The sequence below is a fragment of the Parus major genome, chromosome 1A, assembly GCF_001522545.3.
Source record: "Parus major isolate Abel chromosome 1A, Parus_major1.1, whole genome shotgun sequence".
Classification (NCBI taxonomy): domain Eukaryota; kingdom Metazoa; phylum Chordata; class Aves; order Passeriformes; family Paridae; genus Parus; species Parus major.
Window position 1 is genome coordinate 20,570,665 of NC_031773.1, and position 121,079 is coordinate 20,691,743.

Genomic DNA, 121,079 nt, shown 5'->3' on the forward strand with positions numbered 1-121,079 from the left:
GCCCAATTAGGCATAGAGGTTTCTACTGAAAATTTGAATTTTGAAAATTAAATGTAAATAGATTGTACATGCACCAGAGCTACACTTTTATATAATTCTTATGACTACTGTCCACTTACTAATATATTTTTGTAGCTTTTCAAGAGAACCCCAGCTCCTTCAGCCATTCCTCATAAGACTTATATTCCAGCCCTTGGAAGCACTGGAAAAACAAAAGAGATACGACCTGTTCTACAGAGAGAAGTCATCACAAATTTATGCCTATGCAAGCCATAGATAAATCATGGATATTTTAGTAGGGTTTTTTTTCTGCCCCAAGTAAGGGTCACAAAAAATCCCTTTGCCTCACCCCAAGGTAGACACAAAAGAGCCTGTGACTTTGTGACTGTGTTTTTCCATGTGTGACTCCTGTACCAATGGCAATAGTCTGAGAAAGGGCAGCTCAGGCACTTTGAGCCCATGCCAGAACACAGACTGCTGCAGTAAAATTGCTGCTCACCTGCCACCTCAGCCTCACCCCCACCTTGATACCCACAACAAGCTCTGCCATGCCAGCTCCCAAAATTAGATGGTCGTCAGTGCATGGAGTTTTATAGATGACCCACACATAATGTTAGGGCTTCTACAGGGAATAGCTGATTCTATACAGGACTCATGGCTATGGTTTATTCCCCTTTGAGACTGAGCTCTGAAAACACAGCTACAAAGTCCATCCCAGGGGTGCTGAAAAGGCTAAAAGCTGATGTAACCACTGTTGAATGTCTGGCTCCTTGGAGAGCTAGCAGCTTGGTGCAGCTGCTTGTGTCAGATTTTATGAGAAATAGAAACCGAATTATAGCTCTGATTTCAAACATTGTCCCCAAATCAATAGGAGTCCCTATCCTACAGCATGATTGAGTCAGTGCCAGGGCATTTAATTACTTGTAGACAACATTGCCCGGGGGTGGGCATGCCATGGAATTGGGTTGCAGTGGAACAGCCTGTGAGACACACCCAAATAGTCGAGAAAATTAAATTCTGGTGTTACAAGGGTTCAATCACAGTCCAAGTAGGGAAAATAAAAAGTTTTTTTCCTACCAATTTATTTTTCCAGCTGGGGATGATGCCCTTGTCTTTTCACACAACCACCAGCTCTGGTCCAGTTAAATTTCCTGTTTCTACCTCCACATAGTAAAGTCCATAGAAGTAGCATCAAATGGTCTGGTTGAAAAATATGGGAGTTGAAAGAGTTGTGCCCATTTCCTAGCTGTGCCATAAACCTGACCTGGGGAAAACAGCTCCCTTTTCATGACTACCTCACCTCATATTTAAACTCATAACTTAAAATAAGGTTTTGCTTCTCGCTCCACTCAGTTCACAGATGCCTTGAAAATATGAAAGACACTTTCTCATAATGCTACACTTTAGTGTTGAGGGGGATGGGGGCTGGGAGAGGAGGGAAGCGGGTGGGCGGAAGTCTTCAATAAATAAGCAACTTCAATGGTGAAGGACATAAAAGCTTTCAACCAGTATCAGGACACCTCCTGTGACAGGCAAGCAAAGAAAAAAAAGGCCTGGCTGTATTGATTAAAAGATAAACACAACCAAATGTCTTTTTAGCTTACCTAATGATATTCAGAGGACTAGTTCATGGTATTTTAAACACTTGGGGCAATGCTCAGTGCTACATCTGAACGCTTTGATGCTGCAGGCAATGTAACTACTGCCTGATGCTTGTATGAAGTCCTAAATATAAACCTTTGCCCATGAACTAAAATTACTAATGGAATTTGGCTCTAGCCAGAGAAAGGGTTTAAAATCTCCTGTCCAAAGCCCTATTTGATCATGTTTCCTTTGCTGGTTGCAGTATACTTTATCAGATATGCTATTACCCAATTCTTGTGTTGTGGTCACTGTATTAATTACAATTACCAGAACTTAAGATTTATTATGCTTAAGCCCATATTTCTGATTAAGAATTCCCACAAAGAAATACCAATTTATAGGTTATGTATTTATCCTGTTATGTCCAGGAGGTGTCTATTGGCCAGTGACTTTCAGTCAGTCATATTGGATTCACTGGGCACTCTGTGCTCAGGCCATGCCTGCAGTCACCAATCACCTGGACCACCCTTCTGTCAGAGGCCTGGCCCACATACCAGATGCCTAGAAACTTTTCACAAGTAACTAAATTACTATTTTTCGTCCTGGTCCAAATTTCTGGCAAAAACCCCTGAAGTTATGTCTCAGAAAGCTTCATGAATAGTAGCCCTACTGAGAGCAGAAGTAGGAATTAAGCCCTCTGTTAAACCTTCTGCATGTCCCAGACTAGTAATTTTCACTTTTTCCATTTGCTCCAGTGAACTTGTCATGAAGAAGGACAGACACACAAAGGACTGATATAGCTGCCTTTGGAAGTAGAATTTACATCTCTGACTCAGAAGTCAGGGTTTATATCACAATGATATTCAGCAAATAATGAGAAATTCTGAAGAACATGGAAAGTCAGTTTAGGGGCAAGGCAGAAACATACTGGAGCTGAGCTTTGGTTTGTGTGAATATGTATGTGATAACCAGCATATCTCTCAAAAAACAGGATGCCCAGAGTTGTTGTAGCTGCCCCATCCCTGGAAGTGTCCAAGGCCAAGTTGGAGATGACTTTGAGAAATCTGTTCTAATGGAAAGTGTCCCCGCCCATGCTAGGGGGCTTGGAACTAAATGATCTTTAAGGTCCCTTCCAACACAAGCACTTGATAATTGTGGGTTCAACTAAATGGATTATGCCCTACATAATCCTGTCATCCACCAATTGAAGCATCTTCTTAGTTGGGAGGGTTTATATAGAAAAAGGCAGTAACTGCAATCAATTTTTAATTAAATATCTTCAAATCTATTTTGTCAGATTCTTTTTCTCTGCATGACAGCATGACTGAGGTTGAGTCTGCTCAAGAACTGATCTGCCAAAATTCTGAAGGAACCAAAATTAAAGTTACAATATTTCTTAAGCAAGGGTATATATATGCTGCTTGATTTCCTGTTTTTCTTTTCCCATCAAAATCTACTCCTTGTTTAAAAAAGCCTACCTAAAGTTCCTTAAATTTTGCTGAGCCTTGAAACATGCACACACAGAAGCTGCACCTGGGAACAAACACTGCAAAAAATAGCTAAAAATAATAATTTAGATGTTTGAATAATTTTATATAGGACCATGATCTTTAATGTACAAAGTATGCTACAACACTTTGGATGAATGTGACCTGACATAAGGAATTAAAATTTCCTATAATAAAAGCATAACATGATTAACTGGAAGTTAGATATTTACCCAGTCTGCCATATCTCTGATCATTCTTCTTGTATTTCTGTGAAAAACTGAATTCTTGTGCTTAGAGGAACATAATCCATGCAATCTATAAAAACAAAAGCCACTTTTCCAGCTAAATGTCTCAATCACAGAATAGCAATGAACTCACAGAACTGAAACAGAGAACATATCAAGTCATAATTTCAAAATCTGCACAGAGGAATGCCAAAGAATACATTTTAAAGCAAATACAGAAGATAATTTAAGCAAAGCCCTAGCAATGGCCTTCAACAGTCAAATTGATAACTAGTTAGGCTACTTTAAAAGACATTTTCTTCCATGTTTAACCTTTGTGAACCCTTAACTTATGCAAACAGGCCTGAAGGCAAAAAGAAAAAAGCTGTAATCTGTGGCACTGTTTTATTCAACAGATATATTTCTTTGAAAACACATCTACTCCACTGATCAGGAAAGGAACAGAAATTCCAGAATCCTGCCTCATGACTTCTTAAAATTTCTTTTCTAAATCTCTAATATATTAATGCAAATATAAAACAATACAATATATATAATTTTCTCTTTCTCAGAGTAGAAAATAAGAAATGGCTATTTTTGTTTTTAGAGTATATTTAAAGAAAGATTTTGCCAGTATGTCAATCTTAATTCAAAGCTATAATGTTTAAATATGGTTAATGAAAAGAGCAAAGTGAAGCAAGGAAGGTATGTTTACTTATGTTTTTGTGTTTAAATTTACTAGTTTATCCTTTATTGAAGAAGTAGTCCAACTGGGAATAGGCTCATGCTCTGAAGCTGGCCACACAAAAGAATTTCCAAAGACACCCTGACACAGAAAGTCCAAACACATCTCCTCATTATATCCATGATTGAACAACAGCCTCAGCATTATGTCACCATTCAAAGAATATGCACTGAGGAAATGCGTATCATTAAGCAACAAAATTATCAGTTAACATCTGCTTCACAAGATAGGAGTAGCTTTACAATTCCATGCTTGTCAGCTCTCACTGCCATGAGAACACAGTTAAAAGGATCCTTGCTTGGACTTGCTCCTGCTTTGAGCAATATTTTGGTGCAAAGAATCTCATAGTTAGAAACAGCACAATAAAATGCAGTTTTTCTTCTGCCATTATAAGTATTTGAAGTTACCTCTTCAGATGAGAGAGTGTTGACATCCAAACCATTTCCAATGACAAGCCCTAGACACTGGTTCTGGCCATCTACAGTGAAGTGAACAGTGCTTAACCCACTTTCCTGGATTAAAGTTTAGGATGTGGCTGCAACGAGATACTCCCTGCCCCTAAAAAACAGTGAACAAAACTAGACAGGTGTAATTTCTTTGCATGAAGAAATTAACCCTCATCCAGCTATATTCTGAATTACCAGCTAGACATTTCACAAAAGATCAAAACACAGAAACACCAGTTTTGAGCACTGTCAAATAAGCTGTTGTGTTTGTTTCAGTGGTTTTCACTTAATTCTAAGGAGCATGTTTTGCAGTTTGCTTTATGCTAAAAATAAAAGCTAATTAAATCTAATCTAACACAGCTACTTCAGAAATATAAACGTATATAAATGTTTGTAAGTTTACTACAGCCATCTTAGATGTGACCTTGTGTCACACTGTTTCTTAGAGAAAATGTAAAGTCCAAGCTCATACTCACAGCTAATACCCCTCACAAGCCACTTTGTGCATGGGAAGCCATCCTGCTTCACCAGGCACATTGCCACCTCCTCCATATTTCAAAAGCAGAGCCATGCAGTCTAGACTACATCCTCCAGCTGCTTGAAACAATACTGATGCATGATCATCTGCTAAGGCTTTGATATCTCCACTTCAAAGGAGGATACAGAACTTATATTTATATCCAAAGTGATTTATAGATCATCATAAAAACAAACCCAGAGTACTTTTCTCCTTATTTTCAGATATATTTAAGTTAAAATTTTACTAAAGCATGAAATATTTTTTGTGGCAAATATAAAACTCAAAAGCAAAGTAAGAGGTGTACATACACAAGTTCCAGTGCTCATCTGAGTCAGCACTGCTTTGACTGTAAGCATTACAACTGAGGACTTTCAAACGGGCATATTTCAAAAATATTTCATTAATTAATACCAATATAATTCCATACATAGAAGGAAAGATAGGAGGGAGGGAGGGATGGAGGGACTGAGTGGAGTAAAAAGAAACACAAAAGGGCAAGAAGGGCACATATAGCAATCTCTCCTTGACTGAAATGGATTGCTTTCAGCTCTGCCACTCCTCTCATAAGCATTATGGAAACATGTAAGCATCGCTCCAGTCTACCAGAAACACCTATGCTTCCTTTCCTTCTAGCTCATTTCCTCTTTCTTTCCTGAAAGGCCTCAGCAGTCAGGCAAGATGTATGCCAGTGCAGAGTTGTATTTCTCTTTTCCTGACTACACATCATTATGATTAAGATACTCCAGCACACCACAGTGTGAATGTGAATGCGTGAATGTGAATACCACATTCAGCTGTAACCCCTAATGGTGTTACTCAACATTTTTCCTTATTGTTCACATTTCCATCAACAGAACATCAACAATGTCTTTGCATGTTTGTTTTGTGGCTTCTTGAATTGCTGACCACTGTTTTATGTACATCTTAAAAGTTTTCTAAGCTTTAGAAAAGCTTTTCCTCACGGTTCTCTTTAAGGAAATTAAAAAGACTTCCAGTCCTTGAAATCTGAGAATCCAATATATGGCAAATAAACAGTAATGTCATCTTCTTGGGAAATCAAGGTTCTCAAATACAAGCTCAAAACTTTCTCAGTTTGAAGCATGGAATGCAAAAGCCACTTTGATTCTGGGAATCCATAAGCACATATATCAGAAGGAAAGCAACTGAAAGTAAGACATTTCTGAAAAACACCTTATAAATGCCTCAGGGCCATAAAATGATTTGCAGTATTTGCATCTAATGAAAGCTAATAAAAAGTCAGATAAATGAATATTTCAATACTCACAATTACATTATATATTTTATTTTCTCATATTAATTTCACAGATTTATTCTCTACAGAATCATGAAGTTATTTTGACATTTAACAGAAACTGAAAGTTAATATAACTAAATTACTCACGTAGAGTAAAACTCATTTAAGTCCACCAAAGGCATAAAACCTTCCTAAGGAATCATCTTTCTTAACAGCTGGGTACTTATGGTGTAGTTGAAACTTGTGTTCAGCACAAGAGGGGAGGGAAACGAGATGAGATGTTTTTCAAAATACCTGCCTACTCCTCAAGAAGCCAAGCCTCAAGAAGCCATCTGATAAAACCAAAAATCTCCACTAACCTCCAGATGTCCAGAAAAAGTATGTTCCAGTTAAAACAGTGGGCTGGTCTTGTATTGTACTTCTACCCTAAGATGGTCAAATAGGACCAGCTTGGTAAAGGTAGCACCTTTACCAAGAAGGTACCTTGAATAAAAAAATTGGTCCCCTTTTCTTGGAAGGAGCTCAGCATTCAACTAAAAGATAAGCAGCATCTTAAAGATCATCTCAGTGATCACCTGAAGCTGATGAGTGCTGAACAGACTGCTGGATATTCATCAGCATCTTGGGCATTTTGTTTCATCTAAAATAATGCAGCTAAACCACGCAAGACAACAGGAGTGCTGGGATGAGAACTGAGCAAAGAAGCATTACCAGTCATATTGCTTAAACCCAGAGAGAGAAGTTAGCAACAAGAAGTGGTGTTTCTCCTTGTAATTTATGGTATTGGGATAAACACCCTTTTCCAGGATTATCTGCACATTTTCCACAAAGCCAGTTTTTGCTGACAAAGGTAATGATGTTTGCCTTTGCATGTTTTGTATTCCCATGTTTATTCATAAGATGCTAAAGGTAAGAAAGTGAAAAAAGATAAAACAAAGCACATAGACAAAACAAAGGCTGTTAACACATACATATATATCAAAAATCCTTAAATGCTAAGTTCTTATGAAAAGTGTTTATAATTATGTTAATCTGACCAGTACTGCCAAACACACTGAATATAGAAATTTTTGCTTTGCATGTAAGCTTCTGAACAAAATGTTAAAAATGGTCCAACTTATTTGCTGGTGTAAATTGATGCAACTTTTCCAAAACCAGAAAATTTGCCTGAACATTTAAATGACATAAGCAGGATGCTCCATGGAGGACTTGGCGAAATGTCTTTTAGTTAACAGTTCTAGCCTGTTGGTGTCTTTGCTGCTCCCCTTATCTTATGGGGTATTTTAACCTTTCTTGTCACCTAAAGTGATTTCAAATACTTGTGGAATTGGCTGAGCTGCAACCTCGTGCAATAGAAACCACTCCCATTGATGAGTTTCCTTCAGAACATATGTCAAGCTCACAAGTTCTTGAAGCCCAGATACTTGACTTTAGAAATGTGAACAGATAAACACAATGCAGTTGAAAAAATAATATGCCAAAAGCTCAGATTTGCAAAGGGACTGCTTTATTTTATTTTAGGAGTGTTTTTGTTTTATTTCATTTTGTTTTGTCCCCAGGACACCTTTCTTCATGGATGCTTCAATTTTCTTATTGTTCTCACTAGATGATACAATAAAATGGTCTCATGTCATTAATTGTCTCTTTTAATGGTCCTTAATATGTTAAAACACCCCAAAACAAACCACAACACTCATAAATATTGTTTTATCTCCATACTGCCAAAGCACTGGCTATTAAGGAAGACAAAGGACTTTGGACTCTGCATTACTTCTGCAGAACCTGAACTACTAAACTTGAAGTATAATGGACATTCATATGAGTTCAGTACACAACACCAGGCCATGGTCAAGCCATGCCAGCTATTATTTTCAAGGTCTGAGAGTCATTGAAATGCTCAGTGGATTAGTAACAGAGTATGTAGAACCTTTTAACTATAGTCATCAACTTAAATTCAGTCTGCTCATATCACCAACTGCAACAGTGGCTTATGTTCACAGTGATTTTTCCTCATAATAGCACATCAACCAACCATCTTACTAGTAAATTCTCATTATAACTGGAAGGTCAGGAATGTTCCTCTTCACAGAGGACACACAACCTCTTCTAGGTTTTTGAACTGTAAAATGCAGTCTTTATAAGTTGTAAAACACACACACACACACAAAAAAGCTTTAATACATGCTGTACCTACCTCAGATTTTTCAAATGAGCTTTGGGATTTCTCTGTTTGATTCAATCTTAGAGGCTTAAACCCATTTGTCCTGATAAATTTATTTTTTTTTCCTTATTTTTAAACTACAACTCTCACAGTTTGTGCAGTCGTGTTCTTTCTACCACACTGAACTGGTTTAGGGCAAATTTGGGAGAGAACCTCCAAATGGGGTCTGAACACTTACTATCCTCAAAATGTTGCACAAACATTACATAATTATACTAAGTTCCTGTTCTATGTTTGTCACAGAAAGATCATGGTTCTAGTCATCCTGCATATAGACAAGGAATATTGGAAATACTATTTGGAAGAAGCCATTATTTTCAAGGGGAAATGTTAACTTCCTTTTCAGACTAGTTTCTGCATTGCTCTTGTAAGCAGTAGGTCACTCAAAGTACCATAGTCAATATTATAATCCCACTCACAAATACCTTACTATTTAGTATATTATGATAAAGCCTGCAAACCAAAATTTAATTAGTAAGGGCTTACATTCAGATTGACTCAGAAACTAAAGGTCTCTTGTACTCAGATTCCCACATGATACAGTTTCTTGACTCTTGACTGGAATCATGGCCTGGGTTTTAACTGCAAGGAAAGAAATCTGAAGGAAGATGTTAAAAATTTCTACTTCAATCCCATTTTCTCTGATGGAGAAAATATACAACTTAGGTCTCGAGTGCCATCTCTGAACCCAAAAAACAGGAGTCCAAGAATAATAAAAGAATATTCACAAACACATTTTTGTTTGGGGCTTAGAAAAACAGACCCTTATGCTGTTCATAAAGGATAAACTTTTCTGAAGGTTCTCTGTCCCTTCCTATTGTATCCAGTTAAGGTTTCAGCATAACAGGACAAAAAGAAGATTTAACATAGAAGTTTGACTGATGAACTGCTTGTCACAACGTGGACACATGTACCACTCTCCCTCATCTCTTGTGGGCAATGCACTCCATTGACAGGCAGGAGAATTCTGAGGCAAGGTTCTTTTATGCATTTTTCCTCTCATTTTCATTAACACTTCTGAAATTCTGATGGCACCTTAAAGCTTCCATCATTTAACCCACAAATACACTCTTGTTATGAACACTCACAAACCTTTTAGAGAGCAAATATAAAATCTCTCCTGGACTAGCACTTTCAGAAGTGTACATTAACAAATATAACTACAACCTCAGCCTGCCATCAGCTAAGAGGAAAGTACATTTAAGCATACATTAATATCTTATTGGCAGCTAAGAGGTGCTCCTAATGAAACTGAAACAGTTCATTTACACAAGATAATTTATTAAGGGAAAATATTTAAAATTCATTTCCTCATTTCCTCCATAACTGCTTTAAGACAGAAGTTACCTTCCCTTTTTCCACACCTTTCATTTTGAAAACTCTCCATTTGAAGACTTCATGCCATTGATAAAACATTTTTTTAAGAATCAAGATCACCCTTTTGGGTCCACATGGGTGGACCTTCATGCCCCACCAGCCTTACTGAAGTTGCTGTCCTCAGGAGAGTTGAGAATTATTATATTCCAGCCCATCCTATTATATTTACACCAGAGCCTGAAATGAAAAGGCTCCAGAAGATTTACATAGGCCGTAGTCCAGACCCTCATATTGCAAACCTTCTGAAAAAACAGTCAGGTTAGTGTATTACAAAACCTTTTAACCCATATTTACATATGTTCTGCTCCTGCCAGATGATCAATACGCTCCCAACATCAGTTTTTCTCAGGAAGAATTTAGAACACTAAGCAAGATAATATTTTCGTAATAAAATCCTTTTATTTTCATTAATATGTATCTCCTTTCTCTTTCTCTCCAAAAGATCACAGGAATTTAGCGGCCACCACAGAAAATTTTCTCTGGTTATGCACTTTCTATACCCAAAGGTTTCTCCTGCTTTGCTATACTCCCCTGAGTGATTTCACCACAGGCATCATAAAGCTCTTGAACATGAACTTAACCAGAAAGGTCTCAGAGCAGCAGTGTTTCAGAATTGCTGTGTGTACTATTTTCAAATGATCTTATCCCACAAAATAAATTGTAAAATGAGAAAGTTGGTAAGGCAACCAGTTACTGTTACAGGGTAGAGTAAGTATAAGGCAAAGAGCTCCCCACAGCACAAGCACTGGACACACTGCCAAGGGTCTACACGCGCTTCGAGAGCCTGATTTGCTATATCACTGCTGGTAATACTCTGTGCTGAGGTGACAAGGTCTGACCAAAGCATGGATGTTCCACATGGATCACAGGGGAACAAAACAGCAGGGCTGACACACTGAGCAGCAACAGAAACATCGCTCCTACATTACGTGATGTGGCAATGAAAAGGCTAAAAAGCTCAGCAGGAAAATCTTCTCCCATTCACCCTTGGCAGCTTCTCAATTTCCAGGCCCACACACTACATCACTGGAAACAATTGCAAACACTTACTCTAAAAGAGTTTTAGTTTTTTTGTATTACAAAGAATATTTTCCTTAAACAACAGTTTGAGTATCCTGATATTTTTCTGATTTTTTTACAGTCACACCTGAAAGACTACATATTACTTCTTGATGTTTTATTTAGAAAACTTTTATTTTCTCTCTAAATTACTGTTTTTTCATTAGAGAGAATATTAACTACTTGATAATCACAGAAGTGGGATCTCTCCTTGGAAAGAAGTGTATCAGGTATTTACTGTTTTTAAATACATAAAGTTATGTGAGAATTAATGTTATTCTCATTAAAATAAACTAGACAATTGTATCTTTACTCTAAAAATAGAAGGCCCTTAGGCATGCACAGAGGTTATTCATAGCAATGAAATAATTACTAGCAATCTAAATTTGGACTCAGTCTCTTAAGTATTACATTTTTAAACAATTTCTCTGTTAGTCTAATTGGCGAGCATACCACAGTCACACCATTTCAACCCATTATCTGGCCAGTGTTACTCTGGGGCCTGCACTTTGAACAGCCAGGAATGGTGCCCTGCAAGCTGAGGTGTCCTGTGATACTTCTAAAATTAAATACACAGTTGCTAGATAAATTAAGGTCTGACCTTGTACAACTGTAACATAAGCAGACTGGACCCTCAGGAAAGTATTACAGATGACTTCTCTAAAATCTCATCAAATGTAACACGAGGTCTGGGGATACAAGATTATCTGTGCCCCCATTGATTAAACAGCTCCCATTAAGAAAATTAATTATTTGCCAATAATTCTCAAGCCCAGTGTCAACAACATATGGAAGCATATTTACATAAATCACAACAAATTTGAGGTTTAGCCTTTAACTAGTTGCAGATCCCACCATATTACATCACTGAAGATTAATCTCTCTCTCTCTGAGGCTGACATGATGAAAAGCTTTATAGATTCAATGACAGACAATTACAACACTCATTTAACTAGTTTAATAACTTGAAATGGACAAAGAAGCAGGAGGCATGGCACACAGACAGCAGTGATGAAAATACAGAATAACTCCAGAGTAAGATCAAGAACAGCAGTATCCAGCAAGCTAAACCCAGGCATGGGATGAGGAAGAAGCTGGAAACATCGCAGATTCAAAACCTCTGTGTTGTTCTGGTTTCAACCAATTAGTTACCATTTTTACCATAATGAACAGACAATAAGGGTACACAACAAACTGAAAAAAAACCCTAAACTTGCAACTTGTCTTTAATTGTTCTAATGAAATTAAATTTACAGTGAACTCCTCCATGACTTTTAACTCACTTGCATTTTAAAACCATAAAAGTGTAAGCTTAACTAAGTCACTACATGCATCTCAGTCTTTGAACACGAGATCAACAAAAACATTTAATGATGATAAATAATACTCACTGCAACTTCTTTGGCCAGTGTGATGTAATTAAAGGTGGCATGCCCCTAAAAAACCCCAGTATAACAGAAGCAGACAGAAACAACTGGAGATCCTGCTCTACTGCTGGCTATGAGATGATATGAAGAGAGGTATATTCTTATCTAATTAAGAAAATGAAAAATATGTATTTATAATACATATAAAGAACACAAATGGAACAATTATTTATTTTTAGTTTGTTCATTTCCCTTACATAACCAGGACACCATCAGAATTAGAACATATCCATATTACAAACATGATATTGTTTTGATTTTCAATTATTTTTAATAACATTATGCATTGTGCATGAAGTGCCTGATTCCACTGTAACATAATTACTAGATATAAATAATGTTTCATGCAGGATAAAGAAGACCTTTGTCCAGATACTGCATCACATGGCAATTTGAGATGTAATATCATGTGATAAATTCATTGGTGGGACAAACATAGGACAAAGAACTATAGCAAGGCCTTCTTAGGTTACCTACGTACTGAATATTAACACACAGGATAATACTCCTAACAGAATCCCCAGTGTAAAACAGATAATAAATAAACAATAAAATGCTGTGTGGGCGGTTTGGGGCTTTTTTTTGTTTGTTTTCAAAGTCAGGGACTTGTTGACTGTACACTGATAATACTTTGTAGGTTACAGCTTTGTTATATTTTAAAATAAATAATGTATTGGAACAGGATTTGACCGGTTTGGAGAATGTCCCACCGTACCACTTGGAGATTGATTTCATGAACATTTTAATGAACAAGGCCTACTGTTTTTCACCCTTTGTTAGGATGTGGCAAGGACTCCTACGTGCTTAGGCTGTCTACACAGTCACTCAAAACCACTGTTTGAACGACACTGTGTTAAAAGATTGCCAGGTGCAGAACCATTGGTGCTGCAGTCTGTTAGTGTAATCAGGAGACAGATTGTCTCATTGGACTATTAGAGAGTAGGGTAAAATACTGGGTTACTCCAATAAAAAAAAGAAAAAAAAAAAAAAAAAAGGCAGGAACTCTTAAACACTGGTATTTTGGAAAGAATTTCAGTACCTTGGAAAGAAACTCCAGCTCTTTCCAATGTAATTGCATAGAACCCAGGTGTGGAGAAACGCAAGCCCTGAATACTGATATAAGCTGTATTAAGCATTTTGCATTAGTTGCAGATTGGTGAAAATGCATGTTTCACCAAAGGACTGGCCTCCAGAGAGAACTCAAAGATGTTCCAAAACTCAATTTGTGCAGATTGCTTACCAGTTACAGAAAAAAAGGAGCTCAAGAGCAGGGCACAGGAATTATGAAATAAAAAATGTCCAGAGTAAGACAGAAACTTTCAACATAATTACTATAAAGTACTACTACGCAAAACTCACCCCTGAAGTTAGCAACTAAGCACAAAACTTTAACTAGAGTGACAACTGGATCTTCAAATGCACATCAGGTTCACCTCTACCAATAATTTACCCTGTCTTTTCATTGCTCTTCTGTCCCACTCTCTCTCTCTCAAGGTCTTTAATTAAGTTCCCTATTTTCTATTTTCTATTTAGCTCTGTTTTAGGGCCTTTTTTGCCCCACTAAGAGCCGCCACTACAGCAGATCCGCCGCTCTGTGCCAGCCTCTCCCACAGCGCCCCCGGCGCACGCGCACTGCCGCCGCCCCGCCGGCCGGGGCCGCTGCGGCGCATGCGCAGCCCGGCGCCCTCCGCTGCGTCCTCTGAGGGCGCCGCGAGCGCGGCCATGGCGGGGGCGCTGAAGAAGGTGAGGCGCTGCCGCGGGCCCCGAGCGGCCTGCTCCTGCGCGGGGTCGTCCCTTCTGAGGGCAGGGCAGCGAGTGCCCGAGCCGCGGGGTGAGAGCGAGCGGGCACGCTGCGAGGGAAAGGCCGAGGGCAGCGCACCGCCCGGAGCATCTCCCCGGCAGCAGGGGGCGGCGGGCCCGCGGTGTGGGGCGGCTGGAGCCAGGGGCACCGGAGCTGCCCCAGCAGCTGCTTGATGCGCATCAGGCACTGCATCGCCAGCCGGTCGAAGGAGGGGATTGTCCCGCTGTGCTCTGCACTGAGGAGGCCTCATCTTGAGTCTCCTGTGCTGTTTTGGTCACCTTAGAAGGATACTAAGCTATTAGAGAGCACCCAAGGGAGGGCATCGGAGATAGTGAAGGGCCTGTAGGTGAAGCCCTGTGAAGAGTGGCTGAGGTCATTGATCTGTTCAGCCTGGAGAAGAAAGAGGAGGTTGAGGGGAAACCTCATTGCAATTACAGCTTTCTCATGAGGGGAAGAGGAAGGGCAGACACTGATCTTTTCTCTCTTGTGACCAGTGACAGAACCCAAGGGAGTGGCCTGAAGTTCTGACAGGGAGGTTTAGGTTGAATATTATGAAAAGGTTCTTCACCTAGAGGGTGTTTGGGCACTGGAACAGGCTCCCCAGGACAGTGGTCACAGCACCAACCTGACGGAGTTAAGAGGTGTTTGGACAATGCTCTTGGGCACATGGTGTGAATCCTGGGGATGGTGCTGTGCAGGGCAGGAGTTGGACTGGATGATCCTTGTGGGTCCCTTCCATTTCAGGATAGTCTATGATTTGGATTCTGGTGAGGTGAGCTGCTTCCTCTTAGAGCACTGGAACTCTTGGATAATGGGCATATGGCAGGAGGCAAGGCTGGCCACAGAATGGTCCCTGTAGGTGTATATTGAGTCAAAACAAAATAATTAGTGTGGAAATGGATGCTTAGCTGTGTTAAGTATGTTTATGCTCTCTCTGCAGACCACTGGGCTTGTAGGATTGGCTGTAGCTGAGAACCCTCATGAGGTATGTCACACATCTCATTCTGTAGTAATGGAACCTCTTAGTGAGATCTAAGGTTTTTGTGATGTGTTTGATTGTGTAGGTATGAAGTGTATTTTAATGTGGTGCCAGCTTAATGAAACAGTTAAAATTGTCCACAGTGATAAAGGTTTAATGCATGTCATTATAAGTTATTTTACAGATGTGCTTTTTGTGGCATGCGCTAATTTCAAAAACCGCTCTAGTGTAAGTATCTTTATGAGCCAATATTTGATTTCTTTCATCAGTAATGCCAAAACAAAGAACTCTTTAAATTCAGTTCTTCATAAATATAGTGACTGCTTCACAGGCAAAAAGAGTTTTGCAGCTTTGCTGTGTACCCAAGTATTGAAATAACTTATTCTAAAAGGATAACCTAGTTTTAGATGACAGAAACTAGCTATGTGGTGCAAAGCTATGCCATGGCCCTTAAGGGCAAGCAGTGCTGGGACTGGAATACTTGAGTGGTACTTGGAAACTGCATTAGGTGGTTCTCGTAGCAATGTTTGGCTTTCTTTTAACCTCCTCAAGCTCAGTAGTGAGCCTAAGTATGTTTGTCACATCATGCTTATTCAGGAGACATTAGCACTGAAAGAACTTCAGTATTTTTTTAAGTTCTCCACTTTGAAATTTCTTATTACACAACAATTCTATTTCAGAAATACTTTGACTCCAAAACTTAAGAATGCAGTCAAAAAGAACCCTTTAAAAAGTCACTACTGTTTGGTAGAAATTATTCTAGCTCAGTCTACAGCCTTGTCAGACACCTTCTGGGTTAACTTAGTATATTTTAGTTTTTTCAGCAACTTAAAGCTAGGAGTAAAGTACTGGGCAATTTTTTAGTTGAAGTTCAGATTCTATGCCAGTCTTTTTGTTTCCTGTTTTTTGTTCCTTGTATTTCTTTTAGTATTCAGCTTCTATTCCTTTTGGTTCCTATAGGATATCCCTTCCTTGTCAGGAAGATACAGTGACCCAGTACAAAAGTGTAAATTTATCCACCACTATGTGTTCTTTATCCCTGCATTTAAATCCAGCAAGAAAAAATTCAGATTTAATTTAAATATATTTGTTACTTGGAACTTTGCACCAGCATGAGGAAAAGTGACAAAAAAACCTGCATTAAAATCTCTTTGTATCTTCCTCATGTAAATTTTAGGTATTTGATGGGTTAGACATGAATTTGCCTCTTTTTTTAAAAATTTTTTTAAGAGCGTTTTATGGCCTGTACTTTTTTTTTTTTAAATTTTGCATCAGGTGTGTTCAGATTGCAACTGTCTTTGTTTTTTAGTTTTGGTTTTTTTTTTCTTTGAGGAATGTGACAGCTGTAATTTTTCAGTCCTGATAAATCCCTGCTTTATCCAAGATGGAGTTCAGTGGCTCAGACTTAATTATTAGTTAATCTTACACTTCTGCATTGAATACCATATTTTGTGTATAGATGGTAGCTTATAGGTTTAGTGGACAAGAAATAGGATAAGAAGTTAAATAATTGTAGTTGTGTATTTTAACCATTTCTTGTGATCACTTTAGCGCCTGCGAATACTGTACACAAAAATCCTTGGTGTCCTGCAAAGCATTCCCAAAGATGCAGCTTATAGGAAATACACTGAGCAGATTGTAAATGAGCGATTTGATTTGGTGAAAAAGGTGAGTACAGTGCTATTTCATTAATGCTGCACATAAAAAAATTTCATAGGATGAGAAAAGTGATTTTTGGAGTCCCTGGCTGCTTCTCAGATGCACATGTAACTTTCAGGTATCAATTCAGAAGCAATTGAAGTATTGAGGTTTATTTTTGTTATTGACTGGGATATTTTGATGGTATATGAAAATGAATTGGTAATTTCTGGCTGATGTTTTGTGAAAATTAGAAGCAAATAGATTTTTTTGAAAGATTCGTAGAAAAGAGGTAATTTTCACACACTTCCACAGAAAAATGTATATGCTCTTGCCAGCATAGTATCTTAGCACAATCCTTGGCCTTCAGTCCACTTTTAGTTACATTAAACTCTGCAATACAGGCATTGTGTATTTAAGGTGATAATTGAAAGCTTGCATATAATTCTATAAAAGTGTAAGAACAAGAATTTTTTCCAAGATAAAAACTAAAGTCCTTATCTGCTAATACTTCTCTGGATTCCTTAAATAGCATTCATTCTTTGTATTTATCATTGAGGGTTTGATGTTTGCTTTTCAGTAACAAATGAGTGGGAGATTTCTTTGATAATGTAAAATGTTATAAGCCAGCTAATTTGTTAGTAGTTCTGAGAAAGACTGGAGTGTGATCTGGTTAAATTACTGTTTTCATGCATTTTATGAGCTTTCTACTCTCACTAAAACATTGTATTATATGTATTTGAACACACAGGAGACTGATGTGAAAAAACTAGAGGACAAACTGAATAGTGGTCAGATAGAAGAAGTCATTGTACAGGTAAAGAGGGGAAATTTAACATGAGTACAAATGTAGCAGTGTTTTTTAGTGCTCCTTTGGCTGAGCTTTTGTTTAGAAAATTGGAAATTTTGTGTTTCTTCCTTGTCAAATGGAAAAAAATCCCCTGAAAACAAATGGTCATGTAGTGATTGGATGGCCTTGCTAAAACCTAACAAATTAACAACTGTGTCTTGCACTATGCTTACAGATATGCATGCATACCTATATTGCTTCTTTCGGAGTCTAAATCAGTGAAAAGGGCAGAAGAGGATTGAATAATATTGGGGGTAATCCAAACTGAGTGGAAAATATCATTAAGTTGTCATTGGGAATGTTTTGCTGAACAGAATGTCTGTTTGGGTATTTGGGGGTGATGCAATTTTTATTAAAAAACACCATCCCCCCAGAACATAGAGTTCTTTTGATATTGATAGGTGAAATTTGTGGTAGTCTGTGATCATGATAGATGGTGACATCACTGAGGTAATTAACTGAAATAGAGGTAATTTTTGCAATTTTATAGAATTTAAGACTTTGTGTTTGGTGTTTATTAACAGGCTGAAAATGAGCTGTCCCTGGCAAGAAAAATGATACAATGGAAACCATGGGAGCCTCTAGTTGAAGAACCTCCTTCTGATCAGTGGAGATGGCCAATATAATTTTCAAAATGGTGTAACCTCTTGAAAGTAAACAGAAAAAAATAATTATTAATCTATTGTTACTGACAATTGTCTTTAAATTAAAGATAATCACTTCATTAAAATACATTTTGTCCAGTTACATTTATCAATCTAAACCCTGCTGCCAATTTCTTGCAAAAATAGTCTTAAGAAAATTGTTTCTGGCATTCCTACAACTTTTTTGTTTATTTAATTCTTTTGTATTATATATTAACAGGGTATTTGTGCCTTATGCTGAGTTACTTTTATAATTTGTATGTTAAAAATACAGACATTACAGGCCACTTGAAATCAAAATCCAAGTTGTAGAAAAGTATGATTTTGTCCCACTTTTGGTTGTGCATTTTTGCTACCCCCTGACAGTCTTACTGGCCATGCAGATGCTCTGATGAAAGGCCTAATGCTTCTGAAAAAGAAACGCTTTTAGGTTTCAGCTGAATCCCTGTCCTGAACTGGCTGACCCTGCTGCCCACATAACTAAACACTGTTTCTGGCTTGTGGGAGTACTGGGAAGATTGGAGACATGAGGGGGAGTAAGAAGACTGCTACTCAAAGTGGTGGCAGCAACAGATTTCTTGTTAACAGGTAGGTTGGTGTACTTGGCAGTAACACCTGTGGCACAGACCTTAGTGTTGGGATCGTTCAGTCATCGTGTAGACTTGTATTGGTGTATTCCTGATTCTTAAGTGTTGCAATAAATGGGGTGACATCAGGCAGGCTACTGGTCACCAGTTGAGTCCCACCGGGCTCTGTCTTAGGCCCAGTGCTCTTCAGTATCTTCATTAAGGACTTAGATGCAGGACCGGAAGGGATAGTAAGTCAGTTTACTGATGACACTACTTCGGGAGGAGCTGCTGGCTCCCTTGAAGGCAGAGAGACCTCAATGATGACAGAGATGGGCAAGCACTGACCGTATGAAGTGGAAGAGAGACAAGTGCTGGATTCTGCACCTGGGATGGGGCAACCCTGGATGTATGGACAGACTGAGGAATGAAATATTGGAAAGCAGCGCTGCAGAAAGGGACCTGGGGGTCCTGCTCAATGTCAAGTTGAATCTGTCAGCAGTGCCCTGGCATCCAGGAGAGCCAGCCCTGTCCTCGGGGGCATCAGGCACAGCATCGGCAGCCAGGGAAAGGAGGGGATTGTCCTCTGCTCTGCACTGGGACAACCTCACCTCAAGTGCTGGGGGCGGTTTTGGGCACCACAAGAAAGATAAAGAGCTTTTAGAGAGTGTCCAAAGGAGGACAAGGAAGACAGTGAAGGGCCTTGAGTAGCAGCCTTATGAGGAGTGGCTGCCGGTTCAGTCTGGAGCAGAGGAGACTGAGGAGAGACCTTACCTCAACATTCTTCAACATTCTCACAAGGGGAAGAGCAGGGACTCATCTCTGGTGACCAGTGAGAGGACCCAAGGGAACAGCATGAAGCTGTACCACGAAGGGTCAAGGTTTGCTATTAGGAAATGTTTTTCAACCAGAGAGGGTGGTTGAGCACTGAGATTGGGCCTAATCACACCAAGGGTGTGGGTTCAGTCCCTGGATGGGCCAGTCATTTAAGAGTTGGACTTGATGGTCCCTTCCAAGTTCCTTCCAACTCAGAATATTCTGTGATCTGGGAACTCAAGGTATTCTATGATTGTTTTGAAAGCTTTTGTTTAGAGATTTCATATTATAAATCCCAATTAAAATATCCAGACTAGATCTGAGGGTACTGTGCAGGTTTGCATTTACTGATTTTTTTTCCAAGACCATTGGTAACATTCCTGCAAGTTTAAAGACAGGAATATATGTATATCACAAAAATCTGCAGTTTAATAAGTATTTATATATGCACTACTTAATTACACAACATACTTGGTCATAGCTTTTTTTTCATAGTTTTTAGACTTATAAATTTATTTATGACATCATTATTATAAATTATTAATTTCAATTTTATATTATATTTTATGCAATGGTATTGGGGGATAGGTCAATAGAAAACAGTATTCCCAAGGTACTCACTCCAGAAGCTATTTTCACTGCATTCTTTAGCATTGGATTTTTCCCCCCAACTATTATTACAATAATTACAGATTTTTATTTTTTTTTTTTTAATTTTGAAAATTAAAAAGGTGAAAAATACTTAGTTTCATTTTTTGGTTTTGAAGGATTTTTCAGTCTTGACCAAGGTAGAAGCTGGTCTTTTCCTAAGTAAAACCACTAGATGGCATTCTAGAAGAGGACTTTGCTAAAGTTAACAAACACAATTTTCAGATGAGAAATATTAAGGGATTACACTGGCCCTTGAATGAGGTCAATGCTGTCACACGAGTAATGAAAATTAATGGATTTTGTTAATAAGTATTGAGCTGACCTGAGAGGAATAAAAATAAAAAAATCCCCCAAAGCCTAATATAAATGATTATGGCATGAAATACTGGAGGTGGGGGGAAGGAAAGTTGCCAGAATATGATAGCAACTATTGGAATTCTTTCTGCTCTTCCATAACTGAGACATTTGCTGAGCTCTCTTCTTGTTCAGTTATTTTCTCTACTTCTAAAGATATATTTGTCATGTGATTGAAAACAGCTCTCCTATAAGCTCATTAATTATGCCCCAGGGGAGAGGAAGTTTTTACATGTCCCACTGCTGCTGAAATTTGATCTGTGGCCTTCTAAAACTGAGTTTCTCAGATAAAAGCATACTCTCATTTTCTCCCTTTCACAAACTCGTATCAATGTCCTCCATACAGGTCCTAATTTATTCCAAGAGGAATGAATATGCTAGCAAGTTATAATTTGAAGGCTAATGATTTTGCTTGATTTTTCTCTTCTAATTGTTAGAAATACGTAATGATGCAAAGTTATATACCTGATATATATATACCAGTGATATACCTTACCATATTTATAATCTGTTGTAATATGGTAAGGTATATCACTGAAATCTATTTAGAGTTAACAAACTTTAGATCTTTAATTTGAGATCATCTGAAGTCATGTGAATAAAAAAGTTTATCTGCAAGGATGGGACCTAGCAGAGACAGAACCTGTTACATCAGAAAAACAACTTTCCCATCATGAGAAGAGAGCAAGTACTGAGGTTTTTGTCATTCCTAACCTGCCATATGTGCTACTTAACCTGAGTGGCTGTGTTCTGAACCCAAAAACAAAAGCAATAGGAGAGGAGTGAAAGCTGCTTTTTATTAGTGTTATTTCAATATTCAAAGCTTATATGCTATTTCATTAGGAAAAAAAAAAATCATTGCAACTTGAAAATTAGTTTGAATATTTAATCGACTATATAACAATGACAAAGGAACACAAATGACAGTATCTTTCTATAGGATTAATGGCGATCCTATTCTGAGAGTTTAAACAAGGTTTTAGAAAAAACGGCATTAGCAGTGGTAATGGGAAATTCCTGTCCTTTATGGGAAGCAGGCCCACATTCAAGTGCTGAACAATGTCTGGGAGACATAGTAACAGTGATCATGGCATACAATTATTGGGTATGCATTTAAATTCAATGCCTGCTGAAATGCTTTTTTTCAGGATTCTCCTGGCATTGCAACATAGAACTGTATATTTCACATCTAAAAGTTGTGTGATGTAACTGTCCCCCCAGTTTTCTTCTAGCATGCTGAAAACACTTGCTGGAGTTGTGTGAAAAACGGCAGCTCAGACACAGCCAGGAAATTCAATTTCACACGGCTTTCGTTCTCATTGACATGTCTTTAATTTCCACTTAGCAGCCTCATTCCTGCCACCGGGGACCCTGCAGGGAGAAGAGCACTGTAAGGCACAGCCCGTGTCACGGCTAGGCAGTCCCACCCAGCTCGGAAGTGACGGTGTGTGGCACGAAGGCTGCCAACACTCACCCAACACCCTTTCTCCATATCCAGCAGTTCTGGGGGCTTAGTACAACTTCTGCTACTATCTACAGCATGTAGATGTATGGAAAAACGGTGTTTTCGTACATTAGTGCCGCTATCGGCTGGCAGGAGCTCATCATCGCCCCGCTCAGGGTCACAGCGTAGGCACGGCCGCTGCGGGTGTGCCAGCACTGGGGTGGCTCCAGGCCGCCAGCACGGGTTCGTGCAGGTGCTGTGGGCTGGAGGGAACCAGGGCAGCTGCTCGTCCTTCCGCATCGCTTCCCTTCCCCTGTCTTGCCGGCCCTGCCCGGCCCCGGTACGTTTTCAGCCGGCCCGGCCCGGCCCCGCTGCGCAGTGCGCACGCTCGCGCTCCCCGGGCCGGTTGCCGTGGCTACGGCGCCGCCGGCGGGGCGAGCAGCGCGCCCGGAGCGCGGCCGGGCCGGAGGTGCAGCGGGGCGGGGGCTGCGGCGTCCCGGCCGCTGCGCACCGTGCCCGGGGCAGCCCGCCCGCCACAGCGGTTTGGCGGCATCGGGCTCCCGCCGGGGGTGGTGCGCGTTTGGGTGCCGTTTTATCTTGAGGAATATGGGCTTAGGACTCTTGCAGCCCGTGTCATTTCGGTGGCAGCTCGGAAAACCGTAAAGGTGTGCTGTCTCTGGGTAATGACCCCTTGGACTGTCTCGTTCTATAGGCACAGAAGCAGAGGTAAAAAGAACTGTGCCGGCTACCTGCGTTGGAGTATTACGTTTGGTAAACACTAGCCAAAAGTGCTTTCTGTTTGGTGGAAGCAAAGCTGTTCTTAGTAGCCCTTTTGGCAATAGGTACAGGAAAAGCTTTTCAGGACAGCAAGTTACCTATAATTCTGGTAGTAGAAATGTGCAAGTATGCAATTTATAATAGATCCTGTGATTATTCTTGCAGAAAGGTTAAAGGCACGCAACTGATGCTTTAGGAAATGGCAGATGCATCAGATGGCTTTGAAGTTGTTACATCAGAAGGGTCAGGTGCAAAGCAATCACCTGCATCCTCACAAGGAAAAGCAGTCAGAGAGGCTGGGGACCCAGCCGAGAAACCTCTGCTTCCAGAACCTGCAGACTCTGCACGGTCAGAGGAGGGCTGGGACCAGCGGTCTCCTTCTCAAAATTCAGTACTGCGAGAGAATACAGCAAATGGGACAGAGACAGGTAAAGTTGTTAAAATGTTGGGCATTCATGGTTTAAAGAGATATTTTTTCTTCAATTTAGTTATAGCTTCTTGCACCCCCACACACCCTCATTCTGTGTAAACTTGCTGGGATTTGGTTCTGCAGTAACTTTTTAAATTCTCAAATGAAACATACTCCAAAAGTGAAAAAAAATATTTTTTATCTCAAACTTTAGTAATCATTTCTATATGGAATTTTATAGATTCATCCTTATTTCCAGAAATACATATGAGTAGGTATACATATTTTTTGTGTGCATTTAAATTAAGTTTAGCCAATATTATAGACATTACCTTACTATTTTACCTTTCTTAGATTCCCTTGTAACCTACCTGCCACCCTTCTTTATCCTTGTGTTTCTCCTGCAGTCTCCCAAATGCTCCATCATTTCCTACACCTGTTCTTCAGTGTTCTGGGTGTCTTTAGTCATTTCCTCTTCCCAATACAGGACCCCATTTTCTTCGTTCTTCAGAGCAGAAGGGAGCATATCCTGTTCAGCACCTGAGCACAGTGAATAACAATTCCTAGTATGGACTTGTTGACTATTTTCCTCTTGGCTGGGTTGCATTCATCCACTCTCATTCTGAGTAGCTGGCTAGGAATGTCTTTATGCAGAGACAGTTTTACATTAGATTTCGCCTTTAAAATTGCATGATAATACTAATTCAGATTTCAAATAGACTATCTTTCCAGCTGAAAAAACTATGATTATGCTGTGTTGCAGTGTTACAATAAAATCATCCTGGGGTAAATTTTTTTGTTTGTTTTGAGAAACTTCTCAGGAATGAACTTTGGTTTTATTTTTAGCAAGCATGACTGAGGATAATGAAACAGTTAGGAAGTCTGGGTCTAATTTTGATGGAACTGTCCAGCCTGAGAATCAGGGAGGTTTTCCTGAAAAAGTCATTCAACAGGATTACCGCATGCCTGATGTCGTAACTGTTAGAGTAGAAACAGGTAAGTGCTGGTTTTGCACATTTATTGATACATATAGAATCATGGTCTAATCTAGATGTGTTACTGAAAGAAACAATATTTATATTTTGGAACTTCCATTTTAACAGGTTCGGACTCATTTCAAGAAGTACTTGTAAAAATTGAAAGACCTACCTATAAAAAACCTTTTCTGGGTGGATTTAGGAACGTGTCAACAGGAGTAGAATTTCATAATGCAGGATCACAAACAATACCCAAAAAACGACCTGACAAAGGAATTCCGTTACTTTGTAAGGGAATACAGGTAAAGGCTTTTCAATGTCTTTTTAGAATGTTGTTTTTTGCCAAATGGAACGGAATGCTGACACTATTTCTGATAGGAAACAGGAAGTAATTCTGAGATGAATGTTCAAATTAAAGTATTCAGTGGATAAGTATCATTAGTCTTGTGATTTTTATTGCAAACAGCTAATTTTGCCACTTACTGTAATGAGAAAAAAAAAAATCTGTGTGTATTTTCTTTTCATCTGACATTCATTTTCTCCCCAGGCAGGTGTGGAAAAAAATAAGCAACAACAAACAAGAAATACAACATCAACACAGATGACTAAAATTGGCCTTTATATATCAAACATGACTGACAAACTAATTACTCCGGGAAAGTATTTTACAGCGGATGAATACCATAAACGTAGACTTGAAGCAGTAAGTCCTTATCTGTTTGAAACTATCTGTAAAATAACATATTATGAGTGCTATCTGAATATTTAATGAGTGTTCAGGGTGTTCAAAGACTAAATTTAAAAGAAACTGTAAAATGTCTTCTTATGCTCATCTTTTGTCATCTTTCAGATACAGGGGAAGCCTGTGTTTGCTCTGTGGTTTTAGTGACATTTGATACCTTGCAATCTCTTAAATATTAAGAATTCTGAAATTATTGTTTTCTGTCTCACAGTGACAGTTAAGTTTCCATATAGAGCACTAAGGATTAAAACAGGCTTGTTCCAACAATATTCTTGTGATCTCTTTGGAGGAATCTAAGCTATATGTTTAACGTATGGCCTGAAACAGACGGAGTATTGGGTTAGGATTTAGAAGATCTGCAGTCAGCTTCTGAGTTTTGTGTTGTCCATTTGGTTGGGTTTTTTATCAGACTTAGGAGGTTACCTTGGGCAAACATCCATTTTGGATTCTGGTCAAGCTCCCTGCTTTGACACTGAGATAGAAATGGGCTGTTCAAACACTGGCAGTGGGCCTGTGGGGTTTTCTGGTGCACTGAGTTGCCTCATGAAGGCAATTCAGATTACAGATTCTGCATATTCATTGTGCAGAGGATGCCATTTAGGCATTCCACACTGCTTTTGGGAAACCATTCTGTGACTGCATATATAACTCAAATATGCCCTAAATTGTGTTAGGTGAGGCACTGCTTTGTAAATACTCTAGTTATTAATTTGATTGCTGAAAATGGACAGTCTGAATCCAACTGAATGGAGAAAAAATTGATACCCCAAGTGTCTAAGTAGAATAATTGTATTGGTAATTGTATTGACATGCTTGGCAAGATCTTTGAAATTTTTTGGGTAGAAGTTTTCTTGTAAGAACTTAAACCAGTCAGCTGTAGGTGACAGCAGTGAGCCTCATGTAGAAGAGGAACCCAAGAAGGGAGTAATTTCCTCAGGACTACCAATAAGTTTTACTGTGACACTGAAATCTGCAGTGTATGTATAGGTAACTTGTAATGCACAGTAGAGGGATAGCTTGGTGTTGGTTCACAGTGATGGATTTGCACAGTGCAGTGTAGGTCCATATTGAAATACTGTTTGAGGATATATTCAAGAGAAGTTTTAGATTAAGATGTTACCAGAGACTGTGTATTAGTAGGATTTTGTGCTTGATAGCTATTGAAGCTGAACAATGCATAGTATCTCATGGTATTGATCTGACTAAACTGCTTGTAGTCCAAGTGCTAACTCAGCCAGCAGAAGGTGAGGCTTGTGCAGTATCCTCCCTTAACATATTGTAGACATTTCCCCAGTCCTCAATAACCACAGCTTGGGAAGGTCATTGATTTAATTTTCTTTTATCAGTTCTGTCACAACAGCATTAGTAATTTCACTTTCATTATTTGTTCATAAATAAAATGCCACTGATTTTGTGTCTATGTGTTGATTTTTGTAACAAGAAATTTTGCAAATGTGTCTACATTTCCACTCTGTAAATTGGTAGTAAGATAAGGTAAATAATAAAAACAGTACATGGCAAAAGACATTTTAAGGGGAGATTTGAAAAAAGAAAAACAGATATTTAAATGTAGTTTGTATTTTGATTTGAATATTTGAACAGATTTTATCCACTGTACTCACTGCTTTAATTCCTGCAGTTACCTGAGTAATCATACTAGTACTTAAATAAATAGTACATGACTGATTTTGTAACATTTGAATTAGTTTAAGTACAAGAAAAATCTTAGAAAATGTAATTAAGGAGCTGGAGAAAAGAACAGTTAAGAAAAAAAATACTGTGCTACAAAATACTATGTTGTTTTATTTTAAATTCACAATTATTTGGTATTGTATCACATGTAGGTAATAGTAATACAGAAATATTTCCGTCGTTGGTATGCTATAAATTTAGTACAAAATCTGAAGGAACAGAGGAGGGCAAGGCTTGCATGGGAGGCACAAGAAGATTTACAGAAAAAAAGGGAGAAAGAAGAAAAATTGAGAAGGGAGTATGAGAAAAAACTGAACCCTAAAACAAAAGAAGACTTTGAGCTACTGTACCACGACTTGGAATGTAAGTTTTCTTAAAGGGATATCCTTAAAGCAACAAAATGGTACCGTTTGTTTAAAATAAACTTAGTATTTTTATGTGTTTTTATAGATAATTCCATGATATTTTTTTCTGCTTTACAGTGGAATTTGTTTCATTTTAAAATAATTATTTTACTGCCATGTATTACTAGAAACAAAAAGAAGGCCTTGATGCTCTGTAAGCACTGTTCACCAATCACTAAACGTCCCTGTGTTATCAACATCCAGTGCCTTACAAGCCACTGTGACTAAAAATTAACTGTCTTGCAGCCAAAACCAGTACACCTTTTTGTTTGGGCAATAACTGGCTTGTAGAATAGTGCTATTTGGCAGTTTTATTAGCATTTTTTATTTATGTCTAAAGTTGGAAGAACAAAAAGTTTTGGTTTTTTTTTTAGATCAGAGTTGCTTTTATCTTTCACTCTGCATTTAGGATGCTGAAAACAATTCTGTGAAGAAATTAGTATTAAGATCCATAATTCATTATTTGCTATAGACTTTTCTTATAATGGTTTAAATTTGTGTACAGAGTTTTACAACATATGAGAGAAGTTATTCCTTTTGTCTTAGTTGTCCTCTACTGAAGCTTTTTCTCCTTTCTAGTTTGTTCCATGTGTTCACAAAACTGTGTTGTCAAAATTTTAAAAATCTCTTAGGAGTTCTGCAGGACATTCTGAAAGTCATACGTTTCCTGTTCTTGTAGCAGATGATATCTAATACAGGCAAGCATCTCTAAACTTTTCCAGAAAAGTAATGTGGATACTTTATAATAGACAATTACAGATAATTATATACAATATATATATATATATATATAATATATATATAATATACAATACAGATAATTGACATAAAACCTTACAAGAATGTAATGTGCAAATTGAACAAAAAACTTAGAATATGTCCTTTCTGAAAAATAAGAACAGTCAAAAGGTATGGACTTGTAGCAGCATATAATGAAACAGCAAGAAAAATTTTGGGTTTTTCTAATGTCTCTTTTAAAGGCAGAGGTTTGTACTGTGATTTGTAACAACTCTTATGTTATTTAGGCTACAGTGCTTTATGGGCTATCTCTTTGACTGTTTGGATATTATTGTCCCCATAGCAGAATTGACTTAATGGATACTTCATTGCAAATTCACCTGCCCTACCTTAAACCATCTCAGCTCTGTCTTCAGTGGTAAACTGGGCATAAATTTGGTGGCATGTGTTATTCATAGAGCTTAAGATCACGATTCAAGAATTCCCAAGTTATACACTGATCTTTTAATGCTGTCATACTTTGTGTGGCATTGAACAAATTGCTTTGTCTGAATTAATAAATGATTTATAAATATCACTGTTCGTGACAAATGTAAAAATTATTGCTTGTCTTGAACTTTGCAGTTGTTGGAATGGTATCCATGAGATTTGTGGTTTGTTTGGGGTTGTCTACCCCCTTCTTTTTCTTTGCAGATAGTTTGCTTTTCATTTCCCAAGAATCAAGCTCTTTTAAAGATGTATCTGACTAAATAATCAAAAGCCAAGGTACTCAAACAGTACTTTTTTTCTTGCCACTTATGAGACATCTCACTATTTCGCATCTGATTTTCTGCAATATTTCTTCAAGAACAGGCTTCCAGACTAGTGTGCTATCAGATGTATAATCCACACTGGTTTTTCTTTTTTTGTTTTTTAAGTGTGAAAAGTCTTATGTGCAGTAGAAACAACCAAGTTCAATTCAAGTTATGGAAGAGTGCTGATCTTCACTATAATTTTAAGCTTGAAACTTAAAGTTATGCAAGTGTCTCTTGCTTAATTTAATGACTTTGTATTCACAAGTAATAAAACGTTCAACCAAGCACGTTCAGGAATTTCATATCTAGGCAACCTGAAAAAAATATGTGCCTCTTCAAAACAGAACAGAACAAATTCAGTATTTGAAATGTTTGGTTTTTTTAATATTTTGTTAAAAATACTGGTCTGGTATCAATCTCACTGTTAGTTTTTGTCAACTGATGTTGACTAGTTGCTTTTCTACATGAATGCAATCACGATCTTCATTTTAATAGAGCTTAATGATTCTAGGAAGTTCGGGATTTTTTCCTACCTGCATCTGAAATAATTCTGCATTCTTACAGTGCCAACAGTTTACACAAGCTAAACCATTGTGACAGTAAAAGAATGAAACTATTGTCCTCCAGAGATCTGTGAAGGTTATTGCTGCAATCACAACAGGGTTTCTATTACAGGGTCAGCCAGTACAAGCAATTCCTGATGGTATAAAAACTTGCCTGTTGACTATATAGTGCAAATGACATCTGTCTATATATTCAGCATGTATGCATAGGCATTTATTATTTGCTTGAAAAGTATGAACTATTTTACTTTATAAACACTGGAGTAAAAATGGTAATGAGTAAAATCTCTGCCTATAGAACAGATAATCTAACAGGAGTATTTTAATTTGGTTGCATGTAAATGGGGAATCAAGAGGTGAGTATGCAGGTGCATGACAGCTTCTTCACTTCTGAAAGCATAAAATTGCTTGCTGTATTTATTATTTCCACATAAGAAGTGTCTGCTCCCTTCAAGCATAATAAAGCTTCATGTAAATTAATTCTATATAATGCTGTTGTTTGCTGAATTGGCTTCATATAAAATATATATCTTAGGGTTCTCAGAACTTGTCAGACAGCTGTCATATTACAGCTTGGATAGCCTTAAGGAAATTAATTGAAATATTTAAAAATGGAAAATATAAGGTATTTGTAGATGATAAGCCACAGGCAGAAAATAAGCCTTCCTCCTTTCCCTTCTCCTGCCTCTAATCTTACCTGAAGCAGGATGTTACAGGCTTTTTCAGTGCATCACATATTGGATGGTTTTCTTATATGCTGGGTTTTGCTTTTGCATAGTTGTTCTGGGATGATAACAACACTTTGAGGGTTCAAATTCAGCAACATTGAAGTTTTGGATCTTATAAAATTTCTTACAAAACTCCAGAGGCATTTGAACTCCATCAGAGTCTTCAGAGAAGCCAGGAATTCTTGCAGGATATGCAAAGGCAGTAAACACAGTTTGATTTTACAAGCAGATTTCTCTAAAGCCATGTTGTCTGTGTATCAGCTGCTTAAGTGTCAGGGGGTCAGATTCTTCTACAGCGTGTACTGATCCATGTGCTGCTCTCATGACCATTCTGTGGCTTCTTCTGTGGCCACTTTCACCCACTTGGAGGGTTATGTTGTAGAAGAGGAAAGGGAGACGAAAGCAATGACGGTGGAGTTATTAATGTATATCCATTTGCCTTGGATGGCAAAAGATGATACCACTGAAATATCCAGTGTAAGACCTGGAGTGCAAAATGTGACTGTCAGTCAAGTTTTATCTCAGTTTTGGAAGACTTCAAGTGTCTTTAGATTTTACTCATTTATGCAGGGAGAAGCAGTAATATTCTCAGCACTGAGTACTGGTGGTACCACAGTTAGACAGCCATTTCATCATACATTTCCACAGGAGCTAAATTCTTTTTCTCACATTGAGCTTTTTTTCTCCTACTCATCCTTGAGTTTGGAGTACAAATTGGCAGTCTGGAATTGATGTACACATACATATTCTCACAGAACATCTGTATAATTTACATTCATTTCTAGGCCATCTTGCATGTTTCGAAAATAGCCATAACCATCAATTCCCTAAAATGGAAACTGGGTTTTAGTGAATATTGAAAGAAAAGACTATTATGTTGTTTCTTAAATATGAAAGCAGAAGTTTTGCTGGAAAGCATCTTGTAGAAAATACCCTAAATATTTGTGTCTGCAGTATGGGTGCAGGAGGAGACTGGGCGAATTAACAGAACTCTTTCTGGAGCTGAAAGAAAGGCAGCGCTTTGTGCACTTCTGGAGGAAGAGACACAGCTGATTGCTTGCATTGGGATGCACAAACAAGATGCCAATGTGGAGAATCAACAAAAAGCAATAATGCAACTTCTGGTTAAGGTCAGTTATTAGGCTTAGCATAAAGAATACCAAAGTACAGGAACAGAAAATACAACTGCAAAGTACAAAAAGTAACTTCTGTAGTTTTTAACAGTTAATCATGTGAATGCTAATGTCATAAGGATCAAATTATGTGGTTGTTCACATCAGTACACTTCAGTAAATTTCTTTTTCCAAGCTGAGAACTTCATAGCTGTCAGACTGATTAAAGGTTGAACAGTGCATCATTAAGGCTGTTAACCATAAAAAATATAAACAATAAATCTAATAAATTAGAATTATTGGAATATGGTATCCTTCAGGAAGTAAATTTGCCATTAATTTCCCAAATGAGCATAGGCCTCTGGTCATCATATGTCTGTCTTTAAAGAAAGCATTTATTCTGTTTTCTTGTATAAAGAAGAGTTTGAATCTGATGTTGAACTCAGTTATTAAACCACTAACTTTAGTTCCATTTGAACTTTAACCTAAGATTTCATTCTTGTATAATCTTGGGGATGATATTTAAGGTAATTTAAGTGTTCTTCAGTCTCTATAAAAAAATATGAGAATTCCTTCATTCACAAAGATGATTTAAAATGGCATTAAATTCAATGGTATATAAATGTAAAATACAAAAAGCCTTGTCCTTTTAGGTAGATGTCCAGCCACTGGAAAAAGTAATAGTTTTTTTTTCAAAGTATCTGACATGATTATGAAAAGAAATACTGCAAGATAAATGGGTTTTAGCTATCTAATTTTTTTTATTATTATTATTATTTTAAAATTTTGACTATTTGGTGCTCAAAAGTAAAAATGGTGGCTTTGTCCAAAATAGACTTTTTTTCATTCCTTTTATTACTGATGCAGGGGAAATATACTCTAAATGTGATTTGATAAAATGTATTGCATTTCTCATTATGAACAAATTACTTAACTGAAACGTTGGTGGAACTGTTACCACATTTTTTGCTGTGGTATGACTGTTTTCTGTCTTACTGCTTTCAAGAATGAAAAACCAAGCCCAGAAAACCAAATAATTAGGAATATTTTCAAAGCCTTGAATCATTTCTATGTGTTATGTTTGCTTCTACTACTTACAATCTGTTCTGCTACCTTCTAAGAAAAAGAAGCCTGGAATAGTCAAAGCAAATATATTTCTCCCTTAACCAACTCTGTCCTTACTTTTCCCATAAGGACTGACTCCCACTGTCCTACCTGTACAGATTACTTCCAGCACATATTCTGACATGCTTTACAGTTTTCTTACATCTAGAATCAGAAGCAAAATGCTCTTCAGTACAAGAACTCTCAGCTGACATTTGGAGAATCAGGAGACATATCAGAGACAACAGATACTTTGTCTTTCTAAACAATGGACATTTTCTTGAAGCAGTTACTAATAATTTATTTATTCTTATATTAAATGTATAAATTATGTTTTTCATGAATGAGACTATAATCTTTTTAGTTTTAAATCTGTTGAGCTTCTGAATTAGTGCAACTTTTCATGTTTTTTTATCCTGTCAGCTGTAAGATTGTAAGTATTCTAAACTATTGACATAGGTCTAACTCAGAGGGAGAAAAAGGAACAATTTCTGCATTTTTTAAAAATATAAAATATAATTTTGTAAATCTCAGAATTGGATGGTTTGCTATGACTGTAACAGTGCAATTTAAGCACTTTAAATTACAGTATTATGTTTGTTGTTAAGTGCTTGATCAGGGATTATTTGGTTCTTCCTTGAACTTCGAGCTGGTAATGTTGATCTGGACACTTGCCAGTTAATGGAGTAACATCTTTCACATCTGAAGACTGCAAGCTGCAATATCCAGTGTGGTATGAAACTTGCTTCTCCATGGAAACCTTTGTTCCCTTCTTTGCTACTTTAAGCATGTACCTCCACAGGCATGTGTGCTCTTATGAAGGTTGATACTGGTTGTGTGTGTACTATGTGCTATGGGGTTCTTTTTTATGCTGAGCTCATTCTTCTTCAGCATTTGTACTTTGGAGAGGAAGTATTTGATTAAGCTTTTATATTATCGTGTTTACTTAAACGAATGTGTGTGATTATGAACTGTCAGTTCATACTTTTCATGCTTTTTACTGTTTCTGCACACATCCAGTGGGTTTCTTTTGTTAAATCTGCCTTTTTCTCTCTGTCTGTGGTGTTGTCTTTCTCACCTCAGGAGCTTCTTCTGCTTTCTTGCATTGGCAGCAGAGTGTAGTTGTAGTAGCCTTGCTTTCTGAAGTAATACAGATAACAGGATTATTGTAAATTCCATAGCACTGCCAGCAGACTGAAAGAGAAAAGAAAGCTGGAAGAAGATCTCAAAGTTTTACCTTTTCTGGTGTCATTCTGGAAAACAGAAAAATAGTTCTGAAATCAGAGAACTTGTGATTCTTTCTTTTTTCAGTAAAAAGCACATTTTTTTTTTACATTTTAAAATGTTTTTATGTAATACCCAGCTATGATAAGGTAGTAAGAAAAAATACAGAAGTTACAGATATATTTTCAAAGAATTAATTACAATAACACAATTGTTCTGTATTAAGAGTCATTTGCAGAACAGGATACCAAGACTGCTTGCACATACTGGGTTAGCAAGTTATCAGAAGAATCTAATTTTATTATTTCCTAGGCTGTACTCTGGCCACTGATTCTTTCTAGCATAAGCAAATGAACTTTCTCTGTTATTTTTAAGTGTTTTCCTTGAAGAGGATCAAATGTAGGTACGGAATTAACCACTATATGGAAAACAGTGGTTTGTCCCATATAACATACAAAGGATTGACAGTGTGACAGACCTACTAAGTCGGTCTGAATTTTATTGTTTGCAAAGCATGGTGTTCTTTTGTTTTGTTTTGTTTTGGGGTTTTTTTTAAGAATTTCTAGTATTGTACAAAATGAAGTGAAACAAAATGAAGATATAGTAGAATGCTCCCTATTTATGAGAAAAAATTGCCTTGCTCTAGTTTTGCAGAAATTCAAAGATTTCACCAACTAATTAAGAGTTGGTTGTTTTGGGGTTTTTTTAAGCTAGTATCTGGTTTTCCTTTTGCATTTCTTAGTTTTGGCTCTGAAATGTGACCTCTGGTTAACAGTATCTTCTTTAATTAGAGTTCTACCCCCACTGATAATGTAATTAAATGTCATCAATTTGATGTTAAATCCTTTTAAAAATTATTTTGTGTTTCTTTTCCTTACCTATTTAAAAGTGAGGAAAAGTCTATTTTTATTGTGGTGATAACTAATCATTTGTCTTCTAGCTATCTAATATTATTGGTATTTTTATTACTTTTCATCATATCAAGTCTATTCCATCAAAATAATGATTGTGTCAGTGCTGGGGTCATGTCCAGAAAACTGCTAGGCATGTGAATGCTACATGAAGTGTTGCTGCTGTTAGGTCACACTGAGACTGCAAGGTCAACTTTGTGAGTGTTAGTGAACACTTAAGTTCCAAATATAGCGAAAGAGAATTATTAAGACATAGAAAGATATTTCAAATAACTCTCCCCATTAAAAAAAGGAAGTGGAGTTAAGTAATGATGGGGAGAGGCATATGAAAACTTTTTCTGTTGGAACTGGATATCTCTCCTTATGTAACAGTGTGATTTGCAACCAAAACCAGTCTTCTGGAAAGAAGAAAATGGTTGTACTTTTCAGACCTCGTGAGGCAGGCGACATTGTGTAACTTCTTAATGTCCTTAAAGATGTGCAAAGAGATAATTGAAGCATAAGGCATATGGCCTGCGGTTAAGTCAGCAAACAAGAAGCTAGGTGAAGTATTTGATAAACTGTAACCACATACCTTGCCCTAGCTCAAACAATGTGTATTCCTTCTCTCCTTTTCTTCAACTAGTATAAATAGAACCCTTCCCTGGAGATATTTTTTACTACAGTAGACTTTAAGGTCTTAAATTTGCAATCTTTACACAGTCAACAGACCTATTGATTTTTACTGATAGTTTGAAGGGATTTATGACTGCAAAGTGAAATACAGAGCAAATGTATTCTAGCACTACTGTCAGTAAAATCACTTTAAAGAAGTAGAGCGTATCCCTGTAGGAGAATATTATTTGCTTTTAATATCCTGTAAGTTGAAATTGTCATGACCTGCAGCTTTAAATAAAGCGTGCAGTTGATTGTTTGCTTTGGTGGAAGAGGTGCTGTATCATTCTCGACAATAGAATTAGCATTTTGCATTAGTCAAGCATTAATGTTAGGTCCCTATTTCCTCTGATGAAACTTGATGTAAAATGCAATTGTTCAGCTGGTGGTCAGAGTTCTAAAAATTGTTTCTGAAGTGTGCACAACCTAGGAGGTGGAAAGCATTTGATGGAAAAATCACTGAAATGGATACACAGAGCACTCTCCGTGGAAAAGAACTGCTTGAAATCTACCGCAGCATTAACACAAAGGACATCCCAAAAGATGAGAGGATATCTGTGCTGTTAACACTCAAATGTACAGTGAAGGTAAGGTTTACTTTTCTATTTATGTTTAGCTTGAAGCTGTACTTTCCAAAGGTGCTGTCATTTAATTATGTTCACACATAAGCAATGCTGCTGCTGGTAGACAAATGCCATGATGGTGGGCTGGCAGCTATAGAACCTCATGTACTACCTGGTGTGTGAGTGTAATTTACATTCCAGATACACTCTAAATTCATATTTCACTTTATCATCTGCATATTTGTCTTCAGGTTGTGTTAGAATTTTAACCCCATGGTTTTAGACTTCTTTGTATGTTAATACATAATACAACTCTAGTACAAAGTTTAGTTTACTACTTAATATCAACCTTATGAGAAGCATGGCAGGAATGCATGTGGTGATTGCCATTTCTTCTTTCTCAGTTCTTTGAAATATGTTTAGAACCATATCTATTCTTAGTTTGGATTACCAGTGTTATGGGTAGAAAATACTGATTTTTTCCTTCTCTTTGCTCCTCACTTCTCACCCCCACTGTTGCTGCTAGTGTTCCAAATGAATTAGAAGCTGGTCTCATATTGGTTTTATTTATTTATTCATGTACAAAAAGAATGAGTTTCAAGGTCCTTTCAGGATGATACTGTTGACGTCAGCCTAGAATAAAATGCTGCTTCCTGGTCTTATTAAAACAAGAAAGCATCTTGCTGATTGATTTAGTAGTGCCAGTATTTGATTTAAAGTCACTCTGGCATTGAGAGCACTTCTGGTTTATGAGCTCTTGCCCATCTTAATACAAGTCAATTAGGCTGTAGTGAACAAGTGAATTTCTGTAAATTAGCACTCTCTTTTACCTGAGAAATCACTGAACTTGCTCACTTCTTATGTCTCTCTCTCTGGAGAATCTCCTGCCAAGCATTTGAAATACTGAAGTGACTAATTTCCAGGCATACTGTCAAAGTCCCCCATGCCTTTTGTATGGTGGATTTTTTTATTTTCTTGTGGCAGTTTTTTAAACCCATCCATATTACACCTCAGATTTCATAGTCAAAGGAAGCTTCTTAGGGAAATACTTCTTTGGGCTTTTCAAGACTTAAAATTTTGCACTTGTTGAGTACCTCTGCAAAGTATCTTTTAGTGCTTCCAGGCTTACAGTTACTCACAGCTTTGGTATACATGTATAGGCCCCTTAAAACAGATTCTGTAAGCATTCTCACTTTTGTAATTTTACAGTTGTTCCATTGGCAATTTTTTTCCCCTGAGATATTAACAAGAATGGGCATAGAACCCATAGTTTGCTTTCATGTCTCATTGAATGATTTTGTTTGCTTCTTTATTGTTGTGCAGTTTGTTTATTTTCCTTTCTCGCTCTCTCTTTTTTTTTTTTTTTTTTTTTTCTTTTCAGGAACATGAATGTAAATTAACACAGGAAATAGGGGCATTAATTGACAGGGAAATTGATCTTATGTCAAGGGAGGTGAAAGAATGCAACTTGGAAGGACTGAGGAAAAGAATTTGTACATTATTTCTTCAGTATACCAAAAGTCCAGAGTTTAACCCTGAAGTTGCTGGGTTAATTAAGGTATTATTCTTATTTTGCAGCCTGACATAGTGGCCATTGAGTTAAAGAGAAGGGAGATGGAAAACATTAAAAGCTTTTTTATTTTATTTTACATTTTGCTCTAGCATTGGTGGAGGTGGTTACTTACTTAGGAAGTAAATTGTAGCAAGTACATAGGCTTCACACAAATAAATTTATGTAGTCCTATTAGGAAGCATTAGGGCTTAGACAAGGTTATAAGCACCTGACAAGCAGCTGGCAGCACTGAGAGAGCCCTGGAACTCTTGTGTCTGAAATAAAAAATCTGAAAGTTTCAAGTGGTAGATCATATGAGATGGTATCAGTAGAATGTAAGAGCAAAGCAGTACCAATATACTAAGAGAGGAAGTCATGTTTTTTTCTGCTGGTCAAGAGGCAGCATGCCATGTATCCAGAAAGGAAGAACATTGCCCACGTCAATGTCTAGTGAGCTTGCACTTAAGCAAAAACTGTTCCAGCCCTCTCTTATAGAATCAGTTGCTACTGTGTGCAAAGAAGATGTAGTTAGTATTGTGTGAGTGTTTTTCTTTTCTGACTACAGATTACAAATAAAAATATTATTCAATATCATAGGTTGCCGCTCTAAGTAGCGATGTCTGTTTTGCATCTGTCAGAAGAGCATTGCTTGTACAGTGGTCAGTGTTATCTCAGGAGTATAGAATCTGTCAGATTTAGATGCAGATGTTAGATTTAGAACAAACTAACAGTTAATTTTACACTAGGTTATTAGCAGATGTACCATAGCAGAGACTGAAGTATCAAACTACTCAAACTATCCAGTTACAAACTTGGTCGCTCTGCATAGACTACATTACATTCTTCCCAGAACCCATGAAGGAATGTGGGGATGAGGGGGTCACTATCAAGTTTAGTCTATTTTCTTCCCCATGTATCTGGACATGGTGGCCCATGATTTTGTACTTGATAAGAATACATGATTTTGTATTCTTATGCCAAAATATTAATATGCCCATAATCTCAGGGTTTTATCTTTGCCATAAAAAGCAGATTCTACATGAAAAATCAAATGCAGAGAATTTAGTTTCTGTTTTCTCTGTGTTGTCATCTTTCCAGAATAACTGACAATCTGCATACATAAAAGCACCAGGAAGAGAACTAGAACATAATGTTTAGGACCTTCATATAGTTTAAAAATGGATTGACTGATTTATATAACTGATTTTAGCAAATGCAGCAAGAAAATACAGTGACTCTTGGTATCCTATCAAAGAAAAATCAAAACACTTTACTGGGTATTTTAAAATAAATACTTCTAGCTTTTACATATTAAAATACTTGCATGAAGATATGCAAGACGTATCCTGACAGTGTTAGAGTGACATACAAGTAATACAATCTGTATTAATACACCCTGTAGTAAATTAACCTTTTTTTTAATTTTTAGGTTCCACAAGATCCCTTAAAGCTTTATAAAAATATTTACTTCTGTCACAGCTGCGAAAATTATTTACCATCTACTGAGTTTCTCATTCCTGCAAATTCCCGCACCATTGGCAGATGTCGCTCGTGTTACCAGCTTGACAATGAGGCTCGGAAACGAGAAGCATATTTGAAGTACAGGCTTATACTTGAAAATCTCAGGAAGTCTGAAGTTGATTATCAGGATGATAGTAAAATCGTTTTCTTAGTTCAGGTACTGTTGGAAAGAGCATTGCTACTCATAGTAAGCAGTGGCTTTGAATATATATCCTTTATTTTGTGTGTGTTATTGAGAGGTTGAGAAATGGGCTAAAAGCTACAGCTTCTTCCTGTGATATGTTCCACACCATAAAGAAGCAGCTCTTAAGCTCTTGAAGCATAGGTGTACTTTTAAACGTGGTTTGCAAGCTATACACTAAAAAAAGTCTATCTGGCAGGTCAGAGAATCAGATGTTCCAACAGCTGTGCAAAAAATATATATGTGTGTCAAGATGGTCTTTAACCAAGTGACATAACCATATGACATGTGCATAGAAATTTTTTTACCCAAAGCTTTATTTGGATTTTTACATGGGTGCAAGACTTGTAGAATGAACATGCTTCTTCCTTTTTAACCCTGTTTTTCATTTCAGCTTCCAGATATGCAGTACCTGATTGAGAAGATATGGAACTGCCAGTCAGCTCTCAGTGCCTGCAGTAATCTGTATGATTTAGTTATGGTCAGGTGGGATAAGCAGCGTGAGTGGTCTCCATGGAACACTATTCTCCTCACTGAAGAAGAGGCAGATGCACATCTTAAGCTGTGTGACCCTCTGAAGGTAAATTTCAGTGGGTTTTATTTTTTATATTTTTTTATGTTATTTTTTAATAGAATCCTGTGACTAATTATGTTGGGCCAAATTTAATCATTACACTTGTCCATGTTTAAATTGGCTCATTGTGGCTATTTAAATGATTGCATCTGTACTACTAAACAAAATAATCCAAAAGGCATCTGGCATGTGCAGTTCATTCCATGTACCTGAACTCTGTCTTGACCCAATTGTCCCTCCTGAAATGCAGGAAGCTGAGTGGTCTCATCCATGCTGCCTGCTGAGGATAGTGCCATGTGTGCACTCTTCCCTCAGATCACACCAGACAGGAGCTAGCCTGGATGAAAAGCATGCTAAAGACTAACTATAAATACTGTTACAGTTGTGTGCCTGTGTTCTTGCACACACTATGCCCTCATTAGTTTCTGGTCTTCTAAATTTCTCATCAAAAAGAAGAATTGTTCCTTATATATAAATTATCCATTCATCATCATAATATTTGTCATTACTTTCTTACCTAGATATCAGCTAAGTATCCCTTACAATGTAAACTTATAATTTGCATTTAAGAAATAGCAACATAATTTCTTTTCCTAATTAAAACCTCTTAGGACTGTGTTCAACTCATCATCAAAACTGGCTTTTTACATCAATTCCCCCAAATTCCATATCTATACATGGTAGTCTATGAAATATCTCTCCATTGAATATCATATATTGAGAGTATTTAGTTTTGTAAGGCGCAGGAGAATCCTGTGACCTGTGTTTGTCCTGCACTTAATAAAGGCTTAGTAAGACTTTCAGCTCCAGGTTATTGATTTATGTAAGCAGTGATCTGCAGTCATTGTTGCCTAGTGTTCTTTTGTTCAGGGTGTTCTTAATTCAACTTTTAACACAATATATGTGATGTGCATCAGAAATGCAACTTTGGCTGTTATGTATTGTTTGTCTTTTTGGAAGTCTTAAGAGCAAACTAAACAGAGCAAATTAATTGCTCTCTTTAAAGTTTTGGTTTATGGATGAAATATATCAGGGAATTCTAAAGGCAAAAGAGATTCTGCCAACCATTATATTTTGTGTGTGAGTACCCAGCTTGTGTCTTCAAGCAGACACATTTATGTGAGCTTTAGCTTTAGAAGGTAAAATCAGTTTCAAGCTGGAAATCCCTTTATTGACTCCTCTCACTCACTGTAAGTCAAGAAGGCTGTTCAGACAATCTGAATCTAGTGAGGCTCCTCAGCATCCATAAATTTCTGTTACCAGCATTACTGCAGGCAAAGCAGTTCTTTGATCAGTTTTCTCTGATTGAGCACTTCTCTAGTTTGGTGCCACAGGTCTGGATGTCATAGTCCAAGAAATGCTATTAACTTGATTAGGTCCAGGGCTTCAGTGGATGGAGGAGTTAGGTCAGAACAGGTAATTTACACAATCCTACATAAAAACCATGAAGTATTTTCTTTAGCTCTTGCTAATACAGAAGTGAATCAATTGTAGTGAAGACTCAATTTTCTTCTTCAAAAGAAAAAAAATAAAAAGAGTGTAAAATAAGGAAAATGAAGCAAAAACAGAATAAGTTGAATCATTGTTTCTCATTCACTGAAACAAAAAAGGCCTCTTAAACCATTTATTCAATAGCAATTATTCATAGTGATTTTATTTAATAGTAGTTATTTAAAGTGATGACTACAGCAATAGCAAAAGGGTTTTTCAGTTAAATATTCTGATTATTTATTCCATCATCCAAACTACTACTACTAACTAGGAATTTGGGAAAATGTCACCACTGTGTGCAAGTGCAGACTGAAATGCTGCAAAATACTTGCTGCCATGATTAATTGAAAATAGTGACTCTGATTCTCTTCAAGAAATGCCCTTACAGTTTTCACCTTGCAAATGTTTCTATCTAAGCATTGCCTTATTTCATTTTCAAATGTAAGTACAAATGTTCTCACCTGAAATAAAGAAATAAATAAGTTTTATCTTGAATGGATAAAAATGTTACTCTGGTTTTAAAACATGGCTAATATTTCACAAGGAGAAATTTTCACTTAAGACAGTACTATAGAACTAAAAGATATTTCATTATGTACATATACAAATAAATGATCTGCCTTAGTTTATTAAAGGGTCACTATTTATAATGTCTAAAATATGTCCAAATGTTTATATTGTCTAAAATATGAAGCAACACATATCTTTAGATATTTTAATTGTATTTATGGGTTTTGAATTTGTTTTTCGTTTCAGACTTATGAAGGTCCATTTATTTACAGAGTAGAACAAAAGCATATCCGGGCAAAAAACTACTTTGCTCAGATTCCTGCGATGTCACCATTTTTGCATAGAAGTAACAATCAGGCTAATGCAAATTCCTACATGAAACATTGTTCTTCACAGTTAAAGAAGTGAACTAAATTCCTAGGTTTTTAAAAAAAATACACTTTTTTATCAATACCCTAATTGTACTACACAGATCAAAATAAACTTCTAAGGATAGAGTAATTTGATCTCAATCACTTAATTTTACTGCATTTCGAGTTTTGTAACCTCATTTAAAAAAAAATAAAATATTGTTGAAGAGGTTTGTCAATTCTCAGTTCTTAGAGTAATGATTATTTTTCTGTATTGCTGCATTGTTTGGAACATTCTGTCTGTAGTAAATATTCATTTTGGGCAAATTTTGTTAATTCTTTGTCATCCTTTATTTAGAAAATTAATACTATAGCATTGTATTAAATTTATTTTTCTTGTCTTAAGCACATAAGGCAGAAACCCCCTCAAACCTTGGATTCTTTCAGAACACAATAGATACAGCTTTCCAGATAACTGCTTTGCCTTGAAAACTTTTGTGCAAAAGAACAACTTTTCATTTTGTAGCTCATCTAGATGGTCATAGTGGAACTGCCATCATAAAATTATTGTATCCAAATTATTGTATCAATAATATTGAAATTATTATACTTTGAGCATTATAATTTAAATATCTTATTTTGAAATACACATTTCAGAATGCTTGAAATATATTTCTTTTTGAGGAGTTTGTATTTGTATAAGTAAATTATCCCCATAACTAAAAAAGTTTATGTTTGATCATAGTTAGAGAAAAACATGATATGGTGTAAATTCAAAAATCCAACAGGAAGTTGCAAGGTTCTTCTTGAAACCTCTATTGTAGATGTGGTTTTGACCCAGTCTTTTGCTCTAACAGATGAAACTACCTAGGAAAAAGCAGTAGCATTTACAAAAAGAAGTAAGCGCATATTTGGCAGCAAACAGCTGAAAACTGAATTGACTCCTGCCCTTCTATGGACATGCTCCAGCACCTCAATCTCTCTCTTCAGTGAGGGGCCCAAAACTGTATTCAAAGTGCAGCTTAATAGTGAACAGCATTTGAGGTGTGCCCTCACCAGTGCTGAGTACAGGGGAACAATCCCTGCTCTGCTCCTGCTGGCCTCACTATTTCTCATCCATTAATTCTAAAAGAAAACATGTAAAAATCCAGATAAATGGTTAGGAGTAAAATGTAAGTATAAAGTATTTAATATTATAACTTTTTGTAATAAAATTATTGTAGTTAAGTGGGGATGCATGGTAATGGAAATATTTCCTTCTTCATTGCCATTTTATAATGATTTCACAGTAGTTTGATTTTTGGTATTTTGACTCTGTGTTGCATTTAAAAATATCTCCATAATAAAGCAGTTCTAAACCTGGAGTCAATATCATGGATGAATGTTCAAGGAAAAAGCCCTGTGGAAATGCAACAGTAAACTGTGCTTTTGTGTATACCAACACACATTAATAAAAAGTGGGTTTAGGTTCCTGCTCGCAGATAAAAAAAAAACCACTTTGATCTTTTCTAATCTTAATTAAATGAAAGCAAATACTATTTTTGTTAAAATCTCTTTGCAATAGGTATATTTTTTTTTCTTATTGTTTCTCAAAAATCCACTATTTTTAGGAGATAAGAAAAAAAGGAGAAAATATATGCAGATATATTTGTAAGCTAAATTTACTTAGGGAAGCAAATTAAAATCCCACTCAATAGGTTCTTCTCATTCCTTTTTTTTCAACGCTTTCTTCACTTCAGTTGTTCTCAAACTGTGGTTTGTGGAGAAATATTAAAAAAGAAAAGTCAGTTTGTTTTCAGTTAAAAGTTTGTTCCTAAGTGATATGGTAATCTGAGAGAAAACAATCTGGTTATGTTTGAGGAAGTTTTAAGGCAGTTTCTGTAAGGCAGAGTACACAGTATCCCCACCAACTGTGCATGTCCCTTGTGTGTGTTGGAAGCACAGAGCAGGGAGGGGAAGGCAGAGCTCTGTGCGGGGCCCACGGCTGTCGGAGCACCCGCGGAGCCCAGCCGGAGTCCTGAGCTTTGGGTTGCCAAGGGCATGCGGAGGAAAAGGAAGTGAGGCTAGAAACCACGTGCTTGTGCTCTACGTGTTACCCAGAAACGTTCTGTACAAACCAAGTACACCTCCTACCAGGAAATATTCCATACAATGCAGCTACACGGAGTGGGAGGTTTGACCACACACCCGTGCACAGCCATACATGCTATAGTGGTCAGTAAGGTATAAAATGTACCTCAGTTTTGTACCTCAATAGGGGATGAGAATTTGACACGAAATTTTAAGGGACAGATTGATTGGTTTGTCTTTCTTGCCCTTCACAAAAAGAATGCCTTTTGGTAAGTCTTGGGTCATCAGTTATGCTGAGTATTGACCCAGGAAAATAAACTTGTGAGTGCAGTTGTATTGTTAATGCTATATATTCTGCATTAACTGCATTTTTCACCAGCAATCCAAAAGAAACATATAGGCTGCATTCAATAAACCAATGATATTTGGACCCAACTGGCTCTTCTGATTGTGACCAGACCTGCTGACTATTTGTGCATCTGACATAGGGCCTGGGGTTACATCTTTGCAACAGTGTGTAAATTGGTTAGTGTGTCAAATATTGTCCTTCTGCAAAACTGAGTATTGTTGGAAATTCTGCAATTCCTTTATTCTGTCTCGGTGCTTCTGTTTCTACCTCTGTTTTTGAAGTCTGTACTCATCCTTAAACAAACAAACACTGCCTTGTTAAAGGGAACAGATAGGATTTCTAATATATCTCTGAGGAGGAGAGGAAAAAGTACAGTTAAAGAGTTAAATTCTGTGTTACGGAAAGGTAAGAAGACAAGGAACATGACAATGCTACCCTTAAAATTATTTTTTTTTCCTGAGAAATAAGATTTCAGATTGAGTTGATGAACAAATTGCCTTATTAGGCACCCATACTAAATATACTGTGATTCAAGGCAAATGGATTTCACTAATTTGGCTACATGTGCATGATTTAGACATGTCTTCTGACCTCTATTTGTGTCTTTTTGTACAATTTTCATTGTGCTTCCTTATTTTCCCTTATCACAACTCGTTGTAACATAGCTCAGAACTTCTTTTGTGTATGATCTCTAACATCCTGTTCTGATGGTGAGGAGGCATTTGTGCCCAGAGCCAAACACGTGCTGAGGCTGCTGCTGCCTAATGTAGTCACAAGGTGTAGAAACCGCTCAGTGTTTGGCAGGCACAAAAATAGTCTGCCAGAGCAATTTGCTTCCGGGCATGAAGGAATTCTCTAAGACTATTTTGATCTTGCATGAGACTTGTGAAATACTGAAGTTGTGTCATGTTCTGAAGTGATTATAATTTGCCCCTGACTTTAGATATTTTTGATTTCTGGGATAACATTCCTCCATGCAAAAGATAGCTTAAGAATTCTGTGTTTCAGTGGCTCTGAACGTGCCATTTTCTCTCTCTTCCTTCTTGCTGGAATCTGCAGTTTGTTGCAGATTTCAAACCTGTCAACACCCAAATGTGTGACGCCAGATCTCAAGACATGTGAAAAAACTAAGCTGAGGGAGATGATAATATGTAGCAGGGGAAGAAGATAGAAGTTCTGCAGAATGTATTTTGTGCTGTACAGAAAACTTTTCTGTAAACTCCATTTTGTAGTTGTATAAATGTTATCAGCCTGTGTAGGACAGGAATTTGGACTTCATGACTCTCCCTTATACTTGAAGGTTAGAGGAAACCGGCAGTGCTTTCACTGCAGGGAGTTTTACAAGCTGCTTAAATCACAAACCTGGAAGTAATAAAAACACGAGTAACTCGCAAGTTGAAGTGAAGGAAGTTCATGTTTTGAAAATTCCCCCGGCTGTTGCAGAGCAGCTGAATGCGGCTCTCAGCAGCCCAAGCGGGAAGTGCAGCTGTGCACACCCTCTGCAGCTGCCCAGTTCCGTGCGCACCCGCCCGGAGCCATGGCACGGCTCTGCCCCGCTGCTCCGGCCCTGCTGCTCTGCTCCCTTGCTGCGCTGCTCGAAACCTCTCTGCCACTGGATCATGTGCCCATGCTGCTTTGGTCAACTCAGAGGTAAGAAACGGAATAAAAGTGTATCCCTGCTCATGCTCCTGCTACGTGTGTGTGTGCACAGAATGTATTGTGCCATCGAATATGGTAAATCAGCTCTGGGAAGTAAAATTATCCAGTAAATAAATTTGCACCTTGGCCATCAAACAAGCCAATGGATGTTTTTACCAATTTTTATTTATAATTTTAGTGTTCTAAGCTGAGCAGAAAAAAGTAAATAAATTCTGTAAATGAAAAATATGAAGTAGATACGCTTTATTCACTCTAAAGCACCTTTCAACCTCCACTCTTAGAGATGTTGTGACTTAAAGTCACAACGTAAGGCAGTGACACAAAAAGGAGCTGACCAAAATCTCTCTGGAAGTTTTTTAAACTTTGTATTTCCTAACTTCTGAACCCTGACTTTTCACTTTAATGTTCTTTTTAATATAGGTTCTTAAGTACATTGCTATATGTATGTGCATCAGTTGTTAGAAGCAACTGTAGTCTTGACAGATCCAGAGACACATGAAATTTGAGGCTTTGCATATACTTATGAAATAGGACTTTGAAGCTGTTCTGGAAGAAGCAGATATATACCTCTTTCTTTCTAACCAGGAATTTTATTCATGCTCACTTTAAGGATTTTGTACCATTACTTGGGATTTCCAGAAATATGGCAGGCTGGGCAATGCAGTAGCTTCAGGTGGATACTGGATATGTAAAGTTGTCAGAAAAATATGGCTCACTTATTTTACACCTTTGCCATATGTTTATTCTTCTTTTATTGATTTCCAAAACCTGAAACTCTGCATATAGAAATCTGCAAGTTTTGAAAAAGTTAGATTTTACAGCTTTTGCTTTGCTTTTTCCCCCTAGAAGAAGAAGAAAAAAAGAATGTTTCAGCCTCAAGGCAATTTTATATTCAAAATTCTTAGTGAGTCACCCCTACATGACAGGCAGTCATATGAGTATTAACCCCTGTATTTGAAAGCAAAGTAAATGTTGGAAAGCAGTGTTAGGTTAAAAGTGATTCTAAGTATCTTAGAAAAGATCAGTGCTTCCTTTGTCCTACTTCCTGGTTTATACAAAAAACATACCTGCTGTATATATAAACAAGATCTTATCATTTAATCCCATGTGGTAATAAAAGCAAATTTTCCATCAAGATGCAATTAGAAGCTTGTTCTACTGCAGATTTTTCTGGATTATACAAATCTAGAGCAAGAAAACCAGGATACTGGACTAGGTAAACAGGTTCATGTCTCCAGGAATAGAACCTTTTGTGGAAGAAGTGTTCCTCCAACCATGATATCTGCATTTTGAAAGGAGAAGTTTTTGTGGGGCCAAAGTTAGTTCTGGTTAAGGTCTATGAAGCAACTGAAAAGAAGATTTTTGTTATTTTATAAAATAAAGTAACACAACAACTTTCTGTTGTTAACCCATAATTCTGTGCTTTACATCTTGGTACGTCACAGTGATGTGAGGTTTGCGCTGTGTGATCCACAGGCCTATGGAATTTGGAAATTACTCTTAAGTGTTTTAGGAAATTTAACTACAGAATTTCAGTAATTATGGATATCTGTGGATATCTATCCACTTTGTAGGAAATGTCCCACCAGTAAAAAAGTTTAGCAATTCATTAATTAACAGAAGTTGCAATTCGCTAATCTATTCTATCACCCTTTCCCAGGTTACCTGTTAGGATTTGATATTGAATAATTGAAGGATACTCCATTTTCTAGTTCTAGTTTAGAACTAGCCAGTGTTTGCCAAGCCATATCTCAGCTGTATTAGAGAATGTAAAACTTTAAAGCTTCTTTTATGCATTATTACTGTACTGTAATCATGCTATTAAAGATAATGTTAGATGCCAGATACAGGTGGAACCTGCAGCTGACAAACACATGCAGTGCACAAAGCAAGGGGAAGTGTGATATCAGTTCTCAGAGAGACACTAGTAAATCAAATACCTCTTTCCTCTAGAAAGAAAAATGCAGATCCTTACTTGAAGAGTAAGGTTTTTTTTTCAAAAACAACATTCTTTTTCATTTCAACTAGGGAATAACTCAGTATGTCACACTGTCCTGTTTTTCACAAAAGAATGTATCACTGGATATTCTTCAAATAACTCACATGGAAAATTTGACCTTTATTTTAAATCAGCCTTTAAACTAACGTTCCCTGGTTGGGTTTTTGAAGCAGGGAAGGTTGAGAGGCTCTTCTTGCATATGATATACAGAACAAATTTGATTTAGCCATTTTGAACCAATATTCAAAAGAATTTCCCTCCGCAGATAAAGAGAAGGAGTTTGAGCAAATAAATTCATTAAAATTAGCTTTTGTGATTGCCCCCTCATGTGTTTGTTTTAGGAATGACTTTTTCCTACAGTCTTTTAAAATATATTACTTCTTTTTTTTTTTTTTTATGCTATGCTTATATAGAGAAAATAATTCTTTCCTGGCAAACCCAGGTTATAAGTGACTTTGAGAAGGTGTTAATGCCAGTTAGTACATTTGCACTGTTTCCCAAACTACAGGGACTTTACAGATAAATCTGATGAAAGAAGGTGTAAGATAAAAAGGAAAAAAATTTTAACTATAATTTTATTGGATGCCTATGGAGACTCTGTGTGCCAGCATAAATGCTATTTTACTTCCAGTGAGCAGGGGAAAACATGATTTCTTAGATGGTAATCACAAGGTGACTGATAGACACAACTGACAAGAATAGCTCGTAGGAAAGAGTTCTGAAGCCAGCTACAAAGCAGAAATGTAAGATCATGAGTTAGACTGCTAGAAGTCTTGTTATCTTCCCATCAGCCCTTCTAGTGGGTCCAAATACAGGAAATCTTGAATCTTTCCTTCCATCAACGTAATTGCTCAAATTTCAGAAAGAATACTGTTGAGGAAAGAACATATTGTTGTCATGTCAGAGCAGTGAGGTATAAGAAAGAAGCAAAATATCAAGCTTAGCTTACTTTCCTCAATTTCTTTAGGGTCTTGTTTGATTGTTGGAGTAAGGAGAGAACAGTTGAGTTTTAAGTTTCCTCAAACTTAAAGATTCCTTAGGATTCCTTCCACCTATATGCTCCTGCACACACATTGAAGTGCAGACATTAGCAGAGACACTTGTCATTTTGAGCCCCGATGGTGCTGTGGCGGGGAGCCTGATGCACTTGGCATGTGGATGACTGTCCAAGACTGTGTGTGTGTGTTTGGACACAGGATTTTGTGTGAGCAATCGATAACAGCAGTCAATATGTGTGCTGGCCTGCTGCCGGTTTCACACCGTGTCGCGTGTCACTGAGGTGAGGAGTTCAGTGGGATGAGCTGATTGCGTTCAGGGAAACACTTCGTTGGTGTGTCCACAACCCCTGGGCACTCACAGATCTCCATTTCTCCCTGCAGTTCACAGTAAAGCACCCAGTAAAACCTACTGACCAGGCAAGGAAGCTGGGGATGGGCCGGAGCAAAGTCTTCTGAGGAGTGGCTGAGGGACCTGGGGGTGTTTAGCCTGGAGAAAAGGGGGCTGAGGGGAGACCTTATTGCTCTACAGCTGCCTGAAAGGAGGCTGTAGCAGGTGGAGGTTGGTCTCCCAACTAGCAAGGGATTGGATAAGAGGAAACAGCCTCCAGTTGCACCGGGGGAAGCTAAGGTTGGATATTAGGAAAAATTTCTTCACTGCGAGTGTGGTCAGGCACTGGAACAGGGAAGTGGTTGAGTCAGCTGTAAATGTTCTAAAAACACGTGGATGTTGCACTTAGGCACATGGTTTAGCGGTGGACACGGCAGTGCTGGATTGGCAGTTGAACTTCTTCATTTTAGAGGTCTTTTCCAGCTTAAATATTTCTATGGTTCTATTTCCTGTCTGAACCTTGCTGAGAATGTTGTTGCACCAAGCAGACAGCAGCAGCCCCCTCAGTAAAGGATGTAGCCTTCCCTCCTCCCATGCATAGTGTTCAGCTAACTGTTAAAAAAGAAGAAAAATAAATGCATGCATAATATTGTGAATAGAAGTATTAGGCAAATGCTGCATTTTAATAGAATTATTAACCAACCGATGTAGATTTTTTTTAATGATGATGAAGTTACTAAAGTTGACTTCTTAAAAGTTAAGTGTCACAAAAGGTGTTTTCAAGGTTAGATAGCTAACAAGAACTGCTTCAAGGAAGAGGGAATTTCTTAGAAGCAAGTATATTTTAAAAGAGTATCGTTAAACTTCTGAGGCTTTGAGTTCACAGCAAAAGCCTTTACCGTTGTGCTGCTGCAAATAATTCTGCTTTATTTGATGTGCTTTCTGTTACCTTAATTGCAAGTCCCCAAAGCTCTCAAAATCTTCCTTTTGTTTTTTTCCCATAAGATTAGGTATAAAATGGATTTATTTTGTTATTTCTAAAATAAATATACCAAGATATCCAGTGTCATTTTCTTTCACACAAGCCATTTTTTATCATCTCTTAATTTAATCTATCTGCTTTCTTTTAAATATCATTAGTGTTTTGATGTGGCCATGCAAGTCACAAAGTCAGTATGAAAGTCATTCCTGAAGTCATTCAGAATCTCTGGGACCTTCTGTGTTTTTGAATATATTAATTTATAAGATTATACTTAATTTTTTGAAATTGTGAGGTTTGTCTTCTCTGAAAAGTTGATGCATGCCTGTTAGAATTTTTCAGTTGTTTATGTTCATAAATATAAGTTAATATGGATCTCCAAGCACAAATTAACAAAGAAGTGGAGATGCTGAGTAAAACTAAGAAAATATCAAGTATTTGATATTTGATAAAATATCAAAGATTTTCTTTATCCAAAAAACAACATTGAATGCCATCTATGTGTTCATTAACCCTGTTCTGCCTCCATATTAAAGGACTGCAAAGGTTGTTCCCATTCATGCTGTGCAGTGGCCATTTGAAAATTGCTTTGGGTTAGAAAATTTAACTATTATCTCAAAACTATTATCTTGATCAAATTGCAATCATACAATAATTGATGCTAGAGCACACAACAATCGCTGTATTCAAGTCTTTGTAATTAGAACTAGTTGGAGTGTCCGGAATACCTGTTTTCTCAGCTTTTAGCAATTGATGTTAAGATGGGTAAAAATGGAAGTATATGCATCAAGTTCACAGTTTTCCACAGACAATTTTCATTAGTCAAAACATCTAGAATAAAAATGTTCATAAAAAGTTTCATCCATATAGAGCCATGTTGCATATTGTTAAAATCCAAATGAGGTGTTGAAAGAATAATGCAGCCTCTTGTTTTGCCTGTTCTCTGTAGCAGCAAAACTAAATAGACGGGCTATATCTCTGTCCAGTCCTCATAGTGACAGGCTGGCAAAAGAGTTGTAAGCTGGGTGCCTCGAGTCATTCCATCAGAAGAGCTCCTGCTGCTGGAAAGGTGGCTTTTCTGAGTGGCTTCTGTAGAATGGATCCTTCATCATGAAAACCCTAGGAGAGAACCTGTTTACAATAGCACTGAAATACGCTTCTGCTCACAAAAGTTTTATAAAATATACTTGTTTATGACAACTTATGATCTACTCTGAGTTCTACTTCTCCTGACCTCCATCTTTCAGCACTGCAAAGTGTTTTGGGAGTTGGGGTGCTGTCTGGGAATTCTCCCTGAATGTTTTCAACACATTCTTCTTCATCACACCTAGTAGGTAACTGTTTTTTGGAAAGATGCCACTCTGCTGTTGTACACAAACGAGAATAGAGAGAGACATTACCCCTATTCATTCCTGCTGTAATACAGTCAATTTGATACAGGCATAAATGGGCAAGCTCTTTTGAGTAGAATGAAAGTAAACTGAACTGCAAAGTTGATCTTAAACCAAAGATGATGATTTCATTACCTGCCACTGCATATTTAAAGAAAGAAGAGATGTCATCACTGGCAGAAAATTTTACAGAAAAAGGAATTTTTCCTTTGTAGATCACAGTGGAATCCAGACACTGCTGTGCATGAAGGACAAGTTGTCTCAGCACAGGAGCTGATGGTACTCTTGCAACCTCTTATCACCCAGAACTCCAGAAACCTCGTCTTGTTCCTGCAAGATAGGGTACGTATACCATTTTCTTTCCTCACCAGTACTGGGCACAAGTCTATACCTAAATGAGATGCTATGGCTCCTTCTCACCAACCTACTCTCTTTGTTTTTCAGCTTAGCACAGATGATTTCACATACTTCAGTGAATCCTATGGCAACAAGAATCCATTTCAAAATGTTCAGGCAAGCATTTATCTCTTTTATTTCTTTATGTGCAGTATTTAAACAAAAAAGTAAAAGAAAGATGTAAGAAAGATGCAAAGAGACAATTACTGGCAAAAGGGCACTGAGTTGCAAAAGTTTTCCTATTTATTTCAAAATATTGAGATTATTCCAGTTTAAGCAGATGTGTTAAAGGAAATAAACAGAGTTTGAAGATACATGCTTTGTAGCTATTATATTTTTAAAGACTGAGTTTTCACAATTCATCATAACTGACAAAATTATTCTTAAATGTGCTGCAATTTTCTGTTGTAAAAAACAGTATCAACTTCAAGATCAACACCCCAAAATTCTGTTTTGAAGTCTTAAGAAGAAAAGAACTTACAGGAACCAATCAATTTTTTCTTATTTTCAGAATTTTATACCTATTTTGTTTTTACATAAGTTGAAGCTCATTCAGGGAGTTAACTGTTTTATATTTGTATTAAGTTAATATATCACTAGATGCTATATTGACTTAATCATGAAAAAAGATAATGCTAGTTGATTCACTTGAAATAAACTCCAGGCACAGAATTTAAGATGGAATCCTCCTGAGTCAGTCAACATCTTCAAATTCTGTCCTCACTGAGAAGGTTTATAGATTTTGTGCAGAGCATCTATGGTTGTACTTACATGACAGTTTATTGAAATGTAATTAGACAAAATGTTCACTTGTGGAAGTCATAAAGACATTCCTGGAGGCAGTGCAGGATGAATGTAATATTAGTAATGTAAATGGTAGCACAGCACACAAGGAGATGTAAATTCCCAAGCACCACACAGCAAGCACTATATGTAATTAAACAGATAAATATTCACATAATACCTGTCTCTACATCTGTACTAAGAGCCTCACATCTTCCTTGTATGACTGGAACTGGAGGTATTAATCTCTTTGTCATATAACTACATTTTAACATTGATGCTAGAAAAGAAACAATTATTCAGAGTATCTCCATGGGTTTTCTGAGGAATGAATGGGAGTCATAATCATCTGTACTGCAAGGATCAGTGGTTGTGTCTGCAGGCAGAAGCACTGGTTTTTCTCTGCTATGCCTTATCTTCTCAGGGTTTAACATCTCTGCAAGGCAGTGTCTGGAGCAAATTTTTATTGTTGCCTGACTACAAAACTGGTTTAATTTAAGCTATTTGATGTGCATTGCAATGCATGACATTGCAAGTTCGTAATAATGTGGTGGGCTTATTCAAGTAGGCCCTCGGTGTTTAAGAGGCATATCAAAGTAATTAAAACATTCTTGTTTTGACTTGTAATCAGGACTCCATCAGCACTGCAGATAGAGATTAAAGGCTTTAAGGTCTAGAGATAAGTCCAGAGACTGACAGGTTTAGAAATCAGGTGGTATACCAGGGGATTGGGGACCTAGTGAGGGCTGGTGAGGAGATCCTCAGCTAATCAAAAGGCCATGTTTAAATAAATCTTTGTCTGTGTCTCACAGACCAAAGGCTTATACCCAAGTTTTTAACAATCTGAATAAATGTCAGCAACTGTTTTTTTCCTGACCTTGCCTCTGTTCCCTCTCTGTCTTGGAGATGAGAATTTTCTCTGTATTATGGCTTCTGTAAAACTGGAAAGTTTATTTTTACAAATTCCTCACCTTAACTCCAGCACTTCCTACATTTTTTCTGTTGGATTTGGCAATCTTTAATGCTTTTCTAGTGTTGTTTGATGGAAGTGAGGTGCTGTAATGTGAGTGAAAGAAAATGAGATGTATAAACTACATAATTCTTTTTCACCTAGGTGCCCATGGAGAGAGTTTTGTCAATATCTATTGCATAGGTTTTAGTTCTTAGGGCCAGAAAAGGAACTTTGTAGTCATCCATATTGGGAGTAACAGAGTCTGCAAAAATTTGCTCGATTGCTATTGTATTACTTGAACCCCACTTGAGATACTTTGGGTAAGAAATCAATTCTTAATCATGCTATGAAAGATTGCAATAACATTCACACAACACAGGACAAAGTGAAGGTTTGGTCTGAATTTTCTCACTGGGGAAATTATAATCCCTGATGTTGCATAATCACAAGTTTTTTACCTACACAGTCTATATCATACAAGTTATCAGTGAAGCTATAATAAATGTTCCATTGCTCTCAAGCATCCTCCTTAATGAACTTCAGAAATGCAAACTTATTCATAAACCTAAGCTGGAGATTTCATTTAGAATGTATAAGTGCATGGAACAGCATGTGTACCACAAGAAGAAAGTGTTATTTGAGAAATGGTTATAGGTTTGTAAACCCCAGAAACATTTGCAGATATTCTATTTGTTTAGCTGCATTAGCAGCAGTTCTGAACTTTTGGTATCAATGGATTTGCATGCAATAAAAGAATCTTATTCCAGTTAATACAAAGGGAATCTTAAAGGTAGATCATTTATCTTGAGCTTTCAAACAACTTCTAAATTAAATAATAAAATACAAAGATTAGCATTTGGGGAACTTTGTCAAGCACCCTACAAACTATTTTTCTTTAATATTAGCTTTGGCTTTCCCCAGAAAGTGCTCAGGTCCTTAGAACTGCAGTGTATATTAACACACTCCAATTAGTGGCCAGCTGTGCAACTACATAATTATGACTGTAACTCATTGCCACTTGTAGTCTGAATACTCCATGCTATCCTCACTCAGTGGTCATAGACCGAGCAGTACTACTTAGTCATGTGTGATACAGAGGCTTTAAAAAAGTTTTGATTGTCTTTATTTCCTTTCTTTTAGTTTTATTATATCATTTTTTGACAAGAGAACATGCACAGAACTGCATAATAATCAAGATAAAAGTTCAAAATAGATTTATTCCATGACATAATGAGGTTTTGTTCTCTAGCCTTTTCTAAAATACTATTAATATTTGATTTTTTCAGTCCTGATCATTATCAGCCTCTGAATTATCATTTTCAAAGCGCTGTTGTAACTCTCAAGGTTTCATTACTGAAGGGTGACACTCAGTTCTGAGTCTCTTACCTATTACTGTGTATTCAAAATTAGGTTTGTTTTTCTGTCACCTTCTACAGTGCTAAAATCAATTTACATTGAATCTTATCAGTTACTCAGTTGCCCAAGAGGTTGCACCAGAAGTTGCTTCTGTAGTTCATCAGTCAGACACTTCCTTTACTAGCCTGAAAAACAACATAATGAGCAAGTTTCATTAGCTCAATATTTACCTTTTTATCAGAATTTTTTTTTTTTTGGTGAAAGCCACATCAATCTTTTCCCCAGCACAGTCCTTTGTTATTGTTATAATCTGTATTTTATGCTTTGGAATGCTTTCTCCCATTTTTGGACTTCAAGTTTTCTTCTTGACAGTCCCTTGGATCTGTCTGTAACCCTCAGGAAAAAAAAAGGTGTCGTGTTTCCCTCTATACAGTAAAGCATGGAGATTTTTCCAATAATAGTTCCTGTAGCTGCAACACACTTTATCAGGGAAAGTACATCAGATCAATTTTCATTAAAAGTCTAACTTACAGCTTTATGCATACATTTGAAGGGCACAGCTACAGTGTAAAAGTTTGTGGGATAGATAATTGGAAAGTTAAAATTAAACTTTCTTTTCCCCTTCCTCCCCCTCCTTGCCCCTCTATTGTTCCTAGCTACTATATGGTTTTCTTTAGCAGAATGCAAAACCAGGTGTTTCTCAATATCCTCTTCATTCTCCATCCCCTTTTTGAGTTTTCATGTTTTGAACAAGCATGGTAGCTGAAATCTTATAATGTGTAAAGCAACATATGGGTATTGTAAAGAAAAGTGCACAATTGCCAAATGGCAAGAAGGACAAAGAGGCTTGGGATCAGACTGCCTGCCTGAGGCTGTTGAGCTGATACCCAGCTGTGTCTACTCTTCAGGTGAAAAGCAGCTGAATACCAGTGGCTGGAAGCTGGGACAGGTGGCAGTGCAGCACTGGTTAGGAGCAGAAGCACAATTAAGACACTACTCAGTAATGATACATTTTATATCTTATTTGGCATTAAATGAGTAATCTGCTTAATATATGTCTTTGGATGAAATGGCTGTTGCCATTCTGGCTGCTGCTGTGGGACAAGGGATTAAAATATTGAAAATAAAACAAAATCATTGAATTGCTCAGAATTTGAGGTCTAAATTCAAATCTGTAAACAAATCAAAATTAAATGTTTTATCTATTTCTTCCAGGAGAAAGAAAAACACAAAACACTACTCAAAACACTACTAAAAACACTACTAAAAACACTACTCAGACACCTGTACACAACATCAGTGTTTTCTGTTCTATTTTAATTTCTGCAGTTACTTTTCTATCAATCTGGTAAATCAGACAATGCTGCATAATCCTTCCATATGAGCATCTGTAGAAATGTGAAAATAAATATAGTATTTGCCTAGGAAGGAAGATGTGAGCAATTAGAAAGAACCAGAGCAGGCCAGAAAAGGGGTAAGCAGTCAAAGAAGAGACAAAAAGGAAAAAAATTAATAGTAGGAGAAAGGTGTTAGGAACAACACACCAATTGCATCAGAGGAAAAGAGTCTGTAACAGCCTGAATATCTGAATGTTGAGTCAAATGACAGACTTAATCTAGACTTAAATGTAGAAAATACAAAAGCAAAGTTAACAAGGTGTAAACTAGGACTCAAAGAAAAAATATCTTCTAATATTCATATTTGCATTGGGTTTCTTGGCAAGACTTTGCTAGTGGGTGAGCTACACTGGTGGCTTTTTTGACAAGCTGCCAGAAGCTTCCCTCATGTCCAAAAGTGCCAATGCTCCAAGACCTGCCACTGGCCAGGGCTGAGCCATCAGAGACACGGTAACGTATTTAAAAAGGTGAAGAAGTTACTGCACAGACACAATGGTGTTTGGAGAGGAGAGGGGAGGGGAGGGCTGAAATCTGCAGCTTTCTTTAATTATTAGTTACAAATTAGACATTTTTCTGTACCATGTGCTGTACCACTAGGATGTACACAAATGCAGGGTGTTTATTATGCATAGTATGAGTGGAGCTGCTGGAACTGGAGGTGTCTGACATGGATCTTTCTGACTTCCAAGAGCATTTAGTCAGAGAGTAATCTGAGCTTTGCTTCTGGCAATGTTCATAACCACTACACTCTTAGTCTGAGAACTTCTACATCGTCTGTCTCTCTTCTTCTACCATACATGTGGAAAAGGCAATAAAAATTTGGTGTTTCTGAGTGCTTTAAGCTTGCTGTAAGAAAATTCAGGAGCAGGTCTGTAAGCCACCATCAATCAGACTGGTGAGAATTCACATGCTGTTTATTGTGGAGGTTACTCACCTTAAATATTAAACTAAGGATACATTAAAAAAAGATTTTGTTTAATTATTATGTAACTTAATATTAAGCAAGTAAATAAACTTCTCATAAATTTATTTCAGGAAATTCTTCAGTCTTCTCCTTCATCTTTAGTTTTGCCAGCTGTTGACTGCAAGGCTACCCGGAATCTCCTAAGTGTTCTTCAAGAATCGGGAGATTGGAAGCTAACAAATGTAACTAATTTAAATGTCTCTCAGCTGGAACTGAATGCATCTAACCCAAACTTGCTGGTGGTTCAGCTACAGCCACTTGCCAGGTAGGAGTTTATCACAAACAGAACTGACCCACATGTGTGCATGATTTTTGGAGCTTTTGAAAATATCGGTTGTATTCAGGAAATTAAAAAAAAAACACAGTGGAAGCTTGTAGGGCTATCAAAATTGTTTCTCTTACAAGGACGAATTCAGTGTTTTTCAAAGTCCCCTGATGAGCTTATCAGGTATAATAGATGAATTATGTTGAGAAAGGCAGTCAGGCATTCCTATTTTGTCTGCCTCATTATATGAGAACAAAGGGGCAGCTAATAAAACTAAATGGCAACACACTTTTTAGCAGAAAGGCTCAATTATTTTACTCGACACGTGATTAACCTGCAGAATTAATTGCTAGAAGGCATTCCATGGGTCAGAAATACTGACAAGGATAAATAAGCAAGCAAATAAACATACAGACAAACCTGAAGCTAATAAAGAGCCTGATTTTCCATCATTATGGAAGGAAGAGGAGGGCTTTAATTCTTCATGTTTCCAGATCTATGAGGGTTGTGATTTAGCAGAGATAGGGAGACAGTGTTCCTTCAGATGAATGCATATTTAGAAAATACAAGGCATGGTTGCTGAACTTCTTCTGCTTATTCTTCTTCCCAGCTTCTTATTTGAGCATTTGTACATGTTGGTTTAAGATGCAGATATCAACGTGTCCTAAACAAATGCAATTCTAGCTGCCACGTCACTACACAAAAAGAGGTGTGATAACTATTTTAAAGAGCTCCTGTACAAATGTTAAACAAGGGGCCAACACCAAATGAAAAAAAGCTTCCCAGAGACTGATCAAAATAGTGTCAGTAGTATGGCTTCTCTGCTGCCTAGGAAATTTGACGGGTTTAAGAATTAGCTGAAGATGTCGTTCTTACATTTTTAATGGCTTTGCAGAAGAAAAGGATCATTAGGAGGAGATGAAAGGATAACAGAGGGACTGCCAGTAATCCTTTTATCAGTCAGTATCTTCATATATTTCTGATTCACATAATTCTTGCCTAGAAAGAAAATGTAATTATTTTTCTCCCTCTTTTTCTCTAGTGGTTTAAAAGAGATTTCCACTCTGGAAGCAGTTTCTGAAAATGGTAAGTAGTATTACCTAGACATAACTAACATTTCATCATCATTGAGCAGGTAGTATTCTCTAGTTCCAGGCTTTGCTTTTCTACTACTATTTAAAGGCTTTTATCCCACTTGCCTTCTACAGTATTTATAAGCTGTGGTTGTCTTAGTTTTAATCAGGCACTAAGTATCTGTGTCATGAAATTGTAAGCTTGATAAATTCACGTCTGCTTCAGGCATGGGCTCATTCTCTGAGCTCAAACCCTGCATCTCTGTGCTACTTGAGCTGCCCCCTTCGATCTCACCTTGCACACTGGCAGCTGGATGTGCCAGGTTCATCTGGCAGTTCCAAGGCCTTGATCTCAACATAGGGTGTCTGCATGAATAGGAAATGTCTTTTTAGTCTTTATAAAACAATAGTGATGGCCTCCTTTGCCTTTGATATCAGTCTTTTATTGGCTTTGCAGTGTATTAAACACTACTTGTTGAAGTTGAATCTCTCAATATAATACTATAAAAAACTTCTCTTGCCAACCATCTGGTTGAAAAAGAGGTGCCATACATGAAAATGGTACTGAGAGGCATCTCATTGCAGAGCTTCCACTTACTACTCTAAATTAGAAATCAAATTATAAAGCATGTAAATCAAAGTGGTAGTTTTGGAGGTTTACAGTGTAGTGGGCTGATAATTAAACAGTGTTCTTAGTGGCTATGACTGTTTCTGCTCAGAACTGGGGTTGTAAAATCAGAAGCAGATTTGAAAAACAGGGGAAAATACCTTAGTACTGAAATTAGTTGTGTATCGTCTTCTGTTTGTTTTTGTACTACCAAAATGAGTGGGTTTTATACTAAAACAAGCAGTTGGGTTTCCATCTCTGAATTGCAGAGGAGTTATTTTGTTCAATTTTCTGTCCCCAGAGCATACTGGGTAGTTGAGCCTTGGGTTAATGATTGTCTTAGCTAAACAGTGGCTTTTTCTTTATGGGACATTTCTTTCAACAGTTGCACAGATTCAAGAATAAGCTTCCCAAACCCTAGTGTCATAGTATCATAGAATATGCTGAGTTGGAAGGGAACTATTGGGATCTCTGAGTCCATCCTGGCCCTGCACAGGACACCCCAGGAATCACATCATGTGCCTGACAGTGTTCTCCAAATGCTTCTTGAGCTCTGTCAGGTTTGGTCTTCTGCTACTTGCTACATTGCAGAGCCTGTTGCAGTGCTCTGGGTAGAAAACCTTTTAGCTGATACCCTGCCTAAACCTCCTTTGACTTGGTTTCATGCCATTTCTTGGACTCTTATCACTGGTCATGAGTGGTGAAATCAGCAGTGCTGCCCCTTCTCTTCGCCTCATGAGGAAGCTGTAACTGCAGTGAGGGCTCCCCTCAGTCTCCTCCAGGCTGAACAGATCTCAGCTGCTCCTCATAAGGCTCCCTTTACCATCCTCATTGCCCTCCTTTGGACACTCTCTAATAGCTTTATATCCTTCTTATACTGTGGCACCCAGAACTTCCCCCAGCACTCGAGGTGAAGCCGCCCCAGTGCAGACCAGAGCAGGACAATCCCCTCCCTTGCCTGGCTGGAGATGCTGAGCCTGGTGCTCTCCAGGACAGGGCTGGCCCTCCTGGCTGCCAGGGCACGCTGTAGACTCATACAGCTGCTGTGTCAGGCTGCTTTGTTTTGGGAAAGCAAAGTTAAGAGGTGATCTGTGGGAGGATGGGAGAAAAGGCTACGCCAACTTTTTGGTTAGTATCAACTAGATATTAATCGGGAAGAAGGTGAGTGGAATAGAGAAGATGTACTTTTCTTGGCCAAGTACAGAATCTGCACTATTGTTCCCATGTAGGCACCTAATTTAGGTGCTCCAAAACATGGTGGACAGTCTGATCTCTTTTCTTTGGAGAATTTGAAAATACTTCATAAGAAAGGTAGAGTTCTGATCACAGGCAAAACAGAGATCTATATCAACTCTATTGTCAGAAGGATGTTCACAGAAGCTTCTACCTCTAGAACCTTCCTGAAGGCAGGAGTTATAGATGTTACTGGTAACTATAGTTACATGTAGCTCCTTTCTGAAGGGAAATGCAAATAACACATTATTTCAGAAAGCTATTTGTTGCTTTAATGAAAGAAAACCCAAAGTCAGTCTCTGCATTTTTATACATATTATTTTCTTTTGTTCTGCAAATTTTTGCTAGGGCTGAAAAGAATTTCTAAAATCTATGAATCCAGAATACAAAATCTACATTATATAATGTCTTGGATCTCTGCAACTGACATAATTATGGCAGTAGTTTTTAGGCAGTTATTTTCCTAAGTACATTTCTTATAGTAGATCCTCTTAGCAATAATTTTTAGAAGAAAAATTTACATAGCTATGATTCTTGACTGGTATGAAGAAATCAGTTCAGCTGAAACCCCATAGAAAAAGACAATGCCTGAATTCTTACAAAAGCCAAATATTTCACTTGGCCAGGACACCGTAATTTCAGTAAATGTAAGTGGTTAAAGGGGATAGTAATATAAACTCATAATTTCAGCAAATGCAAATAAAACTCAATTTCTGTAAAGTATAACCTCAAAATCTGAGAAGTTTGTATGCCTAGGTTATAAAATATCCATCTATCAGGCTGGTACGTAAATAAGAAGTGAGAAGGCACTGGAACAGTAAATGTGAGTTGGCTGACTTTCTTCTCAAGCAGTCCCAATAACAACACTAATATTGGTTCATGATTCACAACTGTTGTGCTCCTCATAAGCAGATGTTCGTGTTTCTGCATAAATATTGAAAAAATGTATTAGTTGTAAGTGTTTATTGCAACTGCTTGTGGTTTCAGAACTAGAGGAGGATCTTTTGTAGAGGCCTATTTGGACTGCTTTGAAAGGCCCTCTCTTCCTTATTTGATTTCTTCATTTTTCAGAAATATTTCACCATATTTCTCCTTCGGCCTCCAATGTAATGAACAGGAAAATTTTCTATGTCCTGTTGGTGGTGCAGAAGCAGGCTTTAAATCCACAGAAGGCAAAAGAAATACTGCTACCAGTATTATACATATCATGCCCCACACTAAATACTGAGTATTGTTTCTCAGTGGTAGTTACGTGTATTTTGTAATTCACAGAACATTACTGCTTAAATTTTATTATTTATTTATTGTCATTTGACTAACAGTATATGTATCCTGTTCTCAAGTGATTTCTTCTGCTTCTGCTTTTAACTGCCCAAAGTTCAAACTTTTGGGTATATTTTCCGTGGTTTTACTTTTCAGTTTCAAAATCACCCCTTTTTCTGAACTGTTATTTTTTTTATATTTGTGCATTTTTCAAGACACTGAATGTGTCTTATTCTATTTGTACCTAGACAGAATGAGCACTTAAGTTGCTTAAACAAACTGAATAAGCTTAAGCATCTAGCTCATTACTTCTCCAGCTACTGTAGGATTTTAGCTTTCTCAGCTTACAGTTTGTTGAATTATACATGATTCTATTTACAGACAAAATAATTGGAAGAGTGACCATGGATCTGCAGGAACGAGGGATTCATTTTTCAGTAATTTATACTGCAGTGAGACCTTCAAGGGTGAGTAATCTTCAGTGCCTAGAACTGTCAGATTTTTACCATCGAATAACTTAATGTTTACAGAAGAACTCTGTAGATGATTTTCAAGATTATACAGCCAAGCAATCTATATTATATGAGGCTTTGACCAGAAATGATTGCATGAGTTTTCTTATATGATGGCTATATCACACAACTATTGAAGCTTTACTGTTCTAGGAGACCATAAATTTGCCTTTGTCTGTAGAACTTATTACCATTTTTAAGAACTGTAATTTTTTTTTTTTTCAGTTTAACCCTAGTGGTTTTGTAGTGAGTTCTATGTAGAACATTATCAAACTTCCTAGTGTGGCTAGTTAATATAGACAGAGTGTTATTAATTAACTGAAGGCTACTAAATTATTCATTTTAAAATTAATTAGTTTAATTTCTTTTAATCAACACTTGGTATTTACAACTGAAAGGTAAAGTTTTCAGCCTTGCTGATAGTCAAAACATAATTTAGATATCACATCATATCACATTAACAATCATTAACAACGCAGGATAGTTATGCCGGGTTATCTTTTTGTATGACATACAGGTTGCAATCAAAAATATTTAATTTTTAATTTTAATGTGAATAAATAGTGGACAATCTCACCTTGAGAAAAAAGAGAGTTTCTATTAAGAAGAGAAACATTTGAAGTATGGGCTGAATCCTAAAAAATGCAACTTTGAAAGAAACATTATCTGTTTCAGATGTAACACAATCTGAGTTCCTAATATGATAATGGAATCATGGAATCATTAAGATGGGAAAAGACCTCCAAGATCATTGAATACAACCTTTGACCAATCACCATAACGTCAACTAAACCCTAGGTGCCGCATCCAGTCATTTCTTGAGCACCTCCAGGCATGGTGACTCCACCACCTTTCTGGGCAGTCTGTTTCAATGCTTGAGAGCCCTTTCAAGGAAGAAATTCACCCTGATGTCCCACCTGAGTCTCCCCTGGTGCTAGTTGCCTGGAGAAAGAGGCTGACCCCCACCACTCCTTTCAGGCAGTTGGAAAATGATAAGGACCCCCCTGAGCCCCCTCTTGTCCTGGCTGAACACCCCAGCTCCCTCAGCCACTCCTCATGTGACTTGCTCTTTAGACCCTTCACCAGCTCCACTGTCCTTCTCTGGACACGCTCCAGCCCCTCAATGTCTTCTTGTGAGGGGCCCAGAGCTGGACACAGCCCTCGAGGTGAGACCTCACCAGTGCTGAGTACAGGGGAAGAATGACGTCCCTGCTCCTGCTGGCCACACCATTGCTGATACAGGCCAGGATGGCACTGGCCTTCTTGGCCACCTGGGCACACCCTGGCTCATGTTCAGCTGCTGTCAGCCAACACATCCAGGTCTTTTGTACTCACACAGACTCATGAGTGTCCAAGTGGCACAGTGGGTCACTAGCTGCTTCCTCTTGGATTGCAGGGATTCCATTCTGCTCCCAGACCCTGTCTACCAGCTCAGGAGGCTGAGGATAACCAGCTGTTAAAGGCTGAGGCAAAGAAAGTACAGGTACCTCGGTCTTTTCCTGGTCCTTGGTTACAATGTTCCCCCCCTTCCCCACATCCAAGAACAGAGAATTTCCTTAGCTCTACTTTTATTGTTAATTGATTTATAGAAACATTTTTTATCTCTCACAGCAGTTGCCAGACTGAGTTCTAGCCGAGTTTTCAGCTTTCTAATTTTCTCTCTACATGACCTAATGACCCCTTGTACTCTCCCCGAGTTGCCTGCTCCTTCTTGGAAAGGTCATGAACTCCTTTTTTTCCCTCTGTTTTCCAGTGAGAGCTCTCTGTTCAGTGAGGCCAGTCTTCCTCCTTCATCAGCTCATCTTTGGGCACATGGGATGGCCTACTTCCGTGCTTTTAAGATTTCCTTCTTAATGTATGTCTAGCTCTCCTGAACTCCTTTGTTATTTAGGATTGTTCAAGGCATAGGTTTTGTTGACTCCCTTCCTCATTTCACCAAGAATTGTAAACTCTGTCATTTTGGGGTCTCTATGCCCAAGGCAGTCTCCTACCACCACACCTCCCACCAGCTCTTCTCTATTCATAAACAGCAAGTCTAGCAGGGCACCGTCCCTGGTAGGCTCACTCACCAGATGTGTCAGGAATTTATCTTCCTCACGCTCCAGGAACCTCCTAGCCTGCCTCTTCACTGTGTTGAGTTTCCAGCAGACATCTGGCAAGTTAAAGTCTCCCACAAGAAAAGGGGCTAGCAATCGTGAAACATCAGCCAGTTGCTTGTAGAATATCTCACCTGCCTTTCCTTGGTTTCGGCAGCATGAAAGACATTTGTGTGATTGTCTAGATCCAGCATGAGAAATGCCAACAGGATCTTGAGAGGCTGGAAGGTTTGTGTGAGGTAGCAGAATGAAAAATGCACTGCTATTCTTATTACAAGAATAAAACCCAGAAAAACTGTCTTTGGTGGGTATGGAGGGAAGTCCCTTAATCTTATCCAACAGAAGAGTGAGAGGCCACTTAAATGGGCTCCATAAATGGTCCTTAAGCCAGTAGTGGATGAACCCCTCAAAGGTGTTCTGTGTTCATTCAAAAGTAGCATGGGTTTTTGCATGAAGGTAGGATCTTGAACCTCTGACTAATCCAACAAGGTGATCACAATAGTCCCTTCAGGCTCTGGGGCAAAGGCTAATTCTACTTAAGAAAAATGAGAACTTTCTTTAAAAATGTACCCTCTGAAATTAAACACTACAGACTGGATTTTGGAGACCCAACTTAGGGAAAATCCAGTAGCATGAGGAGGCAAGCTCACACTGATATTCTGTATACTGTGTGTTTTTGTGGCAAACGAGAGAGTATTAGTCTAGAGCCTTTGATCTATTTATTTTTTTTAATAAAGATACAAAATAAAAATAAAATTTACTTTTTTATTGTGGCTCTTTACTGTTTGAAATCAAAGGCATGAGGGTGTTCTTAGTTGGAAATTGCATTTATAACAATTGGAATGAAATACATTTTTAATTAATGAAAAATTGGAATTAAGGGAAGGAATTTTTTGATCGATTTAAAAAAGATTTTAAATCTATGCATATTTCAACAGGCCTTCCAAATTAAAATAACTTAGTTTGAGCAGCTGAAGCACTTTTAAATAATTAAAGCAATGTATTTTAAGATGTTCTATGTTTCTAAAACATAAGCAATTTAAATTTTTCTCAATTGTATACATTTAATCCTTTATACATTTAATCCTTTATAAAACAATTTGAAGCATTTTTTGGCTCCTTACAAAAAAATTTAAGTTATTTTACTGCATTCAAGGTTATCATATTCTGTACAGAGCTAGGAAAGCCAAAGCAAAATGTACTATTGAGGGTTCATCACTCTGTGTATTTGCATATAACCTCTTTTTGGTATGTACTGCATATCTTTGGGTGTGCTTGAACTGCAGAAGGTATGAACTGTTTCATAACCATGAGTGAAAATGCTAACTCCCTTTGCTTAAAGACAATATTGCATGATCTAGAAGCTGCAGGATCACTCCCCAGTGATAGCTGAGATGAATATATATATAAGAAGTAAAAGGCTTTAATCATGTTGAGAATGATTTTCAAATGCACTGTGTAAACTGTATAGCTATCATCCACTGTGGAAGATTTTGCATTCACTAGTGGCCTTATTCTCAGTGATGAAGGAAATTAGCTTAAGAATTACACTTTAAAGAAAAAGGTAATCTCCTTCTAGATAGGTAAATTAATTTTATACAATAAAGCTCCCAAAAATAGTGATTTTGAGATGCTTCTTTTCTGAAAGCTCTACATCCTTGCTCTTGGGCTGTTTATGGCTTAATAACATCTCTGTGTTTTTTTTGTTTGTTCTTTCATTGCCTCAAGCAGAGAAAAATAGATGGTTCTTGTTCTGTTCTGGTTTCAGCATGATTGGATGGCTAGAGCACCTCTTCTTTGAGGAAAGGCTAAGGGAATTGGGATTGTTCAGCCTGGGGAAGAGAACACATCAAGGTGAACTAACTGCTGGCCTTCCAGTACCTGAAGGGAGACTACAGGAAAGCTGGAGAAAGTTTTTTTTTTTTTTTTTTTTTTTTACAAGAGGATGTATAGGAAAAAGAGGAATGCTTTTAAACTGAAAGAGAGTAGGTTTAGATTTGGTATTAGGAAGAAATTCTTTGCTGTATGGTGGTGAGGCCCTGAAACAGGCTGATGCCCCATCCCTGGAAATGTTCAAGGCCAGGCTGAATGAGACCCTCAGCAACCTGCTCTAGTGGAAGGTATCCCTGCCCATGACAAGAGGCTCAGAACTAGATGATCTTTAATGTGCCTTTTAATTCAAGGCATTCTATGATTTGAAGCTGGAAGAGACTGAAAGAGACACCACTTGGACAACTACTTGGAATGGTTTCACAAACCAGTTGATGGTTCCTCCCACTATCTCATAAAGGAACTGCCTTCCTCCAACAGGGCAACTGCTGAGTCTTGTGGCTCATGTTTTGAAATGCATTGACTTGTAGGTCTGTCTGACCTGGGATGAGTTGGGATCTCTGTGGCTGAGAGAGTGATTTGTAGCACCTAATTCTGGGCAAGTGAAGTCTATATGTCTATATCTGAAGTCATCAACCAGGGTTCTCTTTAGAATCAAGGGGTTTTTAGGATATGATCCTTCTGACTGTTTTGTAGGAGACCACTGCAAGATGAGATGAAACTCACTCTTAAAGGCAATCATCATGCTTAGGTTAGATCTTGACGTGTACAGATAGTCAGACAAGTCTCACTCAACATTTCTCATATTTTTTTCCATTAAAAACCAGAAACTTATCTCAAGATATGAGGAGTGTCTTTCCAACACTTTTCTTCCCTTTGAAAATCGTTTGAAAGCTTATTTTATTTTTTTTTATGAGAAGCAAACCCTTCTGCAGTCCTTGTTCTACTCTTTCATCGGGAGTTCTCATGAATATATGAATTTCTGTGTTCTCGAGGAGTTTGATCACGGTCACCCCTCTACTTTGATTTCTTCTGGTTAGCTTTTTGGCTTATGGTTTCAATGCATAATTTTACCTCACTGTTGGAACTGGAGAGGTTAAAAAGGCTGCAATGATTTAAGGACACATATGCTTCAAATCATAAATCTCATCAAGTTCCCCATCCTTCTGATACTCATAGATGTCCCTGTAACTTTTTTACTAGTTTTCTTCTGAAACTGCAAGACAGTTTTACAGTTGTTATCTTTTCTCAGTGAGATTGAATGCTGAAGGACCACATATTGCTAAAAGGAGATTTATGGCTACGTTCCATGATGATACTCATTTTGTTGACTCCACTTTTTACAGATGCATTGTGAAATGCTGTTTAAATTTTATGTACTGCCTCCACATTTTCAGAGAACTTCAGTTACCATCAGCTTTGGACTCCTTCATTCTACAAGCTGTCTGCTCTAGTTGGTGTTTCTGTGTGTTGAATCTTTGATACCACTCAGAGCCAAGCAGTATGAGTTATAGGAACTTTTTACAGCCAGAAGTAATATTGGAATCTGTCACACAAGTGGTTACTTTTGACACTTAAAAAGTATCTCTTGGAGATATCTTCAGGTGCTATTGTTTTGCACCTCAGCTGAAAGGAGTATGAAAAGTTTTTACCTGCTTTGACAAGTGCCTGTGGTTGTTTTCTTTGTTTCTGCCCTCTATCTAACACATTTTTTAAAATGTATTGTATTTTGCTCTGCTGCATCTTCCACTTATATCCAGCTCCCCTCTGTTTTGTTGACTATTCAGTTTATTGCTCCAAGGAGACTAAATGCTTCAATAGCCACCCTACTGACTTCACAGCTTCCAGCTAATGGAATGCTTTTGACCATTTAATATACTCAAACATTACATAACGTGAGCTTTCCCATGAATAAACATTATAAAAATGCTTATATTGCCATTTCAGGAGCTGAGATGTAGATTAAATATCCTCACACATCCTTGAATACAGGAATTGCCTTATTCATTTAGTCTTCTATTTTTACATTTGAAGGAGCTACTGGAATTTGACACAGTATAATAAAGCATTGGTGTTTCCAGCCTAAAAGAAGGAAAAAAAAAAATGGAATTCCTTATCCTTTGGAATGCCATTATAATAAAACATAAACTTTAACTTGTAGGAGAAGAATGTACATTTGATTATTTTCTAGCAAACTCAGTTTTGAGAATTTTTTTTCTGACAGAGTATTTTTAAAGAACTACAAAAGAACTGCTTGAGGCAGGTTGAAGCCAGTTAGTTGTCACTCTAGATGAACAAACATTTAGCCAAATTAGTTTCAAAATTGAATGATGAAAATGTGAGAGATTCTTGTTAGCAATTCTGTATGATTCATTCCATGTGTTAGTGGGGAATTCAGAGAAATAGCTACTGTTTTACCTTTAACTCTAGACTTTGCACCAAAGCAAGTTAAGATTCACTTCCTTTAAACATTTTTACAACTTCAGGTTACATTTTATATTATATATATATGTATGTGTTTATGCACTTCACTGCTAAATGAAGGGCAGAATGGGACTAAGCTATTATTTTTATCTGATCAGAACAGTTTTGTTATTTTCAGTTGCTATGCTTTTAAGGTGTAGATGAAACCTGTACACATTTTCCATGTAGATCAAATCAGAAAGTTGTATTTATTTTGCTTTTAAAACTAAGGACCAAGAAAACTGGGGTGGAGGAGGTATGGTGGAGAAGGACACAGGTAAAGATGAATTGTCTTAGGACTAAAAATTTACCAGAAATTGGTAAAATGCAGGGATAAAAGTTGCACTGAGTATTCTAAAAGCTACAGTCATATATAAGCAGAAGTCATAAACATAATAATTCAGAATGAAATTAAGGTATAAGGGTAAAATAGGATAGATTAAATAGAATGTGTAACTGTAAACAAACATATTTATATGACATGTTGGTAGGCATACTAAACACTTTCTGGAAGCAAAATGCCTAAGTAAAAAAAGTATTGGAGTGACAGAATAGAGCTGTAAAGAACTGATGTTGTGTCTTAAAGGAATTTTGGATTCCGGGAGACAAAGGTAAATATTCTGAGAATCCTGAAGACCTATTCTAAGAACAGTCTTTGAAGACTGAGGCTAATGCAATATCCAAGTAATATGTCTTTAACATTAGGATTAAAATAATCCATCTAGGTTTGAATTGATAAATTGCTCAATAATCTCCACTAATTATGTTGGCTGACACTGCTTATATCTGGACTACAAACCACTTCAACACAATGTATTAAAAGGTCAAATTATTTGTCAAAAAAGCATTTTTCCCGTTAGTCTCCTCCCCAAATAAGAAACATCCCAAACTGTGTTGTAAATACCAGAGTGAAAGAGGTGAGGCTATTAAAAGTAACAGTCATGCTTCAAAAAGCATAGTCCTATATAATACAGAAAATTAAAAGGAGTGTAAATTGCAAATTTAGTGCAGTATCATATGGCAGACCTAATGAGATTCAGAGGAATAATGTCCACAAGACACAAAAACTATTCATAAATACACATTAGACAGGAATTCTTTTAGAGAGTACTGGATCTAATAGAAAAGAGGAAAGCAGAAAAATGAGTGTCAATGCAAAGCAAAATGGCCTGTGTGTTGATCATAACAATGTTCTACCAGCTGTGGTAGAACATAAAGAAGTTCTCACTTCAAGCACTTTCAAGAGTCATTTAGCCTCAAAAGATTTTGCTGCTACTTCATTAGCAAAAGTAGAGATTTCAGAATAAATCAGTAAAACTAATTGTGTCATATCATCAAGGTCATATATTATTCTCGTAAATTTGAACTAAAATAAGAAACTGCCAGACTGTCATCATGATTTCTGAGTTACAATTTTTGAATTAAAATTTTTATAATATATATGGAAATTAAAAAATAGTTTAACCATCATGGAGGAGAAGGATGTTTCGAGTGTGACATGGGGCTGGAAAAGAGGCTCCATATGTCTGGAGAAATACATCCAGGTAAACCTACCTTCCATACTGATAAAAAAGGTTGAAACTGTAGTCATAAATATATGGATCTATGAAGAAAATATAATATGGTTTCAGTGCTTTCTAAGAGGCATAGAATGTGCAAGCAAAAGTGATTGTGTTGCTAAAGCAAAAAGAGTAAAAAAGTAGAATTACTTGGTACAAGAAGTAAAATCTTTAAAGGTAGGAAACAAGGGATAAAAATAAAGGATTCATGTTCACAGTGGGGAGTATTTGCCAGTGGAACTCTGTGGGGATTGATGTTGATGCCTGTGCTCTTCAGCAGAGTCGTTAGTATGGAAAGGGGGCTGAAATCCAAAGGTGCCAAACTTTGCTGATGTACTGACAAGTTGGAGAAACCACTCACAGCACTGCATTACTGAGTGAAGAAAATACAGATACAGTCCAGTCTGAAGAAAAGTAACATGTAGGGAAAACCTTAAATATGCATATTACACTGTAGTGAGTGGCTGCTATTTCTCAGAAGAGGAATTGCAGTACAAACGTGGGTAGATCTCTTGGAACATCCCAGCAGTCAGCATTAGGATGAATAGCAAGCAGAGTGTTACCCACCATTTGGAAAGGAGGAGAGCAGAGCAGAAAGTGTTCACTAAGTCCTTACAAGTCTGCCAGTGAACTTGTGCATGTGGTCCTGTCCATCCCCTCTCCAAAGGATACAGTAACTCTACAAGATTAAACTATTTCATCTAGGAAAACTGAGGGAAATTCAAGAGGGAAATAATAAATAGAACCACCAAATACGTGGACAGGCTGAACAGGAAATATTAATCGTTGTCTCTGGAAAATATTTATGACAATCACGAATCAGACCATAACACAGGAATTCAGGGGCAGCAAAATCCTTTAAAGCAAAAAAGATGAACTATTTTTGGATCACAAAAGCACACAGATTTCAGTGTTTACATAAACTGATGTAAGAAAGGAAAGATGGGTGGAAAGAAGGTCCTATTACATGTGTTGATTAGAATGCAACCTTCAGACCTGAAGGTTTCTAACCCAAAGATTAGAGAAATCAAAGAGGGCATCCTAGGACAAGTATTGTTTGTATTTACCCTTTCCTTGTTTCAGCTGCCAGTTACTATCAGGAGCTCTGGCTGTGAGCTAGGTGGACCTTTGCCCTCATACAGTTTAGTTGGTCTCATGTCTTGGCAGTGGAAGCTTGGGATATTGGCATAGCATTTCTCTGGGACAGGAGTGTGAAAAGTAATATGTAACTTATTTAACTAAAGGCCAAGAGCCAGGAGAGGCAGCCAGCAGAATAAGCTAAGCTGCACTATAAGAAGCTCACGGACTTTCCTCCTCATGCTTGCCTATTAGATTGTTGTAGAACTGCACCTCTGAAAATGAAAATAGTTGCCACATCATAAAAAAAAGCTTGCTGCATGTAAATCATGGCTCTGCTGGCAACCAGGAAATCCATAAGGAGAAGTGACTGTGTCAGCTGAAAATGGAGAGGTGGCAGCTCAAGCTTGGTGCAGTCTTCCCTACTTTCAGTACAGTGAAACAAGCTGGGTCTCAAGAGCCTTGTCATTAAACATCTGCAAATTGCCTCTGGGAGCTCTGAATCATTTCCCTGTTCATTGCTACTGGTGAGCACAGAGACTTGTGTCTTCAGTGCCTTCTCCTGACACCAAAGCCCATTGGCATGATCTTTTTCACAGGGAGATATACATTCCCATTTTAGGGAAGCACAGGGTTAGGAGTGGGAAATGATTACACCTACCCAGAGGATGACCATGTATGTGAATCCCCCCAGATACCTGGGGTTGAAAAGGCAGGAGCTGAGAGATGTGTGGCTGTATGGTTGGGTGGCCTCTGCATGTGGTCAGAGCAAGCCTTACCCTAAATATCTACCTCAGTACTTCTTGTCTTCCTTCCCTCCACAGGAAATTAAACTAAAGCTTTTAAAAGAACAAACTGGTGCAATCACAGGGATGCCCCGTGCACTGAGAAAACCATTTGTATCCTGTATCATTTGTTTTGTACTGCAGCCTCGATTGTGCTAGAGAAATAGTTGTTAGAGGAGCAAAAGCACACTTTACTAACACAGGACATAAAAATTTGCTGTTAATCATTAAAATGCAGATCATATATCCTGCGAAGTGTGAGATTTGATGGCAGAATGACAAAGCCTTAAGTTTCAGTGCATCCAGTCTGTAATACAGTTAGTTAGTTAGTTAGTTAGTTAGTAGAAACCTGGATTATTTAATTTTACTTTCAAGTGAAATTTCATATTCTTTCTTTTCACCTTATAGAAATTTTTGAAAAATATGTATATTCTTTATGTAGTGCCACAGAAAGTTTTGAATTTGGAATTTTGGTGTTTTGTGGTAGGAAGACATTTTGTTGTGCTGTTCTAGATCTGCTATATTTATGCATGTAAAAGCTATGTTTTTCTCTCATTTTTACCCTGAGTGTGACTCCCTGAAGTATTAGACTGTTCAAAGCCATCAGCTAATGATTTCCTGCCACTTGAAAAAATAAAGAGGGGACATCATTATTCCTACATAGTCATTGTGTATACAAAACAATAGAATATTTAAGGTTGGGAAAGACCTCTAAGATCACTGAGTCCAACTGTCAAACCATGCAGCCATTTAAACTCCTAATTGCAGAATGCATGTCTCTAAAGTTAGGATAAAGTATGATAGTTTTTTAACAGAATTTTCAAAGATGTTTATGATTTTAGCAGAGGAATATATCTTTCCTTTAGGGATGTATATTGAAAAGTTTTCTCTAAAAGTTCCTTCTATTAAATCCTAAAGGTTTTTCCATAAAAATCTGTGAACCTGGAATTGCATGCAAGTCTCTTTTCAATGTTTGTACATTAGCATACAAAGCTAAGAAGTAGCCAGGGTGTTAATAAAAGGTGAACAGAATGTTAATGCAGTGTTTTGGTATTGAAACACAGAGCTTATTTCTTTCTGAGGACCGTATTACCCGTTCCTGCTGGCTGACAACATTAAATTGAAACAGATTTCATCAACTAATACATTTTATATTTCCTTTTAGACAGCTGTCGAACTAAAAACTCAGTTTAAGGAAAGCTGTGGTATTAATGTCTTGGAGGAAATAGTCTTGTATGGTCAGACCCCTTTATGGTCACCTGTGCTAGCAGCATTAAAAGTACAGCAGAGTTAGAGGCAGTGGCAGGAGAGCTCTGAGACTTGCCAGTGCCCCCCTGGACTGTTAGCTGGGAATGCTGAAAGAGAAGAAGCAAACCTGCCCTGCATGAGGTTGAGAAATCTTTGTTTCCTCTGGGATCCCACCTAGCATTGTAGCACTGTTCTGACCCATTCAGGCCTACCAACACACTCCAGCCTCACACGGGAATCTTTGTTATTGAGTTTCTGTATTACATATGTCCTTAGTGTCACTGGTAGACCAGAAAAAAAGGCAAGAAACGAATCCCTTTCCTGACAAAATGCCACAGACATATTTTTTAATTTGCTGATGGAAGCATTACTTTGAAAGCCGTACATAAAGTGATGCCTGAGATCAAATTTGATATTACACACCATATTTTGTTCTTGTTCTGTCTTTTCTGTTTTTTGAAATCCTCAGTGTTTGCAATTTTATTGAAACACTGCAGCTATTATTCTCTGAATTGATTTCTGATTTAGACCAAGTGAGTGATTTCCTAGATTGATATGTAATGAATGAGAAGAAGTACATTTACTTTTTAGTACACTACAGTATGCAAGTTAAACCTCAGTTATTTTAACAGCTAGATATCTTTTCTTCTGGGGCTTTCAGCCAAATCACTTGTAAGATTCTGCAACAGAACAGGGAGGGTTTCTTGCCTTATGGTGAGGAGAAATAATGCAAGGTGAATGTTGGATTCTGCTGTGCATTCTCACTGTTAAAAGCTCCTTTCTTCTCCCCAGTACATGATTTCCATATGACCCTAAAAATATTCCTTGCTCCTGATCCTCAGTTCTCAGGATCTGAACTTGCAGCAGGAGTAACTGACTGTGGTTGAGCCAAATCCTCAGCCAGGCTTGCCATTGCCTGGCATTGAAACTTGGATATGGTGTAAGAACAGCAATCACCATCAAGCTGCTAAAACAATCCCACAAGAATGCTGGAAGGAAGTTGGTGTTTGTTTTCTAATAAACTTTGCCTTATAAATTTCCATTTTCCAAAGTTTCATATCAAAGGATCCATAATTAGCAGACACAGAGGTGGTACAGAGGTGGTTCTATCTAGCTGGCCAGGAAAGATTGCATGCTTTGGTCTAATTTTGGTTTAGTTAATGGGCTAGAGACAGGTAGGAGATAAAGGAAATTATGAAATTGTGGTTGATAGCATTGGCTGAGGTTCCAGTTAACTGGAAGATTTAACTACGTTTTGGTGGGAACATGTCTATTTTGAGAAAAACTTGGAAGATGAAGAAAAGTTTGTCAAGAGAAACAAAGGCATGGAAATCTTAAAAAAAGCATGCATATTTTTTCCAAGATTAGTTTTTTCTAGACTTTCTGATGTGGATTTCATCTATATATACATAACTTCTAGCTTACATACTCTACTGTCATAAAAAATTATACGGATATTAAGTACAGGAAAGCAGAGTAGAAGTTAAAAACCTTTTTACACATTTTGGTTGAAAAAAATCCTTCTTTTAACTTCCCTGTCAAAAGATCCAATTTGCTAGATTTATTGGCCTGTTTTCCAGATTAGTCCTCCAAAGTCCTGCAGGATCCAAATATTAAGAAGAGAAAGGGAAAATTTTAAGGGTCTTCAGATTTTTAATTTCCCTGTGACTAGCCTACATCTGAGACAAACCATGCTGGCAACTCTCCCAGCACTATGAGTAAAACACTTTGGCTCCTGTCTGCATTTTTCAATTAAGCAACCAACCAGACCCCTGAGTAACCTCTGTCCAACTCTCACTGCATATCTGTTCCATTTTATTGCAGCAGAAACTCCTCCATCCTTTTTCCCAACTCCTATAGTAACTTGAATTTTACATATGGACATAAGAAAGGGGAGAAAACAACCAGTTGGAAGTGGGTATTCCCCTAGCAGTCTAAAAATTATGCAAAATCTGTAGCTTCTTTTATCTCTAAGCAGAATTGCTTGAAACAGGGCCCAAAATCTAATGTTCAGCCTGGGGACATTGGCATCAGCAAATATTTCTTGAATGGTACATCTGGTAGATTCCTTTTAGGATTAATTCTTTTTTACAAGGCAAGTTCTTAATATATATTTTTTCTCTCTTTTGTATACTGCTTGCAAAATCTGATTTGCTAAGAAGGTGTAAATAAGTTCTAACATTTTTGAAGATGACCAACACGGTGTTTTCATTGAAAGAGTTGTGTTTGGGTTATTTGTCCTAACTGAAATTTAAGGTGACAGATTAAGTGTAGTATCTCCTTCCAGCTGCTATTCCAGTTTATACATATTCTGTTTTACTTTCTAAAATCAGGATATTTTTATAGAAAAAGTTCTGCTCTTTCTTAGGTTAGATGAAAAAGTTTGGTATAAAAACTCATTGAAAGTTGTAGCAAGAAAATAACAGGTAATATACATTTCTTCAGAAAATGGGGACTGCAATTCAGATGTTCTTGTATGTGTCATACATTGTCTTATTTTAAAGCCTTTCAAGTGGAATTGTTTCCACAATTGCTGCATCACACCATGCTCTGCTCTGAGTTCTGCTGCTTGCATGGTCTCTGCTAACTCTCTTGTCTCTGCACAGTGCTGGTGGCAGAGTAGTTCCATTCTCTGTAAATAACAGTCTTTTATTCATCCCAGTGCTGCTAAAGGACAGGCCTGTGCAGAAGCACATCTAGCCTTGAATATGTGAGCTGATACTGCAGATTGTGTTTATGCAGGCCACTGAACTGAGCAGTGCAGTAAATACTGCAGTTTTATTGCCTCTTCTAACAGAAGATCTTGAAGTGCTTGCTCATGTCTGGGGTGATCGCCACAAGTCACAGCAGTTCTATCAATTATAAAAGAGAACATTATGTTTTACAGTGAGATCATTATCTCTTATTGTAAGATGTGCATTTTGACTTTAACATCCATGTCCCAGCATTATTTTTATGAAAAACCCTGAGGGATGCAGAACATGAGGTGCAAGCTGTGTGTCACAGCTGCCAAGCCATTTGGCTCACTGGTACAAGTGTGCATGGTTCAACAGGGAAGCCATCAGATGCTAATGTGAGACAGCAAGGTTGGCCACATATCCTGCAAGGCACTAAAATTATAGCATTCATTGTTAATAAATGAATGCACATTTCTGTGCATTCTTTTTTTACCTGCTTCATCAGTGTCATAATAGAGATGGGAAATAGAGGTCAAGGATTCTTCTGGGAGGAATTTCAATATGCTATTGAAATTTATCCTGCTGTCTTGTTTAGGCTTACAGTTACTGTAGGAATATGTAAAATAGAGTTGGAAGGGACCCTAAAGACCATCCAGTTCCAATCCCCATGCCATGAGCAGAGACACCTTCAAGCAGGCCAGGTTGCTCTAAGCCCCATCCAACCTGGCCTTAAACACTTCCAGGTCTGAGTCAGCCACAAGTCAGCCTAGAGGGGAATTAAAAAAACAAAATCCCAAAACGTTAGAAATCATAAAAATATAAACAGTTAAAGCTTAAAAAAATAGAGATAATTGGTAACTCTGCTCAATGTTCTAGATTTTGACAGCTTAAAACACTGTTATGCCACAGTCTTCCACTGACAGGTGAATGAAATAAGTCAAATCAAATGTATTTCTGTTTGCTGCGTGTGTGATTTTGTAAACTTGACACCACAAAGAACATTTTTACAGGAATACTGTTAGTGTTCAAGAACACAAAATCACAGAACGATTACGTGCAGGTGTTTTTATTGAAGTGCATGGGAACTAGGGGTATCAGCAACCCAAATCTCGCTCCATCGTCTTTGTCCAAAGTGCACATATTTATACAATTTCGGCTGTAGCAGTAATCACTGTAGCAACCTTATTGATACTGCTTCATTAACATTGCTTCATTAACTTTATTAATATTGCTTGATTAGAGTTAGTTCATCCTTGTACGAACCTGTACGAATCTTATCTCTGGGTATCTTAGAGACCCCACATACCAGTTCCCGTTACAATAAACATCTCAGCTTGCTGGACAACCCCTAATACCAAGCATTCTTGTGACCTACTTTTACATGATTCTCAGAAACATTTAACCCCATAGTAACAATGCCAAATTCTAATGCTTGCCTTTTAAATTGTTGACCTTTAGCAGTGAGATTGCCTGCATCACAGATTCGTGATACACTATCTTTCAGGAAAATGGATGTATTAGCAGGGGTGGTGGTGATGCTATCCATAGTGAGACCATGATGCCACATCAAATAGAAAACGTGGAGGAAAACTGTTCTGTTTGTGTAGGAAGGAATGTGAAATGATAATTTCAGAAAAAGCATTTGAAATGTGCTGATACTTGGCTGGGATGTGAATGCTGAGTGGCTTCTGATATGCCACAGCCAAACCCCAGAAAGAAACACGATCTGCCATTCTGCAGTACCCCTGCACCGAGCACATGGCAGCCTCCTGGTGTTATTTTCTTAAAGGATATCTTGCAAAAAAACCAAAAAACAAAATAAATATTTTGATGGTCCCTGCTAAAGCAAGTTGAGAAAATGCAAGCATACAGTTATTTTGGTATTCTGTGAAAGGAATTATAGTTGGTACATGATATGTAGATGCAGTTCCATTTACCAATCCCAAAATCTAGTGTGTTTGTCTTCGTGGTGTTATTGTAGCAGTTGCAGCACCTGGCCTCCCTTCCTTGGACCTTGAATGTCATGATTTAGGCCGTCATATGTGATCCATAAAATTCTTTGTCGTCATTTTTTTCAGTGTATTTTGAACTTGTCTCTACATGCATGCCCTAAATATTTTCATGTTCTTTTCTTCATTTGTGCTATGCTGTGCAATGCTAATAAGTGATATCTGATACTGCATTTCTTTTTAGAAGCTTAGATTCTTATGTAGTTTTGGAATACTAACAACCAGCTTAATCAGGTAAAATTAGAAAAGTTGTCCATGGAAATTTTCCATCCCAGTCAGATATATATATAGAGAACACACAGTAGTGCACAATATGCACAAAAAAAATGTAGTATGGATGTATGGACTAAACTAAGATACAGCCTAGGAAAAGAAATGAACCCTTCTGCCTACTCACCTCCCTCCTTGAACATAAAGAAATACCTTTTCAGTAAGAGCAGTAATCCCACACAGAGGATGTGGTCATATATATATATGTTGTTAGAAATGAAAAGGAGCAGCAAGCACCACCAGTTTTCTTATTCTTGATGTGCACACCTTAGCACAGCAATAAGAAGTCTAGAAACAAAAGATTGAAACAGAAGACACAATCATCTATTGAACTGATATTCAAAAATCCCATGTTGTAACCAGTGTAAAATGTAATCTGTTTCTGTTGTTCCTTACCATTCATCATTTCAGCAAATGGAAGTTTCATTTTCACAGTTTTTTGTATGGCTCTCATATGTGTTTACAACTATTTGATTTATATTTGTTTTCAAATGTAGTTTCAAATATATATAATGGCCCCAAATCTTTTTTCTTGTCCCTAGCCACTTTGTTGGAAGAGCCAACAAAACTGTGGCAACAACAACAAAACGAGTAATTTTGGATGTAAGGTCTGTTTGCTTTGAAAAAGACTTTTATGTTGATGAATCAAAATGTTGCCAGATCTGCTTTCTTTCTTGTTTCCAAGAGAAATGATTCTGAATTAGGAAGCTTGAAAAACAGATCAAAGGGAAGAAGTTTGTTCAGACTACCTCTACTGCAGGTTCAGTTAGTAATTACAAGATTCCATTGTGGTCTAGGAAAATGTAAGTGGCACCCTTTCTTTTCCTTCTCTGTACATTATTTAATCAGGTCTTGCTGTTTTTCACTGCATGACTGAGATCAAAAATGCCATTGATAAATTCAGAGAATAAGACAGTGATTCACACATCCCTCAGTTCAGATTAGGTGAAGGAGAAGGACACACTGAACAACAGAATTAAATATGATTTAATGTTTGGCAACACTTCCATGATGTATTGTTCCAAAATAATCTAATTTGATTTACAACAATTCAGAGTAAATATAATCCATTTGTCAAGGAAGTGTCTTGTAATTTATAGTTTAGCATGAAATATATGACATCAGAGAATGATTTTGATTCAGTAAGGTCATGTTTGTGCAGCAACAAAAGAAAAATAAAATATTCCTGAAACAGAGAAACAGGGGCATAGTGGGGAAGCTCTCAGCTTCCCACTGCCATAACCTGGAGGAAGCAACTGCTGTCATCAGGTCTCCCATGGGTCCCAGGCTGGGCTGTTTCAGAGATCCTCCTTCCAGCCTGAAGATAAAGTTTTTCAAAATCTCTCCCTGATTTCAAGCATGCTTAATTCACAGAATGACAGAACATGCTGTGTTGGGCATAGATTGATATCCCCATTGATGCTCGTTTCCCCATGTTTTGGCACACCATCTCATTGCTTATCACTGGACAGCCTGGTTTTGCTCCTTTCCCCCCATCCAAGTTCATTTAAACCTTTGTTATCCAGCCCTACTCTTTCCTGGGCTGAAGCTCTTCTTCCCCCCTGAGACAGGGGCATCCCTGAGTCAGGTGTCAGTGACCACATGATGATTATCCCATGGTCAACAAATGCAAATTTTTTCCACTTGGAGCCGTGCATTGACCTTATGGATCTGCCTATTCCTATCAGACTAGTGGGTTTCTTTGTCTCTGAAAGCCCTTCTTTCCAGGTGTACCCTCTTTTGGTTCATATGCTTTCTGAGAGAGACAAGGGAACCTGTATGTAAGAGCCTCATGGCAAAGGACTGCTCAGAGAGAAAAAGAAATAAAGCTTAGTCTTATGATTATATTTTAATAGCTTTCTTTTTATTTTAAAGTACTTCGACCTAATCCCCCAAGTTATCCCAATTCAGTATCCAATGTAGCATTGTTTTCAGCTCTTTGCAGGTGGTTTTTAAAGCCCTCTTTAGATGATACATGGGGCCCACATAGTGAAGTCAATAGATAGACAGGATATAATTTAGACTTCAGCTTTTCCTCTCAGTTTGAAATAAAATTATTACATTTCAGGAAAGTCTAAGGAAAGATTTAAAGTTTTATATCAAAAGTTGAATATTTTCTTTTGTTGTACCCTCTTCTTTTAAAGAAAATGGTATTCATTTGAAATAATGCTTGTTCTGATGTATTTAAAAAGGCAAAACTCTGAATTAAAAAGAAATTCATAAAGTATGCATGTATGGGAGGGGAAGATTACATTCTTCGCTGGAGCATTTAGTCAAAGGGTTTTAATGCAGTCCATTCTGCTTGATTGATAGAATGAGGTACCTGCAAAGACAAGCTGTAAAAAACAGATGGCAAATAGCATTTGCAGAGCAGTTGTTAAGGTGACAAAATCTTCTGGGGCTCCTCTCTGCAGGCAGGTTATAAAGCATAATATCGTCTCTGTTTCAGACTGGGAAATGGTCCTTGATTGTCTTTAAATCTATGAAAAGTAGTTCTAGGCAATAGCTCCACATAATTACAGTTCTGGTAACCCTTGTAATCCTTGTGATGCCTTTCATTCCTTGTACCCTAGAGTTATACAAGGGTAGAGGTCACCTGCAGCATACAAAGTCGTAAAGCTGACATAGGACTCAAAAATAGGTGGAATCTCCAAGATATGAATAGAGTAAGAAGTGAGGAGTAAGATAAGAACAGAATAAATTTGTTGTGTTATAAGGTATGGTTGCTTTAACTGGTGATATCTGTGGGGCTGCTTTACCAATGATGCCCTGGGCACATTTTTTAAAAGCATTGCCTACTAAATATTGCTGGAAATATCCTAAAAGCAAATGTGTCTCTTGTAGGACTTCACCACATTGGCCAAATGAGCAAAGGTCTTATTTTTCCAGAAACCATCAGAAGAGTCTAAAAATAAGCTTGCTGTAGCTAAGTAGACTGCTCTCATGCTTGTTAAAATGAAGACTGCAAAGCCTGCTACTGTTACTTAAGAGGAGAGTATCACTGAACTAGCAAGTTGAAATTTTATGATTTTATTGCAAAAAAAAAAGCTTATTTCTTTCAGTATATTCTTCCAGGGGAAAAAGAAAAACAACAAAAACATTCTTCTACCTGTTAGCACAAATGAATACTCCCATCTTAAGTCAGCACTACCAACACTGTTTAACATTCATTTGCCTACTATCAGTGGTGCTCATTTTCACACGTGGGTACCTGGCCATGGGAACCTAGGTTAGATTGCCTCATTAGCCTCCACACCACCAGTTAAATAGACAGTAACAAATGTTGAGGTTGATTGGGGATTTCAGAAGAACTGGTGCTCAAGGTACAGGGTGGTGAAGGTCTGTTTTCAACTGAAATGACTCTTACAAAGGGATGAATTGTTAATGTGTTTTTATTCCAGATTTCTAGAAGAACTGATGTGGTTGCAGAATTAAGACGACAATTAATGGCTGCTGAGGAAGAAGACAGTTTATCATATCCTCCTCTGAATGTGACCACTGGAAATCATTCCTGCATCCTTTTTTATGCTAGTAATTTCAGCCTCAAAGCCAACGGTTCAGTTTTAATAGATTTGACAAATGCAACATTTTTAACACAGAATGTGGATATTTCTGCCTCTGAGTGCTCAGACAGCAACACAACGTGAGTAGTGTAAGAAATTTCATATCACAATACATGTAATTCTGAAAATATCAGAAATATTACAATTTAAAATTAATGCTGTTTTAATGTTCTTCTTCTAAAGAATCCAAAATTTTAAAAAAATGTATTCTTAGTAGAAAAAAGTTAAGTCAAAACCACAAAAGCTGTTCAGACAAGGCCACTTATTTTCACAATTTTTTTCTTCTTATGTTCCCTACTCCCTGGTCTGTTTATCTTTGGTCCAAACAGGTTTCCCTGTGCCTGATCTCAAAATCACAAAAACCTTCACTGGCATTAATGAGATCATAGCTTCATTCCCTTGAAGGGGAGTATTGCCAGTTATGAGGTAGTAACTCAGCTAGAAGTATATTATTGAAACATGATGTCTATTTTCCTTTACTTTGAAGCACCTGCTCTTAGGTAAATAAAACCCTAGAAATATTTAGTCATACTTTTCTATGTACTGAACCTTTGCTATATGACTTTTGTAATTACCTACTGACTTACAATATATTCCTCAAACTGAAATGTCACAATGATCTAATTAAAGCTGACTACTCTAATATTAAAAATCTGTTTCTTATTCTTAGACTGTCATTAAAATACACAAAACCAGTGAATGGAATCAGCAGCCTAGAGATAAGGTAATTTATGATTTATTTTAAATAGATCTTTTGTGGTTTGCAATTTACCTGTTAGTAAATTAATAAAGTAGGAGCAAAAAAAATAGGGGAGAAGTTAAATGAAAATATTTTTTAATTTATTATTTGCTTTCTAGTCTGAGAAGTCACAATGCAGGAAAACAGTAGTACAGTCTTTATACAGAAATATATTTCTTTATTCAGAAATATACATATAGAGTATATGAATAGACATATATACATATAGAATATAAATTCTTTATACAGAAATATATTTCTTTATTCAGAAATATACATATAGAGTATATGAATAGACATATATACATATAGAATATAAATTCTTTATACAGAAATATATTTCTTTATACAGAAAATATATTAATATGCTCAGGTAAAGTTCTGAAAAAAATATTGTAGGCAAACATCCATACTGTAAGGTATGGGTATATGCATCTTCCTGTTTCACTAATAGGATCAGTCCAAAGTCCTCTCAGGAAAATCTAACTGTGATCTGTAAAATCTTAGAGGAGCTGAAGTCTACCTGCATGGCCAGGGCTGTATTGAGTCCTAATGTGGATTGCCAGTGCATTCTTTTAGTACTAGCTTGTGGTCAATGAGGGGTGAAAAAAGTATTAACCCAGTCCTTCTAAGTCCACCACTAAACCATATCCTGAGTGCAACAACATCTAAATATCTTCAAGGATGAAGACTCAGCCACTTGCCTGGGAACCTTTTCCAAGGCCTGGTAACCCTTTAACTGAAGGAATTTTTCCCGATATCCAACCTAAACCTCCTTGATGCAATTTGAGGCCATTTCCTTCTGTTCTATGTCTTCTTACTTGGGAGAGGAAACTAACCCCCACCTCACTACAACTTCCTGTCATGTGGTAGACAGTGGTAAGGTCCCCCTGAGTTTCCTCACCTCCAGGTTACTAAGCACACCCAGCTCCCTCAGCCACTCCTTGTGCTCCAGTCCCTTCAATAGCTTTGTTGCCCTTTCCTGGACATGCTCTGGTACCTCAGTGTCTTTCTTGTAGCAAGCGGCCCAGAACCAAACACCAGATTCGAGGTGCAGCTTTACCAGTGCTGAGTATGGGGGCACAATCCCTGCCCTGGTTTGGCTGGCCTCACTATTGCTGGTACTTGCCAGGATGCCTTTGGCCTCCTTGGCCACCTGGGCACATGCTGGGTCATGTTCAGCTGCTATTCACCAGCACCCCCAGGTCCTTTTCCACCAGGCATCTTTGCAGCCACTCTGTCTGAATGTGGTGCTGCCTGGGGTGGTTGTGAACCAAGTGCAGGAGCTGGCATTGTTGAACCTCATACCATCGGCCCTGGCACATCAATCAGCCTGTCCAGATGAATGCTCAAATGAATAAATACTATCATTTACACTGAGACAGAAAGACATCCTGAGTTAGGTAAAAGGATCCCAGAAGAACTTGTCTTGAGGAGAGGCAGTTATGTGTTTGGAGTGGTATTCAGAGTGCATAGAGACACTTTTGGCCAGTATTAAAGATCATGACTGGTGGCAAAAAACCAGACATACTTTGTTATTTAGCATCTCCCTTCTCACTCAGCCAGCTAGAGCTTTGTAAGAGAATATACTGTACAGAAAACATTACTGTTGTACAGTATATTGTACATGGCATAGTGTTTTTATTTTTGTGATTATTGAAGTTAGCTGTATATAGGATCCTTGGGACTGGTCCTTTGTGATGGTGTGAAGCATGCCTTGGTCTCAATAATGTAAATTATCAAAGAGACATGTATTTCCCTAATCACCATGGGGAATTAAAAAAATATTTTCCTTGTATTTCCTTGTATTCAAAAGATATGTGTCTCCAAACAAGACTCTACCCAAGCTGTATTTTTCCTTTTGCTACAAGTCCCAAAATAGCACTTTGTCTGGTACTGCCCTGACGCTCTTCTGCGTGCTCTTTAGTGCTCCTATCCCACTCTGACAGAGACAGGCCCTTCAAAACACTGCTCTGATTTTCATTCTTCATCTTTGTGCATCCTAGCACAAGTCTTAGCTGGTCTGCTGTATGTAATCTCTTTATGAATGAATGTGGCTCTTTCCTACATTTCTCCTGAATATGGCTATCCTCAGAATAATATCATCCTTCCTAGTAAAATTATAGTTCTGAGAAAATAGTACAAATCACAAAGCATCCCATGTAGCATGGGACTGTGCTTGAAAGCAAGTTAATAGCTAGATCTTAAAGGTATGTTTTCTTTAGTAGTCAACAGGCTTCACTTAACTGTACAATGGCAAATTGCAAACCTTGAGACAATAGTATGGAAACAAAATCCTTTGGCAGTTGTTTTCTGCAGCTGGCAGAAGATCAGATATGATGTTAGTGCACACATGGATTTAGTGACGATTATTTAGATTTATATTTAATAATCTGTTTGTTAAAAGCTTATAATTTTAATTAATTATTGGATGAAAAATTGAATGCAGTCATGAATCTGAGTTGCATCTGGAAAGAATAAATTTGAAGCAACTCTGCAGACAAACTGTAATTTAGATGAAAATGCCAGTACAAAAGGTGAATGGTTCATGTTTTCTTTCTTTTTCAGGAAAAAAATTTATATCCTTTGAGCCTGTTGTAGTAGAGGCAGAAATGTTCACAGAGTCTTTCTTGACCTGTGCTTCTACTTGAACATATTATAGTTAAATACCAAAATGCATAAATAGTCCTTGAAGCTGGAATAAGAAACTCAGGCTCTGCAATAGGTGAGGACTTGAAAAGAGAGATAGGTCCTGGATGTTTTCATGCCAAGCATGTAAGAGTAGCTTAGACTCTTAGCTAAGACTTAGACTGGCTGTGTTTTGCAGGAAAATTCAATTTATTCCAATGGGCCTTGTGTGATCCAGGTTTTTAATAGACCTTCAGGGCAAATAAACATAAATTCATCAATTTTTATTTATGACACAGGAACTTAGAAATATATAATGGAATAGAGGAAAATGTAGGGAGTAGCTTCCAGGGTAACTATTTCTTGGACCTTCACTATGCATTGGCCTGTCTGTGGGACATAGACACTGACTGCTTCTGTGTTGCTTTTCCCCTCTTGCCTTAACTTATTAAGCTGTCTTTATCTTAACCCACAAATTTCTTCATTTTTGCTCTTTCTGTTCTCCCCGCTGTCCTGTTGAACAGGGGGACTGAGCAAACAGCTAAATGTGTGCTTGGCTGCTGGCTGGTATCGACCCATAGCACCTCAGAACCTTTATAAGTTAACAATAGTTCTAAAGACTCACCTGATTATTTGCAGTTTCCTGTTGGATTGTCTCTTGATGGGACAATGGTGTCATTTTAGATCTCTGTTAGCTACCATAATACTGTATTGCATGCTATATAATGCAAATAATAAGATGCATGGAACAGAACCAGAGCAAGCCATTGACTTTTTTCATGATTTGCTAACACTTTATTGACATTGTGTATCTCAATATGTCTCTTGTCAAGAGCTTCTAAAATCCATAGAGATACTCTACAATCTCTGTTTTCCCCTTCTGGTTCAATTTGATTTGATTTCTTTTTCAAGATTACACCTTGATAAGATCATGGTTTGCCTTAACAAACAGGACACGAGCAGGGCAAAGAGCTGGAAGGAACAGAGCTGAGAGCCACGACTTTATGCTTCTGTAAAGGCCTTTTACTTAAGTATAGGATAACGTATCTTGAAGACAGAAGGTGACTCCAGAGGGGACCATGTTCAAGTAGCTCAGTTTATTCATCAATAAAAGAGGTTCTAGCTTCAGCAGCATGAGCAGGATGCAGAGCCTGCTCCCCTTATCGACACCAGCCTATGCCCACGTACAGAGCAGCTGGTCACATCCCACCTCCCACTGACAGCTGCAACTGCTGCTTCATCCTGCGCACACACACAGCTGCCACCTCCCTCTCCCTCTCTCTAGCAAGAGCTACAGTCTCACTCATCCTCCTGCTCTTCCCCTGGGAGATGAGCTGTAAGGGAGTGGTTGTAGTGTTGTTGTGATAGTGTAAGGAAAGTAAGCTACTGCTGCAGCAGGAGTGGGAGCAGCGGGCAGTAGTACTTTGCTGGAAGAAGCATCATCTCAGCTCTCTCATAAACTGATCCAGCTGTTCAAGCACATGTCATTTTCTCTGGGAAAAAGTGTCAAAGTGAATGGAAGTGCTGAACATTAGTATTCCACACTTACATTGATATGTACTTGACTCCTGTTGTTGCTCAATGTATAGAACAGAGTAGAGTTGACCCAAAAAAACATGTTTTAGAGTCTTTTGCTTAACAGTTGTGTTCCTCCCTGAATATTTGAAACAGTAATTCTAGCTATCTTCTGCTTCAGAAATACCTCTGCTTGTAATAATTAGCCACACGAGACTTGATTAGTGGTGGTGGCATTCAGAGTTCATACAGCTATCTGGCACAAAGGGATCCTGGCCCAAGACCAGGAATTTTTTGTGCCACCATACATAAAGTACATAATGTATCTAATGTGCATAATTGTTTCTAATGTTTAACATGAACATGAATTTCCTTAAGAAGCCAAGGTACTTTCAGTTCTGCAGATAAAACCTTTGTTCTGTCTCTTCTCTGTATCATTAATTTGCTATGATGTGCTCTATTTGCTATCTACTCATTTGAGAAAATGTTAAACTAAATGAAGTAATTCTTTAGGTTTTTTGAATGCCTTTTTTTTTTTAATTTAATGAACTATAGTAACATCTGTTACCAGTTAAGTGTGTGCTTGTTGGAGGCTATTCACTGTTGTTTGTAAAAATCTGAGGATAACTGCCTTTATTACTAAGTTAACTGTGCTCAACTAGTTAACCAATTAGAATGTTAATTCTCTTAAGTCTTCAGGTAACACATTTTAGTCCTTGGTGTAATGTGAAGAGACAGCATTCCCTTCAAAGTCATTTTAGACTGTACTCACCACATATGTGGCCTTATAAAACTTTTTGTTCATATGGTCAGTTTACAAGGAATTTCCTTCTTTGCCACTTTTCTCATCTTATCAGCAAAAGTACAGACCACAGACAGCCTCTGTGGTTGTCATAAACATTTAAGTAAGTTCCTCTGTGTTTATAGTGGCTTTCAGCTAGTGCCTGTAGCATTGCAACTGGGACACCATGGAAATTCTGTTCAGATTGTACTGTACATCAAGAAAAGGTTTCTTTCTTCTAGCAATAATATCAAGATTTTAATTTTGTAACTATGTAAGAATAGAATATTTTCAATATATATTTGTAAATGTGGACTGGATGGATTTTTTTTTGTTTGTTTTTGTTTTTGTTTTTCACTGATGCTTTCACCTCAGTGTTTTATGGATAGAACTGTTCAGGCTTAAAACTTAAGCCTTTTCTCACTTCAGTGACACTGTGCTCTGGAATTCCTTCTGAGCATTTTGAAACTTCAGGTTTCTGAACTTATATGAATCAAGAGCCACTGATTATTAACAAATATTTTTTTAAAAAGCAATGTTAGATTCTGTGCTGTGTGGATAACACAATATTGAGAGTAACTAATTTGAACAAACAAGTAATATTCTACAGAGAGAATATTCTCTCTGTATACATATACCCTACAGAACATAAAATAGTCTATATTTTGCCTCATTTAAGATGACTATACTTTTTTTCAAACCAATCATAATTGCATCTAAGTTATTACTTCAAATTTTAAAGTCAACATACAGTATTGTGGATAGACATATTTGAATATTTCATTTTTAGCAAGTATTATTTATTGCTAAATAGATTTCTCTTCTACATATTTCATGGTTACCAATAATCAAAAGAAATCATCAGCAAACTATGTAGAGATACACATGCACAGACCAAGTAGGGTTAAAGTAGTAAACAATGTACACTGAGGAGAAAGGTTTATCATTTCCTCATGGAATAGATTATGCCTAAAAGTAACTGTATTAAAGTGGTAAAGATTAGCACATCGTCCTGATCTGTAAAAGATCAGAATGTACTTCTGGATGTCTGGAAGTTCCCAATTATTTCTGTTGGGAGCTGTTCAGAGTACATTCCATGATTATGAACTGCTGCAATATCCCACATACATGGATGCTTTTAAAATAAGAAAATACCTTTTTGTACCTAGCCTACTTCAAATTGTGAAACTAGACCTGGCAATTGCTTCTGACCCAACAGTGAGAGAAAGCTCTGTCTTCTACACCAAATTCAGACCTTTGCAAAGGAAATTGCCATTTAGGCATTTGAGCCGAGAAAGAATCACAATGATAAATTAGATTGGCTATCATGCCTGTACCCATCATAAAAGCAATTTTCCAAAAATGCCATAAAATGTTTATTCAGAGCCACTGCAGTCTTACTGACACTTTCTCAGCTTCCCCTTCACTGATTATAAACTGTTGGTAACTGATGAAATACAGCAGTGGCAGAGGCCCTTGAAGAATGAAATTGCATTTGCTTCTTGCCTGCCACAGCTATAGAAAGCTGTGCTTGTGAGGTGAAACTCTAAGTAGTAAACACGTTTACAGAACCTCTTCCCTTCTGAACAACTTGAACGATATGGGAGTCCATATCATCATCAGCTGTGATGTTTGCAGCCAGCAATAGTGAACCTTTATCTGCTACTGGTACTTTATCAAATGTATATTCATTTTTTCCTTCTAACCTTTTGACTTTTTCTTTTTGTCCTCTGTTGTGTTCCTAGGTTTTTAATGACCAACAAGTTCTATGAAGTCTCAGCTAGAAAATGGTCCACTTTAAATTCAGTTGAGATTGTACAAGATGGAGAAAAGTTTGCTAAATTTAATGTTTCTGGCATCTCTGCCCCTGCAGAGTATTCATTTCATTGTCAGCTGGTGGGAACAAGCAATCTCTATCCTGCAAGGCTGGTTCCATCCAACAATGAGGCAAAAAATTGGGATGTTTTCATTTCCAAGCTGCAAGTGAGTATGGGTTGCCATTTCATAGATAACTCCAAGAACTATTACTTGCTATTGTAGGTGGTGAATGACACACATTCATAATGCCCTTACTTTCATTCCAGCCTGGGGGAAAACATAAAAGAAAAGCTGTTCCCCTAGGTGAGCTATTCAGTAGAGGGGTAAAAAAGATGCCAGTTGCTGAACAAGGAAAACATGAAAGCACAGCTTTGAAAAACAAAACTATGAAGTTGTCCACAGAAAGAACACCCAATTAAACCAAATGCACTTAATCAGGCAAAGAATGACTAAGTCCTCATGCCTGTTTAATGAATTGGGCTGCTCTTGGAAACAGGGGCCTCTTAGGTGGGTGGCTTTATACTGCTTACTTTGTTTTTATTTGATTTCTTGGTGCTTTGTTTACCTAGGAAAGTACAGCTTAGTGGTACTGCTGTTTTCAGTGACTGTCTGCACTCCTGCAGATAGAAACAAAGCCCAGTGCAATTTGATTTAGTGGGAGGTTTGCCATGGACTTCAGTCAGGAATGGTACGAGTTCCTGCATGATCCAGAAGGAAAACAGCTTGATTTTTTTGAATGACACAGTTTTTCTGCATATTTAGTAGTAGTTCAGACTACATATGTGACATATAGATGATTACACCTTTATTACTTTGAGCTTTGTTCTTGACCTAAGAGAAGCATAACAACATTTATATCTTAAAACAATATTGCACTAAGGGATCTCTTTGATGAAAGAGATCATAAAAATAATAGGAACAATTCCAAACTGTACTGTATTTGTCAAACATGAGCTGTATACAAATGCTGATATAATTGTATTTATAATTTTGATAACAAACCAGTCTCAATAATCTGACTCCAGACTTGACACTTCTGCTTAAGTAATGTGAATCTCACAGAAAGAGCATTGATGCTTAGAGTTATCTCCCACAAATTCCAGTGTCAAGTCTCACCATTTTTTGAGCAACAATGTTGCAATACATACCAATGTTGTGAAGGTTCCTTATGATGTAATTTTTATGTAAGGCCTGAAAATACCAGAGTTCACACAACTGTACTTTGCTTAGTGAACTCATTGGAGTTAGGCTTTCAGATCACTAAAATATGAAAAGACACGACCTATGCAATTGTGAAGTGTATACTTACCACCTATCTTTTCCTTCTGTTTCCATATGCACTGATATTACTGCCTTCTTAAAGCTTAAACAGGCTCCAGTCTTAGTAGGCATCCTTTCACTGTGGTCTTAACCAAGAGTAGAAGTAGTGGTTTCTCACCTTCCTTACTGATTTGGAACAGCAGATGCTTTCACTGTTCAGACAGCAGAACCTCCAGCTCCTCTTAAGAAAGGGCTTTTTCTCTGACCCAGTCCTAAACATGGCACACAACACAACACAAAACTCCTGGACTGATATTTTTCTGTTGTGTGAGAAAACAGAAGGTCACCATTCTGGGCTCATTTCCAAGGTCTATCTGACCCAGATCATACTTTTCCAGGTATCTTCCACTGATACATACTGAAAGGTGATCTCAGTATCACTCTTTGTTACTGCCTAAGGTTTAGAAACCCCCAAACTCTGTTGCATGGTGAAAAAGCATGTGGGATGTGCTCAGTGGTTGCAGCCAGCACAAAACCTTGTTGCTGAAACTGAGGAGCGTGATTTTCATGTCAGTGTTATGCAATGAATTAGAAACCAGGATCCAGTGCCAATCAAACTGGCACAATCGCGCTCTGCGGCACTGGGTCCTGGAAGCTGAATCATAGTAGTAGAGGGACAATGGCAGCTGCACAGGAAAGCCTTACACAGCTTGTTCCTAGACAAAATTGAACAGGTGTAGCCTTTTCCTTCAGTTCTGGAGCTGCCTCACTCACTACCTTCTAAAAGAAGCTCTGTGGGATGCTGGCTAGGCATGCTCACAGCCTAGGATGTCACCACTCCTGTGTCACCACACCTCTACAGAGAACCAAAACTTTTGCTTTTGTTGGTTGTTGTTGCTAGGAATGGTTGTTCTACCATGTTACCTTTTGTCCTTTTGAGGATCTCATATTTGTCAATGAAGTTAAAGAGGTGGCTGCCACCAAAAGCACTGCTCTTCTTTACTGTGTGTGGTTCAGAAGTACTTTAAAAGCTACTGCCAAAAACTCCAAAATCAAGAATATTCTTTGCAGCTAAAATATCTCAAAGTTCAAAAATTAGAAGTTTGGTGTGTATTGAAGAGCCATAAACCCAGCATATTTTAATTGAAGTTTTGGTCAAAGGCCATATGATGAGAAATCTGCCTTCAAAAATATGTGAAGGAAGTACAGACTTGTATAATCAAGAAAAATGACTGGTCTAAACACCAGAATTAAAACTTCCACTGGACAGAGGCCTGTATACAAAGGACATTAGCATTCATAAATATCAGAGAACCACATGTAAGTATTTTTTACTTTTCTATGTATGCTGCTAAGATTCCCATTTTCTGCCTGGTACTTAACACCCCCACAGAAATTATAAAGCTTAAAAAAAAAATAACCTGGCATATTCTTCATCTCTTTCCTAAAAGTAGGCATATCATTTTAGGAAAGTACAATTGAATCTTTCACCGAGATGGTTCAATAAGAAGAATGCTGTTTAAAAAAAACATAAGACCACTAGAATTGAAATAATTAATTTCAGTATTTCTGGCTCTAAATCAGGAGTGCCAAAGCCCTTCTAAACTGAATATATCTGTTAATTACTTTAGAGAGTCCTTGTAAATGTAGTAAGAAGTGTGTTTTGTTTCCAGAATTCCAATCCATTTTTTTGAACACAAATGACATAAATCATCACCTTCTGTCTGTTTTTATTGTCAGTAAGTCTTTCAGGCTACAATTCACAACTCCTATTCATATTCTCACTTGTAGTCAAAGCAGTGGCTTAACAAGCAAAGGTTCTTGCAATGTATTCTCTAAAAATGTGCAAATAGTTGTCCAGCCCTGGAGCTTATTTTCACTAATCCTGCTTTAATCAAAATTCTGAGTACCTTTGGTGAAAGTAGGCAGTCTTTGCAAGTTAGCTACTCTGATTTGTCTTGGAAAGATTCTTCTAAAAGATTGAATTACTAAAATTTTCTTCACCTCCACATTATCTAAAAAGCCTTTAGTTCCTCGCACAATAGTAGTTTTATTAATCACCATTCTGGAAGGTACAGACATTGCTCATAACACACATATTAGATAAACATTAACTTTAGGGACCTGAGCCGTGACTGGATGCAAGCCCAGAGTGTTTCTGGGTGCATTTGTTGCATGGTAGATTTGTTCAGTTTGTACCAAAACTTTCCTAGGAGGTACAAACTCTTTTATTACCACAAATTAATGCAGGCTTTCTATTTATTTTGGTGTAAATCATAGAATAATCATGGTGTGGGAACACATAAAAGTAGAAATCCTTGATCTTCTTCTTTCTTGGTTATTGCTGGGTGAGACAAGTGATTTAAATAAAATAATATTTTTAAAATTTTATTTGATAATATTTTATGGAAAATGGTAATATTTGACATGTCATTTGTTTACCAGTGGGTTTATGATAATCAGTACTCTCCTTACACACCCATTTCAGAGATTTTGTAAATGCATAAGAATCCCAGTCTTCATTTTTCTTTTTAAAATTATTTAAGAATGAATCAAAATGAGATCATATTAATTCTTTCCTTCCTCTTCTTCCACCAGTTTGGTTCCCTTCCTTCTAAAGGAACCAGTGCTTATGCCATTACATGTATGTTTGTAGAGGGGAGATTGTCTTCCCTTTCTTCACAGTTTTCTAACCCTTTGATTGGTTTGAACGGAATTTCTAGAAAGTTAGCGGTCTCAAAGGCATTCAGTTGGTTGATAATTTTGTACAATTGGGATCTAGTCATAGAACATATCTCCATATTTGTTGATTTTTCTGAGGAAAATAACATGGTTGGAGAGCAGTCAGTGGCAGACATTGCAAATTCAGCCAAATCAGAGATATTGCACACTTCTCTAACTGCTGGAAAAGTTTATATAGGTTTTATAAGTTAATAGACAACACATACCCTATACCTCAATAAAGCAAGCCTTTCCTTCTGTTTTGAGCCTTTGATGTCTAAGGAGTGAGGAATAAAAATTTCACAACTTTTTTTTCCTTGAACTTTCACTAAAACTTAGCCAAAAAAGGCATCTTTATTAGATGTGTTTTAAAGTAGGTTCTAGGAATTTTGTTTGTCAAGGAGCTATTAGCTAAAACTCTCAGACTATTTCAACAAATCTCATGGTCTGAGCAGCTTTAACTCTCATGACTTTGAGTGCTTTGAGTTTCCTGGTCCTGAAGTGGTCATAGTGCTGATGATCAGTGAATACCGATATACTGATTATATGAATACAGAATTCTGATCACGTCCCTGCTGGGATTTTACTTCTAAAAGCAATACAAATTTCTGAAGTGGGAAACCTACTTATTACCAAAGAAATGGATTCTACGTCTTTAATTTCCTGCATGAAAAGGAAATCTGGAAAATTGTTTTGCAGAGGATTTTGTTTTCACTCTTATTTTTTAATGGGCAGAGTACAATTGATAGTTAAAGGGTGTGGGTTTTTGTAATTACCACATATATCCTGAGAATAAGTGCCATGCTTAATTGCACTCATCTGTCTACCGTTCCTCATTTTCAGATTCAAGGCTTCAACATTATAGACAACCAGTTTTCCTATGCAAGTGACTGTACAGGTTTCTTCACTCCTGGAATTTGGATGGGCTTGGTGACATCTATAATTTTACTGTGGATCCTGACCTATGGAATCCATATGATCATGCAGCTCACAACAAACAGCAGATTTGACGATCCCAAAGGTCCAGCTTTATCAGTTCCTCAGACAGAATAGCCATGGATTGACTTAAACATCAGACCAGGAAAAGCCACAGCAACATTATGATTTTAATAATCTTTTTACTTCATAATATATTTAACTTAAAAGGATATCATGAGAAAACCAGATAATTAAACTACATATAGAAATGATCCTTATGTTTGGCAACAATAAAAGTTCTGTTTGTTATTATGGTCATTTGTTAACAGCTTTTTGTGTTGAGGTTCTGAAGTGAGACTGTAGAGGTTATTAGTCTCTCTGGCTATTAGAAAGGCTATTAAAAACTTCCTCAGATTAACTTCTATTGGCAAAGAAAACATACCAAAACATTGATAATTGGAAAGGATAAAATATTTGATGAGAAACTATATGTTGAAAATTCTGGTTCTCTAAAGACTCTTTAGTTTCATGATGATGCTACGTCTTAGGAAACTTTAACTGTGTTTGAAATTTTTTCTCTTGAGTAAAACATACAGAAATGTACAGAACTAATAAAGTATAAGTCACTAAATAAATGGTCCTGGGAATTATTTTCAAAATTCATCACTTTGTTCAGATATTTTGTGGTATCACAAAAGAGAATGGGTAGATTAAGGTTTAGTTTCCATCTAATGTTATCTCATGCTTGTGAGAATTATGTTGAGTAACATTGTCTTGTGTTTGGTTTGGCCATGGACAGCTGATGGGAAGTCAGTCAGTGGCCAAACTGATCACAAAATTAGATTTGGTGTCATAGCAATGAATGCAAATTTTCAGGTTCAGAACCTATTATGATTCAATGTGCTAATGCAGACAGCATCTAAACAGAGATAAGGCAGTTTTCTTAGCCTCCTCCATTTTCCAGGCGTCTTTGGAAAAGTTATGAAGTTCATAAAAAAAAGGAAAAATAATATTATATAAAATCCTTAGAAGCACTGTGCCAATGTACAGTTTAAGTCTGAGAATTTTGTGGTCGTCTTGGTGTTTCTAGAAGCCTGAAAACATACACAGTGTGCTGTATTCTTCTGCAATTAATAGGAACACTGCATCTTCTAATGGGGTAACCTGATTATGGAATGAATTGCTAAATTTTATGTAGAACTAGGAAATAGTAAAAGAGCAATGGTAAAATGGTAAAAATAAGACTTTTATTCTTTCTTCTGGAATTTTTTTATGACTGTGCATTCTCAATTAGCAGTTAAAACCCCACAAAATATCATTTTGACAAGATTAGACTCATGAAATGAGAAAAATTTTAACTCTTCTGATCTTGATCTACATCATAGTACAGTGATACAAAGGAAGGACAGTTAGAATCAATTATTTAACTAGACAGACAACAGTTTCTATCCATCATTTTTGGTGTTTTATTATGCAGTCCAAAAAGTAGATTAAATGTTGTCTGAAGCTATTCTTTTGAATCATTCAATCCTAACCTGGAAAACAAAAGGAAAATGTCATATAACTAGCAGAGGTGTCTCCTGTGCTGTTATAGTTTTCCCAAATGCTTTTCAGAACCTCAAAGAATGCATTTGATCTACACAGAACTTCTGTTAGAAAGGCATATTTTCTTTGCACAAATTAGTTGCCAGGAGACAACTGGACTTGTTTTATTAATTCTCCCTTCAAAGCAAGTTGTATGATTGTGACATGGAAAATTGACATAATAGTCATGTAACTATTGCTAGAAGAGGGAAAGGCTGTGCAAAGGACTTGATTGATGGAAAACAGCTTTCTTAGGACTTTTATCTAGCTTCAGTAAAATTTGGAAAATATTTTGTTCCACAGTGGTGATAAAAAGGACTGAAGGAGAGCTTTACCAGGCCTCCTAGCATAGGGCTCTATCTCCAGCAGTGGTATGAGTATGGTGAGCATCTCTTAGTGCTCCCTGCAGAAGTTCTCCATTCTCCACCATTTAGCTCAGGTGCTTCCTCAGCCAGAAGTGTTGCCTTTGTATTTAATAACTCTGGGTATAGATATAGCCCATGAATTTGTCCAGCCTGCTCTTGGACCTGTGGGCTCGCAGTGTCCTGCGTGTAGTACAGCACTGGGAACGCTTATATCCTCTCCTGCTTGCCTAGGATGGACTCTGGAGAAGAGGGTGAGGAAACAGTCTTGTATTGACTGTACCATGAGGAAAAGATAAGCCTCTTTTAGAAGAGCTGTTTGATGTGTTCCAAGGTGAAGGCATTTTCAATGGAGAAAAGCTTTTCCTTTCAACCTTCTCTAGCAGCAAGGATACCATGCCTCGGCAAGTAGGACTGGTGGGGGCATACAGTCTGTTTCTATAGTGACTTGGGATATCCTTGTAATGGAAAGATCAAACCACAGGCTTATCCTTGTGATGTCTGTGCTGGAAAACACAATAGGGAAAGAAATGTACAGCTCTAGCTGTCCTGTGGGCCAGGTGGGCTGGGCTCTGGGGACAATGGCCTGTCTGTCATGGAAAGGAACCATTCTCTGCCCACATGGGATGGGATCACCTTGGCTGGCTGGCTGACAAACACCCATCCTGCTGCTCAGGCCTCTTCTCACAGAGGCCACCCCTGCTGGCAACACCTGGACACAGACATCCAAAACCCCAGCTCAGAGGGCTGCTGGAGTCCCCATGGAGTCCCCATGTCCTCTGAAACCCCTGCAGCTGCTCATCACACTCCCTGTGGCTGGAGACAAGGACAGCTGTTCACTTAGTTCAGCAGGACTGGCTCCCTTTGTAAATAGGACCGTGCCTCAGGAAATTCTAGGAGGATTTTGCACCTGTCTGTGTTTGTTTCCATTTCTGAATAAAGTGAAAACCCTGTCAGGAGCCCTCCAGTTCTGCTTACTTCTGATTTCACAATTTAACTTAATCATAAAAGTACTTGTTAAAACATGCCTGTTTTGGGAGCTGTTCCAGACAGAATATTAGCTCTGTCTGGAAAAGTGTGAGCCTTTAGGACTTCTACCAGAGTTTGCTGAATTTATCAGAAGTACTGAGTTTGGTGTGTGCTAGCTCATTTCTCTACCAATTTTAAAAATATATAGTAAAGATGAAGGGGATGATAGGTAAGAGTTAGAAAAGTAAAAGCTTTTTTCTCATTGACATATATATATAAAAATTAAATTTTATGGAAAAAAAAAAAATCAGGAACATACAAAAACTATGACAAAACTCAAAAAAACCCCAATTTAGCTCTGAAGAAGCAAGATTAAAACCAGAGAAACCCCAAAATTAAACACAAAAGTCCTGAAGAAATAGGGTATTGCATCACAAAATTCAGCAATAATAATTTGTTGAAAGGGATAGCTGTGATGGCTCTAGAATCTGAACCTCCTGATTTGTGTCCTGGTCTGTTGCTTTCTCTGCCTGTGAAATTGCTCATTTCACAAATCATTCAGAAATCCATTAATGACTTATAATGACACAGAATTATAATAGAAATAGTCAAGAATAGTATTTTTATGTAGGCAATAAAGGAAAACAGGTTATTCCATCTGCAAGGGAAAACTCAATGAAGTAATTAGCTCCACCTTTCTTTCTGTGTGCCTAATAAATTATACGCAAATCTAAATCAGCTGAATTATTAGGCAGTGCCCAGGCATTAAAGAGTTCTGTAATTATTTCAGCATAACCTGAGGTCAAACAGGAGAAGCTATAGAGGCAGAAAACAAGGAATGACCTTGAAAAGCTAATTCCTAAGATCATCAAAGACACAAAAAGTCTGAATGTTGGATACTGGTCACTGCTGTGACCAAAAAACAGCAGTAGTGGTGATGATTTTCGGGGCAAGCAGAGTGACAATCTTATTGTTGCACTGAACAAGAGGAAGAGACAATGCACACAAGGGGGGCTGGGGACTCCTTTTCCTGAAGGCTGATTTTTAATCTTGCATTCTGTGATGGGTTGACCTTGCTTGGTTGCTAGATGCCTGCTTGGCTACTCTCTCCTTCCTCCTCCTCCTCCTCACAGGATAAGGGAAGAAAATAAGAGGGAGAACCTTGTGGGTCAAGATAAAGACAGTGGTACCATTTAGCAGTTACCACTATGGGCTAAACAGATTTATGGAACATTAATTATTGCCAGTTTAAATAGGTTGGGAAATAAGAAACCAAAGCAAGACTATAACAATGTCTTCAGTCTGAACAAATGCCAAAAAATCCCATGGTGTCTAATACCATTTCTACTGAAGCAAAAAACCCTGATCTTCAGTTTGCTAATAAAGGTTCTGCCCTCAGGTTAGTTGATTACCTATCAAAAATAAAGAAGAACAGTTTCTTCAGAACTCAGATTTCTAAAGGCTTAAAAACGTTTGAAGTACAAGGGGGTGGGGCTAGGGGAAAAAAAAAAGAAAAGGAAAGAGATATTCCAAGGGGTGGTTCCCTAAACAAGTAGTCTCTCCTCGCCAGAATGTGGGCCAGTGTCTTTCTTAATCTTCCTACTTGTGTAGGTGGAAAGAGGACTCACAACAGTGACTGAGCCCAAGAGCAAATCAGCTGCTATTGATGTCCCACAAATGAAGTGGCTTCCTTCTCTCCACCACAACTTTTTGTGTACCTCCTGTGGAAACACAGGTTCCCTGCTCCAGATTATCTGGATTTCTGTATAACCCCTGGAGCTGGTATGTTCTTGAATTATTATAGCTGAGCTTCATTTTAGACTGTTTTTTATGTCATACATTATTGCAATAATAGAAGATTACTGAATGATTGTATATTTTCTGCTTTGCAGAGAGAAATGTAAGTTTCCAGTGGAAGACTAAGAAACCCATTTTTAGTCTTAGTATTTCTTTAACTAGTTGTGTAAAAGTAACATAAAATGGTGTACAGTCACCAGGATATCATATGCAACTAACTTTTGTTAATGAAAACTGCAAAAATAATGCTTGTAATGTAAAAAAGGACCCTAAAAAATGCTTTCATAAAAGTAATTTATGAAGGTGGATAAGTTAAGGACTTTCTTATGTAATGTTTGAATTATAACTTTGTGTCTCCTATTCACTTTGGGTAAATATGGATGCATATGGATAGCAGAGTGATCAATTTAGTTATTTAACAGGTATCTTTCACTGAAGTGTACTGGCATGATATAAGATATTGCTATCCCTTCCTACCCTGCCTTTCATTCACGTCTATCTGTGCCTCAGCTGCCTGTTAATACCACATTGCTGCACTCTCTTGTTCCACCAAAGATGTAATGTATCAGATTTTGCACTAAAGTAGCAGAGATGCAGGTTCTTGCCCGGGTCTGCCATTCCTGCTGCTGAGTAATAAGATCCTGGCAGAGGAGCAAAGCAGATAGCTGCAGACACCAATGTCTTAACATATTAAAGCAATACTGGGGGAAGATCTTTACTATAGCTGCCAAAAGGGGAACTATAAAAGATGTAAATAGCCATGTGCCTTGGCAGGATCAACATAACTGATAGCCTGAGAGGCAGGACCAGCTCCAGTTCAGGGAGTGTGTTTTCTGTCCCCACATGCCTTGACACTCTTCAGCTAATAGTCTGTGTCAGGGCAAGTTTGGGAGTGCTCTGTTTTGTATCCTGCTGTGGAGACCCCTAAAGGCTGTCTATGGCAGAAGATAGCTAGAGAGCATCAAGATCCAGCTGTGGACACCTCTCATTCTGTATCGTCAGACTGCAACTGAATAGGGATGGCCCAGGCCCCCAACAAGTCTCAACTGTTCTTTTTAGTGGAAAAGAGGAAAAACAAATGTGGAAGAGGAAGGGCAGAACAGATCATCATCTTTTCCTGAATAGCAAGAATCCTTTCCCTTCTGGGTGGTTTCCAGATTCCTTGCCCGGAAAAACAAGACTGAAAACAAAAGAGCCAGCCACTTTCAGTAGAAGTATGCACACCTGTGTGAAGCTGGGATGTCTTGGAACATTGTTTGAATCTTCAGCTTTCTCTCCCAGAGCCACTCTTTGGGGCTGTCTGCAAACTAAGCCAGGAGTCATTGCTTTGGCTGCCCTCCAGAAATTCTGGGGTAGCTGAAAGGGAGTGTAAGGAGGGTACTGTGCAGCTATATCCCGTTAATCTTATCACCTGCATGAAGCATCAGAATTGGACCCCAGAGTGCTTAAAACAGAAAGCTGAACTTCTGAGTAGAAAAATCTAAGGTTTCATCTACCTTTTTATAACTAATTAGTATTAAAATACCAAAATAGACAGTCTGCTTTTGCTTGTAGAGCTTTCATGGATATTTAATTTCACTGCAAGAGTGGACCAGTTCCATCAGTTTCTGTTAATTTAGATTTTCACAGGAATTTTGGCAGTATACTGATTAGTTTTGACATCAGCATTTACACCTTAATGGCTTACTGTTACCAATTTCTGTGGTCTAACAGTGATTAATAGATACCTAAATGGAGATAAATTAGTATGGTGAAGTTTTTGTCTCAGTTTCCCTCCCCTCACTTAAATAGCATAAAAAATTCTTTACTACATATGTCAGGGAATTTGTAGTTCCTTCATGTTTTTACATAATTTGAACCCATTTTTGCTATAATTGCTTTTATAGCACTCTGAAGTTCAAGGGGGCAGAAAGGGTTTATTGGGCTAAGCATGCTTCTGGCAATGGGTAAATGAGTTAAAGATTAATGATGACTTCTCTGAATTGTAATATCTGAAACTCTCTCTGAAACGGGTGTCTAAGAATTAAGAAAGACATAGATTTTTGTCTAATGAATTACCATCTTCTGTTTATTGTGAAACTCTTGCTTAACACTTGATCTAGTTACTTTTACCCACTTACTTTATCAGAAAGCTGAGGGTCTCCTTCAGCAGGGTCACTGTTTTTATCTGGCTAGCTGATGGTTTCACTTCAAAGCGTCAGTAAGATTGCATGTTACTCATTAAGTAAATGTGCCCCTTGTCTAATCAGGACTGTGTGCATCTGCCACAAACCCAGGGTTGGATTCAGCTGCTCTGCCATGGGACTCGTTCCAGAAGCTCTTTATGTTGTATCTGAAAGTTACATAATAATCAAAATTATAGCTTGTGTGCTTCTCTGATAGTGCAATATATAGGGCATCCTGTCTTAAAGTGCAGCACAGCTCATCTGCAATAGAATCTGTGCTCCAGCACTTTGGACCCTGAAGGGCAGTTGCAACAGAGGAGATAATGTCTGCAATTTGTGTTCTAAGTGAAATAATTTCTTTATTATCATTATTTATTACTGTTTTGATGCATTTGGGAGGAGGATCTTTCCCCTGTAAACACTAAGGCTAATGTTAAACAATTTCCTGTTGGATACTTCATTTAAGGAACGTTGTATCTTCACTCTACAGGTGGTGCTGTGGTGGTAGTCATTTCATACCAGATACTAATACAAGCTTCTGACACAGAAAGGGTCTCAGAATCTTGATGTATTAATGGAAATAGTTCATGTATACATAAAAACTGCAGCTTTTTGTCAGAATACAGCCTCTCTTCTGGCATGCTACAGCATGTTGACATATATAAGCAGGTATAGGCTACAGCTTATACCTGAGATAACGCTGGTTGTGTAGGCCATTTGATTTGTCCAGGAGCATAAAATTAGCTGTTCTCCACCAAAACCTGAGGGGTTAATGTGAAGATTATACAGATTTACCTCTTCTTCCTCTGGAGTGTGTTGGTCGTGCTGTGCCTTCTCCAAACAGACAAAGTATTATCATGCTCCCATCACAGGCAAAAGCGGTTTGGCATTTGAATATTGTGCCTTCTTTTGCTTCATCATTTTTGTTCATGGGGGTATGCCATCCATCTGGGCTTCTGGCTTTAAGCTTGGTCTGAGCTGAAATTTACATTGTTTCTCCACTTCTCCATGTTTGCAATGAATCTCTTTGTCAGTAAGCAGCCGAAGTGAGGGTTGACCTGATCTGATTTGGAAATACTGTCAAGTGTGAAACTTTTGCCCACACAAGGCAACATCTTCTAACTGGTCCTTCCTGTTAGGTGACCTGCTTGCTTAGAGCTGAGCTCTGTGCTTAAAAGCATTTGGCAAGTGCAATGTGCACCTGAGAGTAGCACAAGGCCCACTTACAGCCCTCTGCAGAGGGAAGCTGCTTATTTGTTTAGAAAATAGAGGCTATTGCTCAAATAGCGATATTTCAGTCACTTCCATGGCAACAGGCTCTGAGAGACAAAGCAGGTCTTCACCAGAACACACTGCAGCTTGAAAACAGAATGGAGGTAATTTTGCATAAAAACAATATGAAGTTTCCATTAACTTTTTAATTTTACCTGTTAGCTGATTATTTAATCAGTGAAGTAATGACTATTCTGCTAACCATTTATGAGCAAATTGGCATTGATTTCTTTCAGTTATTAGGCATCCCTTGTTTTTTTGTAAAGACTGGGGATCTGCCAGCACAGTGTGGTACCCCCTTCCCTCCTCTGCCCACACAATATGTCAGGTGCCTTGCCCATGCAATGACAACTGCATTTAAGGGGCAGCAACATTTGGAAATTATGGCTTAGTTCAATGGTACTGGAATTTTTCTCTCTATTCCCAGAAGCCAAAGGAATCTGTAGCAAGTTATATCCATGTTTGTGATTAAGTATGAACAAACATTAAAGTATTTGAAAGGGATGAAACATGGTTGATGCAATCTTTTTGCTGTCCTCCCCCCCAGATTTTTTTAACTAGTTCTTGAAAAGCAGAGCAAGCCTTGATAGATCTTCACAAAATTATAGTTCTTTCTGCTTTTGCTCTCGGGTATTTGTATCCAGTATTCCTAGAAAGCATCTGGGAAGGACAAGGGTTCTGATATTCAAATCATGGGCAAATACTGAAATTTTATCCTTGTTTTATTCTTATTTTATTTTTACATCCTATTTTGGCTAATGATTGCATCAAGATTGTAAGAACATAAAGTACCAAATTCATAATCTCCTCTTGTTCATGCTTTCAGATGATGTGGCGCTTTTTTTTAACACAGTTAATTTTGAGATCTGAAAAGGAATCCATTTTCAGAGCAGAAACCCCACAATACTGTTGTAGTCCTATTAAGAACTACGTAGTCATAAGGTGGCTGCATAAAAACCTTGATTTTGGACTGAAAACAAGGTTTTCTTGAAAACTACTCCCTCAATTATATTCTTTCAGTTAAATGTGCAGACTACTTAACAGAAATTTTTGGCAAACCAAAGGCTGCTATAGAAGCCACAGGCTCAGCAAACAACAGGAAATGTTCTGTTTACCTCACTATCCATCTATGCATCTATATATCCCACAGAACCACAGAATGGTTCAGGTTGGAAGGGACCACAGTGGATCATCAGGTCCACCCTCCCTGCTCAGGTACAGGGATGATGACTCCCAGAGCACACAGCACAGGATTGTGTCCAGACAGTTCTGGAATATCTCCAGTGAGGGAGACTTTACAACCTCTCTGGGTGACCTCCCTGTTTCAGCCCATGGTCACTGCACAGTAAGGAAGTCCTTCCTCACATTCAGGCTTACATCCACACACCTTGTTGTTGTTCAGACAGAGAAACATCACCTCTGCTTTGCCATTGCTGCACCTAGACACACTCAGAAGCACAGTGAAAGCTCCAGGGGTCATCATCACCTCTAAGGAGTCCTATCACCATTTAGTTTGTCCTCAGACCTTGCTTTCATGTAGCACTCCCATGAACTTTCCTGAATATCTGCTCTACTATCTTATTAGTTTCAGTGTTAGGAACAATTTTCATAATTCCACATGTTCAGATAATTTTATTTTCTTCAATTCTTTCTCTGTGTTTTTTCTTGACTGGAAGACAATCAGATCCTTAGACACCTAATACATATTGTTTCCTTGTACAATTTGCTGAGATGAATAATTCTAGCTTTTTAATTGTATATGAACCAAAAAATAATTAGAAGAAACTCTGTAAACAGTCCTGTATTCAAAAGTTTTTTTTGAATGTTCAAAGTGGAAAAGGTCAGACATATTTAATCCCTTTCTCTTCCTGCAGGAGAAGTTTGTCCTTCTCCTTCACCTTTAAATAAGTAATCCCTCGAGCCTGGTAAACATTAGAATCTCAGGACCACAATACTATTTTTTGTATTTCATTATCTGAAGAATGAACGAAAGTTATCAGCATTATGGTAGCTAGATTAGAGACAAATGACAGAGCAATCAATTTTTGTGAAGCCTGGATATTTTCAACAAGTCAGTGGAGCAGAGTCCTTTGAAAAGCCAGTGCTGAAAACTTTTCCTTTCTCCTGAAGTAATACTCTTTTCCTGACTGTGACAAAATTCTCATCGCGGTGAAATGAATTGTGAGGATTCTGTCCTGTTAAGCGGGGGAAAGAATCATTTTTAATTAAATTTTTCTGTAGTTTAGCCTGCCAGCAATTCCATGAGGAGCAGAGAAAAGAAAAAGAGCAGAGAGACAGAAATGACAGAACATACCAAAATTGAGATAAAAAAAGGAAACACTGGAAAACTTCATTCTTCCTGTTAAAAAGTTGCTTCCAGAACTGCAAAAAAGGCTCATCTCCACTGTCCAGAGACAGGAAAACTGAATATATGTAATAATTACAGCTGGATGAATACCATGAATAGTCATTCACATTCTAAATGGACTTGCTTTGACTGTATTTATGTCATATTTTTTTGTTTGGTTTGGTGGATATTCTAGTGAGCTTGTGTTAAACAGTGGCTAGCAGCTGACTAATGTAAACTCATTGGATACACACATGGGCTTTAACAATATAGTACTAATAATTCAGAATCTTTAGCAAAAGAGATGTAAACAAACATAAGGTACTTCCCCACCATTCTCCCCCCCCAGCCACCCCCCCAAAAAAAACCATCCTCCTTCTTTCTTTCCTTTGTGGTAAGACACACTAAAATATGTTAATGAGGATTACTGAGAATTTTTAAGAAAGAAATCTTTCCTTATATATACTAATGCACTGTGTAGCCCCTAAATAATCCTAGGAAATCCTCCCTAAGTGATCTTATATACTTATAAAGGTTTCAAAGTTTACTACCTTTAGAATTCTGTTGACCTTTAGAACAGTAGAGCTTATGAGAAACTTTGAGTATTAAAAAGTTGCTCTTGTTGCTTTGTTTTAGGTTTGAATTTGGCACACATTACAAATACTGCATGTGCTTTCTATAAAGTATAGTTCTACTGCAATGTATTAATAGCCTATTTTCTGCTTTTTTCTGTGAGAAACTTTTGTCAAATCATGCTACAGCAAATGCTGGAGAACCATAGCAAAAATAAACCTTGCCAAAAATACTGTAAATGCATAGTTAGTTAAAATTGAGTGAATTAGTTAGAAATTAGGGAATCTTGCATACAGACTTTTGAAACTCACAAGTGTATGTTTTGGGTTTTACTCAGCTATAACTCACCCCACTGTCAGAATTTGACATAGCCACTGTTTACACCACATCAGTCACAAGCTGTAAACCAAGTATGTTCAGTTATAGAGATTAGCCAACATCAAATTGCATTAGGTAAGGAGTTTCCTCACTAATTATTGTATTTATAGTCCCATTGCTAGCAGTATCAATAACAGTGGGTATGTATTTAACAAGAATGTTGTTTTGCAGCTTAGTCTATTCTGATTGTGAATTTTAATTATTTTTTGGGGTTTTTTTGTTTGTTTTGGTTTGGTTTTTTGTTGTTGTTTTGGGTTTTTTGGGGTTTTTGTTTTTTTAAGAGATGGGCCTTAATTGCAGTGGCCATTTCCACAATACCCTGACTTCTTCCACAAGTCTGCATGTGCCTCTCTCAAAGTTTGATGATGCCATGCAGATTCAGGGGATACCATCATTTGCAGCCTGTTTTCAGGGAACAGGGCTGACGTGTGTCACCTCAGTCTTGGAGCAGGCAGCCAGGGTGCCAAACAGACTGCTGAGGTGACAGAACTGTGGCACTAACAGCACAGCCCTGGTGATGCTTCCAGGTCTTTTTATGCAAGTGTCTGAGTGAATTTGCTGTGTGACCTGTCAAGAGACAAGGCAGGTGAGGAAGATATTACCAGAATTAATGGCTTTTAATGAGGCTGTGGACAGCACAGTTCCCTTTGCCTCCAAGGCTGAGCATCAGGGCCTAACTAATCTTACCCCTAGTGCTGGCCACCAAAAAGCCAGTTGGTCCACACAACTGAGAAACTTTGAGCCAGGCAGATTTAACATTTCATTTGTTGCTACAGATGTATTCATGCTGATCACTTAAATAGAAACTTAGTTGGCTCAGCCATCTGGAAAGAAGACAAGATGGGGGAGCTTGCTCTTGAGGGAGTGTGCTGAGGGACTGGGCAGGTTTAAGAGCTGTCAGGGAGGGGTAGCAAAGGATCAGGGAGCAGAGATGGGAGCCTTTAGCTCAGAGATGGGAACTGTGAGTTGGCCAGCCCTAACAGGGACAGAGGGAAAACTGTCCACATCATGGAGCTCTGCAGAATGTGCTCGGGCTAGGAAGCCACAAAACTAACTAAACCAGCATCAGAATAATGCACTATTTTGGAGATTGAGAGGTCTGTGTAAAAAGGTAATATTTATTTATTTAATTTTCCTAGCTTATTCAGTAGTTGATTTTTTTGTCTATTTAAAATGTTAGCATACTCACTTTATATTATAACAAAGCCTATTTGGTTTAGGGGTTTGTTTGGTTTTTGTTTGTTTGTTTGTTTGTTTTTTAAAGATTTCAAGGCACTCAGATGCCTTTGAGGAGACCTATAAAAAGCAATTTACAGGGGACATTGAACACTGTGGGAAGCTTGCAGTTTCATCACCCAGCTGTGATCAGCTATTCCCTGGCCCCACCAATACTAACTTGAGCCTTGGTTGAAGACCAAATTGTTATAATACAGTTTATTTGTCTCCTTGGTTGCTCTGCAACCAGAAACAGCAGGTTTCCTGTTGTTAGATCACCCTGACACTCTGCAAAGGAATGTGGAGGCATTGAACCTTGTGACAGAGGAATTTGCCGACTGCTTGAGTAGCCAGGAGAGTTTCCATAATCTGACAGAAATTCTCATTAACCTCCCATTGTCATTGTTCAGAATACCTGGGGAAAGTGGTGTTTATCTGCATGGCCACACAAGATATTTATCTTTTGAGAGACATCATGACCACTCTGCCCAGTGGGTTGGCAGCACTTACTGTCTGCACAGAGCCCCAAAGTGAAATGGGACCCCACTGATGGGCTGCTAACACTCAGGGCAGAAATCTCTATTCCAAAGTGTCTTCACTCAGGGCAGAACTCTCTATTCCAAAGTGTCTCCACCTCAGCAGCCAGAAGAGGCTGGTCTGCTTTTGAAGGTCGAGCTAGCAGCCGTGCTCTGGAGCAGGTCTGCAGATCTGGCCTCTGCTCCCCAGGGCACCTGCGGGCAGGCAGGAGGGATCTGCCTGCCTGCCAGTGACTGCTGGTAACCCGCAGCTGCCTCTTAGGGAAAAACAACAAGCTCGCTGGGGCTGTCCCCACGGGAAAAGCTGTGTTTGGGATGGGCCAGCACTGAGCTGTGCCACTCTAATTACTGGACACAGAAGAAGGGAGTTGTATTGCCCTCATCAGGGGTCAAAACAGAGAGAGCCCAAACAGTTGGTTCTGTATCAATTTGGCCCTGAGTACCACAGCTGGGAATTTTTCAAGTATTTAAGTATTTCCTTTGTGTTGATAAATAATGTTGTTCTACAGAGATCTTAAACTGCTGAATCACATAGAAAACAGTTTCCATAGCATAAGGGACGCTGACCAGGACTGTTATGGATTTTTTTTTGCCATGAAAGTTACTGTGTCACACGTCAGGAAAGTAAAGGAAAGGATAATTTGGTTGAAATGCAGACAATTTGTTTAAAGTGTATCCAAGAGTTGGCTGAGAAGCTAATTTGAGCTACTGCTGTTCAGTTTGGGTAAGAATCCAGCCCTTGGGCATCCAGTGTTGCTGTACCCTGCTACCCAGCAGTACACAAAAACATCTTTTACCCTGAACAATGTTCTTCTGCCTTCTTCATAAATAAAGTTATAATCATGCAGGACATGTTTTATTTAAAAATGACCTTGTTCTGAAAAAGAAAAAATACAAATTTTTTGTGTTGTTTTTAGTTATTGTTGCACTATTGATGGATGAATTTAATTTTATTTTGGGGGAGAAGGGGGTTGGGGAAGGGAACATATACTGGGATTTGATTTGGAAGAAGCGTGAAGATAGGAAGTTTGCCAGGATATCTGAAACTCATTCCTATCATTTGAACCTGTAAATCTTTTACAGAGCTATATATATGTAAATTGGCCGATTGTTAATCTTTGCAAAGATTAAGAATAGAGGTAGTGACCTGAAGCCAGTTTAGAGGGGACAGTGATTGATGTCTCTCCATAACTAATTTCAGTAAGGAATTCCAGATGGCCATACTTTACATATTTGTGGTGTTATAGCTCTCTCCTCCTTGTCCTTCATGTTTTTCTGGGACTTAGAAATATACAGCTTACAAAGCCTTTCATACAATTGGAAAAAAAATATTGTTATTAAGTAAGACATAGAAGATGTTTCAGTTTATTTGACCTATGAAGTATGCTTTTGCCCCCTTCTTCCTGATTTACACCCACTGGATCTGGTGATTTGGATTTCCAGATGTAAACAGGTCCTTCAGGCAGGTGGGTCAGTAGGGCTGTCAAAGGCTATGTGTTTCCAGGTCACAGGAACTGTTAATATACAGTTACAAACTTACCTTTGTTTTTTAATCAGATTGAAACTAGATTAAAGGCAAAAAAATAAACAACAAAAAACTTACATGTTAGAAAATTAGAGGGGGAGCACTTACTTCTAAGGTATGAGGTGTTTCCAAAATTAAATTGTTCAGCTGATATTGGCTTAGGGAGCAGCTGCTGGGAGTGTAGCCTGGCCATCTGAGCAAGTGTCTATGCATTGCTCTCACAGGTATGAAATAATCTATGGTCATGTATTCCTACTTCATATCTGCCACACGAGGCTAATACCTGATGTGCTGCAAATCCATCTCCTAAATTTTTGTTGAAATCAGTTGTTGAAGAGTCCTTGCCCACTGATGTAAACTTGACCATTAACCCTGGAGGCTGGGGGATCAGTCTCATGTGACTGAGCCTCATGTGGCTGGCTGGGAACCAGAGTGCTCCAGGGATCTCTAGGAGGCTCAGAATTACATCTAGTAACAAATTAATAGTATCTTTATGCATTTTTTATATATTCTCCTAAGGATATTTTTATATATCCTCTTAAGTTCAATTAAGAACTCTGATTCTTTCCACAAAAATGGCATGGCCATACAATATTAATTTAGAGCTTGCTTTGAACTTGAAAAAGGTAATTACTTCAGAATAAAGGAGCAGGGTATGGTGCAGGTCAAACCTCATGATTAGTGATCCCTAATCTTTCATGCATTTAGAATTTAATACCGAATCAAATTCAAATGAAACAAATTAGAAGAGCCCTAAAATATGGTTCAGTGCAATTCTGGGATTGCTCTATTTTAAAAGAAAATATTAATGGTTAAGCAATTACTGATTGATATTTTTGTTTTCTGTGTTACTTTAACAAACAGATTACAGAAATCAAAGTGGGATTTTTAGTGTGATTTCACATCTGAATTTTAGTCTTTTTTCACTGGAATATGTTTTCCTTGAAAAACATGTTTTCCTTTACTGTTGATTAAATGACAGATACAAATCTGCTCTCTTGTTAGGAAGCTCATCTTGCATCCCACAAGAAATCAATTTTTTGCTAGAAAAAAGCCCATTTGCAACATGGTGTGTAAGTCTCATGTTGCCTAAATCATAAGACATTAAGGGGATTGCTCCCCAACTGAATGAAACCTCTTTATCTAGATTAAGGATGCATGCAGATTAATTCTGTGGCTAAGAGAGAATTTGCACTTGGTCAGTTTTCATCTCATGAAAACTTTGAAAAATAATTTTTCAGGTGATTTTTTTCCTGCCTCTCCATTACTTCCTCAGAGAATTTCTCTGATAGTAAAAGAAGTAATCTATGAAAATATATTCTTTTCAAGGAGAATTTACTCTCCAGAGCTGAGCTGCCTTTGTTTAACATGACAGCAGTAGGCCTTGGGCATGGATGGGCAGTGTAAACAGTGGGACAACTCAGGTTCAGATACAAACATCCCTGCACTGCTTCTGAATTTTGGACTGTTCTGAAAACATGCTATTAATGACATAGCTACCCTAATATTCTGTGGTTAATTTCAGTAGGTAGTGAAATATATACACATGGATATGGGCATGAAGAGGAGAGCAGAGATTGTTTTCACTACTTCTACTCCACCCTGGTGGAGGTTATTTGGTTGCAGACTCCTCTCCTTGATGCAGTTTCAGCCTGAAATTTAACTTTGTTAACAGGAAATTTCCTCAGCCATGCTGAATGGGGCTGGAGATGTGAAATGTGTGCAAGTACCTTATCCTTTTATTCAAGCAGAAGCTTTTTCCTTGAGCCTGGCCCACACTTAATGCCAGTAAAGTGCTTGGTGTCCTGGCAGTGTAGGAGGTGCTCTGCCAACCCAAATTTGTTTGCTATGAGGAAAAAGAGGAATATGTGCAGCTAACTCCAAGGCTTAAGAAGTCAGTTCTACTGCAATTTGAGTTTGTTTGGAACAGCAGGGGGAAATGGGAGTACTTTTGTGGTTTGTTTTGATGGTAGGCATCATAGAAATTTTTATGAGAAAGTCAAGATTACAAAGAATCCCTGTGTAAATACATTTGTGCCTTTATTGTCCAAAATCAGCATAAGATTAGGAAATAAAACCTTGAATAAGACTAGCCCAGCTTTGATCTGGCTATGAACTATTCTCAGGACCTTACAGAAATAAATGACTGAAACAATTTTATTGTTGATGATAAAGTGAAAGTTCCAAGAGAGACAAAGAATGACCGAATATTTAAGAAAGGAACAAGGAAAACAGAACTGAATGTTGGTTAAATGTATTACTGTCAATGTGAAAACTGTGGATAAAGTCATCTAGCAGTTTGATAAATTTTATAAAAACAAAGAGTACATAAGAAGACTGATAGAAAAGATTTTCCCCTGAACTCAAAAGTATTATGAAGTCAAACATTTATACATTAAGAGATATATTGATTCATGTGTTTTTTTAACATGTGGACATTTATGAAAAGCTGATACTATTCAGAAGAACAAAGTATTAATGTGATGTTTTGGGTCAAGGTGGGAGAAGGTCTAATAAAGAATTCTAAAAATCTCCAAAAGAGAAAATAAAATTATGTAGAAACTTGATTAACAAAATATCACCTGGGGGGAAAATGTGAGAACTTACAAAGTATATTAATAAAATGGAAATATGAATGTATTTTACTGAAAGGAAACAAACTTTTAAGATAATTAGTAATTAGAAAGAAAAAAAGAAAAAAAGTAAGATCAAATCTAAGAATGATCAGTTTGGAATAAATACACCACTGAGAAATTTCATATAGTTACATCTATCCTACATAATTTTGACACACTACCTTTATTAAATTTTGTATTTCACCAGAATAAATTTATCCAAGGAAGTGAATTTGAACTTTGCTCTCAGTCAAGCATAATAGTTAATGGCTTTGGCTGATTACCATCTTTCCTCAACAATAACACAACTGATCAAATATCTTAGATAAAAGCCAGCATGGTTGATGGTATTAGCATGTCATCATCACACAGACAACATCAATTATGAGAAGTATCATTCTACAACTTCCAATTACCTGTCATCACCTGGAATAATTAAAAATGAAAAAACTGCCAAATGATTTCGGGAAAGGATTTAATTTTTTTTTTTCTCATGTCTCAACAGACACCATTATGGTGCTACTGACTCACATTTTGTTTGATAAAAGTCTACATAAAAGATTTTGCAGTCATGGAGAGAAATCCCCTGCAAACAAAGACACCTTTTATAGTTCCATTGTAGGCAGAATTTTTTCCTTCTGCTTTCACATTCTGTATAAAAGCAAACATAGAATAGTTTGGGTTGGAAAGGACCTTTAAAGAACATCAAGTCCATCTCCTGCTGTGGGCAGGGACATCTTTTACTAGAGCAGGTTGTTCAAAGCTCATCCAAGCTGGCCTTGAATTTATAGACTTCCAAAAATTAAAACCCTTATCTGGGAGTTATATCACGCAACTGATTTTAAAACAAAATTCCTCCTTCAAAATGATAAAAATCAAAGGCAGAGTAGGGTGTTTTATCAGAGGACACCTAGGTTTTTTGCAGCTCAGATTGTTTGCTAACGATTGTGGACTATTTTCAGACATACACTTTCAAATTCATTACCCAGCCTGTGTTTTGTAAGTTTGAGGAATATTATTAGCACTTCATGAAATGAAGTCATACAAATCTGTATTAACTCTACCACAATCTCTATCCTTTCATGAGGAATGAGCACGTTTCTGTAGGAAGAGGTATGAAAACTCTGTGCTGTTAGATAATTAGACCACGGTGCAAGACAAACAGTTCTGCCTCTATAGCTACTCCACTGTGCACATGAACACTCCCAGGCTGCGTGTCGTTCCGATTGGGAACGGCTGGAAGGAACGACACAGACTCTCAGGGAGTCAGAACAAGAGGATCCTTTAGTTTATTGCTAGCAGGCCTGCTTTATAGACAGATACGTGGAAAGTACAGAAAGGAAACTCTTATTGGTTAGTAAACTGCTACATTACCATCATTGGTCAGTGGGATACACCACCCCCCTGACTTTCTCCTGCAAGGAAAACAAGGAACACATAACAACACCTGCAAGGTTGTTTTGTGTCCCTGAGGATTGTTTTAATTCTTTCTTATGTCTTTCCCAGACTACTTTCTCAGGACCAGCCTGAGAAGCTCTGCAGCCTGTAATATGTACAGGCACTGTCAGAATTTAGCATCCATAGCTGCGAGAGTGTCCCTTCTGCTAAGAAGGCCCATCCACGCAGATCCACTGCAGATTAAAGCTTTTTGGGTTCTCACAGCACCAACTACATGTCATTCAACAAGAATAAATATGGAGCCATATTTTAAGGAGGAAAAAAATTGTTAAATGATAAATTAGGCCTATAAATGCTTCAAGGTTTGTGTTCTGATTTTGTGCCAGGGCACTTGACATCAGCCCAGAGGATATGGCTCTTCCAGAATGGTTTTATTGCCTGTTCAGGCAATGAGCAGAATATACAGGAAGACTAAAAGCTTATTAAAGCTCCAGGGTTTTTTCCAGCCAATGCTGGTTATTGGCAAGTGAAGTTTGCCAGAATATGACAGATGTCAGTTGCCAAAAGGCATGTGTCTGTTGTCCTTAAAAGGAGCACATTTGACACCATATACAGGAGTCTGAGGCATTCAATGAAGCCTCTGGAACAAGGGTGGAGAAAATCATTGGGCAAACTGGAAGCATGGCAGCTCCTTCATCAAGAGGACTGTACTTACAGAGAGGTCCTGGCCAAGTAAGTAACATGCTGTGGAAGCTCACTTGCAGGCTTGCAAGTGTCCAGGATGGATTCTGAATATGTAGAATTTGACTCACAATTAACCTGGTTAATGTCATGCTCCATCCAGGAAAAGCTCCCAGGAGAACTTGTTTGCTGTAGGCATAATATCTCATTGATGAAGCTAAATTGCTTTCAGCTCTGAAGTTAAACTGCTTACAGCTACTTCAGAGGTGAAAAGACACATTATCAAACTGTTTGAGAGAAGCAGATTGATGTAGAGACAGAATTAGTATAATGAATCTCAAGTGTCACAGATTCACAAAAATCACAGAATCTCTAGGTTGGAAGAGACCTTCGAGATCATTCAGTCTAGCTCAGCCCCAACACCCCAACCCAACCCTAATACCTCAACTAGACCATGGCACTGAGTGCCACACCCAGTCATTTTTTAAACACATCCAGGGACAGTGACTCCACCACGTCCCCGGGCAGACCATTCCAGTACTTTGTCACTCTTTCCATGAAGAACCTTTTCCTAATGTCTGACCTGTATTTCCCTTGGACACAGAGAGACTGTGTCCTCTCGTTCTGTCAGTTGCTGCCTGGAGAAAGAGACCAACCCCCCCCCTGACTATACCCACCTTTCAGGGAGTTGTATAGAGTGATAAGAGTGATAACAGTCTCCTTTTCTCCAGGCTAAACAACCCCATCTCCCTCAGCAGTTCCTCACAGGGTTTGTGTTCCAAGCCCCTCACCAGCCTCGTTGCCTCCTCTGGACGTGCTCAAGCATCTCAACATCCTTCCCAAACTGAGGGCCCAGAACTGGACACAGCACTCCAGGTGTGGCCTCACCAGTGCCCAGTACAGAAGAATGCCCTCCTTGTTTCTGCTGGCCACACCATTCCTGATCCAGGCCGGGGGCCATTGGCCTTCTTGGCCACCAGGGCACAGGGCTGGCTCATGTTCAGCTGCTGTCACCAGCACCCCCAGGTCCCTTTCTGCCTGGGCACTGTCCAGCCACACCATCCCCAGCCTGTAATGTTGCAGGGGGTTATTGTGGCCAAAATGCAGGACTCGGCACTTGGACTTATTAAACTTCATCTCACTGGACTCTCCCCATCCATCCAACCATTCCAGGTCTCTCTGCAGAGCCCTCCTCCCTTCCAACAGATTGACACATGCTCCCAGCCCAGTGTCATCTGCAAATTTACTAATGAAGGACTCAATTCCCTCATCCATGTCATCAATAAAAATATTGGACAGAGCTGGCCCCAGCACAGACCCCTGAGGGACACCACTGGTCACTGTCCCCCAGCTGGATGCAGCACCAGTCACCACCACTCTGGGCCTGGCCATCCAGTCAGTTCCTAACCCAGCACAGAGTGCTCCTGTCCAAGCCTAGGCTGCAGCTTCTCCAGGAGTGTGCTGGGGGAGACAGTGTCAAAGGCCTTGCTGAAGTCCAAATAGACACATCCACAGCCTTTCCTGCATCCACCAGGAGGGTCACCTGGCCACAGGAGGAGACCATGTTGGTCAAACATGACCTACCCCTCCTAAACCCATGCTGTCTGGGTCTGATGCCCTGGCCATCCTGTAAGTGATGACACTCAGTATAAACTTCAGTTACCTTACTGGGTAATGAGGTCAGGCTCACTGGCCTATAATTACCAGGATCCTCCTTCCCACCCTTTATGTGAATGGGTGTGGCATTGGCCAGCTTCCAGTCATCTGGAACCTCACCAGTGAGTCAGGACTGCTGGTAAATGATGGAGAGTGGCTTTACAAGCTCATCTGCCAGCTCCTCATCACCCTGGGATGGATCCCATCTGGGGCCACAGACCCAGGGACTTCTTAAGCTTTCAAAGAGTGCTTCAAGTATAGGAGACCCATATATAGGCTCTTTATTGTTTTAAAATCCCATTATTTCTTTGTCTTCTACATTTCTACATGAAGAAGAAGTTTACATGTAGTTTATGTCTTGTAAATTGTCCTTTGTGTCACTGGGCAGTGATTCCAGTGGGAAGTATCACAGGAATGGAGTACCCAGGATAAATGAGTATACTGGAGAACCTCTGTGCTATCTAGCATCATTGGAAGAGGGTATTTTGCTTAAGAAACTTGGAAGGATAAATAGTGATTTCTGAAGCGCTTGAACTGAAGCCCTTGAACTGATTCAAAGAAAATGGCTCTAAGTACAGGTCATCTTGAAAAATCACGACACAAAGGTCCTTTAGGTGCAGTAGGTTTCTATTCAAAGCAAAAAGGAACATGTTTACAATGAATAGTGAACTTCTTACTCATTAAAATTTTCAATGTCAAGTAATTGGATTTTTTTTCTTTTCAGTTTGTTTGCTTTTATGCAGTAAGGAGTGTGGAAGTGTATTCAATGTGTCAAATTCTTTCCATTCAGAGATACAGACTGAATGTATGTGTTTCTTCTCTCATCACATGATGAAAATTGATTGAATCTGTTTTTTGTGAGCTGCTTCTCCAAAATGATCTCTTCCAAAGAGAAATTTCTCAGCTGTTCTATAGTGTAGAAACAGAAATGCAAGGAATATTATGAAAATAAATGGGGTTTAGTGTTTTTTTTTTACTATTGCTGTTTAGTATATAAGGCCAAGAGTATAGGAGTACAACACCCAAATTTTTCCAGAAGAGTCCAAAGTCTCCATCTTCAATCAGCAGATAAATACTACATATTATTCAGAATTTCATGCTATTGAAATTCCCAAAAGGTACTTCTGTTTTGAATCTTTACCTCCTTTTCCATACTAATCCCATTGTCCCTGATAGCACAGAAGATTAGAAGAGTCTATTCCTTAGGAGATACTTCTAAAAAAAAAAAACAATGGAAAAAAATAAAAAAAGTTTAAAATACAATTACAGTTCCATGAAGATTTGCTAATTCAGTTTTTAGAGCATTTATAGTTGCTGGAGTAGTTGTCTGTTTTCATCTTGGATATGTACTTAGAAATTGGAAAACTTCAGGGTGTGACCACACATCCAATTTCACCACTGTGGAACTGCACTCTGTGCAGTTCTGCTTTCACTTCTGAAACAAGAAGAAAGGGACGAGAGGGAGCATGTAATTCTCTCTATATGTTGTATGGGGACATTAATAGAAATTTCAGTTCCAAAATCTTTTATATTTTTGAAGAAAAATAATGAGCAGCAACAAAGGGAAACAGCCACACAAAATTTCCTGTGCCTGTTAAAAGCCCTGCAGAACATGCAAGTTCTTGGGAAATTAGTGCTTTTGACTTAATTTTCATGCTTTTCATTTACTGGAAACTTACTCTCATTGACATCTTTCTAAAGGAGGAGAGCAGTATTGGGTACTAAAGATTGAAAATTTTTCTCTGGCAGTAATGAACCTCTTTGGTCCCAGCCATGGGGGCAAGTTAATACACAAATAAAATTAGAGATGGTTTCCAATTTTTTTTTTCAATAGTAAGGAGTGAAAGCTAATTATACAACAATAATAATGAAATTTAAAATACGAAACAAGATCAAATCTTGTTTAATGATGGGTGTATACTATATCCATTTGCTTCAACCCTAAGACCAAAGGAAAGAAGATTGTTTCTTTGCTCAGTGCCCCAGGTCTTTTGCAGCTATTCTTGACTTCAGAGAGCTTCTTAAGACTTTCCCAAAGAAGCAAAGGATAAAACAAGTCAATCCTACCACAGATATCTAAAAGTTAGATGCCTTGAATAAGGCTTTGTAGTCAGTGAAGAGAAACACCCTGTAATTCACCTCAGCCTGGTTAAAGCACCTCAGTGGAGCAGGGTGGGAGTACTTCCATCTATCTGTAGATTGTGAAAGAAAGGTTATGGTTACCAATTTAGATATGGATGTGTAAAATCAGAAGCAAATCCCACCACAGTGCTTATCCTGACCATTTCTGGAGCTTTCCTCTCTTTCCCCTACACAATAGAACATGGTAAGTTCAGAATTCAAGTTCTTCTATATAAAAAAATTAACATTTTTGGTAATGCTTCCGATTTTTTTATCAATAATTACAATTTTGAAAATAATTAATATAATTATGTAGAAGCAAAAATCCTTCAAATGTCTTTGAGAAGCTTCTTTTATTACATTCCTTTGCCCTGGTTTTTTTTCACAATTTTCTTCCTGTTGAGTAATATCTTATTCATCTTACAGTTCTTGTAGTGATAGTTTTCCTGTTACTATAATTAGTCATATCTTGGTGTAAGAAAACTTTCCTTCTAGATTTGAGTGCTGCTCTAAAATAGTAGTTGTCTCATTCTATGAATCTATCCTGATAATCCTGCATGATCAACCTTTGACAAGGAAATATTAATTTTTTTTACCCCCTTCACATTTCTATTGCTCCTGCCTTGCTGCACGTTGTACTAAATTCTGCATGCATTGAAGTTCTCAGACAGTATTGCTTATCTGAAATGTTCTTCTTTATCTGGTAATATTATCATACTGTCTGTGATGATCAAAAGGTCTTTATGCTGTGCATGCTTAGATAGAGAGTGGTACTGTAACTTACAAGGCCATTGACAAGGTGTGGTGGGTTGACTCGGTTCACCAGCTAAGCACTGCACAGCTACTCAGCTGTTCTGTCTCCAGGGGGACAGGGGAGACAACAGGAAGAGCAAAGGTGAGAAAACCTGTGGGTTAAAAATATTTAATAAGCAAAATAAAGAGGAATAATGAAATGGAATAAAAAAAATCCTTCAGAAGTAAACACTGACCACCTCCCACAAATAGGTGAGTCAATGCCCAGTCAGGCTCTGAGCAATGTTGCTCACCCCAAAATACCTCCCCCTGCCTCAGTTTTTTATTGCTAAACCTGGTTTTATATGGCAGAAAATATCCCACTTAATCAGTTTGTGTCAGTTACCTTTGTTGTGTCCCCTCCTAACTTCTTGCACACCCTCAGCCTACTCACTGGGAGGCAGAGCGGGAATATCTTGATGCCATGGAAGGACTTCTCAGCAATAATCAAAACACAGGTATTTTCTATATTCTTAATCACATTTTCAAATCACCATATGGCCCAAACCAGCAGCATGAGAGACTGCCATTAACAAAATCCAGCCATCCCAGCTCTAGCCCTTAGTCCACAGAATGTATGCTATGCCCAAGTCTTACACTATCCAATACAACATTGCTGAGCATCACTCTCTTTCCTGTCATGTGATACATATATATATATACACACAGATGTGGTTCTCATAGTCTACGGATCACCCCTGTAAAACATTCATAAAATGTCCATTGAGCTGCTTGAAGCATGACTTGCTCTTCTTGTGTTGTGGTTGTTGCTCAGGACAGGAGAGATTGTGTTAAATTGTTGGCTCATGTTGGGACATCACGGTGCTTGCCTGTCTTCTTCCAAGGCTCATTCTCCTTTGGTTCAGGTGATTCCTGACTTAGTACTTCCTATAAAATGCAAATCAAATCACATTTTATTTTCTCCCAGGGTTTAATGTCCTTGGGACATACAGTAGTTATCCCTCTTCTTCCACATTACCCATGAGTGGTACCCAGGTCTTTCAGCAAATTTCCTTATAGCCCTGGCTCCAACACCCTTGATGCCACTGACCTTGGGTGTCTGCAGGTGCCTTCTGCCTTCTTCCAGAGACTCCAGTGGAGCTGTAATTCCTGGCAGTAGCATAGAGAACATTCATCTGCTCCTGTCTGGAGTGGCCCATGGGGACTGCATGAACTATATGCTGCTTGATCTGTGCAAAAGTTTGTTGCTCAAGGCTTCAGGCAAAACAGTTCTCTTGGATCACTCAAGAGAGAACTCACAAGCAGACTGCAAGACTAGAATATGCATTCTACAGAATCTCATAGTATCCAGGAATGTTTATTTTTCTTTGTCTGCTAATCACTGGGACTTCTGTCTCATTGTATCTGTTGGGTGTGTGATGCCCCTCTTGCCATCTTATTCCACATAACTGTATCTCTCATATAAGATCTTCCTTTGTTTTATTGAAAAATCAGCTTTTGGAACAAAAGCTTTAAGGAAAGTTTTGTCCCAAAATCCATTCTTTCAGAAAGCCTTCAGCTCTATACCATTAAAATTAGTCCACTCCAAATACATTCTCTCCCTGAGCATTTATCTGTTGATCCATTCTCAGGTTACCTGTAGAAGCTTGACTGTCCAGAAACATCTCAGCCTAAGTCTGGAAGGAAACCTCCTCAGTGTAACTCCTTGTTCTACCCTGACCATCTCTGGAAACTGACCAGGAACCTGCAGACAGGTCTGAGAGTTTCAATGTTAATTATGCAGGACAATTTCTAGTCTTCAGCAGCAGTATTTTATTTGAATCAGTATTGGAAGTCTCTTTTCTCCTTTGTTCTGGACTTCTATCTTCACACAGCATTTTGCTATAGCAGTGATTGTCTAAGAATGCTGAAAAAGCATATTTTATGGTCTAGTATCAGCTAGAAGGTATTATCTTTGTCCTGCTGATGACTAGTTTATGATCCAAAAACATTAAAAAATATGGGCTAGAAAACTAAGCAAAATAGACCTCTAAAGGATCCCATTTAAAATATCTTTAAAGTATGAATGTAAAACAATTGCAACTGCTCTTCAAGAACAACTTCATAAAACTAATTTGTACACACAGGCATAATTTCCCCTAGAGTATTTCTTCTGTGCTTACCTCTGACTTGCTCTTTATTTATCTAAAATGTTTATTGAAGTAAAATAAAATGCATATAATTTATGTCTTTGATCACTGAGTTGTTCCTTGAAAAAAGAAAACTAAATTGAGTTCATGTGACACATTTAATTTCCATTTATGTCTGATCAGTTTTCTAGAAACTTGTAATACTCCAAAATATTCAAATATATTCTAAAATAATTCTCGGGTTACTGTATGAATTATCACCCGTTAATTCTTCATGAAATTCATCTGGAACTGTTGACTTGAATATATATATATTAAATCTAAATATACACTACTCCCACCATCACTGTCCCCATCGTGTGTTCCATTTTTCATATTAAAATTAATTTGACTTCCATTTACTATTGTAAAGACTATTGTAAAGCAAAGAAAGTATTGAATGCCCCAGCACTGTCTGCAGTTTGCCTTCCCTTTTGTTTACTAAATCACTCTCCTTTAATTTCCTTTTAGTCCTGATACTTTAATAGAAATTTTCTGCAACTTCTCCAACTGAAATATATTTCATATCACAATCCTTCTGAATTTTTCAGTCTAAATGTTTGTTATTCCTCTATAGCACAGATTTTTCCAGACCTCACACATTCTCTTTTGATTTTTGGATATTTGAAGATTTTCTAACTCTGTCTCTGAATTCTTTAAACAAGTTTACCTTTATACATTTAGAACAGCCCCTTTCAAAAGTTACCTGTTCACTTGAACATCTTTAATCCCTTATATTTTCTTCCCAGGAAGTCTCAGTCTCATCTCCC

General features: G+C 37.8%; 4 protein-coding genes across 6 annotated transcripts; 3 read left to right on the plus strand and 1 right to left on the minus strand.

Moving 5' to 3' along the window:
• Nucleotides 1–3,300: 3,300 nt before the first annotated feature.
• On the minus strand, nt 3,301–12,353 carry ASB15 (ankyrin repeat and SOCS box containing 15). The gene is given in 12 exon segments (XM_033514383.1): nt 3,301–3,456; nt 4,038–4,249; nt 4,252–4,601; nt 4,966–5,136; nt 5,730–5,767; nt 5,769–5,857; nt 5,860–5,932; nt 6,690–6,747; nt 6,976–7,126; nt 7,129–7,167; nt 7,565–7,692; nt 12,313–12,353. Coding segments are annotated over 12 exon segments (1,506 nt in total).
• A 1,648-nt stretch (nt 12,354–14,001) lies between these two features.
• On the plus strand, nt 14,002–18,363 carry NDUFA5 (NADH:ubiquinone oxidoreductase subunit A5). The gene is made up of 5 exons (XM_015629179.1): nt 14,002–14,091; nt 15,090–15,134; nt 16,680–16,796; nt 17,518–17,583; nt 18,141–18,363. The coding sequence occupies exons 1-5, from the start codon at nt 14,017–14,019 to the stop codon at nt 18,240–18,242; spliced, it is 405 nt and encodes a 134-aa protein (XP_015484665.1). The 5' UTR covers nt 14,002–14,016; the 3' UTR covers nt 18,243–18,363.
• A 4,233-nt stretch (nt 18,364–22,596) lies between these two features.
• IQUB (IQ motif and ubiquitin domain containing) lies at nt 22,597–43,104 on the plus strand. Of its 3 annotated transcripts, XM_015629174.3 has the most exons (12): nt 22,597–22,933; nt 23,034–23,296; nt 24,124–24,273; nt 24,381–24,556; nt 24,802–24,957; nt 26,841–27,051; nt 30,870–31,045; nt 35,337–35,507; nt 36,865–37,041; nt 38,465–38,713; nt 39,132–39,317; nt 41,559–43,104. In XM_015629174.3, the coding sequence occupies exons 2-12, from the start codon at nt 23,068–23,070 to the stop codon at nt 41,718–41,720; spliced, it is 2,043 nt and encodes a 680-aa protein (XP_015484660.1). In that variant the 5' UTR covers nt 22,597–22,933; nt 23,034–23,067; the 3' UTR covers nt 41,721–43,104. The 3 variants fall into 3 exon arrangements, with proteins under 3 accessions (XP_015484660.1, XP_015484659.1, XP_015484663.1); XM_015629173.3 differs by having other exon boundaries at nt 22,597–23,296; XM_015629177.2 differs by lacking the exon at nt 36,865–37,041 and having other exon boundaries at nt 22,597–23,296.
• A 2,363-nt stretch (nt 43,105–45,467) lies between these two features.
• ATP6AP1 (ATPase H+ transporting accessory protein 1) lies at nt 45,468–94,829 on the plus strand. Its single transcript, XM_015629052.3, has 10 exons — nt 45,468–45,731; nt 51,651–51,777; nt 51,880–51,948; nt 57,355–57,548; nt 58,591–58,634; nt 62,106–62,191; nt 81,653–81,894; nt 82,485–82,538; nt 89,223–89,460; nt 94,120–94,829. Exons 1-10 carry the CDS (start codon nt 45,619–45,621, stop codon nt 94,327–94,329), a joined length of 1,377 nt encoding a protein of 458 aa, XP_015484538.1. The 5' UTR covers nt 45,468–45,618; the 3' UTR covers nt 94,330–94,829.
• Nucleotides 94,830–121,079: the final 26,250 nt, after the last annotated feature.

What these genes read in the sequence shown, in the direction of transcription:
- NDUFA5 (XM_015629179.1), top strand. Translation starts at nt 14,017, where the DNA reads ATGCGCAGCCCGGCGCCCTCCGCTGCGTCCTCTGAGGGCGCCGCGAGC. An exon ending in GATTTGATTTGGTGAAAAAG is followed by an intron (nt 16,797 to 17,517) that starts GTGAGTACAGTG and finishes TTGAACACACAG; the next exon opens with GAGACTGATGTGAAAAAACT. An exon ending in TAGAAGAAGTCATTGTACAG is followed by an intron (nt 17,584 to 18,140) that starts GTAAAGAGGGGA and finishes GTTTATTAACAG; the next exon opens with GCTGAAAATGAGCTGTCCCT.
- IQUB (XM_015629173.3), top strand. Translation starts at nt 23,068, where the DNA reads ATGGCAGATGCATCAGATGGCTTTGAAGTTGTTACATCAGAAGGGTCA. An exon ending in AGCAAATGGGACAGAGACAG is followed by an intron (nt 23,297 to 24,123) that starts GTAAAGTTGTTA and finishes TTTTATTTTTAG; the next exon opens with CAAGCATGACTGAGGATAAT. An exon ending in ACTGTACCACGACTTGGAAT is followed by an intron (nt 27,052 to 30,869) that starts GTAAGTTTTCTT and finishes TTGTGTCTGCAG; the next exon opens with TATGGGTGCAGGAGGAGACT.
- ATP6AP1 (XM_015629052.3), top strand. Translation starts at nt 45,619, where the DNA reads ATGGCACGGCTCTGCCCCGCTGCTCCGGCCCTGCTGCTCTGCTCCCTT. An exon ending in CTGCTTTGGTCAACTCAGAG is followed by an intron (nt 45,732 to 51,650) that starts GTAAGAAACGGA and finishes TTTCCTTTGTAG; the next exon opens with ATCACAGTGGAATCCAGACA. An exon ending in ATCCATTTCAAAATGTTCAG is followed by an intron (nt 51,949 to 57,354) that starts GCAAGCATTTAT and finishes AATTTATTTCAG; the next exon opens with GAAATTCTTCAGTCTTCTCC.